The sequence below is a fragment of the Xenopus laevis genome, chromosome 5L (genome assembly GCF_017654675.1).
Source record: "Xenopus laevis strain J_2021 chromosome 5L, Xenopus_laevis_v10.1, whole genome shotgun sequence".
In the NCBI taxonomy this organism is placed as follows: domain Eukaryota; kingdom Metazoa; phylum Chordata; class Amphibia; order Anura; family Pipidae; genus Xenopus; species Xenopus laevis.
The window spans coordinates 77,825,888-77,970,066 of record NC_054379.1 but is presented as its reverse complement, the minus strand read 5'-3'; the positions used below and the strand labels follow the sequence as shown (position 1 = coordinate 77,970,066).

Sequence of the window (144,179 nt, the reverse complement as noted above, 5' to 3'; positions counted from 1 at the left end):
CGCAAAGGATGAAATGGCAGCACTCTGGTAAGATAAAAAGGTGGTTTATTCCAACAGGCCTGATTTCTTTTTGCAAAAAAAAACTTTGACTTAATTTCGGTTGGTCTTTTTGAATTCGAATTTTAATGTTTTTTCAATTCGAAATTTGACCCTTGATAAATATGCCCCTAAATGTGTATCCTTACAGAGCATTTGTTTTTTTAGATGAGGTCAGTGAACCCCATTTGAAAGCGGTAAAGTGTCAGAAGAAAAATAATTAAAAAACTATAAAAAATAAATAATGTAAACCAACTGAAAAGTTGCTTAGAATTAGCAACTGTATAACATACTTAAAGTTAAAGTGAAGGTGAACCACCCCTTTAACAAAATATTAAGGTTTAATTCATTTTGTGCTTTATGACCTGAATCATATTTTCTCTGCTTATTATAATGGCTGCTATTTATTGCATATACCACTAAGCTGTCTCTAGTTTGTTACACTTCTTTTATGCATACACTGATATTTTTATACAAATCATACTCTATATTGTAATTACTCTGAGTATTGTTTTATCATTGTGTTGAATATTCATCCCTTATCTTATTCATTCTACCACTACTGAGTCATACTTTCCCAGAATGACATGTAGCCCTTCACTAGCCAGAATTTTGTTGTAGATTGTACCAAGCTGGCTAGTGTTCTTATGAAAGCTTACCTTTGTAGTTGCAATCATTAGAAAGATGGAGCATTTGCCTGCTGTGACTTGGGATGGTCAACTGTTGATTTGAAAGCTTCAATGAAATCTTATTCAAACCCAAACCTCTTCTTACTGGCCCAGTGGCAAACATTGTTTCCCAGTCTTGTGTCTTGTGCTGCTTAATATTCCCAGCCCTAAGTAATAAAGCAGTGGAAGTCAGACAGTTTCTCTTGTGTATCCCATCCCATCCAATAACGTCAGGAGTCCTGAGCCCATCCTCTCATAAGAATTTTGTATAGTTATGCATTTTGTGTAAAAAAAAACAGGAGTGCAATTAAACTAAGGTTTAGAATATGATGGAAAGAAATATAAGGATACAGAAAACAAATACAAGGCACTTTCTTTTTATTTGCACGGGTCAGGATATTGCTTTATTGCATTTACAGCAAAATAGAAAAAGAACATACAGTGGATTCAGCAAAATATTAACTTAATATTCAGTTAGATGTCACTTAATATATTACTGAATTAGAAAACATAAGCTCTTAGCTACAGTATATATTCATTGAACAGAAGCTTCTCAGTGTCACTCTTACATATGTGTTCTGATTTAAAGAGGATTAAGAACAATTTTACAACTGAAAAAGTGAGGCCTTACCTTGGTAATGAGATAATTTACCAAACTTTAGTCCTTTATTTCCTATATAACCAGAAATATATACATGGTCAGCACTGATCAATAATTCTTCTTTCTTTTGTTGCTTTTTCTGGGGTTGTTACATCCTAGTTTTCATTTTTGTGCAACTTATCATGTTTGCAGGGTTTGCAGTGTGTGACACTGCATATAAAGATTCTATTTTCCAACTGAAAACTAAACTGAGATCTGAATTGAAAACAAATTTTTTGGTCATCTACACAAGTTGTAGTAAAATAGTTTTTATTGTTAATTATTGCAAGAATTTTGAAACAAAATATAAATTTACAGGCCTACAACTTCTACTACTACAGCTTGTTCCTATCCAAACAACTGCTACAGCTTACATAATGTTTCACTGAGCCATTTACTTATTTTTCTCAGTATCAATATAAGAATGTATATTGCACCTTAAATGGGAAGGGCATGGCTCTCATAAAGGTAAAGGCAAAGAACATTAAACAATTTATTTTATAGGTATGGATATTATTTTACAGGTAATAACCCTGGGGGTATATCTGTAATCACCGTACCTTAAGTCTGCTAAAAAACCTTCTGTTAAAAACTCAGTAGGATTGTTTTGCCATCAGTATGGGATTATGCAACTTAATTACCGTTAAATATGAATTGCTGTTTTATTATTGCTGAGAAAGAAGAAATCAGCCAAAACATCAGAGTTGTTTATATAACTCTGTGGACAATGGCATTCTTGTATTTATGATAATGGGTGTTGACTGTCAAAGCCATCCCTCCAACCTCATGTACCCTTAGCAGGTGTTACTTCCAGGGTTCCCTTTGCATGTTTCACTACACACACAACTTACTTGCACCTAGTGAACTGCACACTAATACAGTTATTAACACTGTGTGCATCAGTACCTGCTTTATAATTATGATTTTTATTACCCTTGGCGTTGTAGCGAATGTTTATCCAGAGCCAGTGACCCATAGCAATGGAATTTAGTGTCAAAGAAACTGGTGTAATATCGCCCTTTGTCGAATGAATTTCAGGTATCTTACACCCTTGCTCCCATCCAGAGCTAAATCAGGAAAAAAGAATTGTGTAGGGGTAATGATACCAAGAAGCACAGAAAAACTGCTGCTCAAGTGTCCTTTAATCACCACACGACATGTTTCGAGCTTAAAGGCTCTTTTTCAAGTGTAACAAGCAATCACAGTGATACAGAATTTAAATACAACACACTCCTCCCACCAACAACATGATTGGTTTGTGGCCATTGCTAAGAGGTTTTGTAGCCTGGTCACGCCCACCATTATCAAACAACTAGAAAAGGCTGTGTGTGAACACCAAGAAAGTTCAGGATCCACAGTGTTATAATTTACATTGAATGTTCATTTGTGTCAAGGAAAGTCCAATATAAAAGTCCAGAAAACGTCACTTGACCTCTGCACTGCCAAAGTAAGGCCTGCATAAGAGTATTTCAGCTCCAATGTTCATAATTTTCATAATGTAGATACATTAATTTTTAAACATTCCTTCTGCCCGTATTATAGGTTATCAGTAGCTAAGATAGCACATTTATAATATTTTATCTTACCAAGGGTAGAGATCTATTCAAATCTGTTCAAAAGGGCAGCACTATCTGTTAAAAAAAAAAGGAAAATAGTTAGTAAATGAATCTACAAAAAACTAGCCACACTCCATTGGTCATTTAGACCCAAAGGTTCCAAGGCACTTAACTTTTTTATCCACAGGGCTTCTCTCTGTAGAAGCAGTTTTTTTCTATCACCACCCCTTTGTGGAACTTCCATTACTTCGAGCACTAGCCATTTTAGCTGTGACATGTTATGTCTACAGGTATTGAAGTGGCGTGAAACTGGGGTATCTGTATAAGTATTCGCTTTGAAGTTTTTAATGTCACCCCTGTGTTCTTTGATACGGGTTTTCACCTGTCTACCCGTTTGTCCCACATATACTTTCCCACAGGGGCATTTGAGCATATACACAACGCATCCTGTATCACAGGTGGCATAGTGTTTCAATTGAATGCTATTGCCTTTTGTGGGGTGTTGTACGACTGCCCCTTTAATGATGGAGGAACAACAAACACAATTAAGGCATGGAAAGGTCCCAATGCTAGGTTTGCTTTTGAAAATTCTGTCTATTCTTTTAGAACGGTGCGGTTCTGCTGGACAAAGAATATCTCTTAGTGTGGAACCTCTTTTGTAGCTAAACATGGGGGGTTGTGGGCAGGTTTTACTTAATTGTTTATCCCCATTAAGGATGGGCCAAAATCTTTTAATGATTTTTTCAACAGAGCCACTATGGGTGGAGTATTTACTAACGAAGGGCATTCTTTTATCCACTGTATTGGTGCCCTTTTTATTAGTCAAAAGCATATCTCTTGGTACACTTCCCACCTGTTTAGCTGTGTGTCTGAGGGTTGTGCTATTATAGCCTTTGGTCTTGAACCTGTCAATCAGAGTTGTAGCGGCTTTCCAATAATCCTCATTACTTGAGGATATTCTTCTAGCCCTTAGAAATTGGCCTTTCGGAATGCCTTTGATACACCGAGGGTTATGAAAGCTTGTAGCTTTCAATAAATTATTTCTGTCAGTGGCTTTTCTGTATAGAGTTGTCGACAATTTACCTCCATTAAGTGTAAGCTGTACATCTAGGAAGTTAAGTGACTTATTAGAGGTTTCAGAAGTGAATTTAATAGTAGAATGTTTTGTATTCGCTTCTAAGACCATCTCATGGAACAGGGATACATCCCCTTTCCATACTAGCAGTATATCGTGCACATAGCGTAAATATGTCACAATGCATTCACTGTGTTTATGTTTTAAGAAAAATTGATTTTCAATCATGTGGACAAAAAGATTGGCGAAGGATGGTGCTACTGCAGCACCCATTGACGTACCCTGGCGCTGCCAGTAGTAATTCCCTTCAAATCTGAAATAATTCTTTTTAAGGACAATGTTTAAGCAATCCAAAAGAAAATAGATCAAATCATTTGGTAAAGTAGTCTCTAATAGTACCTCTTCTATGCACTTTAGGCCTTCATCTTGAGGTATTGAGGTATAGAGACTCTCAATATCAATACTGCATAGTGTACATTCCAAATCTAATGTGGGTAACCCATTTAGACGTTCTAATAGGTCATTGGTATCTTTTAAACATGTAGCTATATTCTTAACCAGTGGTTGTAAATATGAGTCCACAAATTTAGACAGTGGTTCCAGAACAGAGTCTACACCAGAGACTATCGGCCGACCAGGTGGATTTACTAATGACTTATGTATTTTTGGCAAAAGATATAATACGGGAGTACGTGGATGCTCCGTCAGCAAAAATTCTTTTGTATTTTTGTCAATGGTGCCATTGGTAAATGCATCGGTCACCATATTCAGTATTTCTCCCATTATATCATGTAGAGGGTCTTTGCCGATTAGAAGATAATGTCCTGGTGTAGATAGCTGTCTTAAAACTTCTTTCCTATAACCTTCACTGTCCATGACCACTATGGCTCCACCCTTATCTGCTTTTTTGATAATGATTTTGTCATTAGCTTTCAGAGAATTAAGTGCCTTTTTCTCGGCGTGTGATAAGTTAGATTTATATTTTACTGGGTTATCCCATATTTTTTTAACCTCGTTAGTCACAACCATTTCGAATGCAGTTAAGGCATCACTGTTAATGACAGGCATAAATGTACTTTTCTTTTTAAATATATGTACATTGGGGGTACTAACGCTGGTGCTATCTGGGAAACACATTTTTAATTTAAGGTTTCTCACAAAACGCTGGAAGTCAATTTCCCACTCCACAAAGTCAGTATGATACGTAGGTACAAAACCCAAACCGTTATTTAGTAAAGTCAATTCAGCAGATGATAATTCGTATGAGGAAATATTCACAATAATATTCTCTTTTACCTCATGTTCCTCTGCCTGCTTGGGTAGTTTTCTCTTGGGATAGGTGCTCGAGGATTTTTTCTCCTTGCTTGTTGTGGAGGAAAATCCTGGCTTAAAAAACCAGTGCTGCTATCTTAGCTACTGATAACCTATAATACGGGCAGAAGGAATGTTTAAAAATTAATGTATCTACATTATGAAAATTATGAACATTGGAGCTGAAATACTCTTATGCAGGCCTTACTTTGGCAGTGCAGAGGTCAAGTGACGTTTTCTGGACTTTTATATTGGACTTTCCTTGACACAAATGAACATTCAATGTAAATTATAACACTGTGGATCCTGAACTTTCTTGGTGTTCACACACAGCCTTTTCTAGTTGTTTGATAATGGTGGGCGTGACCAGGCTACAAAACCTCTTAGCAATGGCCACAAACCAATCATGTTGTTGGTGGGAGGAGTGTGTTGTATTTAAATTCTGTATCACTGTGATTGCTTGTTACACTTGAAAAAGAGCCTTTAAGCTCGAAACATGTCGTGTGGTGATTAAAGGACACTTGAGCAGCAGTTTTTCTGTGCTTCTTGGTATCATTACCCCTACACAATTCTTTTTTCCCAATGGAATTTAGTCTTACTAGGACCCTTGCTGTAAACTGTTTACTAAATTATACTGTAGCGCTATAGTAAACTGACTTGTGCTAGGGCAGTTTTAGCTACTTTCCTTTGTGGGCTGAGACCACAGATGAGCTCTCTTTCTCAGGGCTAAGCCCTCGCAACGCGGTGGAGGCAGGGTGTAATGTAACTGTAACCTGGTGTGATAGCACAATGATGGGCGCCAGTAGTTCTTTAACGGTTGAACAAAGAACTGTGTTTATTGAACAATAGCACATAGATCATTTAGCACATTGATCCACAATGGAGCATAGAATATACACAGCAGCATAAAGGAAGCATATACTCACAGCATATATAGGCTGAATCCCCACAGGCTAGGGAATATACAGCAGAGAGTAAGTTGACAGCATGTGATGGGTATTGCCCAGTTTTCAGGATATCTTCCAGTGGCAGACTAGGGGAACTCCTGATATCCCTATCTCAACACTTGGTTCCTTACTCTGGGTCAGTAATACCCTGGGATCTTAATCCCTCTAATCTCCTCGGCGGAGCCTTGAGCTGCTCAACTAAATAACCTCTCTATCACTCCTAGAGCGATCTATAAACGAGTATAGCTATCTAATTACTAGGGCCAAAGTGCCTAGGGTCAGCACTACCCATTCCCTTCCAGCCTGCTTGGTTGGGCTAAAGCAATGGACCCAGAACACATGGTTCCTAAACCTTTTATACTCTGGCACAGTGCCATCTGGTACACTGTGTGAACTACAGGGGTTACATAAGCACAAGGTCCATAAGGACCCACCGAGGTGTCCATATTACTAGGGATGTGCCTGTCTGTAATGTGTAAGGGTGTCTAAGATTTTCACATCCCTACAATACTATAGATTGCAGAACCTTAACTTAATTATGGCTCCTGTTTCCCACCTAAAACTTATGTCAGTAGAAAAACTGTAGGAACTTAAAATTGTGCCTGTGTTCCATCTGTATCTACCACAATTCAAGATACATTGCCAAGCAAAGGGTGGACTTCTGATTGCTTCCCCTACAGTAAAGTGTCAGGCTCCGCTGGGATTACAGCCAGAGACCTTTGGGTTTCTGGCTCGGTGCCTTAACCATTGGGCCAGGTGAGCAGCCTGCAGGGTTGCTCACTATCTATTACCTGGTGGTTTGGAGTCAGGGCTGACTCTGCCCTATTTAAGGCCAGCTCTCCTCCCCCTCCTTGCCTGAACATTGGTTACCTATACTAGCACTGTGGCATTCCCCCTAGCTAAAGGTTCCTTCTCTAGCCTCCTTTCCTTGTCCTGCCTTGTCCTGCCTTACATTGAACCTTGCCTTGTTAATGTGCCTTGTTTTGATCCTGTCTTGCTGTCACGTTCGGCACCCTATATCCAGAACCCAAGCTAAGCTCCCTGGTCTCGGCTCTCACTTCTGCCTTTAACCGCCGCCTTTCACCTCGGGAGGAGCCCTCGGCTAATTGGATGCCGCCAGGTCTTAACAGAGAGAGGAGCAAAGCCAACGGTTCTGGACTAGCAAAGGGGCACAATCTTCTCACCAGGATACTGAAGGAAGAATACCACCAGAAACAGGCAGGCTGGGCCAGCACAAGCAGTTAGAATAGTCAGACAGGCCAGAATCAGGATTAGAGATTGTAGAATAGTCGGAGGACAGGCAGAGGTTTCAGGATTGGAGAGATCAACGTAGTTTCAGGCAGGCAAGGTCAGGATTGGAGAGGTCAGAGTAGTAAGCAGGCAGGCAAGGGTCAAACACAGTAGATCAAACAGGAATCACAAGTAATAAACACCCAGGAACAAGCTAATTGAACCTTACAACGGGCAACTTGCTGAAAACGAAATTCCCCTTAAATACTGTTTGAATTTCGTGCCAATGCGCGTGACAGCATCACGCCGGCGCATAAACCAGGAAGCGCGCCAGCACGCACGCCATAGAAGAACCGGCAGAGCAGGAGACAGGAGCAGCGCAGCGGGCGTCCACGCCGAAGGAGCGGCGTTGGACCTCACTGCCCACTAGACCACCAGAGTAAGGTTCCCTTACACTTGCTTTAACCTTATTCTGCCTTGTCATTACCTGACTATGACCTGACCTTGTCTTGCCTGTTCCTGCTTCCAGTCCAGTTCTGCCTTTTACATTGAACCTTGTATTATATATTCCCTTGTCTTCCTTGCTATTCTGAACCTTGCTCTGCTCCTCGCTTCAATCCTGACCTTGCCTTGACCTTACCTGGCACCTTGCCCTATCTTTCCTTCTTCTGTTTGAATCTTGTCTGCCTAGCCTGATTCTGCTCTTTTGATTCTGTTGACCTACTGCTTCCCAGTGCTCCTGCTTTCCAGTCCTATCCATTCCACCCTGTCCCGATTTACACCTACTTCATCCTATCCCGATCTACACCCCCACCATCCTGTAGCATCTGCTCCTTGCCTTTGTCTTCCTATACAGTCTGACACATCGCCCTCTTCACCCGTTCCAGTCTGATTCGTCACCCTTTACACCCTGTTTCTGCCTTTCCCTTTACGTGTTCCATGGGCACAGCCAGTCCCTGCCTAAAAGACTCACCTTCCTCTTCTGCCTCCACAGCCCCCCTACCTAATCCTTGACATTAAGTTATGTATATGGTTTAAAACAAAAGAGGGTTAGCACTTAAATTAAGTTTGGTGTATGTATAAGAATCCCATACTCACTAGCTCTGATGTGGAACTAGAAAGGATAAAGTGAGTGTGGTGATACAACCAATGTCTTTAGGGGCCCAGGCACATTACTTGCCTCATCTTTCATCTTCAGACTGGGTGATCCTGTTAAAATGTGTAATATGCGCACTCTAATTTGGATAGTTAAATTGGTTAGGTTTTTTTGTGTTTCATTAACATCACACTCAGAGCTAAGGTCTTCACCTGGTGAATGGTAAAGATGACAAAGGAAAATTGAGTGCAGTCATTGAAGTCGTTCAAGTTACACTTTGTCCTAACTTTATTAAGACCACACTTTACAGTCTAGCTAGAATGGATAAGGCTGGGAATGCCACTTGAGGGATTTTTCAATTTGATGTTTTTCCTCTTTCTAACTGTTGCCAAGGAAAATGACATCCACTTCTGTCTTTTCGCTTCCATACTATAATAAGCCAACAATGGAATAACATAAGCTCAGAACAAGCCTACTGCAGATAATATGATGAAATATACTCAAAACATAAACAGAAATATTAAAGGGAAAGTAAAGTCTAAAATAGAATAATGCTAGAAATGCTGTATTTTGTATACTAAACATAAACATGAACTTACTGCACCACAAGCCTAATCAAACAAATGATTTATTCTTTCAAAGTTGGCCACAGAGGGTCACCATCTTGTAACTTTGTTAAAAATCTTTGCAAGATCAAGACTACACACATGCTCGGTGTGTTGTGGGCTACTTAGGGATCATCATAAATTATCAAAACAGGGAAACAAATAAAGCTGATTGAGTTCTGCATGGCTGGGAAGCAAGGTGGGGCTCCCCCTGCTGTTCATAAGAATGATTGTTTCCCTGCAGAGCAGGGACAATCCTATCCACAACAGTAAATGAAGGAAGAATTTCACTGCATACAGTCAGGTTTCTTATAAAAACGGTGCACATTTTTTAAAGTATATTGGAGATATTTTTCTTTTTCATTAAAGAAAGTAAAAATGTGATTTTATTTTTTTGCCTTTACATGCACTTTAAGAACAATTGCTAGATTTTTACTGCACTCACTAAGGTCACCATAAGGGATAAGGCATGCAGGAGTCCTTTCAAGATCTGGTCAAAGAAAGGGTCTCATTCTGATACAAAAGGGAGTGATGCTTTAGCTAAAGGTGCATAGTCTGGATGAATCCAGGAGTATTGGTGGATCCAGGGCATGGCTCTGGTAAGCTTCTGCTTTTCCTATTTCAATATAGAATATATATTGGTTGATATGGATTTGTAGCTTTCAGGTCTTATTTGTTGTACTACAACTCCCAGAACACACTCAAATTAGATATCTTTTTCTTAACAGACCTGTTTATAATTGAGCTGTTTTTACTACAACATGGATCTTTAAGCTTTTCATTTCCTGTTAAATTGAATGAGGACAGGCACTTGTTATGGTAAAGTCATTCTGTTTTGACTTTTGCATTAGCAATAGTGTTCTGAATGTGTTTTTGTTGCCATAACAAGATAGTGTTAATAGTGATACCATTATCAGCAAGCTTTATGCAGGCCCATGCCAAGATAGCAATTTGTTTTCATAACAAAGGGGGTACATAATCATTTAGAATGAGTATGTAAGTGTCAACGACATGCCTTTTCCTTTTTGGCCCTAAAGAATCTGTATGAAAAGCTTAACTTTAACTTGCACAGACAAGAGAGACAGCTGCATTAATCCATGTGCAACAAGTGGTTAGGATATACCAAACTGATTTACCTTGACAGGCCTGGCAACCTGAAGTAAGCAGTGGACATATGGCAAGCAAATAAGCAATGGGCATATGGCTTGACAAAAAGATTTATCATAATGGCTAAAACAAACATATTTCTGTATTATGGCAATGTATGCATATATTTATAACTTTATTTATAAAGCGCTACTAGGATACGCAAATTTTCCCTTTATTCAAGTAACAAAGGGTTTCCAGATCGGTTAGGCAGTTTCAGTTGAAACGTATGACCTTTGTACAAAAACACCACTGCTGGGCATCTACAGTTGGGAGGTGTCTCAACAAGTTTTACCGGTTTAAATTTACTAACATCCCAACATATCTATGAGTGCACAAGATGCAGTGTGGTTTTTTCTTCACTACATTACTCTACTAGCTGTTTGAGGAACATTTATCAATGGTCGAATTTCGAATTCATGTGAGGTTTTTTAAAACTCCCTTAAATTCGATTAAATTAAAAATTTGACTTGGGGAAAATTATTAATTACATTGAATTTTAAAAACTTGGACGGATTTAAACAACCCAAAAACTCGAATCGACTTTGATTCAAATTCGATTAAACTCTATTCGATTTTTTTCCCCCGAAAAAAACTCGAATGTCAGGAAGACTATAAACATCTCCAAATTGGTCACTGGATCTCTCCCATTGACATATACAGGGAATTTGGCTGGTTGTAGGTGGCGAATAGTCAAATTTGAATTCTAAAAGGGCTAGAGTATGATAAATCTCAAAAATCAAATACAATTTTTTTTTTAAAAACTCTAATCAAGTTTAGATAATTCCCTAGTCGAATTTTGAGAGTTTTGACCATAAAAAAATGAGACAATTTGAATCTGCCCCTTAGTGTATGTGACATTATCTCCCACTTAATTTTATATGTAGCCAACTTGCATAATTGTCAATGTTGCTGGTCTTTTTTTAATATTTATTAAAGATACCAATATATGGTCTCTGAAATAGATGTACAGGTTCACCAAAAAGCTTCCCTGAGTATATCATTTTCTAACTGTGTATATCATGTTTTAACTGCATTTTTAATAGGTTTTAAGGATGTTTCTTTAGACTAAAGCTGGCCATAGATGTAAAGATTTTTAAAAGATCAGATCCTGATCGTGAGACCACGATCTTCTCGGAACGATCGTACGATCGTACGATCGTACGAATTTACCATCAACTAAAAAGACCAATTTGGCAGGAAAACAAAGGGGAGCTGCCTGCTTGGCCCTGCAAACATAGATAGATTGCACTGGGACCGACAAAGATTTTTTGACCTGGCCGATCAATTTCCTGACAGATGTCGGCCGAAAAATCGTAAGATGTACGATCGTTCGAATACCACTAACCGCACGATAATTTCGAAGGATTGGTCGGACTTCCCTAAAATCGGTCGTTCGGCAAGAAGAATCGTCGTGTCTATGGGGACCTTAAGAGTTAAAAAAATTGGTAAAAGAAAAGGATCAGTTTAAGGTCACACTGCAATTCACGTGACCCTGTAACATCGCCATTTCCTATGCTGGCTGCAAATTCAATGTCTGATAATAGGTCTTTCGCAAATGGAATTTTGCCTGGAGCACAGTTCCGATATCATCTTTTATTCCTGACATCCTTGTCCTAATAGCCTGGTAGCTCTGATATTAAGCAGCTGTATTTTCTCTTTAAATAAAGTATGTTTGGGGTCAGCCTGTGTATGAAAAAGATCTGTATTTACTCGCAACTGATACAGATGTGGTGAAAAGGCAGGTGAAGTCAAAAGCTGTAGACAGTACAAAGCTTTGGAAATACTGTACATTGTCCAACACTCCCTATGCTGTGTTCATTGTTAAAGCGGAAATATTGTAAAAATTTAAATTTAATATAAGCTTCAGCATACTGAAATAAACATATAATATAATTCTAAATATAATCAATTAAAAGTTCTTTAACGTTTCTGAAATAATCAAGTTTATCTTCACTATCCCTCTCTTAGCATCTATTTCTCTTCATTCTCTCTTCATGCAGGAGTTGGGTGTCAGATTTTCCCTTTCCTAGCAGTAGTATTAGAGCTCACTCAACTGATTTCAGTACAAAATTGCTGCCTTTGGCATAAATTTTGCATGTAGAGAGACAGGATTTCCGGTGATTTTAATACAGTGAGCTCTAATACATCTTTTAGGCAAAAAGAGTCCCCCTATAAGATATATTGGATTTAACTGTCATTCAAAATCAGACTCCCAATTCCTGCATGAAGACAGAATGAAGAGAGGCAGATGCTAAGAAGGGGACAGTGAAGAGTAACTTGAATATTTCAGAAATGGTTCAGAATTTTTAACTGATTATATTTAGAAAACGTATTTTAGTAGAATGAAGTTTGTATTAAATTTCCATTTTTATAATAGTTCCCCTTTAAAGAGCATATAGCATGAAAATGAACAAATAATATTTACTGAGCTTTTGGTCATTAGGGCAATTCTGGAAAACTTTTACAGAGTTATGGGCTATTTTTCTAATGCCATAAGAAGTCTCTGGAACCCATAGCTAGACTGCAATAAGGGACCAATGATCAAGGAGGAAAGAAGTAGTGACTATTTCAGGGATGCATTAAAGGGCACAGAAAAAAATGAATAATAATTATGGACTGATTCTGCCTTTTAAAAATGGAATCTTCGATGTATTCTATTTAGGGATGCACCGAATCCAGGATTCAGCCTTTTTCAGCAGGATTCAGCCGAATCCTCCTGCCAGGCCGAACCGAATCGTAATTTGCATATGCAAATTGGGGACGGGGAGTTAAATTGTGTGACTTTTTGTCACAAAACAACAAAGTAAAAAATGTTTTCTCCTCCCCACCCCTAATTTGCATATGCAAATCAGGATTCAGATTTGGTTTGGTATTCGGCCAAATCTTTCGCGAGGGATTCGGGGGTTCGGCCGAATCAAAAATAGTGGATTCGGTGCAACCCTAATTCTATCATAGAAAATATACTTTCAAATACTAACAAATGGGTAGAGACATAGGTTTTAATTTGTATAGGTTATTTTGGAAGTAATATAGTGATATGATATATGTATGTTTTGTTTAATTTCTCATTGATTTCTATGGTTTACTGAATACAATACAAATACAATATAAACAACCCAGTCTATTTATCTACTGCGTGTAGAACAAATCACACCAGTTAAATGAAGTGTTTGTTTATTTAGTGCTAGACAAACTGCAGAATACTATGCTTATGACATGTCTTGCACAGCTCTTCAAAGTAAGGGAAATTTCTATGATCAAGCAATCAAACAAAATAAATATATACAAAAGAAATTTCAAAGCAAAGCATTATTTATTTACTAGTGCCAATTTTATTTAATATTTTTCTAAAAATCATGGTTGTAGTTAAACATGGGTTTAGCAGATCTATAAAATAACAGCTCACAAAGTCAACATCTTCACAGCTCTTCTAATGCTCCATATCTGAATTTCAATTTGTAATTTTAATCTCTCTCTCACATTTACCTTTATATTAACAGGGCTTACTTTTGGAAACAATAATTCCTTATTCCTTTATTTTCCTATGCAGTCACTGGGTATGGTTTTTTGTTCTTTCTTTGGGGCAAATTTACTAAAGGGTGAAGTGGCGAACGCTGGCAAAAATTTGCCAGCGTGACGTGACGTCATTTCGGCACTTCGCCGTTTTACTAACGGGCGCTGGCATAATTACGACAGCGAAGAAGATAGACTCTAGCGTAACTTTACACTTTAACGACAATTGTATTTTTGCTTTTGTTTTTACTGAACGTTACCTCTATCGCCAGACTTGTCTCTGCCACCTCAGTCCTGGCGAAGTGCAATAGAGTAGATAGGACTTGTGGAAATTTTCCCAAAAAAGTCCCAAAAAATGCTGGCATCTTCCCCAGTTGTATGTGCGGAGTTGCGCCTGGCGAAGTGTGGCGAAGGCGGCGAAAATGTTGCTGCCGAATTTTAGCCGTTAGTGAATTTCCCCCTTTGTCTATTGTCTATTAATTGATAGAAGCTTTGCCTCTGAATCCTTTACTTATACCTCCACTTGTATCTACTGATGTTTGAAGTCTTAGGGGAGAATTCACAAAAGTGGTGATATTAAGAGAAAAGAATGTGGAGATAGATTTATCGGATTCCCACCATTTTCGTAAACAACATTTTACTGACATTTCACAGATATTTCACAGCCTGTGCCTTGCACTAATGATTGTGCCCTTCAAAGAATAAATTCCCTACCTCTTTTAAAAGAGAAGGAAAGGCATTCTGCACTTGGGGGTGCCAAATGTTAAGCACCCCCAAGTGATTGTATTAATTTACCTGAAACCCTGGGCCAGTGCTCCTATCGGCAGAAAACTGCACAGGCCCAGGCTTATAACACTGAGCACCATGGATCGATCCTCTTCTTCTTGCTTCAAATTTCCCAGGGCAAATGCATGCACAGTTAAACGAAATAGCAAACTTTTAAGTTAAAGTTCGGCTTTTCATTCTACTGTGCATGTGCAGCTGTGCGAAGAAAGTGGAAGACGGAAGAGAAGCGATCCGTGGTGCTCACTGTTATAACCCTAGCCCGGTGCAGTTTTCTGCTGATAGGAGCATAGGTAAGTCAATACAATCACATGGGGGTGCCTAACATTTGGCAGTGGAGACAACAATATTGAGCAGTAGTCTGGAGCGTACAAAAACTAAAATTTACTTCCCCTTTGAATAAATTTTTTTAAGATATATTCTCTAAAAAAGCCCACATTGCTTTACCAACTAAGCAAAAAATAGCAAAATAATGTAAGGTAAAAACATGTTTTTGCCACCTACTTTATGTTGACTATTTTACAACTTTTATTCATAAAATATACTTTTATTCTTATTTATAAATCTATTGTTATTCAGTTCTGGTTATACAGAAAACAGGGCGTGTACACCATCAATAGAATGCTAATCCACATTAATATCCTAATTAGTCCTCCATACTGCACCTACATCTGGAGTGAATGGGGATTGGAGGAAGCCATACATAGCTGAGGGAAAAGTTACACTGAGCTTTACTCCATTTTAAAAATGTCGGGAGAGAATGTAATTAAAAATCTTGTTTTTCTTCTCTGTTTGTGTCGTTTTAAAAAATATTCACAAAAGTGTCTGTTAACTGTTTTTCTTTCACCAAAAAAATGAAAGGTGGTGGTCAGTATTTTGGTGGATTTCAGTTTGTGAATATGGAGATTAGATTTACACCAGTTTTAACACCACTTTTACTGCAAAAAAATGCTATCTCCACTTTTGTCAATTACCGCTTTAATGTCTATTGAAAATGTTTGACTGGTGGGATTAAAGATTTGCAAAAAGATTAAAATGTACGAAATGCATTGAAGTAAATGGGCAAGGTTTCTTTGCACAAAATGCACTGAAGTCAATGGTCATTTTGTGGCTGCAATTTTTTTTGCACAAATGGGTGGTTTATCCCATGCCAAAATGTATATGCATTTTTTCTTGCAATTTTTTTATGGCAAAAGTTTGCTAAGTCCATGCCTGCCTGAAAAATTTTGCTCATCATCATCATTGCCATTGGTTGGAGACACATGAAAGAGGAAACAACGCCGGCTGGAATCAGCTCCTCTATTTGGGACCTTTTTAACAGCACAGGTGGACTAAAGGGAGACTCAATATGCCCTTTGAAATATTACAATTATGAATGTAATTTTAAACAAATTTTTATCTGTATTAAAGGTTTTACACTATATTTGTGTTTTCCAAGGTTGGCATTGGAGGGCTGATGGTAGCAAGAGCCACGGCTTGCGTGGGGGTGGTGGCTGAAAGGGGTATTTTGCTTGTGTGCTTTAATTTTAAAAAACACAACAAAAGTAAAAACTGCAAAGTTGCTTGAAAAAAAAAATTAACGGCAATGACAGTGGGAGTGAATTTAGTGCAGACTTACTTACATTTTGATATTCTTTTATTTAATGCAGTCATCTTGCTTTCTTGACTGTTCCTAACACTTGTTTATGTTTAGGTTATACAATCACATTCCTGTTTATGGAAAGTAGCAGAGGGGACCATGGGAAAATGCTTTTCATTCTTAGAAGAATGTCTTATAAACACAACCAGCTGCCATTCTAAGACAAAGCTTGTGAAATAACGGCACCAAAGGGACTTGCACGGCAGATTACAGTTGAGAACAAAATCATTAAAGTTGCCATTGGGTCATAATATTATTGAAGCAATTAAACAGTTATTTTCTTTGAATAAAATATTTAACTTTTACTGACTTTTAAACAGCAACTCATCCTTTACCAATATGTTAGTCTTTATTAACCACTGAATGACACATTCCATAAATATACAGTATGCACATTATTTGCTATATTTTCCTCCACTGAACACTTCTGTACATGATCCTGGACTTTGATCTACTTATCCATGATAGTAAAATCACTAGAGATACCTTTCCAAGAGCTAATGGGTTCCTGGAGCATTAATTTCTGCCTAATTTAACATGATTTACTCTGTGGACCAGTCTCCTAGGCAAACCTTCTAAACAAGTCATAGAAATAGTCTCTGAACATAGTGTAAGGCTATAGTAAATGGAGCGGCAACTTTACTCATCAGCTTTTCCAATATGTTTGCTCCGGATAAGACCTATTATTCTCAGGTGTGGAGGCAGGGTATGATGCAACTGTAATTAGTGAGATATCCAAAGAATGTTCGTTAGTGGTTCTTATAACATTAACCAGAACTGATTTATTGAGAACAATCCATGAAGGAGATTATTGTAGCAACACAGGGCACGGTGATTGAATAGTCAGTACATTCTCTCAAGTAAGACAAAGAGCAGAGCATAGAATTCATATCATCCATTCCACCCAGAGTTTCTCTTCTTTCTCGGGGGATTGATCTTTAAAGGAGAAACAAACCCTTAATCTATATACGGTAGAGTTTTTTTTAAATTAAGGGTTTGTTTCTCCTTTAAGAGAAACCCAGGTGGGAAACTATCTAGTTTATAAAACCTGCTCACTGGTTCCCCTTCCTTCCTAGGCAACAATGCCAATGGGGATTCAGTCTGCCCAGAGTTTCTCTTTTTTCTCAGGGAGATAATAAGAGATAATTTGCTGAGCAACACATTTATTTTTGTCATGTATCATTTTTGTAGCAAATTACATTAAAGTATCTGGGCGTTTTTTTTTTGTGGCATCTTGTTTCTGCTATGGGGCTACCAATAAAAATTGGGAAGGCAAAATCACATGCATTTTTTGCACAGTAAACTGCTATACACATGCCCTACATTGTTAGAGAGTCTCCTATTTTGGTTCTGGTTGACTGGTTATGGTATCTACTACTACACTAGGGGGAAGATTTATCAAAGGTCGAGGTGAATTTTCGAATTAAAAAAAAAAAATCGAATTTCGCGCTATTTTTTGTGTACTTCGACTAGGGAATAGTCCAAATTCGATTTGAATTTAAAAAAAATTAAAAAATCTGAATATCGAAATTTATCATGTACTGTCTCTTTAAAAATTAGACTTCGACCATTCACCATCTAAACCCTGACGAATTACTGCTTTAAACTATGGGGAACCTCCTAGAACCTATTTGGAGTCAATTGGTGTACTTTGAAAAATCTAAGTTTTTTTGGCGGAAAACTTTGAATCAAATTTGGCCGAATACTGACCTAATCGACTAAAAAAACCCTTTGACTTAATTCCGGTTGGTCTTTTTGAATTTGAATTTCGAAGTTTTGTCAATTCGAAATCAGACCCTTCATAAATATGCCCCTAGCTGTTAAAGCAAAAAGAACCATCTATAGTTTATATATTACTACTAGCTTGCTAACACAGGAACAACTAATAATACATCTGACCACCAACAGATATTATCTTTGTGCTTGTATCCCACAGTAAAATTATAAACCATATATTTATGTATATGTGGGAACTGCTCAGTCCATTTGGTTGACGTGGGGAAGAATAAAATAAGCTGTGTGGTGGATTTTTTACTCAGTTTCGTGAAAATCTTTGCAAGGGACAAACGTTTTTCGCCGAATCTGTACATGGCAAAATTTTTTGCTCATCACTAATAACCTGCAGTGGTTGGTCGAATTTCAACTAAAAACCAACCAACAGTAAACCCACGGGTCCTCATGGGTTTTAGGTCAACCCACACATCACTAAGTTACACAGGTAGTTTACCTCAAAGCATGCATATGCTAGTTTGCACTTTCACTGCAGAACTTTTTAGTTTGATAAAATAATTAGCAAATGGAGCTAAAAAAAGTATATAAAATCTGATGTGCAACAGTTTGTTTCATAGGTGTCACAGAATTTTAATAAACGTGTTACAATACACAGTAGTAAAAGTGCCAGTCGTTATATTGCAAATAATGACAGAAAGTACATCTAATCCTAAGAAAGAGAAATACAGGCTCATGCAAATTCTAGCTCTACAGTCAATACTTGACTACTGGATCTTATCTCTTATCTGCCACACAGACTTCATATCTATATAAATATATATATACAGGTATAGAATCCCTTATCTGGAAACCCGATATCCAGAAAGCTCCAAATTACGGAATGGCTGTCTCCCTTAGACTCCATTTTATCCAAATAATCCAAATTTTTAAAAATGATTTCCTTTTTCTGTGTAATAATAAAACAGTAGCTTATACTTGATCCAAACTAAGATATAATTAATCCTTGTTGGATGCAAAACCAGCCTATTGCGTTTATTTAATGTTTAAATGAATTTCTAGTAGATTTAAGGCATGAAGACCAAAATTATCCGTTATCCTGAAAACCCCAGGTCCCGAGCATTCTGGATAACAGGTCCCATACCTGTACACACACACATATATATATATATATATATATATATATATACTTACATACAGTTGCATGATATAGTGATATACGTAGTGATGATAGCATTATACTGATAACCACGATAAGCGGGTTATTTACTAAAAATTTCAATTTTTGTAGGTTTATTATACCCTGAAGCTGCTAAAAGTCTGAATCTGAAAATCCGACCTCTCAAACCTGCTAAGGTCATGTATAAGTCAATGGCAGATGTCCCTTTTATAATTTGAAGATATTGTGATCTGCACTGGGTTTCATCCGATTATCATAAAAATTTGGGGTTTTCAGGAGATAACTCGTAAGAATCAAGTGATTTTGGCGTCAAATCCGAAAAACTTCAAGTTTTCACTTGATTTTATAGAGTCTTTTCCAGAATTTTCAAGTTAATTTATTGATAAATAAGTTAAAATCTTGGGTGGGAGTAAGGTTAAGTTTGTTTTGATAAATAGTATTGCACTTTATTATGCAATTAAAATAGTAAAGAACATTTTGGCTGGTTGGGGTGAAAACATAATCATCATTAGTTATTTGAGGATTTTTAAAAATCTCTATTAATTTTTCTTTATAGTCTTATTTTTTTACAACATTCGTTTCAGTTAATTTTGGAAAGACTCACCAACACATTCTGACATGTAAGCCATTATCCAGAAACTCCCAATCACAAGAAGGCCATATCCCATAGACTCAATTTTATCCAAATAATTAACATTTTAAAAAAGATTACCTTTTTATCTTCAATGATAAAACAGTAACTTGTACTTGATTCTAACTAAAATATAATTAATCCTTATTGGAGGCAAAACAAGCTTATTGGGTTTATTTGATGTTTAAATTATGTAGTAGATTGAAGGGGTTCATTTAAATTAACTTTTAGTATGATGCATTGTGGTTTTTGAGTTATTTAGCTCTTTTTCAGCATCTCTCCAGTTTGCAATATCAACAATGTGGTTTCTAGGGTCCAAATTACCCTAGCAACCATGCACTGATTTGAATAAGAGATTGGAATACGAATAGGAGAGAGCCGCAATAGAACGATGAGTAATAGAAAAGTAGCAATAACAATATATTTGTAGCTTTATAGAGCGATTGGTTTTTAGATGGGGTCAGTGACCCCCATTTGAAAGCTGGAAAGAGTCAGAAGAAGAAGACAAATAATTAAAAAACTATAACAAATAAATAATGAAGACCAAATTGAAAATTTGCTTAAAATTAGCAACTGTATAACATACTAAAAGTTAAAGTGAAGGTGAACCACCCCTTTAACAAAATATTTATTTTAATTAAGGTCTAATTCATATTGTGCTTTATGTCCTGATTCACATTTTCTCTGCATACAACACTAAGCTATCTAAAATAATTCAAAAGCTATAAAAAAGGAAAAATGAAAGCCATTTAAAATGTAGCTCACAATTCTATAACATACTAAAAGTTATTTTGATGACAAACAACAACTTTAAGGTATGAAGATCCAAATTGCAGAAAGATCTGTTATCTGAAAAACACCAGCTCCCGAGCATTCTGGATAACAGGTCCCATATTTCACTAGTGAAAGTGGCATGACTGTGTGTTGTATAAGTCAAAATAAACTCTTTTCCCTCTGTATCACTGACACCAAGTACTTTGTGGCTCTTATTTTATTACCTCTTTAGACATAGAAATATTTGCAAAGATAATTTAGTAGTTTAGTGTATAATCATAGAATAAGGCAATAATATGTCTTTGTTGTACAGGTATGAGATCCATTGTCCAGAAACCCATTATCCAGGAAGCTCTGAAATTACAGGAATGCCATGTCCATTAGACTCAACATTAAACAAATAATTCACATTTTTAAAAAAACATGTTTTGTCTGTAAACAGTACCTTGTACTTGATCCAAACTAAGACATAATTAACCCTTAATAGAGGTAAAATATTCCTGTTGGTTTATTTAATTAGTTTAAATGTTTATTTAGCAGACTTCAGGAATGGGGATCCAATATTCAGAAACCCAAGGTATGCACATTTTTTCAAGGCTTATTTTGATTATAGAAGAAATGATTATATTCAGTGCAGGGACGTAACTACAGAGAAAGTATACTCTATGGGTTCAGGGGGACCCAGGAGGTATAGGGGGCTCCATGATTTAATCAGCAATTTTAACATATATTGGTAAAACAGGACAACCTCTGTATATGTTGGCAACCCTAAAATTTGTTGGGCCCAGTAACATCTATTTACGCCACTGTATAAATGCTCATTGACACTGCATGCTTCCAAGAATGTCAGCTAGATACATTGCCATGTCTTAAGTTCTTCTTTTGCCTTTTAATGTAATAAAATAAGAGTCACAAAGTTTACTCAATGTCTAATATCTCATAGGCAGATATTTGCCTTGAAATATTAGATTAGGAAATGCTAAACAATAATTGCTTGCTCTCAATTACCAGAAGCAACTATTTACATTATATTTCTGTTACCAATAATATTGCACTATGTTATTAAATTCTGACTTTTAAATATCTGAAATCATTTTTTAAATGCTCGACAGTCGCTTCCTTGTAGGTAGTCGAGTATGGCTCGAAGGTATATCATTTGCTACAAGCCTCTCGTGGAAAGAGAAGGTATTACTTATGCAGCTCAGTGTAGAGCTAACATACACGTCAGAAGCAGAAGAACTGGACTCTAGTGCAACTGAACTGGATGAGGCCTGACTAACAGTCAGGTTGCTTGCACTTTTGGAGGAATATTTATATATCATTTTTAGGAAGGCCGTTTTTGTATTTGCATCTTGTTTATACAAGATAATATAGCATTTGGGGAAAAAAGTACATGTTAAAATACCGTAGCTTGATATTAAAATGACAATCATTTCAACAGCTGGTAGGTATATCCCAAAGGTTGTGGCATATATGGGGATAAATGTTATCCATGCAATGGAGTAAATCAGCATACCAAAAGTGATAAACTTGGCTTCATTGTAATTCTCTGGTAGTTTCCTACCCTTGAATGCAAAAATAAAGCATAGAAATGCCAGTACTGCAATGTATACTAACATGACGGTGAAGGCAACAGTAGAACCTTCATCACATTCCAGTATGATGGTTTGGGGCAGTGAGAAATTTTCCTTCATGTGTGGGGGCCAAAATACCAACCACGCAGCACAGATAAGCACCTGTATCCCTGTACATACAAAAACTAAAGTGAAGGGTTTGTGGAGCAACCTCAGAACACGTTGAACTCTGGGTTCAAAACTGAAGGCTAGCAAAATTTTTACAGACTTTAGAAGAATACAGGCAACCACCACTGTGAAACTAATGCCAAACAACGTTTGTCTCACTTTGCACTTGAAGTCTTCTGGCTTGCCAATGAAGAACACTGCACTGACAAAACTGAAAAAGATTGAGAGCAGAATTACGTAGCACAGTATTCCCCCTGAAGCCTTGACAACTGGGGTATTAAAATTCTTTGTGAAAAGCAGAGCTATGGCAAAGATTAGACCTTTTCCTAGGAAGGAAACAATTAGAAGTATAATGGCAAATCCATCATTCCAGTGCAGGTATTTAATCTCCTTATTGTAGCACACGGAACTGTTTACTGGAGACCACTGAGTCTTGTTGTTGCACTGAAGGCAATAACCCATATCTGAAAAGTATGGAAAAACAGAAGATTACTTTTATGCAAAACATCAGTTTTTACACAGAGCAAGTGAAAAAAAACAAATTTGTAACCTATAGTGCAAAGAATGTATCTTTTTTTTGTAATATGCTGAACAAGATGGCAGATTTACTAAACCTCAAACCTATTTTTCATGGATTTTGGTAAAATGGAACATCATAGTCTGCTGTCTCTCAAGTCTCCCACCCTCCTTTTCCAAAAAAAAAAAAAGCACAATTTGGTGATGGTGTATAGTCATGTTTAGGGGTGGAGTGGGGATGTGCGAAACCAAATGTATCATTTTTGAATCTGGAAGAATAATGCATCTTCCAGAAAACTGAATACCGACTTGAAGAATATGGGGTAAATTTACTTAAGGGCGAAGTGACTAGCGCTGGAGAAAATTCGTTAGCGTGACGTCATTTCGGGAAACTCTGCCGATTTACTAACGGGTGCATGCGAAGATTCGCATATAACTGAACTTTACCTGTTCCGCCAGACTTGCCTTGGCCAGCTCAGACCAGGCGAAGTGCAATAGAGTATATAGGACTTCCTCAATTTTTTGTTGAAAATTTTCCCAAAAAAGTCCCAAAAAACACTGGCATCTTTTCCCTTTTTTAGGGTGATAGGCTGCAAAAGTCAGTAAAAATTGTTTTGGGTAACCGGGCTCCCCTATACATTTCCTACCATATGGAACATAAACTATACACTGGGCTCATGTGTAGGGCATTATAACAACTCTATTTTATTTTATTAAGGTTCCCTGGGCTTGTGTAGTGTAATGCATTTGCTGCAACATATACGTGCTTTGTACTTCCCTCCGTATGAAAATTACCCAACACTAGCGCAACTTCGCTTTGCTTGCTAACACTATTGAAAATTCGCCAGCGTTCGCAGCCCTGGACGCAACTTCACATTTTAGTAAATATGCGTTATCCTAGTGAAATGTTGCGATGGCTGCGAAGCTGTCGCTGGCGAATTTTCGGTGCTTAGTAAATTTGCCCTTAAGTTGTGTATTCCATTTCATGAATATGTATGGCTTTCAGATGTCCATATGATGTTTGGGGATGGTTAAACATGGGGAGGTTGGTTTATAAAGGATCAAGTTTTTTCTGAGTAATACATCTTTAAAATTTGAGTGTCAGAAAAGCAAACTTCAATTCACGATTTTTGCTGCGAAAAATTTGAATTTGAATGTTGATAAATCTGCCACTAAGGATTCTGCAGAATCAGAATCTGAAATTTGTGCAGGTAAATCATGAGCTGAATCCTGGATTTAGGCCATTATGTCTTTACCTGTCAGAAGAGAAACTTTTTTATATAAAAATATATATATATATTTATATAAGTAACACATAGAACAAGCCTAGTGTATTGCTGTGTTACTGTACAGAGTAGTACTAAAGATAATGTGTGCTTACATGCAAGGGCTCAGTGTTGACGTTTCCATAAAAATTGGAGCAAATATCAAACTGGCATTATACTGCTCAGAAATATAATTTTTTATATATATTTTTCCTCTACTTACAGTATTTTTTAAACTATTTATTATGATATTGTCAGTAGATTCTGCAGAGATAACACAATGCTTAAATTGAAACGTGCCGTGGCTGCAAAGGCACCTGGCACCAATGAAAATCCACCTGTCAGCGTTCTTATCACTTCTTTCTATAAAAGCAACAATACCTTAAATCAGATTGCAATGTAGATTTGCAGACTAGATCATTTTGGCCCTGCTGTTGAAGCTACTAAGTAGAATGCCCAAGATTACCCATGTGTCATTACTCATGATATTGCAGTGTGAAATTATAGAGTATACAGTATGACTGAAGAAAGCAGGTTAAAGAGACCTAGGTACTGTACTTCAAGAAACCTAGTTAACCAAGTTAAGCCTGCACATAAAGAATCGAAAGAGGATCTTTGTATATTTAAAATAAGGGGTATAACGCGACAGTGCCCATTATTCATAAATGTTTACTGATAAAAGCCAATTAATCTCAAGACTATAGTAGTATTGTGTATTCAATCCATACGACCATAGCACACTGACAGTAAGCTTCTGTTGCGTTTCAAATGTTTAATTGGCTCATTTCAGTAGAAAAAAAACGTTTCGGGCCACACAGGGCCCTTTATCAAGCCTGTGACCATATACACAACCCAGTATTAAATAGTGATAAGTGGGGGCGGGGAAAGGGCAGGGGGAGTGTGCTGGGGGGAGTGTCAGGCGGGAACATCAATTAAAACAATTGTCATCATAGTAGTATTGTGAACTCAGGGGTGAAGAATATGGGAAACCAAGGACTCTTGCCTTGTGATTCCTATTTACCTGATTTATTTGTGTGATGGTTTTCAGGACAAGCCACACACTCATAGCAGCATGTGTGCAGACTCGCCGAAGTCTTCTTCATTTGTCCTGGCTTACACTGATCTGAACATGTAGACTCAATTTTCTGTAACATCAAACATATTTATGTGTGAAATCATCATTCCAGTGGCTTGCAAAAAAGACTAACAAGTGTAAGCAGCTGGGCAACCTACAATCCATACATTCCTGCAATAGTGGTGCAGACCCCACCCCCAGGCTGTAGGTATACATCATATACTACAACCCAAAATATTTAAGAGCCGCACACACTATATATAAAATCCAGATGGGAGCTTTATTGTGATTACCAAAAGTATAGTTGGCCACCATAAATTATGTTAATTCCCCACCTGTATGTTAGGTAGAGTGTGTGCAGTCCTTTTAATATTCTGTGTTACATTACAAAATAGGACTGTCTGTATAGTCACTACAAATCATATGTTAAAAAATGGATTACAGTGGCAAAGATGGAGGATAAAGAAAAAGCTATTTTAAGTTTTTGTGAGCTTACACACAAAGGCAATAACCTTTTAGGCTTTTTACAACCTTACACGTTTCAAATATGAACTTAGTTATTTAAATTGTGAATATTACATTAACCCCCTTCAAAGTTGTATAGACCTGGATGATAAAAGCATTGCAATGGGATTCAAAACCTAGTGATAACTAAAAATCCTAACTATACAGACCCGTTTAATATCAGTACCTTCAAACGTATGAACTCATTCTCTTTTTCTGTGTTTTTAAACACAAAGCTATCTTTCTGTGAGTCATACTCGGCAACAGTGGTAATGTCAATTCTTCCATCATCGTCCTCCATCCACATCAGCACATCATATCCAGTGTTAGCATCCCCTCTGGAATCAAAATGAATATTTCTTCCATCAAACGTGAAGTTCACTGTCTTAAGGCCCTGTAGCAGCTGTAAAAAAAGGGAGAGTCATATTGCTGAAAAGTTTTTTGTTTTGTGATTTACAGCAGAAAATAGTCAGATTTTTTTCATAACAACCAGTAGGTAAATAGCTGTGCTATAGTGTGTGTGTGTCAGAAGTCAAAATACAGTGTGCCCCATTGTACTTGGAAAACAAATATGATACAGGACAGGAAAACAGCAGCAGTATGGGTATCAAACAGGCCCGGACTGGCAATCTGTGGGTTCTGGCAAATGCCAGAGGGGCTGCTGTAAGGTCCCATAGAAAGTCAGTATTTAGTGGGCTGGTGGGGGCTGTTTGGGCCTCTATGTGGGCTGATTGGGCCTCCGTGTACCTGAAATGCCAGGGCCTATTTTAATTCTCAGTCCGGACCTGGTATCAAATCTTTATCTACCCTGGGGATCTTTCAGTCTAAGGTCCATATCACATTCATATACATTACTGACAATTTTATCAGTTAAAATTTTAACTGATGTTTTTTTTCTTAATGTTATAGGTTACATTACCTATGGCAAACCTTGCCTGTTATTACTCTATGTACCCTTGGAGGATTGCTTGTTCTATTCAGATATTAAATAATTGTAATTGACTACTCTTGATACCATGATACTTGATACTTTGTCATGCCTGACAAAGGGGTTCTACCCCAAAACATTGCGTCCCACAATAAATTAGCAAAGGTTCACCCTGCCAACATTAACTTTGTGTGCCAGTGAATTGTTTTTCTTCTCTGTAAACTTAAAACACATAAAACTTCCCATATGTAAAGCACTGCTTCATTTAAATAAACCTTTTCATAAAAATATACTTTTGTAGTAGTATGCATTTTGCAGGTATTGTGTCCTTTAAGACATAATCAATTTTCTGTTGGCACATATAAAAAGTTTTGTATTATCCACGGATTCCCACTTTATGGCACTATGCATCTCCCTCCTGTCCCATTTTTAGAGGGACAGTCCCTCTTTTGACAGCTCAACCCGCAGTCCCTCATTTGTACTGGAAAGTCCTGTTTTTCTCTGCACTGAACAGGCAGAAAAAGAAACAATGTTTCTAATTTAATTGGCTTTTGGCAGAGAGCACAGAACAAAAGATACTTCTGTAACAACTGAGTAATTGTAACTTTCATAAGCTGCCACATTTTGTAAAATTGACATTGTAATTAGGGGGTGTGGCTACAAAAATGGGCGCGGTCAAAAAAGTTGCCGTGCTACGTGCGCCAACTTTTATGTCCCTCTTTTTATTTCCAAAATGTTGGAGGCATGACTATGCTCCATAATTAGACTACTACTCAAACTATGATTTTTAGTGGCAAAAACAAGTAATTCCTGCTGTTCTTAACTTATAAAGGCTAGGCTAAGAATGCTTGTGTCAGTTAGTGATTTATCTGGGATAACAAACTGATTCCGACATGAGTTATGTGTGTAGGTCATTGCACTTCATTGTCATGATCTGAGTGATTGTTATAGTATATGTACAACAGACCTCTGCTATTATTAATAACATCCAGCCTACATTTCTAAAGCATTAAATCAATATTGTGGGTAAATATTATTTTGTATTGCATTTATTATGCAGGGTATTAGTTCATTCACTTATTCATATGTCCGCTTATTATACTACATTTTAATTCTTTAATTCTATTAATTCTTTAAATATTCCTTATTTAATATCATAGAAAATGTATGTTTTGTTAAGGAAAACTAAAGGTCTATTTATTTCTTCAGCAATTATTTTAGAGACCTGCAAGCATGTCAATTCAGCTCAAGTAATAAAACCTACCTGCCTTGCCAATGTGGTGCACTAGTGCAAGTTGTTAAGGTTCCTTTAATTTTTTATCCTTTTACATTTGGAGCATCCATAGTATTTGGTTATAGGGCAGTAAATATTTTTCTGTATACAATGTAGTTTACCATGGGAGAGATTTCTTTCTCTATGCAACAAACAATGGAGCACGTCAATTGGTTTAGGTATGACTAACAAGGCAACTTGAGGCAGATTGTGTAAGGGCAATATATACCCAGAATGCCTGCCAATCTATAACTTATATGTAAGGTGCAAAAGCTATTGATTTGCTATAAGGAGCAGATAGGAGATCTTGTAATGATTGGCTGTGTGAAGTGACTAATGATTAATTATAGGGCTCCATGATATAAACTGCCTACAAATTTAAGGCAGTACAGCAGTGCAGATGCTTTGCACAGTTACCTCCTTAAATAGTGTCTCATAAAGTTTTCTTAGTTATGTGCAAGTTAGAATTTCATATCTGCGAGTAAGTGATCACATGCTATAATGTTGGTAATGGACATAAATTATACATTCTGGCATGCTGTAGAGCACCATAAGAGATTTTGATCTCTTTCAGGTGGACTGATTGGAGTCAGACTAAACTTGTTGGATTGCAAATCAGGTAATAGGATTCACTGACATCTAAGGCAGCCATGTGTGAGTTCTGGCTATATGACCTAACTATTACTGTCAGACTAAAGATGTAGCATACTACACATTGAGTTAAACTGCACCTTCTGAATTTACATTTGATTGCAATTTATTTAACTGGAGGCCTGCTTTGTCATACTTTTGGTGCTATTGAATAGGATCAAAATCTTCAGTCTAGATGCAACATTATGTAAAGATAATGTAATGGGTAAAATGCAAAGAAATGCTATGATTTGTTGTCTAATATCCAGTATGCATGAGCCATGCTATGTTATGTATTTTTAGCAGGTATGACTGCATTTCTTGTATTGATAAAAGTCTATTAAAATAAAGTCGGTGTACATCTGGGTAGGTAAAAAACTACCGACTTAGGGGTTCAGAAACAGCAACTCCACCATTATAGCTTCATAGAGGATGTGCTTTGGGTTGCTCTCAGGTAAATGGGAGCTTTTATGAACCGGGATATAGACTCTAATGTAATAATCTAATGAAAAGAGAAAAATAATTTGCATCAATAAGAATAAAAATGCATGTTTTGCAATGTAAAGTATGCACTTTGCAAAATGCAAAGTATTCTTCCTTAAACTGTTATTGCTTTGCAAATTTTAATTGCGCATTGTGGAATTTAATTGCGCTCTTTTAAGAAGTGCGTGAAGGTGTCGTAATCTTTTGTAGCAAACATAACAACTTTTTAGTAAGAGGTTTTATTACATTCACTTTGCACTGGTGCAAACTATAGAGTTTGAAAACTTTCTTCCACTGTCGGAAGTGGTTGCTAAAACCTCTAAAAATTTTAGATTTTTGGACAATTAGTAGCAAAAAAAAAGTCTGAATGTAAGGTCCAATACAATCAGGGCAGCTCCCATTGTATTAGAGGTTTTTGTGGTGTTTACACTATATAAATCTCAAATTTTTAAGTTTTAGAGAAAAAAAACCCACAATTTTTTAAAGAAAAAAAATAGAAATCTGAATTGTAGTAAATCGGCCTCTAGGGGGCATATTTATCAATGGTTGAATTTCAAGTTACTAAACGATTCTAACGATTTTAGAGTACGATCGAAGGATTTTTAGTCGATGTGTAAAGTTTTGTAGAAGGTCCCCATAGGCTAACATAGCAATTCGGCAGGTTTAATTTGGCGAAGTATTGAAGTCGAAGTTTTTTTAAAGAGACAGTACTTCGATTATCGAATGGTCAAATATTCGAACGATTTTTACTTCGAACCGAAGTCGAAGTAAATTCGAAATCATAGTATCCTATTCGATGGTCGAAGTATTCAAAAAATTATTTTGAAAATTCGAACTTTTTGTACTTCGAAAATTCACTCGAACCTTAGTAAATCTGCCCCTAAGAGTACATAGCTTTGTTGGGGGTATTGAGGGAGCCTTGGAAAGTGCACTTCAAAGAGGATCTGCAGAAAAAAAAGAACTTGTTTGTAAATACAATGTATACAGTATGTGTGAGACTGGTTCAACTGTTTCCACAAAATTACATATAGCTGCAAGGGTACACAGGTATAATCCTAAATGAGAAAACAGTGTTGACTAATCAAGGATAGTGAAAACTAGGAAATAAAATAAAACAAATGTATACCTCCCAGGGTGCAAAAGCATCAGGGTCCTTACAGTTGCGATTACTGCAGATTTTTCGGATGGCGTGAGCAATGGCAGTGACTGCTAGCTGGGTACTATATACAAATCCTGGCTGCATTGATTCTGAAAGAAAATCTTCCCTCAGTGTTCTGCTCCTTTCTCTTTCTATGTTATACAAACTCTCTTTCGAGTAATTAGAAATGCAATGGGATAGTTCATTATATTTAACCTTTGGACAGTCATACAGAAGCCACGCATACTGATCTAACAGACGGTTCATCTCAAAGTGTTGCCTGTTGAGGTTTTTCAGATAGTTCAGGAAAGGTGATATGGCTCCGCTTTTAAATGTAAACCCAATTACTCGGCCAACTCTTTGGATATTGGGAATAGAACTTATTGTTGTAGCTGCAGACCAAATGTCACTGGCGATCCAGGTTTTTTGTATGTTCAGTTCTATAACTCTTTTAAAAAGTTTAATTACTAGTGATGGCTTCAGAAAGACAACGATAATATTCACCCTGGATTCCATCTGGATTGTCATAATGGTTTTGTTGATCTTGGACTGAACTGTGCTGTCCGATAAGTGAGCAGGTATAATGTGTTTAAATGCTATGCATACATTTATTTTCATAGACTGAGCTCCAAAACTTTCCAAGGCAGAACGTCCATAGTCATCATCCATTGCTATCAGTCCAATCCAGTTCCAGCCAGAAATGTGTATAAGTTTAGCCATTGCCCTTGTCTGATGAAAATCATTCGGTATTGTTCTCAGAAATGTCGGGAAGCGAAATTTGTCACTGAGAATTTCAGCGGATGAAGAGTGACTGACCTAGGAAAGCAAAACAAAAAAACCCTACAATCACTGTTTCTTGATTTTAGTATATTTTGTAAGTTGCCATTCAGAAAACCTAAAATACAGCATTTTCAAAATTGCACTTAGCATACAAGCCAATAAAACTTCATTATGGTGTTTTATAGATCATTAATCCCCCTCTAGTGCAGTTATCACTGAGTATTTGAAATCAAAACATATAACCACGGCCAACTATGTATTACTACATAGTCACTGCACAGTCAACATGGGGTCCCTTGTTAGTTGTTTATTTTTTGGAATATGCCCTCATGCATACATGAGCATCCATTTTCAGACCAGACAGCATCCATTTTAACAAGCTTTAATCATTTAAATGTAACATCTTCTTCCAAATGTATTTGGATTTATATTCTAGTTTCTTTAACAAGTGAAATACACATTCACATTGTAACATTTCTAGTTATAAGTAAAATTCTTGTATTATTCTGTTGATGTTTAGTGCTACCCTGACCCTGTATCTTTCCTAGGGGGACCGGTCAGAGTAAGAGGGACCATATTGATAAAAGCTCTTTTTTGTTATAAAACACATTAATATTCATTTTTCACACTGTGAGACAATAAGAATAATACTTAACTCCTACCGAACTTGCCCATTATTTTCCAGTTTGGGACTGATATATTGCAGTATATTAGTTCTCTATTTAAAGGAGAACTAAAGCTTAACAAAGAAGTAGGGCAGAAAATTTGTACTGTATGTTCTGGGTTTCTATACCAGCTTAAGATGCACTAACACCTCCCACCTTTTTTTTCTGCTGATTCACTACACATGTTCTATGCTGCTGTCATTTACCTTAGCTTAGAGACTGACTCACAATATACTGAATATATATTAATATAAGTGTCACAATATAAGGCTGCTTAGTAAATTATTTAGAGTATTAGTAAATGGCAGCTCAGAAACCAGTGCAGTAGCATCATAATGTAATAATTAGCTTCCTTGATAAATGAACCTCTTTTTCATTCTTGATAATTTATACCGAGGCCTAACCATAGTGATCATGTGCAGTGTCACTGACACTCTTAACAATATCCAAGATGGTGATCCACTATGCACAACTTTGAAGGCCTGGATAATTACTATAAAGATTTTACTGTATATGCTGGTGCATTTAGCTCAGTATATAAAATATAGCATTTCTAGCCATATATATTTTTTACAGTTTAGTTCTCCTTTAATATTTGGTTTCTGCTGCAGGGTTTATCCCTTTGGCTAAAAACCATGTGCCATAAATAGTGTACTAACTACAAGAAGTTCTTTTATACATTTAACTGATTCAAATGTAGATTATCAGATGATGTGGTACAGGTTTAAGAACCATTGTCCAGAAACCCATTATCCAGAAAGTTCCGAATTATGGAAAGGTCATCTCCATAGACTCCATTTTATTCAAATAATCTAGATTTGTACAAATGATTTCCTTTTTCTCTGTAATAATAGAACAGTACCTTGTACTTGATCCAAACTAAGATAAAATTAATCCCTATTGGAAGCAAAAACAGCCTATTGGGTTTATTTAATGTTTAAATAATTTTCTTGTAGACTTCAGGTATGAAGATCCAAATTACAGAAAGATACGTTATCCGGAAAACCCCAGGTCCTGAGCATTCTGGATAACAGGTCCCATACCTGTACTAAAAATATAATCTGAAATATGTAATGGAAAATTAGATATTATTACACAGTCAGAAGTTTCACCTACCAGTGGTATAAGTTGTGTATTTAACAGTCTTGCAACTGCTATGGACACTTCAGAATAACTGTCTCCTATGATGGCTTTCACTTTTGGAGTGTAGGTGGTATAGTTGCACTTGAATTTCAAGTTATCCTCCGATGAGTTGAAGGCAGACAGGAGCCTCATGGTTGCCGACAAGGCCATGGTAACCTCAGAACAAGTATCATATATTTCATAGCCCAGTTTAATGCCAGGTATAAGAGATGAGTTATTTATCATTTCGATAGCATGGCTCATAGCAAGCATTTGCAGAAATCCTTGCATTTCAAAGCTGCCGGATAGAAGCAGAATTACATATAGTTTGAAATATGAATACCGTTTATTAAGAATCATCATAAATAAATAGTAAAGTTTCAAATTCTATACAGTAAAGGGAACATTTTTATTACATATCGGGGAATGTTTGCATGTACAGCAGCTCTATATTTTTCTTTACTATCCTAAATATTGCATTATCGTTTGTAAATATTGTTATGTATGTACAAAAGAGAGAGATGGATTAATGAATGAATATGACAATATGGCATCTTAAAGGTTCTACACATTCATTGCTACCATTTATTATACACCTTGGGGCACATTTACCTAGGGTCGAATATCGAGGGTTAATTAACCCTCGATATTCGACTGCCGAATTGAAATCCTTCAACTTCAAATATCGAAGTCGAAGGATTTAGCGCAATTCGTTCGATCGAACGATCGAAGGAATAAACATTCGAAGGAATAATCATTGGAAGGATTTTAATCCATCGATCGAAGGATTATCCTTCGATCAGAAAAACCTTGTAAAGCCTATGGGGACCTTCCCCATAGGCTAACATTAGCCTCTGTAGGTTTTAGGTGGCGAACTAGGGGGTCAAAGTTTTTTTTAAAGAGACAGCACTTCGATTATCGAATGGTCAAACATTCAAATGATTTTTAGTTCGAATCGTTCGATTCGAAGTCAAAGGTCGAAGTAGACAATTCGATGGTCGAAGTAGCCAAAAAAAACATTCGAAATTCGAACTATTTTTCCTCTATTTTCCTCTATTCCTTCACTTGAGCTTAGTGAATGGGCCCCCTTATGTTCAGGTAAATGGTGACAACGTCTGATCTCAAATGGGCACCTTTTTAATATCGTCAAACCTATATATTATTCAAGCTCCGCTGTATTTCCCTCCTCATGGGCCATCAAAACATGGGATATGCTGTGGAGCTTTATAATTATTAGATAGATTTTACAGAAATAGCATAATACATTCAGCTAATATCATGCTTAACCTTTGTTCCCATCTGCTGTAGTTACTCACCAGACACTTTTCCAGAGAAATGAGTTGGGTTGGGGATTACAGAGACAAACAATGTCATCTATACATGAGCACTTATAAGCAGGGTGCTTAAAAGCATTTTGAATGAGTGCCAGATGGCATTCTTATCATCAAAAGTATTATGTATGGTACCAGTGTATGATGCATTTGTCCTCATCATGGAACATGCACATTCATCACGCACACATGCAGAATTTAGAATGTGTTTAGGATGCATCCACTTCCATTTCCCATTTAAAAATAGGACTCATATAGTCATATATTGGGTCATGTTCAAGGTAAATCTGGATGAACAGCACCTTGTCTACAGGAAACAGTGCACCTGCCCTTTGTACAACAGGTACTACAGCTTCTGTAAAACTACCATACAGCCATGTCAAAGTGGGGACCATGACCAAAGGGACACAGTATTTTCTGTGATCATTAAAATAAAGTAAACATTGAAACAAAGCATGAAAAGGGTGAATATATCACAAATAGATCAATAAAAAACCATTCAGTATAGAAAAATAATATAACTAGTAAAAATGTAAATTTATAATCATCTTTTTTTTTTATTTATCAAAAACTACACTGACAACAGGGCCCTTAAACTGACCTACGATGTTTTAGGCATCAATGGCACTTGTTGGAACTTTTATGCCCATGTATTTTTCCTGCGTCTGTTTATAAAGCTGATTTTATAATACTATATGGGGTTTACTATAATATAATACTATATATAATAATAATATATATATAATGATATAATTCTATACTATATGGGGTTTTATATTGATTGGAGGTATTGCCTAATACATGTATTAAAAAAATCAGTACAGATATAGGAACTGTTATCCAGAATGCTCTGGACCTGAGGTTTTCCTGATAACAGATCTTTCGGCAATTTGGATCTTCATGCCTTGTCTATTGGAAAATCATGTAAACATTAAATAAACCCAATAGGCTGTTTTTTCTTCCAATAATGATTAATTCTATCTTAGTTGGGATCACGTATAAGGTACTCTTTAATTATTACAGAGAAAAAAGGAATTAATTAAAAAAAATTGGATTGTTAAGATAAAATGTAGTCTATGGGAGATGGCCTTTCTGTAATTCAGAGCTTTCTGGATAATGGGTTTCCAGATAACAGATCCTATACCTGTTTTGTGGTAGTTGTAGTTCAGGATTCAGAAAATGTGCCACTTCTAGAGGTAATTCTATGCCACTTTTGATAACAAAAATGTATTATAATTGGAACCACAATTTGATTAGTATCTTCTCTTTTTTTCTGTAACACTGGAGCATACTGTAAAGCAAGTGTTTTGCATACTCACCCTGCGCAGTTCTGAAGAGCGGGCATGTTTGGGTATCCTGTAGGTGAGTTCATAATTTTGCCATGCACTGAGAACAACCCTCCAATAATGATGTCCCCACGAGACTTCGCTCCAATCAAATCATCAGGAGTCAAGCAGCAGCTTATGCCACTGAAGAGTGTGCCAAGGATGATTGCCAGTCCATACCCTGCCATGTCTATTTGTCATGCTCTTTCTTCTGCAGGAAAGCAAGGAATTAACAAACTTGAGCACTCTGGCAATGTCACCTGCACACAAGCTGAGAAAGCCGGAAGGACTTGCTGGAGTTAATTCTGTATTTTCTGTTGTGGGGACAATTGCCTCTGCTCTTCTGTCAAAGCTCTAAATGCCTGTATAATGATTTAAGATTAAGATAACAAATACAAATGTCTTTATTTATAAACAGAAATGGCTAAAGTGCAATAGAATATTTTGGCAGCTGTTCCATTACATGTCACTACAGACACAGCCATTGAAACTAGCCGGGTAATTGGCCTTGTTATCTCCTTTTCATTGATTTTTTGCAGGTAATTGTCACAGCTCAAGGTACTTTATAGCTCAAACGTAAATCTGCTGCTATAAAGCATCCTTCTAAATCCCACAATATACTGGCATACATAGCCAATCAATATTGTCAGAGAAAGGATAACAAGACGATGAGTTAGAAAACCCTACAATACAGTTATCTGGCAAAAGGCTCATGCTTCACAGCACACGGGCATGATAACAACTGATGAATAAAAACTATTAGGCAGTGATCATTAAGTACAATGAAATGAGGAAGAATCAAAAAGAGTGTGTCTCCTGCAGCTGCAATTTAAGGACATTAATATGTTTGAGGACAAATATCATTTGGGACATTTTCCAACATTTTATATTTATTGGATTTGATGATGGCGTAACACAATTTAGCTTTCACATGTACATTAAGTAAAGGCATGTGAGATGTCTGTAGGAAAATGTGTTCCAGTAACATTTTGAAAAGAAACACAAATTTGCACTAGAAAGACTTTAGTTACTAAACATAAATATGTTCTGACTGAATTGCACTTGGTACAGTGGAATACACTTTTTTAAGTATCTCTCTGTATGGACAAAATGCAAACATTGGGGGTTATTTCTGAGACTACCTTGCATAGTCTAGGGCAGGGCTGTCCAACTGGCGGCCCGTGACCCCCCCCCCCTTGTGTGGCCCCCACATAAAAGTCTGCCTGCTGTGTCTGTTTACTATGCGTAAGATTTAAAAGGTATTACTACAGAGATTAACTGGCCCCTGCATTGTTTAAACCTCAACCCACTGTAATCCCCTGTATTGTTCACACATGTAAACCCCCCTGCATTGTTCACACTTGTGACACCTCTATTGTTTATACCCCTAAAACCCTGTACTGTTCATACCTAAAACCCAGACTGAAACCGCCCACATTGTTCACACTCATACAAACTGCTGAAGGGGCACCAGCACTGTGTCACTGTATGTAGTATATCTTAGAGTGATCCTGATAGGTATCCTGCTCTGTTCTACCTGCCATATGCTCCTTGTGTGTATCATACTCTGCTTGCCCTATGCTCCCTGTGTGCCATACTCTGCCTGCCCTATTCTCCCTGTGTGTGCCATAATCTGCCTGCCCTATGATCCTTGGCTGTGCCATACCCTGTCTGCCCCATGCTATCTGTGTGCCATACTCTGCCTGCCCCGTGCTCCCTGGGTGTGCCATACTGTACCTGTCCTATTCTCTTGGCTGTGCCATACTCTGCCTGCCCAATGTTCCTTGGGTGTACCATACTCTGCCTGTGTGTGCCATACTCTGTCTTCCCTATTCTCCCTGGGTGGGCCATATTCTGCCTATGTGTGCCCAGCTCTGCCTGTGGAACATAAGCCTGGTATTTGTTCTGGGGGTTTGTTAGCATTTGAAAATTATTGTTTGGGCCCCCTAAGGTGTATTAATCATGGGGGATAGGGTGCTGTGTTATCCACAGAGGAGGAGGAGGTATATGGATTTAAGGGTATGTCTTAAAATGACAACTTTTTTTCCACGTATGAGTGATGACTTATATCCATGCAGTGAGCACCAACCATTTGGTTTCTCCATTATAGGCCTGCACCATGTAGTCCAGAAAAATTCCGGCCCTCGGTACAACAGAAGTTGGACAGCACTGGTTGCTGGTTTGATTAAAGGGGATGTAAAGGCAAAAAAATGAAATCCTAATTTTACTTCTTTTAATAAAAAATAAATCTATCTCCAATATACTTCAGTTAAAAAAATGTGTACTGTTTTTACAAGAAACCTGACTGTACACAGCAAAATTCCCCCTTCATTTTACTTGCTCTGACAGCTGAGGATAGGAAACTTCAGACAGTCCCTAACTGCTCTGCAGGGAAACTAATCTTACTTTCAAACGACAGGAGGTGCTCCCCCACCTTACTTCCCAGAACTCGAGCAGCTTTGTTTGTTTACCTGTAGAGCAACCAGTGACCGTGTAGAGATTTGTATCCAAAGACCCAGTGCAGTCTGTATATTCTGTTTTATCACTCACATATTATTTGACTTGTGCTGCTTTGATAATTTTTGATGATACCTAAGCTTAACCTCCCAACTGAAGCCCAGACCACACTGAGCATGTGCATAGTCTTGGTCTTGCAAAGATGTTTAACAAAGTTACAAGATGACAGACCCCTCTGGCCAATTTTGAAAGCATAAATCATTTGTTTAATTAGGCTTCTGGTGCAGTAAGTTCATGTTTACGATTAGTATACAAAATACAGCATTTCTAGCATTATTGTATTTTAGACTTTAGTTCCCCTTTAAAGGGGACATTCACCTTTAAGTTAACTTTTAGTATGTTGTTAGAATGAAGAATGACTAATTCTAAGAAACTTTTTAAACGGTTGTCATTATATATCTTTTATAGGTTTTTTTTATATTATTTGCCTTCTTCTGAATCTTTCCAGCTTTCAAATGGGGTCACTAATCCCATATAAAAAACAAATGCTCTGTAAGGCTACAAATTCATTGTTATTGCTACTTATTATTGCTCATATTTCTATTAAAGTGGACCCGTCACCTACACATAAAAAGCTGCATAATGAAAGTCCTTTGCAAACTAAATATGAAACCTCCAAAATTCTTTTCATTAAAACATCCATACCTGTTATAAAGGTGTTTAAATATCTAAACTGTCAATCAAATATTACCTGCCCCGCCTCTATGCCCGTGGCATAGAGGAGGGGCAGTCAATTACTTTCACTTTCCATTCAGCACTTCCTACATGTCACTGCTCTCCTCACATTCCCCCTTCCCTCCTCAGGCTCTATAATTGTGTAGGGCACTGCACATGGACATTAGGTCCCCCATTCTGGTTCATACACAAGATCTTGGGGTGATACACAATTTCTCTTAATAACCGTGTCCACAAAATGGCTGCTGCCTGCTTGCTGTGATTGTATAATTCCAAGACAGAAGGAAACAAAATTTAAATAATAAATACAGTGTAAGTAAAGTTTATTTTGCTCAACTAACATGATAGAAAATAATTTGAAATTATTTCTTAGGGTGACAGGTCCCCTTTAAGGCCATTTTCTATTTATTTTCCAATCTCTTTTTCAAATCAATGCATATTTGGTAGGAAAATATGGATCCTGGTAACCAGATTGCTGAAATGGCTAAAGAGCTGCTGAATAAAAATCCAAATAAATCAAAAACCAGAAATAAAATAAAATTAAAGCCAAATGCAAATTGTTTCAGAATACCACTCTACATTATACTAAAAGTTAACTCAAAGATGAACAACCCCTTTAAATTGTAGGAACATTTCAACATGCCCCTCTACAGTCCAAAATTAGGTCACAGTTATTTTTCGGTATGGTATAGCCAATGCCTTGCAGTTTTGAACCTTAATGCAGATTAAGGCTATAAAAGTAGTTATCGCCAGTATTTGTTGGTATATGGATTGGAATAAAAAAAACACAGGTGATAATCACAAATTCAATATTTAGATCGTTATATGCTAGTATTGTGAGTTCATTGCTGCACGCAAGGGATCTGGAGACAATAGCCTCTTAGTTAATTATTGAAAGTATCTGTTATGAGTCCATATTGATTACACAGCAGTTCTGTAAACAGATGCTTGGTAATATGAAATGGTCACTACTGCTAAAATACAACTCAATCTTATATATAATACTGTACTATAATAAGAATAATCAACTATTAAAAACATACATTTTCATGGAAGTCACTAAAGCTCATACACTTTGTTTTAAAGCACATCCTCTGTAGCTGGCTGGTAATGTAGCTGGCTGGTAAGATTCTTACCGTGACTTTCACAAATCGCCAATACCTTAGTGGCATATTAATAGTATTGGTTTAGGTATTAAATTAAGGAATTCTGGAAACTTATTTGCATTTTGATATTTTCAACACTTGACTCAATTTATTAAAAGAAGAGCACCCATGTGTCATTAGCGTAAGTAAGGCATTATTATTTATTATTTATACATCAGTTCTAGTGAAGCTTACAATCTGTTTTACCTCAAATTGAGTAAAAATCATCAGGGGATTTCTGTATGCTTTTAATTGTGTAAGGAAAGGGTAGGTTACCCACTCAAGTACAGGGAGAAAAAACAAACTCCATGCAAAAAGTGTCCTGGTCTGAGATAAAGCAAAAGGCGATACGCATTACTGCAATGCAGTAACGTTAACTATGGCATTTCTGTGACTTTGTGCTATGTTACAATAACACTAAGCAAACCCTCATGTCTTTTTGTTCACTAGTAGTGGTTGTTTGTATGTAATCTTCCTGACCTCCCCAAGAAACTCTATAAAAGCTAAAAGAAGAACTGGTAAAGGAATTTTACCAATCCAACCTTTGGTAACCTTGACTCAGCAGATTACAATATCATAAGTAAAAGTGATGTCTATAAAAACACTATATATATGCCTCGTTTCTGCTATTGAGGTTAATAGGTATTGTTTATTATAAAAATCTAGCAGCTACAAGAAAAATGGTGATTAATATAATTATGCTTCTGGGTAAGTCACATGTGGTATTGCTTGACATTTGCTGGAATATATCACCATGTATGGGATCTGTTCTCCGGAAACCCATTATCCAGAATGAATTATGCGATAGCAGTCTCCCATTGAATAATTTAATCCAAATAATCCAAATTTTTAAAAATGATTTCCTTTTTCTCTGCAATAATTTGTACTTGATCCAAAGTAAAATATGACTATGCCTTATTGGAAGCAAAACCCGCCTATTGGATTTATTTAAAGTTTAAATGATTTTCTAGTAAACTTAAGGTATGCAGATCCAAAAAGAAAGATCCATTATCTGGAAAACCCCAGGTCCCAAGCATTCTGGATAACAGGTCCCATACCTGTATGTAGTAATTTGATACTGGGGATAATTTAATATACTTTGTATAAAAGTCAATCAGTAATGTTCATTTTATTCATATTTACTAATCACAATGCTATGATATGTGAAACTATTTTCAGCATTCATATAAAATGGATGCGGTCATTCAATAATTACTCAATATTTCAATCTCTAATAATATTTAGTATTTATTGTACAGTATATGAACATATACATTAATATAGTTAAAGTGCTACAGTATGTCACACTAAGGGGCACATTTAATTAGGGTCGAATATCGAGGGTTAATTAACCCTCGATATTCGACCGTTGAAGTAAAATCCTTAGACTTCGAATGACGAAGTCGAAGGATTTACCGCATTTCCTTCGTTTGTATGATCGAAGGAAAAATCGTTCGACCGAACAATTAAATCCTTCGAAGGATTTTAATCCATCGATCGAACGATTTTCCTTCAATCAAAAAAAGCTAGGAAAGCCTATGGGGATCTTCTCCATAGGCTAACATTGATGCTCGGTAGGTTTTAGGTGGCGAAGTAGGTGGTCGAAGTTTTTTTTAAAGAGACAGCACTTCAACTATCGAATGGTCGAATAGTTGAACAATTTTTAGTTTGAATTGTTCGATTCGAAGTCGAAGGACGAAGTAGCCAATTCGGTGGTCAAAGTAGCCAAAAAAATACTTCGAAATTCTAAGTATTTTTTATTCTATTCCTTCACTCGAGCTAAGTAAATGTGCCCCTCAGTGTTTTGATTGCCTCTAGTTGTGGTGGTGGGCATAATGTTGTGACCCATTGCAGATCACTTTCTTTAGCAGCATGGGTAACCTGCTACCCACCATTATCATTCATGTTTGTAACTGTACTGAGCTATCTGTGACACTTCTATTCATGTGAATGATAAGTGATCTGCAGTGGGTAGTGTAGACAGTATGTGATGTATGCCATAACCCATTGGTTGTATTTTTGGAATGCTGGTTCTAATGATGAAGAGCATTTGTACATCAGGAACAGCATCCAAATCATTGTCAATTAGGGTTGCCAACCCATTTATTTACAGCTACAGATAATGACTTTTTATTATTTTGAGGGGTAGAAATCTCCCTTTGCCATCTTGCGGTACAAAACTATTGCTGAATGGTGATGACTAGCTGGGAATTTATGGTCCTTTTACACCTGTTTACTCAGTTTACCATAAACTTAGAATGAGTTCTTTAGTTGGAACTATTTTCTGTCTCTTTCTTTTTAATGTGACATGCTAATTTATCATGTTTTTATACCTTTAATTCACTCCTGATCGAATGAGCAGTTATAGTCTAAAGACATCTAATGCACTAGCTGTATTTAGTTTTCACAGAATAGTACAATGAACAGTGGAGTAATTACCAGGGGCTCTGAGCTGCACTAAATCTTATCATAGGCAGCAGAGCAGGGAGAGATTTTTTTTTTCTACTCATGGGGGGGGGTGACTAGCAAAAAAATGATTTTTTAAAATCAAAACAATGGGCAGAATTCACCTCAGCATAAATGTTATATAACACACACACACACATTTTATTATAATAACGATATACTATGCTGTATAAGTATCCTTGGCTAAATTGCAATTACTTGATGGCTGGGTAGTTGGTCATTAACATATTTTTAATGTGGTGCTATGTTTTAGACTAGACAAACAGGGAATTCACCAATCTTAGTATTACTGCCATATATTTTCCTCATCTCAACCTGTTCTACAGTAACTTACACAGGTTGAATATACCATCAACAGGACAATGTGCATAGTTCCAGTAATGTTCCACACAGCCTCAGGGAAGATGTCCTCTCAACATGTTAGGCACACCTTGTTTATTCTTATAAGCGCGCTCTTCTGTTCCCAGCAGCAGGACTATTAGACAGGTTCAATGGAAGTTAGGACATTCTGTTGAATAGTATGGCAGGAACTGTTGTAGAAGAATATTAGCTGCAAGATGTTTGGTATCGTGAGGCCTCTGAGCTTCCTGTGTTACTTCATTCTGGGCTCAGCAACACTGATCAACAACAGTCCAGATGATTCATATGCCAGACTTGAAGGGGACATAATGATAGGAGGACTCTTTCCCATACATAAAGAGATACCAGATTTAGGGATCTATACCAAACCATCTGAGTTCATCTGTACTGGGTAAGTTTGTTTCAAATTCATGAATATTGGAATGATCATGCAGAATATTGCTATATTCTTCTAGTATAAAAGAATAGAAATTCTAAAGAGTATAATTATTAGCAACTTTATAAAGTGTAATCCACAGTGTTAGGGAATATTGTGAAAATATAAATTACATAAAAAAAAAAACAGATGAATTATACAGTAGGTAAAAGAGGACTCTGTCCAGAAGAGCTTACTATCTACAAGATTCTACTCTGAAAAAAACAATGCAACTTTTAGTGTTGTTTCACTGATATTTTTATTCAACAGATTTGACACAAAAGGACAAATGCAGCCAGCTATCTTTACAAGCATATACACAAATTCAAGTTTGATCCCTTCAAGCGTGATTTTTTTTAATAGATTTTCTCTATCATTATGTGCCTACAATGGTGACTATTTTAGTTGCAGCACTGGGCATTTTGTCCCTGCCACCTGTCCTGTTTTTCAGCATTTAAGCATTGCATTGTAAAGAATGAAAGCAGCATACATGTGTCAGATGTAGCAAAGTGGCATAGCCAATGTTTCTATTCAAAATTACATCCTCTGTGGCATAAGGACAGAAAAAACACATAGAGCTGGAGGCATTGTGTTTTTATAGACTGCTGTACAACAAAGTTATGTTTTAAATAGGGGGAGCAGACTCAGGGTGAAAGGTCCATTATGGATCACAGGTAGCTTATGTGGCTGCCATGGGAAGTCAAGTTACACATCATTACGGACCCTTGATAAAAAGCCTTTATTACCCAGAGGAAATACATATTTCAGGTATTGGCCTTTTATATAGAGAAAGTGCCTGATAAGAAAACGTAATCTTTAATTCAAGTTGTATTTACCTTTATATTTTGTCTGTAAATTGCTTCTTTATCTAGGTATTTCTCTTTCTCTCTCACGCTCTATCTATCTCTCGCTCTCTCTCTCTATCGATCTATCTATCTATCTATCTATCTATCTATCTATCTATCTATCTGTCATCTCTCTATATGAATTTCTCATACCAATGAGCAATTAGCTTTTATGAGGCTGCTGCAGGGAGAAACCATAAAGCAGATTTCATTAGTTGTTATGGGAACTGTGCTAAAGCAAATTTGCTGAGTCACTCCATTATTTATCCAGCAACCAATAACATGTCTCATCATTTATTATAAATATTGCAGATTTCCCGTGGCTTACCTACAGAGAATCTAAAAAGAATAAACAGTACAATCATTGGTATGACCTCTGGAAGCCCACACCTAAAGTACAAATAAGTTCTGACAAAACATGGTGCCCCTGTTACCTCAAATGTCATTTGCAAATAAAAAACTAAGCTGGACAACGGGCTAACTAATGTCATGAATGTTTATTATTTCTTCAACCCAGAATGACTCTTTTGCTTTTTACTTGATAAGAAACCTTACACTGTACTGATGAGCTACAAAAAGGGCAAATCTAGTCTGTAATTGAGTTCCGGTCAACAACTGCCTTGGTTGCGCTTTAGCAGGAAGGCTTTACCATAACTTCCAATATGGAGGCACCTGTGGGGGCCTATTTATCAGATGTAGTGGTTTTTAAAACTACGACTAAACTTACAAAATCTAAAACTAAAAAAATGTCATGATATTTATTAAAAGCTCCGATTTAAAAAAGTATGCACAGAAAACTATGCAGAAAGCTAAAAAAACAATAAAAATACTGGAAACCTTTAAAAAAATGATTTTTCAGACAAGGAGGAAAAAATTATAAGAAACCTCAAAATGTCTGAATGGATTTAAAACAGTCCAATAGGATCAGTGCAGCTCCAGATGACTTCTACAGGACCTCGACAGCTTTTACTTACCAATGTTTCATATTAGAAGTGTGGTGTTTATTCAAATGGCCTGTAGGTGTCACTGCACACAAGAGTTATACTGTGTATACATAGAACTTTCTATACTGCTTAAAGTGTTCGAGTGCAGCTACTGCTGCATGAACCTGCTAATAAAGCACTGTTATACTCTACTCATCCTCGACTACCAAAACATAATACATTTTTGTGGTTTTTCCACTTAAAAAATTAAAATTTTTAGAGCTTTTTAAAAAAATTAGAAAACCACAAGCTTTTAGAGTTTCGTGGAAAGAAAATGGAAATTCAATTGTTAGTAAATGTGCTCCTTAGTTCCGGAATATACGCCATAATCATATCTGTCAAAAGTCAGTTGAAGAATATGAGAAAAAAGCACTGTAGTCTAGAAAATTAGCAGAAGAATCTTTAACTATGTAGCCAATTTTACTAGGTACAACGAATTTGGTTCAAGTGTGATTCAAAAGCGGACTAAGCTCCTTGCAGCCCCAGATAAAAGCTGTACCTCCTGCCAGGGCAAACTTTACATGTAACCCATGAAAACAGCAGCACTCCGGTATTATTGAGAAGGGTGAAAACTTTTTTCACCCTTTTCAATAACACCGGAGTGCTGCTGTTTTCATTGGATACAATTTTACTAGGTAGCTACCAAGGCTTTTATGCAAGTTTATACGTTTGTTGGCTTTCACACTGTAAATTATTAAGCATAAAGCCCGAAGTGTCTCTACTGCTACAAGTACATACATGCAATAACACATTATAACATTCTATACATATTTTGCTTCTTACTTTATGGCATATGTATATGTTTTCAGTAGAATAGGCAAAGAAGATTAGCCAAACAACACAGGCTGGTGTAGCGGGGATCTCCCCTGCACGTTTATTTCGTCAAGTGATGTAACGTTTCGGGGGCGTGCCCCTTCATCAGACATGCAGATTCACTTTCAAACAGTGTTTAAAAACCCTTGGTGATTTGCATAATTAACACAATGATTCAAAATATGAGTGAATAAGTTAAGCAAAATGCATTGTGAACAGTACGTACTAAGTGGACATTTTTATCAAAAAACTTTAGAGACATTATAAGCACTTAAAAAAGCTTTTTAAGAAGTTTTAAAAGACATTAAAACTTTTTTTGAAAAAATGATTTATGTGAAAAAATAATAATTAGTCCCAATTTTCAAGTGATAAAAAATCCTCTTCTATACAGGACGATCCTTGCTGCAAAAATTCAACAGTTGTGCAAAAATTGTGCAAAAAAAGCTTTTTTATATAATAATCAATAAATATAAAGAAGAAGGTCCAAAAACCTAATGAATAGGGAAAAACATAAATACAATTGTGTGTGTTGTTTTTCCCTATTCATTAGGTTTTTGGACCTTCTTCTTTATATTTATTGATTATTATATAAAAAAGCTTTTTTTGCACAATTTTTGGTTGCATGGTTGCTTTGGTAATTTTGACCATATCAACCAGCTTGCTGAAACTGCAAACTGGAGAGCTGTTGAATAAAAAGCTACGCGGAAAATGTAATATTATTTGCAAGGAGCAAAACTTTGCAAATAAAAATGTGCATGTCGCAATATAATATTCTTCATTAGGCTTTTATTGCATTACGAATCTTAATTGCACATTGCCAACTTTTAATAGCTGTTTTGGAGCTTTGCTAGATATTTTGTTACAAAAAAAGGGGTTGGGAATGCGAAATTTTATTACACATAAAATTCGCAATCGCTATCCTACTGTTGAATGAAGAGCAAAGTGTTCACAAAGGCAACATTTTTCACTTTGCAAACATTTATTTGCATTGCGAATGGATTGCGAATGATTTCTGCTGAAGTGACTGATATTACATTCCCCCTTAAATAACTCAAAAACCATGCAAATTAAAAGTTCAATATTATTTGTGGTTTTTGAGTTATAAAGCTTTTTATTCAGCAGCTCTACAGTTTGCAGTTTCAGCAATTCAAATGGGCAGCACTCCGATTAAAAGAAAGCCTTTATTTTTCACATGCAGGGCAACAGCAGAGCAACGTTTCGAGCCCACCTGGCTCTTTATCAAGCTAATTAACATATGTACATTTCCTCCTTTTATCTTACTGCAGCATAGCACCATCTAGTGTTGCTTTAACATTGGTACATAAAGAAACAATGTGTCACATAAACAATACAAAGCTCCACTTATCTTGTTACAATGTTCCATTTTCTATGTGGCCAATTGTATCGAAATAAATACTGTGAAAAAAAGAGAACATTAAAACAATGTAAAAACAATAAGGTACCTAAAAACAGGAACCAAGTCATATTCCATGTTCAATCCATTTGGTGACAGACTATCCAGTTTCCGAATCCACCAGGCTTCTCTATACAGTAATTTTTTTGAACGGTTACCACCCCTTCTCATCCTTTGAACTGCCTCTACTATCTGAAATTTTAGCTGGTGTACAGCATGTCCAATTTCTGCAAAATGCCGTGCCACTGGTTGTTCCATTCTTTTATTCTTAATGGCTGATTTATGTTCCCTAATCCTATCTCTGGCCATACGTGATGTCTGTCCGACATATACCAGGCCACATGGGCAATTAATTACATATACTGCAAATGTAGTCGTACGCGTAAATTGGCCAGAGATAGGAATAGGGAACCCATTTCTTGGGTGGTGGTAAATCACTTCACCTTTTTGGACATTATTGCAACAGTTGCACATGCAACACGGGAAGGTTCCCTTTTTCACTGGGCGTAGCACTGATTGTTTACATTTTATTTCTGAACCAACATCTGCTTTTACCAGCATAGACCCAATGGTCCGTGCTTTTTTAAAAGACATGACTGGTGGATTTTGGAAACTGGGTATTTCTCCTAGATTTGTTTGTAGAATACTCCAATGTTTTTTAAGTATTTTTCGAAACTGGTCACTTAATGTATTGTAGGTTGACACAAAAGGAATCCTGGAAGTCTCTTGTTTTACTGATTTAGTTAAAAAGCTCTTTCTATCCACTTGTTCCATCCTTCCTCTCTGACTTTCTATCTTCCTAGGATATTTTCTACTAATACATTTCTGTGTCATTTCCTGCATTCTCACTTGTGCAAGTCCCTCATCTGACACTATCCTTTTTATCTGAGCCAATTGAGATTTGGGCAGTGAGTTTTTTGTCTGTAGGGGATGAAAGGAGGAAAAGTGTAGAAGAGTATTTCTATCAGTCTCCTTCGTAAATAGATCAGTTTGCAGCTTACTATCAGCCACATATACAGTACTCTAGTATCCAGGAAAGCTATCTCCTTTGGATCAACATGGATTGTAAACTTTATGTGTGTGCATACTGAATTGATCTCCCAAAAGAATTGATCAAGAGATGAACGTGGCCCCCTCCATAGCATAAAGACATAATCAATGTACGCATAACCACTTTAGACAACGTTTTTTAAACCACCAGTTTGTAAAGATAAATTTTTCTTCATATTTTCTTATATATATATATTTGCATAGGAGGGCGCCACGTTCGACCCCATGGCTGTACCCCTAATCTGCAATCTGGTTGCCATGGTCAAAAGTAACCTAGCAACCATGCATTGATTTGTATAAAAGACTGGAATATGAAGATGAACAACATACTCGGTGATTGACAATGACACGGCTATTTATTTTATTTGTACATATCTATTTGATTCTTTGTGCTTTAGGTTTGATTTGAGAGGCTTTTTGCGATCCCTTGGGATGGTCCATGCTATTGAAAGAATAAACAGATTCAGTCTCTTGCCTGGTATCAAATTGGGTTATGCGATTTATGACACCTGTGGAGATGCATCCAGAGGTCTTCAAGAAACAATTAAATTAACTGGATATCAAGATTCATCATACGGAATATTACATGGGATATGCAATGTTACAGATCGTCCACCACTAGTGAAAGCGGTTGTCGGTGCAAGCTATTCTGAAGTCTCCATTGCAGTGGCAAGACTGCTTGGTTTTCAGCTTGTGCCTCAGGTAAGTATTTGAATATAAGCACAAGAATTAAATGCCAGCAATAGCCCCAAGTCACAGCTTGTCATGATTTTCCATGGAGAGAAAATTTAAGCATTATCCATTTTTTATTTTTGTTTTTGGCAGCTATAAAGATCAAAAGATTCCCCTTAAAATATGTCTGGTGTTTTTAAAAAAAACACCAGTAAGAGGCTCTAGTCCAAAACTTTGGGGCTGGCCCAAAAGAAGTTGTTTAGAGTAAGATTTGAGACAAATGTCTATTTTCTCTCCTGATGCTCCTGGAAGTTCCCCTGGAAAGTGAATTAAAGTGAAATCTGGGATGATCACTGTTTGGAGCTATGGCTAATGCCTTCCCATATCTGTAAACTTGTTATTAGCTAAAATAGTCCCTCATAAAATCGATACGTATACATAAATAGCCAGAAAACCATTGTTGAAAAGGTCATTGAATGTCCCACACATAAAACAACTTACAATCACTTCAGTCAGTCATAATTTTAAAGGGGTAGTTTAGTTTAAGCTAATGTCAGACAAGGTGCATCCCCTTCTGCTACACTGTGTTTTTGCACAAACAGGCACAGCATTGACACAAAGAGCAGATCAGTAAAAAAATACATAGGGGCAAATTTACTAAAGAGTTTTATTTTGAAATTTGCCAAAATGACAATTTGCAGGGACATTGCCAATTTACTAAAAGGTGAAGAACACAGACGCTAGGGTAGGCTCATGTCTAGGACAATAGAGTATAACTTTTATCTTTATTTTGCTTTCTTAGACATTTTTAATAATAAGTGGCCACTTCCAGCAACTTCACCAACATCACTAACAAATACTTGCATATGACCTTTATATAACCACTAAATTTAATGACCCAAGTGTAACTAAGTTAATGAAGTTTTGCTAGGAAGAAAGTAACGATAGAAAAAAAGTACGGCAACATTCCCTTGCCGAGACGAAATGTTGCATTTTGATAAATACCTGTATGCGTATTTGTCACAAAATAACATCTGACAAAGTTGTATGGCCTGAAGTGAAAATTTGCACGTAAGTAAATATTCCCTATAGTTTCCATGATATCTGTTCTTTTTGTCTGCACATAGGCCAACACTGTGTCGCTCAGTGCAGAGGCATGGGGGAGCTGAGCGCATCAGCTTCTCTTCACCTGCAGAGAAAAATGCAGATGGAGAAAAACCAAGATGCAGCCTCGTCTGACATTAACCTTAGATTTAAGTTTTTGTTTGACTTTGTATCTGTGATAAACTGCTTGGCTAGAAGTGGGTTAAATGATTCTGCTGTGTTAGTTCAGGTGAAGAAATCAGACAAGCACAGGAACTTTGGTCCATTTATTACAACATGGCAGGTAAGACAGACCTGCTCCAGACTTGCTCTCAGCTTAAACAGGAACAGGGAACAACAGGAACAGGAAATGAATTATAAGGCAATGGCAAAACAGCAGGAATGCCCTTAACCAAAATATCCACAAAAGCTGCTTACTACAGTATGCATCCATACATATAACATATGTATTACATTTTTCTGTACACAGATAAGTTATGGTTCGTCTGCTGCAATCTTAAGTGATAAACGAAGGTTTCCATCATTCCTGCGAACTGTTCCAAGTGACGTACATATGACTAAAGCCCTTTCTAAACTTATAAGTCAATTTAAATGGTCCTACGTGGGTCTCATTTCAAGCGACGATGATTATGGGCGCTCCATTTTGGAAAGTTTAGCAATGCAGTTTGACAACAAGTTTGTGTGTATTGCCTTTGAGGAGAAGCTTCCGGCAGACATAGGCAACCCTGGGGTAAATGTATCCATAAAGGCAGTAATTGGTACAATAAAGCAGTCTCCTGCCAAAGTTGTGATTCTTGCTTTAAAAGTGCCAATTGTTATGGAACTATTTAATGAAGTTCTCAAACAGAACATTTCCAGAGTATGGATTGCCACTGATAACTGGTCTACGTCACAAGAGGTGGCTGCAATGCCAGATATTGAACATGTTGGAAATATACTTGGTTTTTCCTTTGAAAACAGAGAAGTGCCTGGGTTCAGAATGTATTTGCGGAGTTTGAGTGCTGGACCTCATGCAACAAATGTATTCATAGAGGAGTACAAAAGGCTTCGTTTTGAATGTACAGATCAGTACAAGGAATATAAACGCTGCTTAGAAGCATCACCACACAACTGCACTAAATCACAGTCTCTCAACTTCAAGTCCCCTTTGGCTTGCAGCACAGGAAATATCTCCCTTGCAAGCGATGACTACTTGGACAGGAATATTGAGTTAGATGGAACGTACAGTGCCTACCTAGCAGTTACCGCAATAGCAAAAGCATTAAACAAAATGTTATGCTCTAATGGAATTTGCAATCCCACAACAACGTTTGCTCCATGGCAGGTAAATTCTAGCAAATGATTTAAGGATTTTTCATTTTACATGAAGTTGCCACTTCTCACCTTTCAGCCACTGGTGTTGTTTTTAAATGCACTACTTAACCTTTTAAATGACTATATTTTCCCTGTTGTGTAAGAATCTCATGTTATTTCATCATTAAAATGCAGTACAAGATCTAAAGAGCATATTAACTGCTTAAAAGGAATTAATTGACTCTCAATGTTTTAGACCATGCAGGGTCCTTTATAAAGCCTATCTATATCTTTGTCACCTCTGTCTAAGTATAGACAGATATAGTCATATAAAAGCTGCAAAACTTGCACCAGGTCTAATAATGCACAGCAACGAATCAGCAGTTATTTACTGGTCTCCTGATGCCATTGCACATGTATACACTTTTTTTTACATAAATAAAGTTGTAAATATAGGGACACTTTTGTCAGTTATATTATATATACACCAGTATTTCCAGAGTTACTAAGACAGGGCATTTGATCAGTGTAGACTGCAGAGTAAGGTTATGGTCCCAGGCTCTTCTAAAGAGAAAATTATGTCTAAAGACCATATTACATGTCATTTTGGAAAATCAGAGGGATGGTGGATAACAAAACTGAGGCAGACACTGGAGTAAATAGATGTTAAATGCGTAGATCACCCTTATGTTATCTTTAACTTTTAGTATGTTATAGAATGGCCAATTCTTAGCAACCTTTCAATTGTTTTTCATTATGCCTTCTCAGCTTTTAGGTGGGGGTCACTGACACCATCAGCCAAAATACTAATGCTCTGTGAGGCTACAATTTTATTTTTATTGATACTTTTTATCATGTATCTTTCTCTTCAGGCCCTCACCTATTCACATTCCAGTCTCTCATTCAAATCAATGCCTGTTTGTTAGAGTTAATTGCTAACAACCAGATAGCTGCTGAAATTCCAAAATTGAGAGCTCAAGAACAAAAAGCTAAATATTTCCAAGACCACAACCAATAATAAATGAAGAGTTATTGCAAATTGGGTCAAATTATTACTAATTCAAAGGTGAACACCCCCTTTAATGGGCCTGGACCAAAAGCTCTTTAACGCAAAATCCACTAAACCTGTAAGTACTTTATTTTGCACAAGTATATTAAAATGGTGCATCACTTATGTCTCACAATGGGCTTACAAAGGTTTATGTATCTGATTAGGGATGTAGCGAACGTCGGAAAAAAAGTTCGCGAACATATTCGCGAACTTGCGCAAAAATGCGAGCGGTTCGCGAACGGTTCGCGAACCCCATAGACTTCAATGGGAAGGCGAACTTTAACATCTAGAAAAGACATTTCTGGCCAGAAAAATGATTTTAAAGTTGTTTAAAGGGTGCAACGACCTGGACAGTGGCATGCCAGAGGGGGATCAAGGGCAAAAATGTATCTGAAAAATCTGCCTGTGTGTGCTTGGAAGAGATAGTGTAGGGGGAGAGCTGTTAGTGATTTCAGGGACAGATGATAGTAAGTTTGCTGGCTAGTAATCTGCTTGATACTGCTCTGTATTGGAGGGACAGAAGTCTGCAGGGATTTGAGGGACATTTTAGCTTAGGTAGCTTTGCTGGCTAGTAATCTACTGTTCTCTTTAAACAACTGCCATACGTTGACCTTGTAGGCATTGTTTGCCCAGTTTTTTTGGACGCAGCCACTGAAGCACAGTTGCCATAAAAAATATGCCATATAAATGCTGAAAATAGTAATTTTTCACCATACGTTGACCTTGTAGACATTGTTTGCCCAGTTTTTTTGGTTGCAGCCACTGAAGCACAGTTGCCAGAAAAAATATGCCATATAAATGCTGAAAATAGTCATTTTTTGCCATACGTTGACCTTGTAGGCATTGTTTGCCCAGTTTTTTTGGTCGCAGCCACTGAAGCACAGTTGCCAGAAAAAATATGCCATATAAATGCTGAAAATAGTAATTTTTTGCCATATACGTTGAGTCAACGTATGGCAAAAAATGACTATTTTCAGCATTTATATGGCATATTTTTCTGGCCTCTGTGCTTCAGTGGCTGCGGCCAAAAAAACTGGGCAAACAATGCCTACAAGGTCAACGTCGTTGACCTTGTAGGCATTGTTTGCCCAGTTTTTTTGGCCGCAGCCACTGAAGCACAGAGGCCAGAAAAAATATGCCATATAAATGCTGAAAATAGTCATTTTTTTGGTCGCAGCCACTGAAGCACAGTTGCCAGAAAAATTATGCCATATAAATGCTGAAAATATGCATTTTTTTGGTTGCAGCCACTGAAGCACAGAGGCCAGAAAAATTATGCCATATAAATGCTGAAAATATAAATTTTTTTGGTCGCAGCCACTGAAGCACAGTTGCCAGAAAAATTATGCCATATAAATGCTGAAAATATGCATTTTTTTGGTTGCAGCCACTGAAGCACAGAGGCCAGAAAAATTATGCCATATAAATGCTGAAAATATAAATTTTTTGGTTGCAGCCACTGAAGCACAGAGGCCAGAAAAATTATGCCATATAAATGCAGAAAATATGCATTTTTTTGGTCGCAGCCACTGAAGCACAGTTGCCAGAAAAATTATGCCATATAAATGCTGAAAATATAAATTTTTTTGGTTGCAGCCACTGAAGCACAGAAGCCAGAAAAATTATGCCATATAAATGCTGAAAATATGCATTTTTTGGACGCAGCCACTGAAGCACAGTTGCCAGAAAAAATATGCCATATAAATGCTGAAAATAGTCATTTTTTGCCATACGTTGACCTTGTAGACATTGTTTGCCCAGTTTTTTTGGTTGCAGCCACTGAAGCACAGAGGCCAGAAAAAATTAAACCAGTAGGGTTTGCACCCTAGTTTGTAACGGTGGCGGAGGGAGGAGGAGGACGCTAAAGGACAGCTGTGTGTGGAGTCATGAGGCTTGAAGAGAAGGACAGCTGCATAGAAGTCAGAACAAGTCTTCCGGCGTGCAGTAACCCTCCGAGATCCACCCCTCATTCATTTTAATAAAGGTCAGGTAATCGACACTTTTGTGACCTAGGCGAGTTCTCTTCTCAGTTACAATCCCTCCTGCTGCACTGAAGGTCCTTTCTGAGAGCACACTTGAGGCTGGGCAAGACAAGAGGTTCATGGCAAATTGTGACAGCTCTGGCCACAGATCAAGCCTGCGCACCCAGTAGTCCAGGGGTTCATCGCTCCTCAGAGTGTCGATATCTGCAGTTAATGCCAGGTAGTCCGCTACCTGCCGGTCGAGGCGTTCTTTGAGGGTGGATCCAGAAGGGTTGTGGCGCTGCCTTGGACAGAAAAACATTTGCATGTCTGACGTTACAGACTGGCCAAAGGGCTTTGTCCTTGCAGGTGTGCTCGTGGCAGGATTACTGGCACCTCTGCCCCTGGAATGTTGATGAGTTCCTGAAGTGACATCACCCTTAAAAGCATTGTACAACATGTTTTGCAGGCTGGTTTGTAAATGCCGCATCTTTTCGGACTTGTGGTATGTTGGTAACATTTCTGACACTTTATGCTTGTACCGAGGGTCTAGTAGCGTTGCGACCCAGTACAGGTCCTTCTCCTTAAGCCTCTTGATACGGGGGTCCTTCAACAGGCATGACAGCATGAAAGACCCCATTCTCACAAGGTTGGATGCAGAGCTATCCATCTCCGCTTCCTCATTATCAAGGACTGCATCATCCACGGTCTCCTCCCCCCAGCCACGTACAAGACCAGGGGTCCCCAAAAGGTCACCACTAGCCCCCTGGGAAGCCTGCTCCTGTTGGTCCTCCTCCTCCTCCTCCACAAAGCCACCTTCCTCCTCTGACTCCACTTCTGGCACCTCTCCCTGCGTTGCAGCAGGTGCCTGGGTTCGTTCTGGTGATTCCGACCAGAAATCGTGCGCTTCCAGCTCCTCGTCACGCTGGTCTACAGCCTCATCTGTCACTCGTCGCACGGCACGCTCCAGGAAGAAAGCGAAGGGTATTAGGTCGCTGATGGTGCCTTCGGTGCGACTGACCATATTTGTCACCTCTTCAAAAGGTCGCATGAGCCTGCAGGCATCGCGCATAAGCACCCAGTAACGGGGGAAAAAAATCCCCAGCTGTGCAGATCCAGTCCTACCACCCAGTTCAAAAAGGTACTCGTTGACGGCCCTTTGTTGTTGCAGCAGACGTTCCAACATAAGGAGCGTTGAATTCCAGCGAGTCTGGCTGTCAGAAATCAAACGCCTGACTGGCATGTTGTAGCGCTGCTGAATGTCAGCAAGGCATGCCATGGCTGTGTAGGAACGTCTGAAATGGGCCGACACCTTTCTGGACTGGGTGAGAACGTCCTGGAATCCTGGGTACTTGGAGACAAAACGTTGGACTATTAAATTTAACACATGTGCCATGCAGGGCACATGTGTTAAATTGCCTAGTCTCAACGCTGCCAACAGATTGCTTCCATTGTCACACACCACTTTTCCGATCTGCAGTTGGTGTGGGGTCAGCCACCGATCGGCCTGTGACTGCAGAGATGACAGGAGTACAGATCCGGTATGGTTTTTGCTTTCCAGGCACGTCATCCCCAAGACAGCGTGACAACGGCGTACCTGGCACGTCGAATAGCCTAGGGGGAGCTGGGGGTGCACAGGTGTGGAGGAGGAGAAGGAGGACCCAGCAGCAGAGTAAGAAGAAGAAGAAGACGAGGTAGAGAGCGATGGAGGAGTAGAGGTGGTGGCAGAACCGCGTGCAATCCGTGGCGGTGACACCAACTCCACTGTTGTTGTTGAGCTACCCATTCCCTGCTTCCCAGCCATTACCAAGTTCACCCAGTGGGCAGTGTAGGTGACATACCTGCCCTGACCATGCTTGGAGGACCATGCGTCAGTAGTCATATGGACCTTTGGCCCAACACTAAGTGACAGAGATGCGGTAACTTGGCTCTGCACATGTTGGTACAGGTGTGGTATTCCCTTTTTAGAAAAAAAATTGCGGCTGGGTACCTTCCACTGCGGTGTCCCAATTGCTACAAATTTGCGGAAGGCCTCAGAGTCCACCAGCTGGTATGGTAAAAGCTGGCGGGCTAAGAGTGCAGACAAGCCAGCTGTCAGACGCCGGGCAAGGGGGTGACAGTCAGACATTGGCTTCTTATGCTCAAACATGGCCTTCACAGAAACTTGGCTGGTGGCAGATGACTGGGAATGGGAACAGGTGGTCAAGGTGGAAGGCGGAGTGGAGGGTGGTTCAGACGGGTCAAGGAGAGCAGAGGTAGAGCAGTAAGATGCTGGACCAGAAGGAGTGTGGCTTTTAGTTTGCCTGTTGCCTTTGAGGTGTTGCTCCCAAAGTGCTTTGTGCTTGCCGCTCATGTGCCTTCGCATAGAAGTTGTACCTATGTGGCTGTTGGGCTTACCAAGGCTCAGTTTCTGACTGCACTCATTGCAAATTACAATGCTTTTGTCAGAGGCACACACATTAAAAAAATCCCACACTGCTGACTTTTTGGAAGTGTGCGATCTGGCGGTAACAGTAGAAGTTGGCGGCATTGGCGGCAATGGCGGGTGCGTTGGCCGGCTGAACACAGGTGCCGATACATGTTGTTGCCCTACTGATCCCTGCGGGCTGTCCTCCCTGCTTCTTCTAAGTCTTATTCTCCTACTGCCTCTCTGACTCTCCGTCTCTCCATCTGAACTACCCTCCTCTTGCTCTCTTCTACTAGGCACCCACAAAACATCAATCTCCTCATCATCATTCTCCTCAGATGCATCAATTTCTTCTGACACATCACAGAAGGAAGCAGCAGCGGGGACCTCCTCCTCATCACTCATTATGTCCATCTCTATCGTGTTCTCTGCCAGAATTAAATCTGGTGTAAGGTCCTCATCTCCTTCATCTTCTTCTGGCAATAATGGTTGCGCATTACTCAGTTCAAGAAACTCATGGGAAAATAACTCCTCTGACCCCAGTGAAGAAGGGGCACCGGTGGTGGAGGAAGTGTTACGTGGGGTGGCCATAGCAGTGGAGGATGAGGAGGATGTTGTGGTAAAGTTAGAAACGGTAGAGGATGGGGTGTGCTGTGTAAGCCAGTCAACTACCTCTTCAGCATTTTGGGAGTTCAGGGTCATTGGCTTTTTAAAACTGGGCAATTTGCTAGGGCCACAGGATTGCATAGCAGCACGGCCCCTAGCACGGCCTCTGCGTGGCGGCCTGCCTTTGCCTGGCATTATTTTTAAAAAAACAACAACAACAACAAAAACTCAGTTGGTTTTTCTGGAAACGATAATACACACAGCTAGATGGCGGGTTGAAGAAAACAGTGTGCAAATAATGCCTACAAGGTCAACGTATACACTACTACAGCGGTGGATACGGATTACGTAAAATATATGAATGCTGCTTGAAAAAAGTAACTCAAGTGGTTTTTCTAGAGACGATAATATTATCAATATTTAGACAAAATGTGAACAAGCTCACACAGCTAGATGGCGGGTTGAAGAAAACAGTGTGCAAATAATGCCTACAAGGTCAACGTATACACTACTACAGCGGTGGATACGGATTACGTAAAATATATGAATGCTGCTTGAAAAAAAGTAACTCAAGTGGTTTTTCTAGAGACGATAATATTATCAATATTTAGACAAAATGTGAACAAGCTCACACAGCTAGATGGCAGGTTGAAGAAAACAGTGTGCAAATAATGCCTACAAGGTCAACGTATACACTACTACAGCGGTGGATACGGATTACGTAAAATATATGAATGCTGCTTGAAAAAAAGTAACTCAAGTGGTTTTTCTAGAGACGATAATATTATCAATATTTAGACAAAATGTGAACAAGCTCACACAGCTAGATGGCGGGTTGAAGAAAACAGTGTGCAAATAATGCCTACAAGGTCAACGTATACACTACTACAGCGGTGGATACGGATTACGTAAAATATATGAATGCTGCTTGAAAAAAAGTAACTCAAGTGGTTTTTCTAGAGACGATAATATTATCAATATTTAGACAAAATGTGAACAAGCTCACACAGCTAGATGGCGGGTTGAAGAAAACAGTGTGCAAATAATGCCTACAAGGTCAACGTATACACTACTACAGCGGTGGATACGGATTACGTAAAATATATGAATGCTGCTTGAAAAAAAGTAACTCAAGTGGTTTTTCTAGAGACGATAATATTATCAATATTTAGACAAAATGTGAACAAGCTCACACAGCTAGATGGCGGGTTGAAGAAAACAGTGTGCAAATAATGCCTACAAGGTCAACGTATACACTACTACAGCGGTGGATACGGATTACGTAAAATATATTATGGCTGCTTGAAAAAAGTCACTCCGGTGTTTTTTCTGGAGACAGTAATATTATGGATATTTAGACAGAATGTGAACAAGGTCACACAGCTAGATGGCGGGTTGAAGAAAACAGTGTGCAAATAATGCCTACAAGGTCAACGTATACACTACTACAGCGGTGGATACGGATTACGTAAAATATATGAATGCTGCTTGAAAAAAGTCACTCCGGTGTTTTTTCTGGAGACGGTAATATTATGGATATTTAGACAGAATGTGAACAAGGTCACACAGCTAGATGGCGGGTTTGAAGAAAACAGTGTGCAAATAATGCCTACAAGGTCAACGTATACACTACTACAGCGGTGGATACGGATTACGTAAAATATATGAATGCTGCTTGAAAAAAGTCACTCCGGTGTTTTTTCTGGAGACGGTAATATTATGGATATTTAGACAGAATGTGAACAAGGTCACACAGCTAGATGGCGGGTTGAAGAAAACAGTGTGCAAATAATGCCTACAAGGTCAACGTATACACTACTACAGCGGTGGATACGGATTACGTAAAATATATGAATGCTGCTTGAAAAAAGTCACTCCGGTGTTTTTTCTGGAGACGGTAATATTATGGATATTTAGACAGAATGTGAACAAGGTCACACAGCTAGATGGCGGGTTGAAGAAAACAGTGTGCAAATAATGCCTACAAGGTCAACGTATACACTACTACAGCGGTGGATACGGATTACGTAAAATATATGAATGCTGCTTGAAAAAAGTCACTCCGGTGTTTTTTCTGGAGACGGTAATATTATGGATATTTAGACAGAATGTGAACAAGGTCACACAGCTAGATGGCGGGTTGAAGAAAACAGTGTGCAAATAATGCCTACAAGGTCAACGTATACACTACTACAGCGGTGGATACGGATTACGTAAAATATATGAATGCTGCTTGAAAAAAAGTAACTCAAGTGGTTTTTCTAGAGACGATAATATTATCAATATTTAGACAAAATGTGAACAAGCTCACACAGCTAGATGGCGGGTTGAAGAAAACAGTGTGCAAATAATGCCTACAAGGTCAACGTATACACTACTACAGCGGTGGATACGGATTACGTAAAATATATGAATGCTGCTTGAAAAAAAGTAACTCAAGTGGTTTTTCTAGAGACGATAATATTATCAATATTTAGACAAAATGTGAACAAGCTCACACAGCTAGATGGCGGGTTGAAGAAAACAGTGTGCAAATAATGCCTACAAGGTCAACGTATACACTACTACAGCGGTGGATACGGATTACGTAAAATATATTATGGCTGCTTGAAAAAAGTCACTCCGGTGTTTTTTCTGGAGACAGTAATATTATGGATATTTAGACAGAATGTGAACAAGGTCACACAGCTAGATGGCGGGTTGAAGAAAACAGTGTGCAAATAATGCCTACAAGGTCAACGTATACACTACTACAGCGGTGGATACGGATTACGTAAAATATATGAATGCTGCTTGAAAAAAGTCACTCCGGTGTTTTTTCTGGAGACGGTAATATTATGGATATTTAGACAGAATGTGAACAAGGTCACACAGCTAGATGGCGGGTTGAAGAAAACAGTGTGCAAATAATGCCTACAAGGTCAACGTATACACTACTACAGCGGTGGATACGGATTACGTAAAATATATGAATGCTGCTTGAAAAAAGTCACTCCGGTGTTTTTCTGGAGACGGTAATATTATGGATATTTAGACAGAATGTGAACAAGGTCACACAGCTAGATGGCGGGTTGAAGAAAACAGTGTGCAAATAATGCCTACAAGGTCAACGTATACACTACTACAGTGGTGGATACGGATTACGTAAAATATATGAATGCTGCTTGAAAAAAGTCACTCCGGTGTTTTTTCTGGAGACGGTAATATTATGGATATTTAGACAGAATGTGAACAAGGTCACACAGCTAGATGGCGGGTTGAAGAAAACAGTGTGCAAATAATGCCTACAAGGTCAACGTATACACTACTACAGCGGTGGATACGGATTACGTAAAATATATGAATGCTGCTTGAAAAAAGTCACTCCGGTGTTTTTTCTGGAGACAGTAATATTATGGATATTTAGACAGAATGTGAACAAGGTCACACAGCTAGATGGCGGGTTGAAGAAAACAGTGTGCAAATAATGCCTACAAGGTCAACGTATACACTACAACAGCGGTGGATACAGATTACGTAAAATATATTATGGCTGCTTGAAAAAAGTCACTCCGGTGTTTTTCTGGAGACGGTAATATTATGGATATTTAGACAGAATGTGAACAAGGTCACACAGCTAGATGGCGGGTTGAAGAAAACAGTGTGCAAATAATGCCTACAGGGCAAATAATGCCTAAAAGGTCAACTTATACACTACTACAGTGGTAGTAAAATAAAAAAAAGTAAAATAAAAAAAAATGAATATTAAAAAAAAAAATTAAAGTTGGTGCTGCTGAACTACTAGGAGCAGCAGATTAGCACACCAGTCCCACTCCCCAACACTGCTAGACTAATAGCACTGGGCTCTTATAGTAGTAGTAGTAGTAGTAGTAAAACAACAAAAAAATAAATAAAAGCAGTCCTTACAAGGACTACTGTTATTGCAGCAGTCAGCAGATGAGATCAGAAGCAGGACAGCTGCCCACTGCAGCTACATACAGAGCACTGCAGTAGAAGGTAGATTACTAGCCAGCAAAGCTACCTAAGCTTAAATGTCCCTCAAACCCCTGCAGACTTCTGTCCCTCCAATAACAGAGCAGTATCAAAACGATTACTAGCCAGCAAACTTTCAACTGTCCCTGAAATCATTAACAGGCAGCAGCTCTCTCCCTACACTATCTCTTCAGCACACACAGGCAGAGTGAAAAAACGCTGCAGGGCTTCGGTTTTTATAGGGAAGGGGAGTGGTCCAGGGGAGAGCTTCCTGATTGGCTGCCATGTACCTGCTGGTCTGGGGTGAGAGGGCAAAAAAAAGCGCCAACAATGGCAAACCCAAAATGGCGAACGTCGCGCGACGTTCGCGAACTTCCGGCGAGCGCGAACACCCGATGTTCGCGCGAACAAGTTCGCCGGCGAACAGTTCGCGACATCTCTATATCTGATGCCCTTATTGTTATGCCTCTGAGATGATGATGGATATTATATCACCAGGAAACAAGGGGGTTGGGCACAACAACCCCAAAACAGACTAATGTTACAAGTTATAGTTCAAGTTAATCAATACATAACATTTAGAAGTTTTGCACTCAGAATGCACACACATGAATAGTAATAACAATGGATTTTTTCCTTGAATTCACAAATTATATATATATTTTTGGTTATCATTAAACTGTAACTGTTTTATTACTATTTGTGATGTGCAGATCAGGAAAAACTCAATCTTCACCCAACCCTAACCCGCAAAAACTTAACCTGCGCCCAACCCTAACCTGCAAAATGTTGCCATGTAGGACACTTAACTAGTGATGGGCGAATTTATTCGCCAGGCGCGAATTAGCGGCGAATTTGCGCGATTCGCGCCGAGCGAATAAATTCGCGAAACGCCCGCGAAAATTCGGCGGCGTCAAAAAAAATTTTTTCCGAAAAACGGACGCCGGCGCCAAAAACGAATTTTTCGAGAATTTCGCGCATTTTTCGGCAAAGCGAAACTGCGCAAATTCGCCCATCACTACACTTAACCAGTACCCATGTCTTACCACTGTACTACTGTGAGCACCTCTGCTTCCATATAGGGAATCTTCAGCAGAAGAGGAAGAGTGCACTTATCCAGTCTAACCCTCACCCAACCCAAATCCACAATGATCATCTAAATTTCAACCCGCCTGGCTGGCACATCACTAATTACTATAATCATCTTGCTACCTTGAATGATCTTGAATGACTGATTTACACCTATACACATATCCCTTGCAGCTGCTAAAAGAATTAAAGAAGATACAGTTCTATGACAACAATGAGAATATATTCTTCACCGATGATGGCGATGTCAATATTAGCTACGACTTGCTGTTCTGGTATACAGTAAATGGATCCATGCAGTTTCATGTTGTTGGAAAATATGAGCTGATTAATAACTCAGTTCATTTTAATGAATCCCTTATCATCTGGAATACAGAGGATAAAAAGGTGACTATATATTAGATTTATTTATTATATTATAGTGGTGAAAACTAGCAGATAGATTGTTTTAATTAGAAATTGCAGGAAGGCCCAAGGAATTACAAATGAAAGAGCTGCTATTCTTTGATTATATCCCCTTCTTATTTTTTCTCCTTGCCCTACAATGTATTGTTCAGGTGTAAATACTGGAATTTTTTCCATGTTTCATGCAACTTTAAGTTATGCCTCACTTATAATAGATAATATAATAAATTGTACCATTGTACCATTTAATAGGAAACAGAATATATACCATGCTGATAATATTAACCAAGTACATGCCTGCATACACAACATACATGGCTAGGCCATAGGAAGGCTTAACAATATCAAGTGTGGTATATAGAGAAGGCCTATGGCACAGTTGTCAGTACGTGAGGGTATATGATATATATGATTTCAGGAGCCATGTTTTCAATGACTCATCTAACTTCCACTTCACTTACAGGGTCCCCAGGGCCCAGCTTCCACTTCCCCTACATACAGTATGTGGTACTATAAAATCCCTTTGTTCTAATTATCAACTGGCTGTTGGTATCAAGGCATAAACAAAACATAGCAACACAAGTGTAATGAACTTGCAAAAAGCAATTGCTTTTTCCCCAAAACAGATAGCAATTCTTATTTTACTAAACATTTCAAGTTCTAAAAGAACTTTCATGCAAGAATATGGAGTGTATTTTATAATTGTGTTCCAACAGGCATGTAAGAAGCTGCAGCTTATTATCTTGCTTAAACAAGTGTTATCTAGCAATATCTATTTTTGGTTGTGAACAGACACAAAAAACTTTGAAAAATTTATATTAATATAACAAAAATGTACTATGAATATGTTTTATATATATATATATATATATATATATATATATATATATATATATATATATATATATATATATATATATTCCATACACGAGTGATGTGTTAATAAATCTGTTTGATTAAACTACTGGAGTGCTGGTCCATTTTGAACTGTGGATATTATACTTTGACCGTGCACCCACCATTGACCAGCGTACGAGTGCAGGTACTTTTGGAATTTCTATAGATATATATATATATATATATTGGAAAATCCTTCATAAAACTTCACTACTTACTTGTCTAAAGATTATTACAGAATTTCCCAATGAAAATGCTGCTGACAAAACTGACAAATTACAAAAAACTGACAAATTACAGATGCAAAATAATTCACCAATAAGCATGCTGTTTACCAACTCTGTGTCAGCTATCTTGCTGTTATTTTTATACATATATTATTATGCCCTTTTATGTTTTACGACCTTCCCCTACAGTATGTATTCAGTAGATGTTTCCAAGATCCTTGCCTGACTTAATATGGCAGGTGTATTAAATAACTGAAATTAACAATAATTATTCTGTGGATAGAGTTGGTTTATGTGTGTAAGGTACCTGTAGCTGCAGCTGGTGCGCGGGCACGGGGGTGCTCAGGGTCCTGAGTATTTCCGGCGTCTGTCGCACGCGCGCGTGTCCGTTCATTTGCTGCGTCGTTACGTTTCGGCGCCAAACTTGTCCCTGTAAAAAGACGTCAGCAAGAGCAAACAGTGCTTGGTGATTTCCCTTGCTAGTACTTGTTACTGTGTTCTCTGATTATCTCTTGGATTTGCTTTTCTTGTTACCGACCTCGGCCTGACTTTGGACTTCGATTCTCTTCTGCCTGCCTACCGACCTTCTGCCTGATCATCGTTACGAATATCTTCTGCCTGCCCCTGACCTCGGCCTGTCCCTGACTACGTTTACTGCTGCCCGCCTACCGATCCTTTGCCTGTTCTACGACCACGCTTTCTGCAACTTGCATTCCTTCCATCGTGTCAAGTCCAGCAAGCTGTACACTAACAGCAGTTCTAACTGCTCTTCCTACTTAAGTCTCCAAAAGAGCCTGACAGAATCACCAAGCCAAGATGGAGCATTCGGAAGAGCTGCCTACCCTGGTCGACTTGTCCCAACAAATCGCTTCACTCACCCAGGTGGTGAGAGAACTCCAGGGAGATTATTTGCAGGTGCAGGAGCAGTTGCAAGATTTACAGATGTCTACGATTCCTCCAACCGCTTCCACCTCTGGGCAATCGGTAGCTCCCGCCGGAGGAGCAACTTCTTCCTCTCCTTTCCATGAACCCAAGGTAGCTATGCCTGATAAGTTTTCTGGAGACCGAAGGACTTTTAGAACCTTTATTAATAGTTGCCGTCTTCTGTTCACATTAAAACCTCAGTCTCATGCTACCGATCAGATTCGGGTTGGGGTGATGATTTCTCTGCTTCAAGGGCAGCCTCAGGCATGGGCTCATCGTCTATTGGAGCAGAACAGTCCTCTCTTGGCTACGACGGATTCCTTCATTCAGGCCCTGTCTAAGATCTATGAAGACCCTCATCAAGTAGATACAGCTGAGGCAGCCCTACGAAACCTTCGTCAGCTCCGTCGTCCAGTAGAGGAGTATGTGGCTGAGTTTCGTTGTTGGGCCCCAGATACCCTATGGAATGAAAGAGCCCTTCGACATCAGTTTCGTTTGGGACTGTCAGACACCTTAAGGGATGAATTGGCAAGGGTTGGTCTGCCTTCTTCACTGGAGGAAGTGATTTCCCTCGCTGTTCAAATTGACCAGAGACTCAGGGAGAGGCGCCAAGAAAGAGGTGTCAGCTCTCCTACTCCGGACTGGGTGCTCCCTACTGCTCCTCCTCCAGTCTTCCCAGTTTCTTCTTCTTCTGACCCAGAACCCATGCAACTTGGTGTGGTTCGTAAGGCACTTTCGGTGGAAGAGAGACTTCGACGTAGACGTCTAAATCTATGCTTGTACTGTGGCCTGGCTGGACACTTGCTTAAGAATTGTCCCACACGACCTGATGGTAAAATTCCTTCATCCCAAACTTACAAGTTGCCTTGCATTTCATCACTGCAATCTTATATTCTACTTCACCTCTCGTTTCAGTGGAACCAAAGAAGAATTGAAGTGGATGCCGTGGTGGACTCAGGAGCCTGTGGCTGTTTTATTAATCAGGCTTTCGCAAGTCTTCATTTAATTCCACTCATTCCCAAGATCCAGCCCGTTCCTGTTAAGATGGCGGATGGAAATTTTGTTGCTTCAGGACCAGTATCCTTGGAGACCCCGCATATTTTGACCTTTTCTGTTCAGGGGCATTGTGAGTTATTAAAATTTGATGTGATGGAAAATCTTCTCTTCCCTGTCATTCTTGGAATTCCTTGGTTAAGAAGTCACAATCCCTGTATTGATTGGCAGTCTGGAACACTTGTTTTTAATTCTAACTACTGCCGGGAAAATTGTCTTCCGTCCCCGCAAGTTTTAGGCCTTACCACTGTGGATGATGAGACTCTTCAGTTGGTCCCTCAAGTGTATCACGATTTTTCAGATGTCTTCAGTAAGAAAGCGGCAGACTCTCTTCCTCCTCACAGAAGTTATGATTGTCCTATCGATTTACTCCCCGGTGCAGCCATCCCTTTCAGAAGAATTTATCCTTTATCTGAACCTGAGCTGGCTACCTTAAAAGATTACATCAATGAAAACCTTGCTAAGGGTTTTATCCAACATTCTACTTCCCCAGCTGGAGCAGGCATCTTCTTTGTCGAGAAGAAAGATCATTCTTTAAGACCATGTATCGACTTCCGAGAACTCAATAAAGTAACTATCAAGAATCGTTACCCGTTACCCCTCATTCCTGATCTTTTTCAAAGACTTTGTCGTGCTAAGATCTTTTCAAAGTTTGATCTCAGAGGAGCCTATAATTTGGTTCGTATTCGTGAGGGAGATGAGTGGAAGACTGCTTTCCGTTCTCGTTATGGTCACTTCGAATATACCGTTATGCCCTTCGGTCTTTGCAACGCTCCTGCCACTTTTCAACATTTTGTCAACGACATCTTTCATGATCTGTTGGACCAGTTTGTCATTGTTTAACTTGATGACATTCTAATTTTCTCTAATTCTTTGGAGGAACACCGTCTTCATGTAAAGGAAGTGTTACTTCGCCTCAGACAACATCAACTATATGCCAAGGCCTCCAAATGTGAGTTTGAGAAATCCAGCATTCAATTTTTGGGCTTTTTAGTATCCGATCGAGGTTTCAAGATGGATTCCAAAAAAGTGGAGGCAGTTGTTAATTGGCCCCCTCCTGTGGATCGTAAGGGTGTTCAACGCTTTGTAGGATTTGCTAATTTTTACAGAAGATTTATTAAAGGTTTTTCTGCTATTATCAAACCTCTCACCGATCTTACAAGCAATAAGATTAATTTTTTTTGGTCTCCGGCTGCTCAACAAGCTTTTGAATGTTTAAAGAAGCTGTTTGTCTCTGCCCCTATTCTCGTACATGCTGATGTATCCAAACCTTTTATTCTTGAAGTTGATGCCTCGGAGGTGGCCATTGGTGCAATTCTTTCCCAACGCACAGGACTTAAGGATATTTTACACCCAGTAGCCTTCTAAGAAGTTGTCTCCTACTGAAAGAAATTATGACGTAGGAGACCGGGAACTGTTAGCCATTAAGGGAGCCTTAGAAGAATGGCGACATCTTTTAGAGGGAGCTGTGCATCCGATGATCATTTTTACTGACCATAAAAATTTGGAATATTTACGCACAGCAAAAAGATTAAATCCTCGCCAAGCAAGATGGGCACTCTTTTTCTCCCGTTTTCAGTTCCATATCACATACAAGCCAGGTTCTAAGAATATGAAGGCGGATGCTCTTTCCAGAATTTTTCCTGTAGAAAAGAATGATTTGGTACCTGACACGATTCTTCAGCCTGGACATTTTTTACTTTTGCAATCTTCTTTTATCGAAACTTTAAGAAATTTTCCTCAGTCACTAACAGATTATCCTGGGGTTAATGACTTGTCTCTTCAAGATAATCTTCTTTTACGAAACAACAAGTTTGGTCGTTCCTCCTAGTCTTCGTTTAGAGGCTCTTAAGCTTATTCATGACCATCCTTTGGCTGGACATTCTGGGATTTGAAGATCTTTAGATTTGGCTAGACGATTTATATGGTGGCCTTTTTTAGTAAAAGAGTGTGTCTCTTTTGTACGTTCATGTGAATCCTGTGCAAGGTCTAAACCATCTTGTAACAAACCAGTAGGGCTACTTCGCCCCTTACCTTTACCTGAGAGACCATGGAGTTCTATTTCGATGGATTTTATTGTGGAACTTCCTCCTTCTGACAAATATAACACTATCTTTGTGGTAGTAGATCGTCTTACTAAGATGGCTCACTTTATCCCGCTTCTTCGATTACCTTCTGCAGCAGTTACCGCAGAGGTGTTTATTAAAGAGATTGTGAGGCTACATGGCCTGCCCAATGAAGTTATCTCAGATCGAGGGTCACAATTTACCTCAAGGTTCTGGACTGCTTTATGTAAGGCTTTAGGTATTTCATTATCCTGGTCTTCTGCCTATCATCCACAGACTAATGGTCAAACCGAGAGAACCAATCAGACTCTTGAGCACTTTTTCTTCTTATCTTCAGGACAATTGGTTTTCACTTCTTCCCTGTGCTGAGTTCTGTTATAACAACTCTATACATTCTTCCACAGGTCAAACACCGTTTTTCTCTAACATGGGATTCCATCCTATTATGTTCCCAGATATCTTGCCTGAAATAACTCTTCCTTCGCTTCAGGATCGCTTGAAGTTTTTGAAGCAAAACTCTGAGACTCTGAAGACACACATCAGCAAGGCCCAACAAAACTTTAAGATCTTCGCAGATCGAAGACGAGGAGAGGATCCGGAATTCAAGGTGGGTGAAAAAGTTTGGCTATCTACCTTGAATCTACGCCTTTCTAACCCCTCCAAGAAGCTGGCTCCGAAGTTTCTGGGACCCTTTTCTGTTAAAAGAGTTGTTAATCCTGTTTCGTTTGAACTTGATTTACCAAAGTCTTTGAAGGTTTATCCTGTGTTCCATTCTGCTCTACTCAAGAGGGTTTTACCAAATACTTTTCCTGGTCGTATTCCTCCTCCTCCTCCAGCGGTTTCTTGTCAAGGCGAAACAGAATTTGAGGTGGAGAAGATTCTAGATTCAAGGCTTCAAGGCAGGATATTACAGTACCTTGTCAAGTGGAGAGGATTTCCTAACGAAGAGAATTCCTGGGAACCAGTGGAAAACGTTCATGCTCCGAGGTTGGTTTCAGCTTTCCATAGGAGTCACCCTGAGAAACCTGCTAAAGACGTCCTGAGGCCGCCCCTCAGGGGGGGGGCAATGTAAGGTACCTGTAGCTGCAGCTGGTGCGCGGGCACGGGGGTGCTCAGGGTCCTGAGTATTTCCGGCGTCTGTCGCACATGCGCGCGTCTTTGCGCGGGCGCGCGTCCGTTCATTCGGACGCGCGCACGCGCCTTGCGGGCGCATTGACGCTGCGTCGTTACGTTTTGGCGACAAACTTGTCCCTGTAAAAAGACGTCAGCAAGAGCAAACAGTGCTTGGGGATTTCCCTTGCTAGTACTTGTTACTGTGTTCTCTGATTATCTCTTGGATTTGCTTTTCTTGTTACCGACCTCGGCCTGACTTTGGACTTCGATTCTCTTCTGCCTGCCTACCGACCTTCTGCCTGATCATCGTTACGAATATCTTCTGCCTGCCCCTGACCTCGGCCTGTCCCTGACTACGTTTACTGCTGCCCGCCTACCGATCCTTTGCCTGTTCTATGACCACGCTTTCTGCAACTTGCATTCCTTCCATCGTGTCAAGTCCAGCAAGCTGTACACTAACAGCAGTTCTAACTGCTCTTCCTACTTAAGTCTCCAAAAGAGCCTGACAATGTGTTTACAAAATGCTTATTATAAACATATTTCTGATATAAAAAAGTTGAGCCTACCCTAATCAGTTATGGAAAATTCAAAATGCAAAAATGGTTGGTGGAGGATCAGCTATTCTTTTAACTACATGCTACATATTTATTCCATTCCCTTTTCATATTTGATGTCGGCCTCATTCTTTTAAGTATATACAGGTATGGGACTGTTATCCAGACTAATCGGGACTAGGGGTTTTTCAGATAACAGATCTTTCCATAATCTTCATTCCTTAAATCTACTAGAAATCATGTAAATATTAAACAAACCCAATAGGCTGGGTTTGCTTCCAATAAGGATTAATTATATCTTATCTTTGGATCAAGTACAAGGTACTGTTTTATTATAACGGAGACAAAGGAAAATTAAAATAGAGTTTATGGGAGATGGCCTTTCCATAATTCTGAACTTTTTGGATAACAGGTTTCCAGAAAACTAATACCATACCTTTGCTTGAACATATCTTCCCCCTTAGACTCCAGGTGGCAGTAATCTACCACCCACGTACTTCCTCATGCTTTTCTTTCTGACTTTAAACCAGCATTTCTATCCTCAAACTGCCTCTCTCTTCCACTGGGAGACTTCTATTGCCACAATGATGACCCTAATATATCCTGTTCCTCCTGACTGCTCTCTGTAACTACCTCCCATGGACTTTTTCAGTGATGTTTTTTTTCCCTCTTTTGTATGGCAAATAATGGCTGTATATCAGCTGGTCAATTCCAAATTATAGTTTAGTCCATGGTTCGATTGAGCACTCACGATTTCTGATCATAATTACATAGTTCATTTGGGTTGAAAAAAAACACCTAAAGTTAACAAGTTCAGCCACTCCAAATGAACCCCAAAGGATGCTGGGGGAGGGGGTTGATATCATCCAACTTGCAGTGCAGCAGTAAAGAGTGACCGAAGTTTATCAAAGCACAGGTCACATGACTGGGGGCACCTGGGAATCTGGCAATATTTCTAGCCTCATGTCAGATTTCAGAATTAAATATAACAAATTGCTCTTTTGAAAAGGGGGTTTCAGTGCAGAACTCTGCTGTAGCAGCACTATTAACTAATGCATTTTGAAAAAAAACCATGTTTCCCATGACATTATCCCTGCATTTGAGGAGTTTTGTGGATAACAAGGTGTATAACTCTAGGCAGTGTCATCCAGTGGCTGCTAAATCAAACAAGTACTGTCTTATATAGCAAAAGAGCACTCACAGAGGGTATACAAGGCAATTACACACAGGTGACAGTGCAGAGACTAAAATAGTAAAAGGAATTGAAGAATTAAAATATGAGGAAACACTGTTTGGGTTGGGGTGGTTTTCTCTGAAAAATAATGGTTGTGAGGAGACATGATTACTCTTTAAAAAAAACATTAGAGGACATATAGTGAGGGATAATTTCTCCCTTGGAATAGATCAAAGTACCAGAGGCCACCTGTTTAGACCAGAGGAACAGAACATTCATTTGAGGCAGTGTAGGTGGTTCTTCTCTGTGAAGGCCGTGAGGTTTGGGAATGCCCTGCTGGGTTATGTTGTGATTCTATTAATGCTTTTAACAGTGTTTTAGATGATTTCTTGAACAAGCATAATATCCAAGGCTATAGTGATCTTAGGATCTACAGTTTGTTTAGTTTAGATATTGTTATATACAGCTTTTATAGGTGAGTGCATAGATAACTCTGTTTTGTGTGTAATACATGTGCACTGGGGTTCATGTGGAGGGGTTGAACTTTTTCAATCCAAATTAACTAAGTAATTAGGTAACATTGTAAATAACGGATGAACAGTCTTATGTCTGCATGTAAAAATATTAGCTTGATTCCTTGGAATCTATATAATTCCCAATTCTTTGGATTTAATACAGCAATCATATGATTTTTTACCTGATATCCAGTGACATGCACTATATGAGTGGTGCTTAAAATATAGAATGAAATAATATGTAATGTTTCGCATTACAGTACATAGCTTGAAAAGCGAATGTCAAAGTGTACATCACACTTCTCTCTCATTTGTTACTGCTCAGGCACCTGGTTCCATGTGTTCAACACCATGCATTCCCGGGCAGTATAAAATCCACTCAAATGTACACTGCTGCTATAACTGCAGTGAATGTGCGGAGGGATACTATACAGAATCTTATGGTAAGTCTTTTAAAGTAGAACTGCTGTCTGGCCTTTTCACTGATTTTCTTTAGAGAAGCTGTTTTAAAATGACAGATTTTTCAAAACATAAACGTTAATGGAGCAATTCTTATTTTGGTACTGCAATTGCCTCATTTAGTTTTTGTAATTTTGGGCCTTATACTTGTCTCAGTGCTGTGTGACTACACTCAGCATTTCTGTCCCACGGTACTTTCCTTCAGAGTGTGGTGATGCTATCTTTCCTGCAGTCCCTGGCAGTTCAGTTTAAAAGTGGAAAAGGATTGCGAACTCTCAAAACAGACTTACAATAAATGACATTATGAACGTTGCCTATGGCAGTACAGCTTCCAGTCAGTACTGAACTGAGCATGGACTAAGCACAAGGCAACATATAGGATTCCAGGGAACACAGAAAATATATGCTGATACCAAACTCTAAGGGCCTGGGGCAGCGGACATGTGCCACAAAACATACAAATATACTTTTGTGTTGAAGTTTCTGAATTAGCGTCATTAAAACAGTTTACTGTGTGTTCTAACCATTACACAAAAGATAATTAGTGACGGATGATGAGCATAAGTCACATCATCATAGTGCATACATCACTATTCTGGTTGGTTACACTACACCTTACAAGCAGAACTATTATAATTCCATGTTTGTTTTCTTTTATAGATATGACTGAGTGCAAGAAGTGCCCTTATGATCAGTGGTCATATAACGGAAGTGCATCTTGTGAAAATAGGACGATTGAATATTTCCAGTGGACAAATCCATTTGCAGTTGTTCTCTGTTGTTTTGCTTTAATTGGTCTTTTATTAGTGATAATTGTGGGAATCGGGTTTTTACAATATGTGGCAACTCCGGCAGTTAAAGCAGCAGGTGGTATTTATATCTGTGTTATGAATTTATCACTACTAATCAGCTTTGCTAACTCTATATTATTCATTGGTGAGCCAAGAAATGTATCTTGTAAGATCAGACAACCACTTTTTGGTATCAGTTTTACTCTTTGTGTATCCTGCATCCTGATAAAGTCTTTTCGCATTGTGCTGGCCTTTGAGATGGGTAACAGATTTCAGCACAATATAAAGATAACCTATAAACCAGCTTTAGTGGTTATTACATTAACCGCTTTTCAAGTTTGTATTTGTACTTTGTGGCTTTTAATACGAGGACCCTTTATCAAGAATACTGTCCTCATTCCCCAGACACTTATACTTCAGTGTGATGAAGGATCCACCCTTGGATATGGAATCATGTTGGGGTATATCGGCTTCCTTGCTTTCCTTTGTTTTGCCTTAGCATATAAAGGACGGAAATTGCCTGACAAATACAATGAAAGTCGTTGTATTACATTCAGCATGCTCATTTACCTATTTGTATGGTTTGCATTCATACCAGTTTATGTGACCACCAATGGCAAGTATCTTCCTGCAGTGGAAATGGTGGCCATATTGGCATCCAACTATGGTGTATTGTGCTGCCATCTTATACCCACATGCTACATTATATTTTTCAAAAAAGACAAGAACAAAAGAGAAAAATACCTGAAAAGTATACAGTCCTTTTCCAAAGTTAAAAGTGCAGTTGATTTTGATGCTACTAAAATCACAAGATCTGAGACCCAAGAATCCCAGACATATGTTAATGGCAAGGCTGAACAGTTTTGTATTCTCCATGGATTACGAAAAAGATGTAAAAGTGTCTAAATAAAATCACTACCAATAAAAGTACAGTAATGTGGTATCATACAGCAATTCTGTGTCTTATTAAATCATAATAGATATTTCGAATTTTGAAAGCAAGCTCACGTGCCACGTCAAGGCCCCTTATGAACTGAGTCCTACACTATTTGTGAGCATTATAAGTTTGTAATGCATTTAAAATCAAGTCCCCTAGCAACCAATGTGACTGAGTAGTAAGACCATTGTGCACTTACCCTTAACTCAAGAGCTCTAGTGGGAAAGCAGGGAGCTTTTAAGCACCAGCCAACAAGTATACACCTGTGAATAATTACCTTCCTACACTATCTTAGCATTTAAGTTTGTGGTGCATTTAAAAGCAAGTCCCCTGTAGACAATGTGAGTAATAAGACCATGGTTCACTTCCCCTTAACTCAGGGGCTATAGTGAAAATCTATCTATATTTCTTTTTTTAACATGAGCCGACTAGCCTACCCAGTTTCTGTTACTGTATTGGATGGGTTAGGGGCCCCCCATTAATCATACTTGATGTATCAAATACAGACAGGTGGATCAATATCCGGGTCTTCATCTGTCCATAAGCCCCATACTTTATTAAATTTCTCTGGGCAACCCGTCTCATGTAGGTGAGCTTGTAGAGCGGAATATACTTCTCTACCAATTGTTCCCACATCTGCACTGTAGGTCCCTGCCTTGCTTTCCAGTTCATTGCAATCAGTTTTTTGGCATACATACATAGTACAGACAACAGGGTTTGGTGTGCCCTCCTTGGAGACACATCCTCTACCACATAAAAATGTGACAATGCTTTACGTAGCTCTTGTCTGTGCACCCCTTCCTCTAAGCTGTTTGGTATGATATCTAAGGACTCACATCTAAATTGAGACTGGATGGCAATGTCTAAGTTGCAGGTACCTAAATAACATTACGTTCGGGAGTGCATATTTTTGTTTCAGTTCCTGGAAACCCAATAGCTTACCATCTGTAATGACGTCCGCTATATATTTTATATTATACCGTGCCCATATATGAGGGTCGGGGATACTCATTAAATGTTTTAGGAGCGGATTACACCACAATGGGGTAAATCCAGAGCAGTGATTTTGTAGCTCAGGGTAATACCGTAATGTGGACTGCCAAATTGTAACTGTGGCTTCCATCAATGGGGAACAATTAGCCACCTGAGTGCGTCCTCTATATGGGAGATTCCTCAGACCTTCAAAGGATCCCACAAGCTTTGCCTCTAGAATAGTAGCTTCATTAATTTGATCTGAGGTAGCCCAGTTCCTTACGATCACCATTTGTGCTGCCAGATAGTATAAAAGGAGGTATGGGGCTGCTAGACCCCCTTTTTGAACAGGTAACTGTAAAGTGTCAAGGGCAAGTTTGGGGCAGGCCCCATTCCAGTACAGTGCAATCGGAAGAGTCTTAAGTCTGGAAAATATCTGGTTGCGGATTACTATCGGGGATTGCCTGAAAATGTAAGTTAGTTTTGGCAGTACCAACATCTTAACTAAATTTATCCTCCCTATCAGGGAACGTGGTAAATTGGCCCACGCTTCCTTTTTTGCCTCCGTAAATTTCAGTTGGGGAAGAATATTGAGTTCAGTATATTTGGTTAGATCCGCATGTATCCAGATACCTAGGTATTTAAAGGTGTCTACCGATTTAAGACCAAAAGTTTGATGAGGAGTGTTCGGTTGGATAGCATCTAAGGGGAAAAGTACCGATTTGGACCAATTAATTTTCAGGCCAGAATACCTTGTATGAGTATTGATAACCTCCAGCGCTTTTCCCAAGGCCTGATGTGGGTTAGGTAGAAAAAGGAGGGTATCGCCTGAATACATTGAGATAACCTCATTTAGATCACCTAACTTTAACCCTCCTATTGACCATGAGGCTCTGATACAGCAAGCCATGGGCTCCATGGCAATTGCAAATAACAAGGGGGACAGAGGGCAACCCTGCCTGGTGCCTCTGTGGATCGAGAAGGGGTGTGATAGTTTAGTGTTCGTCTTAATTTAGCTACCAGGGAATGATAAAGTGCCTGTACCCAGTTAATATATGATGGAGGTATACCCACTCTAACCAGCGTGGCCCACAGGTACTCCCAGTCCACAGAGTCGAAGGCCTTTTCGTTATCCAAAGAGGCTATCACCCTGCTTCCCTGGTTATCGTGTTTTATGGAAATATTAGTAAACAGCCTTCTGAGGTTAATATCTGTGGTGCGTCCAGGCATAAAGCCTGTTTGGTCCAGGGAGTAATGGTAGAAAGTAGCGGTGCCAAGCGTATTGCCAAAACTTTTACCAATATTTTGGCATCCACCTTAATAAGTGCAATGGGTCTGTATGAAGTGCATTCTAGTGGATCCTTTCTGGATTTTAAAATCAGAATTATTAGCATTTCCCTCATGGATGATGGCAAAGGTAACCCCTTCAGTACCCCGTTGTATAGTTTTGTCAGCATAGGTTCTATCAACTTAACATGTTGTGTCTGGGGTTTCCCCTGCTGGGAATGACGCTTTAGCCTTTTCTACTTCTGATTTGGTGATTTCCCAAGTCTACTCAGGTATTCCTGTAGTTCGCCAGGTGAGACAGTCAATTTAGAGCTGTATAAATTTTAGTAATCTGAGTAAAATTCTGTAAATCTCTGGTTTATCTCTGCAGGGGTAGAAACAATTACTTCATTTGCTAATCTAACTGTTGGAATGGCCATACTAGGTGCATTTTCCTTTGCTAATATTGCTAGCAGTTTGAAAACAGACCTTTGAAAAAGTATTTGCTTCTTTGTGAGTTCAATTTGAGCCAATTTTAGCGCCCATTGGCTGTCCTGCCAATGTTGGTGCGTTTGTTCCGTGGGGTGTACAATATAAGCTGCTTCTGTCTGCTGAGAATTGTGAGTTTTTACAGATAAATCTACTTGCGAGGCTTTTGTGAGGGCTTTAATATTACTAATGAACTCCCCCCTAATAAAAGCCTTAAAAGTGTCCCACTTGTTGTAGGGAGAGCTTTCCTCGCCATTCTCAGCCATGAAATTTTTAATACTATTATCAATAGTCTCATTAAGTTGAGTGTGTTTGGCCCAGTCAGGGGTGCTTCGCCAATGAGGCGAGTTGAGGCCTCAGGCGGCAGCGCCCCACTAGGTACCAGGGGCAGCAAAAATGCTGCTCCTGGTACTTTAAGAGCGAATTTCCAGGGGAGGGGGGGGCAGTAGCAACTGCTGCTGCCTCAGGCGGCAGAGGGGCCAGGATCGCCCCTGGGCCCAGTATGGATCTATCTGCTGGGGACAGCAAATATGTCATGGTAAGCAGCAAGGGGGAGTGATCAGAGATACCTCACCTCATTTCCACATCCCTTTGCCAAGTCAATTCTGGACATATTGTTGTGCCCGGGAGAGTAGCACGTGAACTGCTTTACCCCAGAGTTACGCACTCTCCAAAGATGTATTAGATTGAATGTAGCCACCCACTTATTAAAGATTGCTGTAGATGACCTAGGAGGTTGTTAATCAGCATTAACAACCACATTAAAGTCCCCCACCAGGAGAAGGGGTGCTACAGGTAGACTCAGTGCCTTACCTATTATTTCCATAGGAGGGGGAGGGGCATAGATATTACCAATAGTAAGTCTTTTGCCCATGAAGTTACCATACAGAAAAACATATCTACCATTATTGTCTGAGATTACCATTTCAACTGTAAATGGACATGATTTTGCTAATAGCATAGATACCCCTCTGGAGTAGCTGGAGTAAGGGGAGTGATACATTGAACTAGTCCAGGGTTTTTTAAGTGCTAATGTTTTTGCACCCACTAGGTGAGTTTCTAGGTCTGGGGTCTATACCTACGATAAAGTCAAAAACTAACCTGCGTTTTATCGCATCCCCCAGACCTCTCACATTCGATGACATTATGCTAGTTGAAGCCATCTTAACGCTGCTGGGGAAATTCACTCAGACCTGGAGGGATAGTGTTGTGGGAGAAGCCCTACTCTCTTAACAGACCCAATAACATTTGTATACAACATGACAAACAAATATTCAGGATGTAGAAGTTTAGCGGAGCTCACCAACAGTCATGCGATCTCCCCATGTGGATCGCTGCTCTCGCTGGACCCGGCCACTTCCGTCCGGTATACTAGTACCAAGAAGAAACCCGCTATCCGGCGCTGATCCAAATATCATGCAGAATCGCTTTTGAAAATCGTGGCTTTAATCAAACACACAGTGCGAGGTACATGGCAGTGGGTATGTGCAGAAACTAACGCGTTTCGTGCCCGTGTGGCACTTCCTCAGAGTTCAATGTTACACACATGTGACTTAGTTTAAATAGATTAGGTGATACGTGTCAATTAAAACATTTGCATAGCAATTAAAAATATATGTATATGTACATTCATTCAGTTCATCAATCCCTTGTGATAAATAAATAAATAAATAAATGAATAAATAATTAATACCAAGTGTCTCACAAAATATCATGTTACTTATTATTGGTGTTGAATCGGAAATTCATGTGACATATATATGTGCATATGCATAAATACTTAAAAAATGTTTTGCCAATATATTAAACCAATTGATTTTGTATATTCATGCTTCTCTAATAAAACTCTAAAAACACACAATATCAATTAATGTATATATATTCTTTGTTTCCAATATATACTTAATATATTTATATATAAAAAATTTATATATAAAAGAATAGACACTGCTCTGGCTGATGACTCAATGATTCGCGTAAACACAACAATCCTATATTAATAATGTTAATAGTGATGGTAACAACGATAATTGGGATATTGCATTATTTGGGAACTACATGCAGAGTAAATTAATCATATTCTACAGAAGTTTTTATTATTATTTTCTCATTATTCGTTTATTATTTCTATTTTCGTTTTTGATTTTTAATATTTGCACTCATGTACTATTGCTCATGTATTTACTTATTTTTATAAATTTCTAGAAAAATTGTTTCTTTTAGCCCTTTTTCCATTTTGATTCAGTCTATAACAGATTTGATGTGACATTCCTTATTTAGCCCTTTTGGTGTTATTGTTTCCAGCAAAAGTATCCATTTAATCTCTTTCTTGGACAACAGTCTATTAATGTCTCCTTTCCTTTTCCCCAATTTCACATTCTCAATTGCCTGAAAAGAAACAAATTTTTCATTAGCACTGTGTTTGTCAATTATGTGTGCTGATATGGCTGAGGATATATCTTTTCTATTTATGCAGGCTAAGTGTTCAAGGACTCTATCTTTTAACCTTCTAGTGGTTTTACCCACATATTGTATGCCGCATCTGCATGTGGCTAAATATATCACGTTAGTGGTACGGCAGTTGGTATATGTATTGCATTTATATATTTTTCCTGTGTTGGTACTTAGTATATCCTTAGATGCTTTAATAAATTGACAACATTTGCAAACATTTGCACCTCATTTATATGTCCCAACAAAGCGTAACCAATTTCTATTCTCTTTTTTCTCAGGCAACATACTAGGTGACATTCTATCCCTCAGATTAAAACCTCTTCTATAAACAAACTGAGGTCTCCCCAAGTTTAGACTGAACAATATTGGATCCGATCTTAATATTCTCCAATGTTTTTTTGATTATATATTCTACTTCTTTTGCCTCCGAGCTAAATCCAGTAATAAATCTTATTTTTTTGTTGTCTCTATTATTATATTTTCTTTTATTTCTATTTTTACTTCCAGATTGGATTAGCAATTCACTTCTATTACTTAAGACCGCTTTATCATATGCCTTTTTAATGTTGCTGGTTTCATAACCCCTCTTTATCAATCTGTCCCATAAATCCATTGCTCTGTGATTGAATGCCGTCCATGTGGAACAGATTCGGTCGGTATACCACATAGCAATGGTTCGGGGTGACTGCTGTGTCTCTGTAAAAGTGAGTTTCTACTAATCGGCTTCCTATATATATCAGTATAGATTTGATTGTCCATTGATATAAACTGAATATCCAGGAAGTCGATAGTATTGCAATCATATCTATATGTAAACTGAATATTTTTATCGTTTACATTACACTGACTGACAAACAGTTCCAATTGTGCCTCCGTGCCTTCCCATACTAGTATCAGATCACAATTTTTAACATTATTAAATAAGGGCGTTTCCTGAATATGAAATTTTTCAAACCACCCCATGAACAAATTTGCGTATGAGGGCGCAAATCGCGCCCCCATCGCTGTCCCACACTTCTGTAAATAATATTTCCCATTAAACATAAAATAATTGTGATTCAATAAATATTCAACAGCCTCTATAATAAATTGATTTTGTTCCTGACTGTATAATTTACTTTCTCTCAGCCAATATTGCAACGCATGTAGCCCATCAGTATGTTTAATGGAAGAATATAAGGCCGTGACATCCATTGTCACCCACAGACAGTTCGGTCTCCAGTCAATATTACTCAGTTTATTTATGGAATCGCCACTATCTCTAAGATAGGAAGGTAACTGTAACACTAATGGCTGTATGAGTTTGTCCACATAATCCCAGCCACTATTGGTCTACCCTTGGGTTGTGTAGGGTTCTTATGCACTTTGGGGAACGTGTGGAAAACAGGTGTTCTCGGGTATTCAACCTGGATATATCCCACTTCATTATCATTTAATATACCCATACTCTTGCCATATTGTAACAATCTATAAGATGTCATTCTCATAATATTCTCTATCTAACACAACAATCGAACCCCCTTTATCAGAATTTCTCACTACTATGTCCTGATTTGTCGTTATAGATTCTAGGGCCTGTTGTTCCAATTTGGATAGATTTTGTTTTTTGTCTTTAATCCGTTTCTTTTGCAGATCTCTGTCTAATGATTTTAAATCACTAATTACTAGGTCATAGAATCTCTCAACAAATGGACCCCTATGTCCTAATGAGTTAAAATTAGATTTTGTCTTTAAGTCAGTATGTACCACCTCTATGTTAATTGATTCTTGATTAGATATTACTGTGGTACTTTGATACAACATGACACCATAGTAACTCAAAACAAAACTCTCAACATTAACCCATTCCCACACCCTCCCCAGCCACACCATAACCATTTGGAGTGAGTTTACTCCCATACTAACACAAAAATCTGTGATCGGGGTTAGTGTCCACACTTAGTCCCACTCATTGTTCATATTCCTGCCGCTTCCGTAACAGGGGGGATTTATTAAAATATACTGTCCTGCTTTGTGATAGGGGCAAGCTTATTACCTGATCAACAGCCTCAGCTTGTAGATCTGTATTATGAAGATCTTTCACAGTTAACTTCATGCTCGTCCCCAGATGTATTAGTCCCAAGTGAAGAACTGTGCGGTTCCAGAACCTGCCAACAGGGCAAACTCGACTAGACTCTTTTTGGTGATTGTCTAGGTCTTTCCTCCAACCAGCCAATAGATTCCTCCAGTGTAGAGAAGAAGTAAGCCATCCCGTTTTCTGTTACTCAAAGCCTCGCCAGAAACATCATGGCTTAAGGGATTTGACATTGTCGCAGCTGTTGCTTGGCAGCCGTAAATTCTGCTCTTTGTTTGCGTACCTCTGTAGAAAAGTCAGGGTATATTGAAATCCTCTGATTTTCAAATTGCAGTCCCCCTGCTTTCTGCGCTGCCCCAAGCGCTGCATCTCTGTCTCTATAATTGAGAAGGCGTGCTATTAATGGACGCGGGGGAGCCCCGGTGGAGGGAGTCTGCCCGGAACTCTGTGAGTTCTTTCCACTGTGAAAGCTGTGGAGAAGGTTGTTTGGTTAAACGTGCTAGTTAACCATTGTTCCACAAATTTTTCTGCATCTGACCCTTCCGCCCTTTCAGGGAGACCCAGTATCCTGATGTTGTTTCGACGTGGGCAGTTTTCTACGTCATCTGCCTTGTTTTCAGCCAGAGTGGGTTCTGAGGGTGGCTGAGGGGGCATTTGTACAGAGGGTATAGCCTGATCTGAGTCAGCTGTCATATGAGATGAGGGTCCAGGTAATACAGAGGACATACCTCCTTTAGTGCGCTGGGGTAGAGGGCCTCTGGAGAAGCGTGCCAACTTCACAGCCGCAGCATTGCCAAGTCCGACAACTCCTCCTGGCTGGAACGCAGTACCTGGGGCTCTGCGCCATTTTGTTTTTTCATGGTGCGCGGGGAGGGAGGAGAGCTCAAAGAGTATCTTCGGCGGCTTCTCCGCACCATCAGTGCCTCAACCCACGATCACGGGGGTTTGCTGTTACCGTTGGTTCCAGAACTCATGCAGATATAAGCAGGTTATGTGCAGGATAATGATTCCCTATACGGAGCGCGGAACTAATGCGCCCTATCAGAACTCCATGCGGCCACGCTCCCCGAAAATCTATCTATATTTCTGCCTAATTTCTAAATTTAAAAATAAAATATGGTCTTAACTATTAAAGGGATTGCAAATTTTAACTGGAAAGGGCTGCTGACTTTGACCAATTATTATTGCAAAAAATCCATGTTTAAAAAGTTCTATAACTGACTTTTCATTTGATTCATACTGTCTCCTACTTTTTTGACAACTTTATGGGTCATTTACTTACCACAAGGGCCATGTTATTTTACCCACAATGCAGCATCATTGTGCCCACTTAATAATTTAACACTCATTTACTATGAGTAGGTTCAAGCGCTATAAATGCTGACGCCATGGCGCCAAATGACTTCCATCGAGGAACAACACATCTAAAGCCTTTTTACAGCACCTGCATTGGTTGTACCTTTGATAGTGTATCTGTAGCAATATGCAAAGTACAGAACCCTGAACGTAACACTTGCTTTATGCAGGCATTTAATATAGGTTTTCCAGATGTTCCAGATAGTGTAGCTAAGAAGTATCTAAGGAGATGCCAATATTGTATCTTAACAGATGAATGCCTGCCAGTGCTTATGAAACACAGGGTGGATCTCAGAGTATTGAATGTGACATTTAATTCTAGTTATGTTCATGGTACTCTCCCTTCAAATAATTTCCTCTTGATTTATGTAGAATATCACGCAAAGCCTGTAATTAGTCAGGAATGTGTCAGTCCTATGGTTAGGCATTCCCAGATGACCTAGATATGAAGCTTACACACAGCACTACTGCACAGCATATTTGAACATTTTCTGATGGTAAAAATAAGATTCAATACTTATAACAAATAATGCTTTGGAATCTGGTCTTTGCGTTTTTGTCCCTTTGGAGATTCTCCTTCTCTTGTGATACAATGAAAAATGCAGTAGCTCGACAACAAGGGGACATTATGATTGGAGGGATCTTTCCTATTCATGATGGCATTTCCAGGCAATCTGAGAATACTTTTTCAGAGGACTTCCAATGTGCCGGGTGAGTTGCTTAACATATAATATGTATAAATGAAAGGGGAAGTTAATTTTTACAATAACATTTAATATATACAGTATATATATATATATATATATATATATATATATATATATATATATATATAATCTCAGTCAAGGTATTTTTTTTTGCCTCCATTATTTATTTTCAACAGTCTGGATGTGCAGTATAAGTCTTATCCTGTCTCTTTCTGGACTGCTTATGAAAATACTATCTGGGCCACCCATAAAATGTAACAGATTGTAACAGATTGTAACAGACTCTTTACTTACCCTTCCATGCAGATTCTGTCCAATGGAGTTCACGGCAACATCTTCAGCCGCTTCGGTAATCTTCAGAATGAGACCGGTGCTTCGGCAATTCCTGTGAGTTCCGATGCATGCGCAGTTGTCATGAAAAAGAAAATTGCTCCAACTGTGCATGCGACACTACGCCAGTCTCATTCCAAAGATTACCGAAGAGAAGAAGATGGCTCCCGTAAACTCCACTGGACAGAATCTGCACGGAGGGGTAAGTAAAGAGTTAGGGGCATTTGCCCGGGGTAGCCGCTAGGCTGGGAGGGAGGGGGGTCTATGTAGGGTAGGGAGGTAGGGTTTTTTTTATTAAGGGTTTGTTTCTCTTTTAAGGTGACAAATACCTAAAAAAATGTTAAACAATATTTAATTATGTAGGAGCTGTTTTTTCATCTGGTTAGAGACCTAGGGTTGCCAACTTTTCAGCTATTACTGGGTGATAACGTCAATAGGTTGGGGTTCTCAGGTGGGGTGGCAGGGAGCAGAGACAAAGGGATTGGACTATAGGGGGAAAGACAATTACATAGCTGGTGTATTTTGTTATAAAGGGTCTGGCCAATGATAGGCTGGTAGAATAGAGGCCTAGTGGCAACTCTAAGTGGCCCTTAAACTGAGGTTATGCTTGAAAATAGCTAAAAGTTACAGCTACATTTCTGGGCTGGTTGTTATAAGTAGTCACCCATAACAACCAATCCAGATCTGTAGCTGTACTACTGTACGTAGTGAAAATATTGTCCTTTATACAAACAACCTGTTACTGTATATGTGTTCATTTAATAAAACTTTTTTTCGTTTCAATTGTAGGTTACGTCTGCGGCATATGATTGATGCCATGTCCATGATATATTCAATAGAAAAAATAAACAATTCCACATTATTATCAGGAATTACCCTGGGCTATGAAATTTATGATTCATGTTCCAGTGCGCTGAAAGCAGTGCAATCCATAATGCACCTTATACCAGAGACTGTTGCTGTGAACAATTCTACAAACTGCAGCCACGCAGAAATTATACCTACCATCAAAGCTGTAGTTGGAGAAGAGTACTCAGAAATGTCCATTGCAATTTCCAGGATTCTCAACATCCATTTAATACCACAGGTAAAACAGCAGCCCAACAAATGACATCTATTAAAAAAAAAAATTATAACAAAGCATTAAGCGGAAACAAAGCAAAGGGTATAAACCTTCCCTAAATATCTCCCAGCTATAACCCTAGTGCTCTATAATGAGGGTTCTCCAAGAAGAATCAACCATACTACATTCAATCCAGTCATCTCATTATTATCTGACATGAGGAGACGGGTTCTCACTGCTTAACCATACATTATCTAAATATTGCTGGACTACAAATCCCAGCAATGTCAAGGTTATGATCAGCCTCCAAAGGATCACTTCCAGGCATGTGTATATACTCCATATACTCCATATACACTATCTCAGTAATTCTTTTCCAGATGCATTCATTATTCAATACAGGTGTTATGATTGGTATCTTCTACTAGGAAACGAAACTCTTCCTTCATGTCTATTATTTGCTTCCACTTGAGAATATAATTTGACAACTATAAGAATAGTTTGCTTCCTCATGGATCAATATAGACCAGTTAGCAATATATATGTAACCCTTGACACATTGTACAAATGACTGATAACATCTAAACAGTCCACATCTGACAATAAAGACCATGCACAAAAATGTATCTGACCCTTAACACTAACATATATGTTTTATCCTCATAGATAAGTCCTTCATCGTCTGCTGTGGTTCTCAGTGATAAATTCAAGTTCCCTTCTTTTCTACGCACCATCCCTAATGATAATCACCAAACACTGGCTTTAGCCAAGCTAGTAGCTACATTTGGATGGAACTGGGTTGGCATCATTTCATCAGATGATGATTATGAGCGCTCTGCTGTTGAACATTTGAATATTTTCTTTAAACAAGAAGGAATATGCATTGCTTTCACCAAAATAATACCTACATCTGTTGATCACCCAGATTTGGCAGATTCGTTAAACAACATCATGAATGAGTTCATCAACTGCTCCACAGAAGTTGTTATTGTTATCATAAAAACTCAGATTGTTTCTAAGCTTTTCAAAGAATGCCTCAGAAGGAATATAACGAAGACGTGGATCGCAAGTGACATCTGGGCAACATCAACTGAAGTTTTAAGTGCTGAAGAAATTAAAAGAGTTGGAACTATACTTGGAGTTAATTTCAAAGGAGGCAACATCCCTGGCTTTGCAGACTATCTGAAAAATCTCAAAACATCAAAAAATGGAGAAATGAATACGTTTATTGCAGAGTATAAGAACTTACGATTTGGGTGCACAGAGAATTACATAAAGTATTTGGAATGTATTAATTCATCGTCAAAATATTGTGCTCTCACTGATTCCATAGAGAAGAAATCTCCATTGGCATGTAAAGTGGAGGACATTTTGTCAGCAAATGATGATTATTTACTACAAATTGCTGAATGGAGAGCAGAATACAGTACAACTCTTGCCATAAATGCCATAGCTCAAGCTCTCAGAAACATTTTGTGTAAAAAGGGCAAATGCGAAATTGACTTGAATCTGTCACCAAGTCAGGTAATGGAAAATAAATGTAACTTATTATTCAAGCACTTAAAGGACATAATTACAAGAATCCATTTTACCTTGAAATACAGTATTTGCTGTTAATGACAAGGGTTTATCAGTGCAGCATTAATGTTACAATATGGAGGGGGGATGTGCAACACCTCTCTGACAGTTAGATTCACAACCTAAAGCAATAAGTGATTTGTGTGGGATTGTATGAGGTGCAGACTAATTGGACTTGACTACAGAACAATGGCAAAATATGCATCTGGTTTAGATTAAACAGTATTTTAAACCTCTTAATTTTACTAAAATTAACATTCGCAGAGGACAAACTGCTAATTTTGGGAATATCAGCACAGACTTTTACAGTAAAATCTAGAAAAACATGATGTATAAATTGGTGTCCACAGAAAAATGGTGTAAAATGTGTAAAAAGTGTATGTAAAATTAAGGGGTTCACTGTCCATTTTTTAGCACTTTAGCCTTATTGTTTAGATCAAGATTGCTTGTCTGTTTTACTAAAGCAGATGGATTGCATTGACTCCATCCCATACATGTGCCAAGGGGTTTCCTTGTCTACACAATGCAAGTCACCTTCCATGGCCAGTGTTTTAGACATTTAAATAAGTAGAACAAAGGAAGAATTTGCTATAAACTTAACTACATGTGATAAATATAGAGCCATCATGGCAGCAATATCCCATACATACCAGGCAAATCTTCTAATACAGCATAATGGCTTACCTGCTGTATACAGAGCTAGCTGTCGGCTGTATATTTTATGTTTCCTGGTAAAAAAGTTTGAAAAGGGTTGCATGACATGGGATATGTTGTAGAGCTTTTGAAATAATAAAATAGGTATTTAGCCAAAGCTGATGAAAAGTGGAGATGCTCCATTAAACTATACAATTACTTGAAATTAGTCTGCAATAATTTGTTGACTAAACATCTATCAGATACAATATAATAGACCCCCTACTTTTAAAAGATCTTTACCATGTCTATTTTGAGGAAAGAATATAATTAAAATGACAATACCCCATATTGTTCATTGTGTTTGGATAATGTTCCACTGTGAGCTGCCTCAAGAAGGAACTTCAACTCCAGCGACTGCTGCTGCTTGTGACATAATCCTGCCATAGAGAGCCACATGGCTCTCCAGTGCTCCCCCAGTTTGTGCTGGCCCAACTCCAGTCTCTTTTGTATGCAACACTGCACAGAATATGAGATTTAACTAATGGTGCTGAATTTTAAAAGTCTTGCACTTTTGTTGCACTTGGTTGCTGTTTTTTTGTGTCCTTTGCCTATATATATCTCCTTTATGACTTTAAATTAGGGCAGTAATTTCTTTGAATGATTTGTTAAAACAAGTGTTCCAAAGCCTTGTTAACAATACTATTATTTTTTATTTTACAGTTACTCGATGAGCTAAAAATGGGGCAATTTTATTTTAATGAGGAGAAGTTCAACTTTGATAGCTCTGGTGATGTGCTAACAGACTACGATATCATTTACTGGAAACCTACTAACAACACCATTGAATTCCTTACCATTGGGGCATATAATACTACTGCAGGCAAAGTAAAGATAGAGAGAAATGATATTTTATGGCATACAAATGACAACAAGGTACAATGTAAAATCAGACTTTTAATGTTTGTTTCATTACTATGTTTCTTCTAGAATGCATGTTTTACATACCAATAGAAAAAATGATGAAAGCATGCAAATATAAACTCCTTTCCCCAAGAGACACAGCTCTTTCTGGATTATATGAATTTATTTGTTTTAGGTAAAACATTTTAATATGTGTCACTGGGTTCTCAGATCAAACTTATCATATTTATTAGACCTTGTATTGCTCAATTTCAAATAATGACAACAATGTAATTATAAAGCAGTTTAACAATCAGCGATCAATTAGTATGCAATACAAGTTCTAGTGGTAGACATCCATTGCAGCCGTCGTTGGTGTTGCACTACCCCAGTAATATTTTATAAAGGCAATATAAAGGCATTACTATAACTTTGGTGGCCTGGTGTTACTCTCAGTACTGCACATTATTATAGCCTGAATGAGGGAGATCACTATATTGCTTTATGTAGTTAACATCCATATTTCTTAGGTTCTGAGTATAAATCTGATATACTGTAGGTCTGCATCCCTGTATTATACTCCTTGTCTCTTAACATGTGGTTGGTTAGTTGGGCCTAGCTATATTTAAATCCTTGTCTTTGGATCATACCATGTTTTCTATATAAACAATATAGCTATCATCATTTCTTCATAGGAATGTAGTGTATCAACTCCAATAAAATTATTTATTTCTAGGCAAGGTTTTGCTTCTTTTACAGCTTTCAAACCTTACCAGGGACACCCAACCTTCTGTGTTTTATTCTCTCTTCTCTGTCACTCTCTCTTTCTCTCTCTCTCTCTCTCTCTCTCTCTCTCTCTCTCTCTCTCTCTCTCTCTCTCCCTCTGTCTCTCAAGGGGCAATGAAAATAAAGTGCAAAATATGTTATTGGTCTAATAACTGAATATCAGTAAAGATTAGGATTACCTAAATGGCTGTCCTATCCCATTCTTTATGGAAAATACTCCTACCAGTAGGTTAGACCCAGTGCTTAAAATCTACACTAGAGACTTTACATATGAAGTAATTCTAAAACAAGGTTTGTATAATCCAGCATTAAAAAAACTTTTTTTGTGGAAGATTTGACTACAGAGTGAACAGTATCATATAATGTATACTTTTGTTTGTACAGGTGCCATTTTCAAATTGCTCAAAAACATGCATGCCTGGCTTTTTCAAAAAACATTCGGACATTACCTGCTGTTATAAGTGCATAGAGTGTGCTGAAGGATACTACACTTCTAAATCTGGTAAGCTTTCAAAAGATTAGAACTTGTAATTAAATTCTACCATAATATGATCTCACACCCTATGTTATCAACACTTTCTTTTACTAACTGTACATCATCTTGAGAAAGTGTAATTAAGCCTCTAAAGTACCTTTTGGGATGGTATTCTCTAACATCATACTCCTGTTTTACCCTATGACACATATTTTAACTTTTTGGGTTCAGGCTCCTCTTCATCATTTGTTCAAGGACCACCATAAATGTTTGTGAAGATTCTCATTCATCCAGGTTATGGTTTATCTATAGAAATAAGTCAAATAAACAGTTTTTTTTCCTTGAAGGCGTTTTACCGGTCATACAACTGGTTTTCTCAATTCAGAATAATTTGTAAATCTTCCTTTGAGAATATACCTGTATATCCTTTGGAATATTGCTCCAATCAGCATAATCTGTTTATCATAATCCACAATGATGTCATTTAGTTAGGTGTTGATTCTATTAGCAAGATTGGATCTTTGATGTGTTATTAAACCTTCCAGGGAGAGGTGCCAAAACAGCATTGTATGTGGCAGACAAAAGATATTGCACCCCCGCCTCTATTCAGACTTGGTTTTCACATATATGGCTTCTTTAACACCTCTTTTAAACCAGTCATTCTCCCGGTCTATAATCTGAATTTGGCAGTCTTCAGACGTGTGTCCTTTTTCTTTTAGATGTAGGTACACAGAGGAGTTCTGACCAGAGGAGCTGGCTCTTCTGTGCTGCGTCATACGCTGATGTAACTGTTGTTTGGTTTCCCCCACATACAAATCAGAGCATTCCTCACTGCACTGCACTGCATACACAATGTTACTCTTCTTGTGCTTTGGGGTTGGGTCCTTTGGATGAACAAGTTGCTGCCTCAGTGTGTTGCTGGGTTTAAAGCAGATAGGGATGTGGTGCTTATTAAAAATCCTTCTACGTTTTTCCGACACCCCAGCTACATATGGGAGGACCAAGTTCTTTTTCCTGTCCTGTTTTCCACCTTCACCTGTAGTCTTGGTGTTATTGCTTCTTTTTCCACCGGTTTTCACAAATGCTCAATCTGGGTACCCTAATGTCTTCAGGGCCCCTCTGAGTTGTTTCTTCTCTTTCAACTTAGCCTCTGTGCTGGTGGGGATCTTGTCTGCTCTGTGATGTAGAGTTTTGATGACCCCCAGTTTGTGATCTAGTGGATGGTGGGAGTCAAACAGCAGGTACTGGTCTGTGTGGGTAGGTTTCCTGTAGACCTCTATTTCTAGCTTTACACAACATGTACAGTATAGCTACTTCTTTAGTTAAGCCTCATTTCTCCTTTAAGACACCAGGGTTTCATGGGTATCTATATCACTTTAAAGGCGATGTAAACACTCCAAGGAACTACCATCCTACGTGAAAGTAATATGTACAATACTTGCTTTTTTTCAGACATGACGGAATGTTCAAAGTGCCCTTTCTACCAGTGGTCAGAGTATGGAAGTTCTCACTGTACAAACAGGACAATACAATATTTAGAATGGAAAAACCCATATGCTGTAGCATTTACTGTTTTTGCAGCCATTGGTATTCTTACTGTGTTATTAATAGCAATTTTGTTTATAAAGAACAGAGATACTCCAGCAGTTAAAGCAGCTGGGGGCAACTATTCATATCTATTGCTTTCTTCCTTGTTATTGAGCTTGATGAGCATTATCTTTTTCATTGGTCAGCCAAGTAATATTTTCTGCCAAATCAGACAACCGTTTTACGGTATCAGTTTTACCCTGTGCGTTTCTGGCATCTTAATAAAATCTTTACGGATTCTTTTAGCCTTTGAATCGGGTAAAAGAGGTCGTAAAATTGTGCTTTTCCACCCAATAATAATTATTTGTGTATCGACTTTCCTTCAGATTTGCATTTGTTTAACGTGGCAGATTGTAAAAAGTCCTTATTTAAGTGAACTCTACTCAGTGCCTAAGCTCCTACTTCTGCAGTGCAATGAAGGTTCCTATGGGGCTTTTGGCATCATGCTGGGATACATTGGACTGCTTGCTTTTATATGCTTCATATTAGCCTACAAAGGAAGAAAGTTGCCTGAGAAATACAATGAGGCCCGATGTATCACCTTCAGCATGCTCACATACATGTTTGTATGGATTGCATTTATCCCTATCTATATGAATACCAGTGGTATGTATGTCTCTGCAGTACAAGTTTTTGCTATTCTGGCATCTGTTTATGGAGTAATCTTCTGCCACCTTTTGCCTGTATCATATATTGTACTGTTCAAAAGAAACACCAATAACACAGAAAGGTACCTGAACAGCATCCGTGCATTTTGGATTAAGAAACCAGAAGTCTCATTTCCCCAAAATAAAGTAATTCATTCTTCACCTTCCAATTCTATACTGAGGAAAAGGTGCAGGAGTTTTTAATGACTGGGGAACATTGCAATATTTTCTACAATACATTATACTTGGGAAATGTGGGCAATGAATGGTAAAGGTAACATGGAATTAAAATCCCCCCTTGGATTTTGACATTTTGGCTCAGTGCAGAAGACCCTTGAATACATTTACAAACTGCATCTCACTGAACTATTTAAAATATATGCCATCAGTATATTTATTTGCGTATGTTGGGTATTTTCATGCAGTAAATCTGTGTTGCTGCTAACACAACATTGTCTCCCATAATTCCATTGAGCACCTCCTTGATCAGCACATGTGCAGTACAGCAGGTCTTTCTGTTAAGGGCCGAGGGAAAAAGCTGAGGTCTGTTGCCGACGGTGGGCCCAATATATACTGCTGGTTCTTCAAGCCAACAGGCAATGTATGCCTTTGTATTTGCAGCAAAAAATATTTAAAAATAAATCTAAGATCAAAATTACCCTAATTACTGGTTGCTTATCATATTGCCGGTGTCTCCTAATTCCTAAAAGTATTTTTTATTATATTAATAAAAGTGTGATTACTTTGTTTTTAATAAAAACTGTGTTTATAAATCCTTTAAAAAGTTTTGTTTTGTGACTGAAAAGAGGTTCTGGTCCTAAAGAGCTGAGGGACTGTGGTGCCTGTTATTCCAGGTTATCACTTTAGTACTTCAAATGATGCAAAAACAAAAAAGGGAACTGTGACCTTCCATGCACTTTCAAGTCCTCTTTCTAATGACAGACATCTGCCTCTAGAAAGACTAGGGAGAGTGTTGCAGATTAAGATAGCATTGCACAACATACAGTCATAGGGAGAGAAAACTATAATTAAGATTTGAAGTGCAACCAAGAATAGAAAGAGGTTTGAGGAAATAAACCATATACATAATTAAAAGTATATTATTTTTCTTAATGGGGCAGTATTCCTGGAAATCAACTTTAAGTATGATAAAGGCAAAAGTATGACAGTGAAGGGAATTGAGAGGAATCAACCTTCCCAACCACCCCAAAAAAAAGAAAACATAATAAAAGAAACAAGGGGGGGGAAGTGCTGAGAGCACATTATTATTATTTGGGTTATGTTATCTAAAAGAATAAGCCATATATATATATATATATATATATATATATATATATATATATATATATATATATATATAGACAAAAAGTTCATGTTGACTGAATGATTAACAAATAAAAAGCTGCGGCCTTTTAAACCTCTAAAGTTAACAAGTTCAGCCACTCCAAATGAACCCCAAAGTACATAGATGAACTATTGTTGATAATAGAGTACCACCTGGAAGTGAGCAGTGTAAATACTGTCTCCAATTTTGCTGATGCTAGTTAATTGGTCAAAACTATTCTAAAACAAGTTCCATGCAAGATGTTGCCACTTTGTAGAGCTATGTAACTAAATTGGAGAATTGGGCAGCAAACTGGCAGATATGGTTCAATGTGGATAAATGCAAGGTAGTGAGCTTTTGATAGAAATAATATAAATGTGAGTAGTACACTCAATAGTAGTGTGCTGTGACATCCTTAAATGCATTCTGTCATGATTTTTATGATGTAGTTTTTATTTCTAAATTACACTGTTTACACTATTGGTGTATAGGCAGCATCTCAGGTCATTTTGCCTGGCCATGTGCTTTTAGAAAGAGCCAGTGCTGCACTGTGGAACTGCTTTCTGAAAGGCTATTGTCGCAGTGGGACATGGATTTTTACTATTGAGAGCTGTTCTTACATCTACTCGGGAGCTGTTATCCAGTTATCTTCCCATTGTTCTGTTGTTAGGATGCTGGGGGGGGGAGAGAGGGGGTGATATTCCAACTTGCAGAGTGACTGAAGTTTATCAAAGCACAAGTCACAGGACTGGAGGCACCTGGGAATTTGGCAATATTTCTAGCCACGTGTCAGTTTTCAAAATTAAGTGTAAAAAAATCTGTTTGCTCTTTTGAAAAAGGGATTTCAGTGCAGAACTCTGCTGGAGCGGCACTATTAACTAATGCATTTAAAAAAAAACCATGTTTTCCCATGACAGTATCCCTGGATATGAGGATTTTTGTGGATAACAAGCTGTGTAACTCTAGACAGTGTCACTCAGTGGCTACTGAATCAAATATGTACTGTCTTGTATAACAAAAGGGCACTCACAGAGGGTATACAAGGCAATTACACACTAGTGACAGTGCAGAGACTAAACTAGTAAAAGGAATGGAAGATTTAAAATATGAGGAAACACTGTTTGGGGTGGGGTGGTTTTCTCTGAAAAATAATGCTTGTGAGGGAACATGAACTCTTAGACATATAGTGGAGGAATTATTTCTGCATTAGGATAGATCAAAGTAACAGAACATTCATTTGAAGCAGTGTCGGTGGTTCTTCTCTGAGAGGGCAGTGAGGTTTGGGAATGCCCTACTGGGTTATGTTGTGATTCTATTAATGCTTTTAAGAGTGGTTTGGATGATTTAAGAAGAATAATATCCAGTATACTATAGTGATCTTAGGATCTACAGTTAGTTTAGTTAAGATTGGTATATACATCTTTTATAGGTGAGTGCATAGATAACTTTGTTTTGTGTGTAATACATGTGCACTGGGGTTCATTTGGAGAGGTTGAACTTGATGGACTTTTTCAATCCAAATTAACTAAGTAATTATGTAACGTAAAAATCGGATGAACAGTCTTATGTCTGCATGTAAAAATATTAGCTAAATTCCTCGAAATCCATAAAATTCCCAATTATTTGGATTTAATACAGCAATCATATGATTTTTACCTGATTGAGCTATCCAGTGACATGCACTATAGAGTGGTGCTTAGAATATAGAATTAAATAATATGTAATATTTAGCATTACAGTATATAGCTTGAAAAGCAAAGGTCAAAGTGTACATCACACTTCTCTCTCTTTTGTATTTTTGCTTTAATTGGTTTTTTATTAGTGATAATTGTGGGAATCAGGTTTTTACAATACTTTGCAACTCCGGCAGTTAAAGCAGCAGGTGGTATTTATATCTGTGTTATGAGTTTATCACTACTAATGCTTTGCTAACTCTGTATTATTCATTGGTGAGCCAAGAAATGTATCTTGTAAGATCAGACAACCACTTTTTGGTATCAGTTTTACTCTTTGTGTATCCTGCATCCTAATAAAATCTTTTTACATTGGCCTTTGAGATGGGTAAGAGATTTCAGCACAATGTAAAGATAACCTATCAACCAGCTTTAGTGGTTATTGCATTAACCGCTTTTCAAGTTTGTATTTGTACTTTGTGGCTTTTAATGTGAGGCCCCTTTATCAAGAATACTGTCCTTATTCCCCAGACACTTATACTTCAGTGTGATGAAGGATCCACCCTTGGATATAGAATTATGTTGGGGTATATCGGCTTCCTTGCTTTCCTTTGGTTTGCCTTAGCTTATAAAGGACAGAAATTACCTGACAAATACAATGAAAGTCATTATATTACATTCAGCATGCTCATTTACCTCTTTGTATGGTTTGCATTCATACCAGTTTATGTGAGCACCAATGGCAAGTATCTTCCTGAAGTGGAAATGGTAGCCAAATTGGCATCCAGCTATGGTGTATTGTGCTGCCATCTTATACCCACATGCTACATTATATTTTTCAAAAAAGACAATAACAAAAGAGAAAAATATCTGGAAAGTATACAGTCCTTTTCCAAAGTTAAAAGTGCAGTTGATTATGATGCTACTAAAATCACAAGATCTCAGACCTGAGAATCCCAGACGTATGTTAATGGCAAGGCTGGACAGCTTTGTATTCTCCACGGATTACAAAAAAGATGTTAAAGTGTCTAAGTAAAATCACTAGCGTTAAAGTACAGTAATGTAGTATCATACAGCATCTCTGTGACTTATTATATCATAATAGATATTTTGAATTTTGAAAGCAAACTTATCAAAAGCAGAGTATGTAATCAGTCAGCAGCACATACTCAGCAGTAGTACCTAATCTATATTTCTACACAAAGAGAAAGAGAAAATTTGCCAGCGAACAGTTTGCCTTTAAAAATAATTATTACAAAAAATGAGGTGTTAGTACCACAATTTGGCCAAAATATGTAAGCCCACGTGCCACGTCAAGGCCACTCATTGTACGTCCTACACTATTTGTGGGCATTATACGTTTTTTAGTGCATTTAAAATCAAGTCCCCTGGCAACCAATGTGACTGAGTAGTAAGACCATTGTGCACTTACCCTTAACTCAGGAGTTCTAGTGGGAAAGCAGGGAACTTTTAAGCCAAGTCAACAAACATACACATGTGAATAATCAGGGCCGGATTTATATAGTGGGCGCCCCTCTGCCCACTACCGTTCGTCACCCCTGTCCCCTCCAGGGGGACAGGAGTGATGGGGATTGGCACACGGGAAATTTAAAAAGAGTGTATCTCCAGCACATCCCCAGTGTTTTTGAACCAATGTGGGTGTAGTTGGCCAGCATGCTGCCTCCGTAAAATCATGCTGCCCTAGCCCTGGGCTTCGGTGGCCTTTCCACAAATACGGGCCTGTGAATAATTACCTTCCTACACTATCTTAGCATTAAGTTTGGGGTGCATTTAAAGACAATTCCACCGTAGACAATGTGAGTAATAAGACCATGGTGCACTTCCCCTTAACTCAGGGGCTATAGTGAAAATCTATCTATATTTCTGCCTTATTTCTAAATTTAAAAATAAAATATGGTCTGAACTATTAAAGGGATTGTAAATTTTAACTGGAAAGGGCTTCTGACTTCAGAAAATGACACAAGAATTATGTCCTATTTCTTTGACAGCTTTATGGGTCATTTACTTACCGCAAGTGCCAGATTTTTTACCCACAATGCAGCATCATTGTGCCCAATTTCATGCCAAACCTAAATATTTTAAGCCCTCATTTACTATGAGTAGGTTCAAGTGCTATGACTGCTGATAGGCACCAAATGACTTCCATTGAGGAGCAATACATCTAATGCCTTTTTACAGCACCTGCATTGGTTGCACCTTTGATAGTGCATCTGTAGCAATATGCAAAGTAGGGCACTCTGTGCCTAAGCGAACCCTGAAGAACCCTGAACTTAACACTTGTTTTATGCAGGCATTTAATATAGGTTTTCCAAATTTTCCAGATGGTGTAGTGAGGAAGTATCCAAGGAGATGCCAATATCGTTCCATTTGTAAGATGAGGTCAGTGCCATTCACAGTACAATTTCTTAAGATACACTTTAGATATAGAGAGGAAATTATTTAGATAAATTATTTAGCTCCTGCCAAGGGCTGGTGCTTCTCTCTACATAAAAAAAGCACCAGCCTGGGGCACCTTTTGCTGTTGCCATGTTCCCTTTTCTTCCCCTTTCAGGCCTAGGAAAGGCATATGCAGTACAGATTTTTTATTCTGTAGAACTTGCATACTGGACAACAGGGAGCATGAAAGAAGATGTCAGAGCCACACTTACCCGACAGTACCTTGGGGCTGATGTTTATTAAGAAGAGGAGAGCCTGTCCGGGGTAACAAGTAAAAGATCACCATCGCTAAGGGGTGCCTAACAACTTGGCACAACCAGTAATTGTACTTAGTATTTGGTTCTGAAAATGATAAGCATGCAAGGCTATGGTGAAAAAGGTTTGAAATGCCACACTCTCGATAACTCTGCCTGAGATCAGTGTAATATTGCACTAAATGCCCTTTGTATGATAAAAATATTTGTAAAAGTACATGACTACAAAATCCCAGACTTGTTGTCAATAGCTATTCTTTCAAAAACAGTTTGTCTAGTCAATGCCAATCCTCTAGGATCTTACCCAGGTTTATTAAGCAGATATGGAATCAGTTTTTCAGTGCTAACATAATGTGTATTTCAGTCGAAAAATTAGCAAATGTGCATTTTGGTCACAAAGCTTAGATCACTGTTTTATTTATGTTTATACCATTATACTGACATAAGTTAACTTAACATTTGATGTTAACATTTCTTTTTTTTATGTTACTGAAGTTGCAATCTAAATAAAAACAATTTGAATAAAATGTGTATTTTTAGGAACTACACTCCCCACTCTCATATGAATACTGACAGATGAATGCCTGCCAGTGCTTACGAAACACAGGGTGGATCTCAGAGTATTGGATGTGACATTTAATTCTAGTTATGTTCATGGTACTTTCCCTTCAAATAATTTCCTCTTGCACCTGTAGCCTTTAAAAAGTCCCATTAATGATTCATGCTGAATATCACACAAAGCCTATAATTAGTCAGGAATGTGTCAGTCCTATGGTTAGGCATTCCCAGATGACCTAGATATGAAGCTTACACACAGCGACTACTGCACAGCATATTTGAACATTTTCTGGTGGTAAAAATAAGATTCAATTCTTATAACAAATAATGTTTTGCAATCTGGTCTTTGCATTTTTGTCCCTCTGGAGATTCTCCTTCTCTTGTGATACAATGAAAAATGCAGTAGCTCGACAACAAGGGGACATTATGATTGGAGGGATCTTTCCTATTCATGATGGCATTTCCAGGCAATCTGAGAATACTTTTTCACAGGACTTCCAATGTGTCGGGTGAGTTGCTTAACTTATAATATGTATAAATTAAAGTGGAAGATCATTTTTACAATAACATTTAATAATATATATATATATATATAATGAAGGATAAAGCTAGCACTCAGGTCTTATTAAAAGTTTTCAAGTGTTTATTCAAGTGTTTATCCTTCGTTATTCTACTGTTTTGGCTTTTTGCACCCAGGCAAATTTTACCGTTTTACGAATTGTGCTGGCTTTTATATATATATATATATATATATATATATATATATATATATATATATATATATATATATATATATATATATATATATATATATATATATATATATATATATATATATATATATAAAATTCGAATAAAGGCTGTTGCACAACAGGGTCTTGCAAAAAAGTAATTATTTATTCTTTACATAGATCGACGTTTCGACCCTCACTGGGGCCTTTGTCAAAGGCCCCAGTGAGGGTCGAAACGTCGATCTATGTAAAGAATAAATAATTACTTTTTTGCAAGACCCTGTTGTGCAACAGCCTTTATTCGAATTTTATATACATATTCTGTTAGCACCAGGGCAATTAACCAAATTAAGTGAGTGCGGAAGGCAACCTACAATTTTTGTGTATATATATATATATATATATATATATATATATATATACACACACACACAGTTTATATATATATATATATATATATATATATATATATATATATATATATATATATATATATATATATATATATATATACACACACACAGTTTATATATATATATATATATATATATATATATATATATATATATATTTATATTTATTCTTAGTCAAAATATTTTTTTCTTTAGCTTCCATTATTTATTTTCTACAGTCTTGATGTGCAGTATAAGTCTTATCCTGTCTTTTTCCAGACTGCTTATGAAAATACTATCTAGTCTGAGCAACCCATAAAAATTAACAGATTGACTGTGCACTTTTATTGTTATTCATTTTGGTATATATCTTTCCTGTTCCCTGGTTGATAGGGTATTTAGGCAGTTTAAATGCCATGCCTGGCAGCTATAGAACAAAAATGGTAAGTATAAACCACAAAGAATTAAAAATTAAGATAATTGCCTTAGAATACTGTTATGTGCACCATGTTAAAAGTTACTTAAAGGAGAACAAACCCTTAATTAAAAAAACCTACCCCCTACCCTACATAGACCCCCCTCCTCCCCCCTAGCCTAGCTGCTGCTCCGGGTAAATATCCCTAACTCTTTACTTACCCCTCCGTACGGAGTTCACAGCGTCATCTTCAGCCGCTTCAGTAATCTTCGGAATTAAACCGGGCCTTTTTTCAAGAGTTTTGCCGCATGCACAGTTGTCGCGAAAAAGGAAATTGCTCCAACTGCGCATGAGCAAATGCGCCGGTCTCATTCTGAAGATTACTGAAGAGAAGAAGATGGCTGCTGTAAACTCTGCTGACAGAATCTGCACGGAGGGGTAAGTAAAGCGTTAGGGGCATTTGCCCAGGGGAGCAGCTAGTCTGGGAGGGAGGAGGGAGGGGGGTCTATGTAGGGTAGGGGGTAGGGTTTTTTTTTATTAAGGGTTTGTTTCACCTTTAAGGTGACAAATACCTTAAAAAAATGTTAACGCATTCGTGCATTTTCTCATTTGAGGAACAATATTTCATTATGTAGGAGCTGTTGTTTTTACATCTGGTTATAGTTCCTAGGGTTGCCACCTTTTCAGCTATTACTGGGTGATAACGTCAATCGGGGTTCTCAGGTGGGGTAGCAGGGAGCAGAGACAAAGGGACTGAACTATAGCGTGAAAGACAATTAGATAGCTGGTATATTTTGTTATAAAGGGTCTGGCCAATGATAGGCTGGTAGAATAGAGGCTTGGTGGCAACAGCAAGTGGCACTTAAACTGAGGTTATGCTTGAAAATAGCTAAAAGCATTTCTCGACTGGTTGTTATAAGTAGTCACCCATATACTGTATATGTGTTCATTTAATAAAACTTTTTCGTTTCAATTGTAGGTTACGTCTGCGGCATATGATTGATGCCATGTCCATGATATATTCAATAGAAAAAATAAACAATTCCACATTATTATCAGGAATTACCCTGGGCTATGAAATTTATGATTCATGTTCCAGTGCGCTGAAAGCAGTGCAATCCATAATGCACCTTATACCAGAGACTGTTGCTGTGAACAATTCTACAAACTGCAGCCACACAGAAATTATACCTACCATCAAAGCTGTAGTTGGAGAAGAGTACTCAGAAATGTCCATTGCAATTTCCAGGATTCTTAACATCCATTTAATACCACAGGTAAAACAACAGCCCAACAAATGCCATCTATTAGAAAAAAACTTAAGCGCCAACAAAGCAAAGGGTATAGACCTTCCCTAAATCTCTGCCAGCTATAACCCTAGTGCTCTATTATGAGGGTTCCCCAATAAGAATCCACCATACTACATCTAAACCAATCATCTCATTGTCTCTGACAGGAGAAGACGGATTCTCACTGCTTAACCATACATTACCTCAATGTTGTTGGACTACAAATCCCAGCAATGTCAAGGTTATGATCAACCTCCGCAGGATGACTTCTAGGCATGTGTATATATTCCATATACACTAATATTCAGTAAGACTTTTCCACATGCATTCATTATTTAATACAGGTGTTCTAATTGGTGTGATAACTCACCCTGGTGATCTAGTGGGGTTCGTCTCTCCGAATCTAGTGGGGGTTGTCTCTCCGAATGTGCCGTTCTTCCGGGTTGCACGCTCGGCTATTTCTGAATTTTATCTGGAAAGTGCAGAACGTGATGTCATAAACGGGCGAAATTGTGTAGTTTCAATGGCCAACGTAAAAGGACTTTTTTTAAAGTTCCTGGGTGTGCTTCTACTGTGTAATTCTATTGCTACTGATCCTGCCTGTCCATGGTTCTTGTCCTGTCTGATGCCTATCCTGATTATTGCCCAGATTATCTTTCAGATTCTGATTTTGTACTGCGATTCTGGTGTGTTTAACCTGGCATGTGACCCCAACCATCTCCTGCATCTGTACTGTATTGACTGTTTGTTACCAACTTGGCCTGACTTTTGACTACGTTCCTTGTTCCCCATTCTACACCACTATGCTTGGTTCCCTTGCTTGTTCAGAACTTTCTTCTAGGTTCTCCCACAATAAGACTTGGTGGCATCTGAGTAGTGGAAGGCTCCACCCAACGCCAAAGGCAGCTGCTACAGGCGGAAGAGTGGGCATAGACTGGAACCTTGGGGTTTGTTCTGGGTTTGGGATACCCTGTGTTAAAATTAGTATCCTTCATGTCTATTATTTGCTTCCACTTTAGAATATAATTTGACAACTATAAGAATAGTTTGCTTCCTCATGGATCAATACAGACCAGTTAGCAATATATATGTAACCCTTGACAAATTGTGCAAATGACTGATAACATCTAAACAGTCAACATCTGCCAAATAAAGACCATGTACAAATATTTATCTGATACCCTTAACACTAACATATATGTTTAATCCTCATAGATAAGTCCTTCATCGTCTTCTGTGGTTCTCAGTGACAAAGTCAAGTTCCCTTCTTTTCTACGCACCATCCCTAATGATAATCACCAAACACTGGCTTTAGCCAAGCTAGTAGCTACATTTGGATGGAACTGGGTTGGCATCATTTCATCAGATGATGATTATGGGCGCTCTGCTGTTGAACATTTGAACATTTTCTTTAAACAAGAAGGAATATGCATTGCTTTCACCAAAATAATACCTACATATATTGATCACCCAGATTTGGCAGATTCGTTAAACAATATCATGAATGAGTTCATGATTGAGTCCAATGATTTCTACCCCACAGACGTTGTTATCGTTATTGTTAAAACTCAGATTGTTTCCAAGCTTTTTGAAGAATGCATCAGAAGGAATATAACGAAGACGTGGATCGCAAGTGATATCTGGGCAACATCAAATGAAGTTTCAAGTGCTGAAGAAATTAAAAGAGTTGGAACTATACTTGGACTTAATTTCAAAGGAGGCAACATCCCTGGCTTTGCAGACTATCTGAAAAATCTCAAAGCTTCAAAATATGGAGAAATGAATAAGTTCATTGCAGAGTACAAGAACTTACGATTTGGATGCACAGAGGATTACATAAAGTATTTGGAATGTATTAATTCATCGTCAAAATATTGTGCTCTCACTGATTCCATAGAGAAGAAATCTCCCTTGGCATGTAAAGTGGAGGACATTTTGTCGGCAAATGATGATTATTTACTACAAATTGCTGAATGGAGAGCAGAATACAGTACAGCTCTTGCCATAAATGCCATAGCTCAAGCTCTCAGAAACATTTTGTGTAAAAAGGGCAAATGCGAAATTGACTTGAATCTGTCACCAAGTCAGGTAATGGAAAATAAATAAAGTAGAACCCCTATTTTATGACTTTCATGGGGACTAGGAAAAAATTGTGTAAAATTTGGAAAAATTTAAAATCAGGGAAACGTGTAACTTAATCTTCAAGTACTTAAAGGATATACTTACAGGAATCCATTTTACTTTGAAATACAGCATTTACTCTGTTAATGACAAGATTAATCAGTGCAGCATTAATGTTACACTATGTGTAACACCTCTGTGACAGTCAAATGCACAACCTAAAGCAATAAGTGATTTGTGTGGGATTGTATGAGGTGCAGACTAATTGGACTTGACTACAGTCGTATACAGAACAATGGCAAAATATGCATCTGGTATTGATTAAATATTATTTTAAACTTCTTAATTTTACTAATAATAACATTCACAGAGGACAAACTGCTAATTTTGGGAACATCAGCACAGACTTTTACAGTAAAATCTGGAAAAACATGATGTAAAATCGGTGAAAACATCCACTGAAATGCATTATAAATTGGAGTGTCCACAAAAAAATGGTGTAAAATGCAAAAAAGATTTAAAAAAGTGTATGTAAAATTGTTTAGCTCAAGATTGCTGGTCTGTTTTACTAGAACAGATTTATTGCATTGACTCCACCCCAAGCATGTGCCAATGGGGTTTCCTTGTCTACACAATGCAAGTCACCTTCCTAGTATTTTAGACATTTAAATAAGTAGAACAAAGCAAGAATTTGCTATAAACTACATGTGATAAATATAGAGCCATCATGGCAGCAATATCCCATATATACCAGGCAAATCTTCTAATACAGCATAATGGCTTACCTGCTGTATACAGTGCTAGCTGTCGTCTGTATATTTTATGGTAATAAAAGTTTAAAAAGGGTTGCATGACATGGGATATGTTGTAGAGATTTTGAAATAATAAAATAGGTATTTAGCCAAAGCTGATAAAAAGTGGAGATGCTCCATAAAACTATACAATTACTTGCAATTACTTTGCAATAATTTGTTGATGAAACATCTATCAGATAAAATATAATAGACCCCCCTACTTTTAAAAGATTTTTATTTTGAGGAAAGAATATAATTAAAATGACAATACCCCATATTGTTCATTGTGTTTGGCTAATGTTCCCCTGTGAGCTACTTCAAGAAGGAACTTCAACTCCAGCGACTGCTGGTGCTTGTGACATTGGCAGGTTAAAAAATTTGCAACACTCCCATGGCTAACAGGAGCCCCGTATATAATGCCTGTTTTAGAGAGCCACATGGCTCTCCAGTGCTCCCCCAGTTTGTGCTGACCAAACTCCAGCCTCTTTTGTATGCAACACTGCACAGAATTTGAGATTTAACTCTTGGTACTAGTGATGGGCGAATTTGGGGCGTTTTGCTTTGCCGAAAAATTAGCGAATTTCCCGCAAAATTCTCAAACCGGTGAAAAATTCGTGAAACGTCCAAAAAAACCGGACGTCGGCGTCCATATTTTTTTTGACGAATTTATTCGCCGCCCGTGAATCGCGGGAATTTTCCAATCAATAAATTCGCCCATCACTACTTGGTACTACATTTAAGAAGTATTTCTCCTTTATGACTTTAAATTAGGGCAGTAATTTCTCTGCAAGATTTGTTAAACCAAGTGTTCCAAAGCCTTGTTAACAATACTATTATTTTTTCTTTTACAGTTACTCGATGAGCTAAAAATGGGTCATTATTATTTTAATGAGGAGAAGTTCAACTTTGATAGCTCTGGTGATGTGCTAACAGACTACGATATCATTTACTGGAAACCTACTAACAACACCATTGAATTCCTTACTATTGGGGCATATAATACTACTGGAGGCAAAGTAAAGATAGAGAGAAATGATATTTTATGGCATACAAATGACAACAAGGTACAATGTAAAATCTGCCTTTTAATGTTTGTTTCTTTACTATGTTTCTTCTAGAATGCATGTTTTACATACCAATAGAAAAAATGATGAAAGCATGCAGATATAAACTCCTTTCCCCAAGAGACACAGCTCTTTCTGGATTATATGAATTTGTTTGTTTTAGGTAAAACATTTTAATATGTGTCCACTGGGTTCTCAGATCAAACTTATCATATTTACTAGACCTTGTATTTCTTAATTTCAAATAATAAACAACTATGTAATTATAAAGCAGTTTAAGGTTCAGCAAATTAGTATGCAATACAAGTTCTAGGGGTAGACATCCAATGCAGCCGTCCTTGGTGTTGCACTACCCCAGTAATATTTTATAAAGGCAATATAAAGGCATTACTATAACTTTGGTGGCCTGGTGTTACTCTCAGTACTGCACATTGTTATAGCCTGAATGAGGGAGATCACTATATTGCTCTATGTAGTTAACATCCATATTTCTTAGGTTCTGAGTATAAATCTAATATACTGTAGGTTTGCATCCCTGTATTATACTCCTTGTCTCTTAACACGTGGTTGGTTAGGTGGGCCTAGCTATATTTAAATCCTTGTATTTGGATCATACCATGTTTTCTATTTAAACACTATAGCTATCTTAATTTTTCATAGGAATGTAGTGCATCAACTCCAATAAAATAATTTATTGTTAGGCAAGGTTTTTCTTCTTTTACAGCTTTCAACCCTTACCAGGGACCTTCTGTGTTTTGCTCTCTTTTTTTCTGGAAGATTTAACTACAGAGTGAACAGTATCATATAATGTATACTTTTTTTTGTACAGGTGCCATTTTCAAATTGCTCAAAAACATGCATGCCTGGCTTTTTCAAAAAACATTCGGACATTACCTGCTGTTATAAGTGTTTAAAGTGTCCTGAAGGATACTACACTTCTGAATCTGGTAAGCTTTCAAAAGATAAGAATTTGTAATTAAATTCTACCATAATATGATCTCACACCCTATGTTATCAACACGTTCTTTTGCTAACTGTACAACATCTTGAGAAAGGGTAATTACGCCTCTAAAGTACCTTTTGTGACGGTATCCTCTAACATCATACTCCTGTTTTACCCTACGAAACTTTTTTCTAACTTTTTGGTTTCAGGCTCCACGTCATCATTTATCCAGGGACCACCATAACGTTCTTCACAGTAACATAAATATAATAATACAATTACATGGAGTTAAGATAACATTGAGTTGAGTTGAAATGAGTTTTAGTACAATGTTGAAAAGCTAAGCATAGGGGTCGTAGTCGATTATCAAGCAAAAAATTAGGTTGGCCTGTAATATAAGCTGATGCTACAGGGCTGATTATTAATTTCTGATGCTAGTTGCACTGGTTTCTGTGCTGCCGTGTAGTAATTATCTGTATTATTTAGAAATCAGCCTTATATTGTGAAATTTACATTCTATGTGTACTGTATATTTTGAGTCCCTATGCTCAGTAAGTGACAGTAGCATAGAGCATGCGCACTGAATCAGCAGAAAAGAAGATGTGGAGATACTGGGGCATATTTGGAGGCACAGATCTTTAGGGCTAGTCCACACGGGGAGATAGCGACGCGTTTGTGGTCGCTATCTCCCCTGTGGCGAGCCTGGCGAGGCATTTTCAGGCGACTGTTGAAAAGCGCATCGCCTCGTGTGGTTAGCACAGGCGTTTTTACATAGGCGCCCATACAAAACTGTCGCCTGCGCCGGTCGCGGCGACTGTCGCGGCGCTTTGTCGCCGCAAACGCGCCGCTATCTCCCCGTGTGGAATAGCCCTTACTGCTTAAGGGCTGTGGTTGCCTTGGGCTAGTACAGAAGCCCAGAACACAATATACAACATTTCTAGCTGCTTCTTTAGTTAAGATTTAGTTCTCCTTTAAGACACCAGGGTTTCATGTTATTTATATCACTTTAAAGGCAATGTAAACACTCCAAGAAACTACCATCCTACGTGAAAGTAATTTGTACAATACTTGCTTTTTTTCAGACATGACCGAATGTTCAAAGTGCCCTTTCTACCAGTGGTCAGAGTATGGAAGTTCTCACTGTACAAACAGGACAATACAATATTTAGAATGGAAAAACCCATATGCTGTAGCACTTATTGTTTTTGCAGCCATTGGTATTCTTACTGTGTTATTAATAGCAATTTTGTTTATAAAGCACAGAGATACTCCAGCAGTTAAAGCAGCTGGGGGTAATTATTCATATCTATTGCTTTCTTCCTTGTTATTTAGCTTGATGAGCATTATCTTTTTCATTGGTCAGCCAAGTAATATTTTCTGCCAAATCAGACAACCATTTTACGGTATCAGTTTTACCCTGTGTGTTTCTGGCATCCTAATAAAATCTTTACGGATTCTTTTAGCCTTTGAATCAGGTAAAAGAGGTCGTAAAATTGTGCTTTTCCAGCCAATAATAATTATTTGTGTATCGACTTTCCTTCAGATTTGCATTTGTTTAACATGGCAGATTGTAAAAAGTCCTTATTTAAGTGAACTCTACTCAGTGCCTAAGCTCCTACTTCTGCAGTGCAATGAAGGTTCCTATGGGGCTTTTGGCATCATGCTGGGATACATTGGACTGCTTGCTTTTATATGCTTCATATTAGCCTACAAAGGAAGAAAGTTGCCTGAGAAATACAATGAGGCCCGATGTATCACCTTCAGCATGCTCACATACATGTTTGTATGGATTGCATTTATCCCTATCTATATGAATACCAGTGGTATGTATGTCTCTGCAGTACAAGTTTTTGCTATTCTGGCTTCTGTTTATGGAGTAATCTTCTGCCACCTTTTGCCTGTATCATATATTGTACTGTTCAAAAGAAACACCAACAACACAGAAAGGTACCTGAACAGCATCCGTGCATTTTGGATTAAGAAACCAGAAGTCTCATTTCCCCAAAATAAAGTAATTCATTCTTCACCTTCCAATTCTATACTGAGGAAAAGGTGCAGGAGTTTTTAATGACTGGGGAACATTGCAATCTTTTCTATAATGCATTATACTTGGGAAATGTGGTTACATAGCATTAAAATCCCCCCTTTTTTTCAGTGCAGAAGACCCTTGAACACCTTCACAAACTGCATCTCACTAACTCTTCAAACTATATGCAATCAGTGTATTTATTTGCGTATGTTGGGTATTTTCATGCAGTAAATTTGTGTTGCTGCTAAAACAACATTGTTTCCCATAATTCCATAGAGCACCTCCTTGATCAGCACATGTGCAGTACAGCAGGTCTTTCTATTAAATGGGTTGTTAACCTTTGCGTTAACTTATAGTATGATGCAGGGACCGTTTTTCTGAGGCTATTTGCAATTGGTTTTTATTTTTTTTTATTTGTGGTTTTGAGTTATTTAGCTTTTTATTCAACAGCTCTCCAGTTTGTAATGTTAGCAATCTGGTTGCTAGGGTCCAAATTACCATAGCAACCAAGCATGGATTTGAATATGAATATGGAATATTAATAGGGTAGGGTTGGAACAGAAGGATGAGTAATAAAAAGTAGCAATAACAGTACATTGCTAGCTTTACAGAGCATTTGTTTTTAAACAGGGTCAGTGACCCCCTTTTGAAAGCTAGAAATAATCAGGAGAAAGGGGCAAATAACTCATAAACTATAAAAAATAAATAATGAAGACCAAGTGAAAAGTTTCTTAGAATTGGCCATTCTATAACATACTAAAAGTTAACCTGAAGGTGAACCATCCCTTTAAGGGCTGAGGGAACAAGCTGAGGTCTGTTGCCTAGGGTGGGCCCAATTTACACTGCTGTTCTTCAAGCCAACAGCCAATGTATGCCTTTGTATTTGCAGCAAAAAATGTTTATAGATAAATCTAAGATCAAATTATCCTAATTACTGGTTGCTTATCATATTGCCGCTGTCTCCTAATTCATAAAAGTATTTTTTATTATTATATTAATAAAATTGTGTTACTTTGTTTTTAATAAAAACTGTGTTTATAAATCCTTTAAAAAGTCTTGTTTTGTGACTGAAAAGAGGTTCTGGTCCTAAAGAGCTGAGGGACTGTAATGCCATTATTCCAGGTTGTCACATTAGTTCTTCAAATGATGCAAAAACAAAATAAGGGAACTGTGACGTTCCATGCGATTTCAAGTCCTCTATCTAATGACAGAAATTTGACTCTAGAAAGACTAGGGAGACCGTCGTAGATTAAGATAGCATTGCACAACATACTGTCATAGGGAAAGAAAACTATAATCAAGATTTGAAGTGCAACCAAGAGTAGAAGGATGTTTGAGGACATAAACCATATACATAATTAAAAGTTTATTATTTTTCTTAATGGGGCAGTATGCCTGGAAATCAACTTTAAGTATGATAAAGGCAAAAGTATGGCAGCGAAGGGAATTGGTCCGGAGCAATACATGGGATAAAAGATGGTAAGGGGTTAACAGGGAACAGGCAAGTTAGTGTAAGCAATAGGGGATAATGGCAAGTAAGGCTTTTGGTTGGATTTTGCTACAGTATGAGTCACAGGTAAAGGTGGGCTATAAATAGAAGTACACAGGTGAGGTACTTACCTGAAATCCAGCTTTGAGGTGTCCAGGAACAAAATGGAGAGAGCTGTAAAAGAAGTATCCGAGAGAGGAATCAATCCTCCACCCACCCCAAAAAAAAAAATATTTGTTGCAGCTTGGAGTAAATTGATTATTTTAGTAAAGGAAAACATAATAAAAGAAACAAAAATAGGCTCCTGGCAGTTAAGGCAGGAGCAAGTGCTGAAAACACATTACCAGTATCATTATTTGAGTTATGTTATCTAAAATAATAAGTCATATATATATAGATTTATATATATATATATAAATTTATGATTTGTAACCTTCCCTAAAACTCTGCAGTATAGGGGGCAGTATACCCCTTGTTCACCAGCAATAAAACGTGTAAAAAGTAAACTGTGCAATTTTGTCCAATGAAAAAATATAGATGCAATAAGTGTATTTTGGTAAATCTTGCAGAAGTTGTAAATTTAGTGTAATATGGATGCACATTCAGCGGTGTCCTTGACGGCATTAGTGAACAATTTGCTTGGCAAGTCAATAGCATCCATTGATGCAACACAATTGTGGAAACCTGGAACAACCATCACATCCAGGCTGGTGGTAATTCCAGAGTTCCCTTAAAGGAGAACTAAATTTAACTATAGATATAGGATAGAGATGTTGTACATTATGTTTTGGGGGTCTGTATCTGCCGAAGTCAACAACAGCCCTTTAGTAGTAAAAATCTGTGTTTCCAAAGATGCCCCAGTAGCTCCCCGTCTTCTTTTCTGCTGATTCACTGCACATGCTTGGTGCCACTGTCAGTTACTGAGCTTAGGGACCCACTCACAATATACTGAATATATATATATATATATATATATATATATATATATATATATATATATATATATATATATATATATATATATATAAATGTATAATATAAATGTACTTTATACATTTTATTACATTGGTACGTCAGCTCAGAAACCAGCACAATCAGCATCAGCTTAAATGACAATGGCAAATGTTATTTTCTGCTTGATGACTGCGGCTCAAAACACACTGAGCATGTGAGTGTCATAGACACTCACAAGATGTTAAACTCCTGGAGGCCTGGATCATTACTGCTATAGAGATGCTGAACCCTTAGGCTGGTTCAATAGCTTTAATATATACCGTCGGCTTTTCTAGCCATATTCATTTTTAGGGTTTAGTTCTCTAGATAATCAGTGCAGTATTCATGTTTCTCAGGTGCTGTGGTGCAGGCAACTGGTCAAGAACTCCTCCTGCTATTGATAAAAAAATCTTATTTAAGTTCCTGGTTCCTAAAATAAAAGGTTCCTTTATATTTATAGTGGCTTTTGAGTCCACTGTTTCATAATATTGCTCTGGGCACAAATCATACAAAATTGTAGTTTACCTTTAACCTGCAATGCAACCCTCTTACAAGTGACACATTGATTTATTTTACTCTTTTTCATTTAGCATTAATAACCCACCAAATGCAACAAATATCCTTGTCAACTCCTTGTAGCAGCATTTTCCCTTCCCTTTAGTGCCATTCAGATGTCTTTCAGTGGCTCCTCCCTACAGTGTGAGTAGCCCATCATCCCACTGTTGCTGTTCAGCAACAGGATAAACAGGATTGCCAACTCTGAAATATTTGTAATAAACAGTTCATAAATATGATAGGGATCATTAACTAAGGCGGCACAAAATGTCAAATTGCCATATTTGTTTACCCATATTTATCCAGTGTTTTCCTCACAGTTCAAGTGTAACTGCAGGCCTCCACAAAACAGTGTACAGCACCACTTGCATATCATTTATCAGGCACATGTACTTGTAGGTAAACCATGAGCAAGTAACAACGCTTGTATTTCTGAGCCAACGTGTGCATGAATGATGGAAGTGCAAGTCAGGTGTGTGTGTATCTGCAACATGCTAAGGCAGGAATTCTTATGCTATGGGTCGAGACTCAAAAATCGATGTGGATGAGTCACTGTAATCTACTTGAATACAGTGACATTTCCTCTTACAAAAGAAAATAGTAATTAAAATATGGTATATAAACCAATTTTGAGCCATGGACATATTTTCTGACAATTTGAAAAAGTTATGAAAAAATGCTTTATAAACATTCCCTTCACAAGGGGCTTTGGCACACAGGGTGGGACATTCACTAAGATTCGTAGTTGCGCCGGCGTCCGCTTCGCCGCACTTCGCTACACTTCGCCAGGCGTATTTTCGCCAGCGCTCCGCAAATTCACTAAAATCCGAAGTTGGGCTCAGGGGTAGCGTAGCAGGGGACTTAGAAAATTTTTTAACTTTTTGAAGCAATCCATATCTACTCTATTGCGCTTCGCCTGGTCTGAGGTGGCGAAGGAAGTCTCGCGTAAGAGGTAGTTTTCAGAACTATTCGCGTAGTTACGTCCGTTGTGCAAATTCGCCAGGCGTAAGGGTGCGAATTAACACTAGCGAATTTACGCCAGCGTCCGTTAGTGAATTGGCGAATTGGCGAATTAACGAAAATGCGCAACACTGGCGAATTCATGCTAGTGTTAGGCGCTTCGGCGTTTAGTGAATTTGCACCAGGGTGTTTTCACCACTGTAAATGAGGCAGAAAAAAGTGCAGGACGAAACCTTTCAAAAGACACTATCCACAGTACAAACAGTGGTGACAAACCTCTGGCCAGAAATATTTAGCTACATGATACTGTTATATGTCATCTATTGTGATATACATTATATGTTGCTTAGGTATTCATTCTGAAGGTATATTTTTAATATATATATGAAATTATATATGAAATTATGGTAAGATTCTCTAATATGTCATCTATTGTGATATACATTATATGTTGCTTAGGTATTCATTCTGAAGGTATATTTTTAAGGCAAAAGCACATTTGCTGATATACTTTTAGTATTTCTTGAAATATTGTAAAACTTTGATGGTTAGAGCTAAGGATGGGCAAATTTGACACGTTTCGTTTCGCCAAAAATTCGCCGCTGGCGAAATGTCGCAGACGCCCAATAAAGTCTATGGGCGTCAAAAAAATTTTGTTGCGCGGCAAAATTGCGTGTCTTTTTTTTTTGGACACACATACAGGTCTATGGGCGTCATTTTTCGCCCATGCCTAGAGCTAACTCCAATTCAGTGTGTGCTAGATTCTGTACTCTTATATATAGACGTAGGGGTAAAGTTTGCTTCAGTTGAGTAACCCAGAATCTTACCATAATTTCATATATAAAGGGGTGGCCCTTTATTTACATTTTCTATTTAAAATCCAATTATCCATGCATGGCACATGCTACTAGAAGTAATTTTTTATGAAAATGGTTTTTTTTAGATGGAGCTGAGTTTTACTTATGTGTAGTTTCTTTTTATAGGACAAAGAAAGTCCTTCAAACCAAAATTTGCCAAACAACAGTCCCCCATGTCCCAGCCAAACACTATATATTTTGACAAAACAGATTTCATATAGTGTTATGAGCTTTTAAAACGTCTTCCTTACTGCTTACAATGTAGCTGCCATCTTGGATCCTACAACATCATTCTCTATTTCCAAGCATTGTCATCTGCATATGTGCCTGTAGCCCCACTCACTGACCTGTATATATCACACAAAAATGAGGAGAGGCGCAGACACCTTTTCATTATACTATGGGCATCACTGTGGAAACAGTGACTATTTTGCTCCTTTGGCTGAGCAATGAGAGAGCAGGTAGTCCAATATCAGCTACAATGCAACTAAATTGCATGTGACCAATTTCAACATCACTAAAAAGGATATATGCACTGGCCAGAAATGATGAATGTACTCACAACCTTAGTCAAAGTTAAAGGGGATCTAAGCCAAAATAAATAATTGACTTCAATTCAGAGTCTTATCAGCATTCTTGAAATTTACATTTCTATTTTTAGTGGCTTATGATATACAGTATTAACTGTATATAATTAATTATTATTTTTATACTGCCAGGAAGACTTTCAGCTCAACAGCTCTCTTCCAAGGCCCAGAGTGTCAGCAACACTCTATCTGCATTGTCTACTCTATGCATTTCGTGTAATCTATTAACCCTCAGTTGCTGACTCTCAGTTAAGCCAAAAGCCTGAGCAGCCTACAAATGCAAATTTCACAGCTATATCAGCTGAAAAAAAAGAAAATGAGTGTAAACTGCAAACTTGCTCATGAAAGAACCACTGCTTGGTAAACTTGCATCAATTCATTTTGATGGTTTAAATCTCCTTTAAATTCAACATATGTGAGACTTCCTGGTCCAGCTGCAGACAGAGACAATGGGTAAAAAGGTATTTATTTGTTTAAAACCTACTTATAGAATGGAGACATTTAATATGGGAACTTCCATTGTCCTATAAGTGAATTGAATTTGCTGCAATATTAGGTGTCTGTTACATGAAATTCCTGCATTTGTTATGGTAATTTATTGTAGGGAGTTACGTGTATTATCATCCTACTTGACCTAAATAATGTCTCAGACCTATACTGATGCTGATTATGTCTTCACATCTTTTACTACTTTTACTACAGAAATGATAACTGAATGTTGAATACTCGTTTCCATATTGTATTTTGAGATTTAAGCATAAGCATGTTACCAAGAGTGCTATTCTATATTCTACTTTCATATTACCTCTGGGGATTTGCATTGCCATGTGACCCTCACAAGTATGCAGCAGCATGGCAGCCTGGGGATGTTATGATTGGAGGGATCTTTCCTATTCATTCAGGAGTTTCTAATTTATTGCAGCGAGCACATGCTGATGATTTTATTTGTACTGGGTAAGTTTTATGATATTTTTTCCATAACTATAACTTGTGACTGGTACTTTAGTATGTGTGTCAAACAGTAACATAAGACCTTGAATGCTCTCTCTCTTCCTTTAATCACCACCATCTGTACCCTAACCAAATACAGAATAGCCTGTATTTAAAAAAAGTTCTTGCCATCCTTTCACTGCATTGTGCATAAAGTGTATCATGTATCTATCTATCTATCTATCTATCTATCTATCTATCTATCTATCTATCTATCTATCTATCTATCTATCTATATATATAAATATATATATATATATATCTCACGTATTGAAGGAAATACGTACTCACAGGTCTGTTCTTCATCTCCCACTCTTCTTCCTCTCCCTGCTCTCACCCAGATGGCATCATAATGCTGGGGGGCACACACTGTGTCTATCATGACAAGCTGGGAGGCAACACATTGTGCCTATTTTACAATACTGGGGGGATTTTGCCTGTTGTGAAATGATGGGGGGGGGGGACACATGACGTCTATTATTAAATGCAGGGGGACTGCACATTGTGCCTGTCGTGAAATCACGGAGGGACTAAATACTTTTGTGAAATAATAGGGGTCACTCACTATGCTGGCCATGAAATGATGGGGGCAACTCATTGTGCTGGTCATAAAATTATTGGGGAGCCACTCACTGTGCCTGCCTTGAAATGCTGGGGGGGGGACAAACACTGTGCATGTTGTTAAATGTTGGAGAGACTCAACACTATGCCGGTCATGATATGCTGAGGGCCACACACACTGTACCTGTCATGAAATAATGAAGGCCACTCACTATGCCTGTCATGAAATAGTAGTGGCCACTAACTGTGCTGGTCATGAAATGATGAGGGGGGGGGGCACACACTGTGCCTGTAGTGAAATGCTGGGGAGGGGGGGAAATGCACACTTTGCCTACCATGAAATTATAGGGGCCACTCATTATGCTGGTCATGAAATGCTGGGGGGCACACACTGTGCCCATTCTGAAATACTGGGGGGGGGCACACACTTTGCCTGTCATGAAATAATAGGGGCCACTCTCTATGCTGGTCATGAAATGATGGGGGTAACTCATTGTGCTGATCATGACATATTGGGGAGCCACTGACTGTGCCTGTAGTGAAATGCTGGGGGGACAAACACTGTGCCGATCCTGAAATGCTGTGGGCCGCTCACTGTGATGGTCATGATATGCTGTGTGCCACTGTGCCTGTGATGAAATGATGGGGGACTCTCACTGTGCCGATCCTGAAATGATGGGTTGACATTCACTGTGTTGGTCGTGAAATGCTGGGTGTCACTCACTGTGCCAGTCATGAAATGGTGAGGGCCACAAAATGTCAAGGAATGCTGGGAGTCACATTCTGTCTTTCATGAAATGCTGGAGCACCTTATGTTTCTTTATGTTTATTTCCACAGTTCTTTATACAGATTTTACATCAGGCACTACCTTTGCTAGGATCAATATAAATTCAGTACAATAACATTGATAAGCGTATAATGAAGAGTAATACATAGTTTTTTTCTAAATGCAGGCAGTGGCTTTTAAACTTGTGGGCATGTACAGAAACACTAATACCTAAAAAGATTTCCCATGACTAAAACCCTGCTTGCGCTGTGATAATTTTCTTTCTTTTTTTGTTAAGTTGAATAAGAAATACAATAGCATAAATAATGGAAGAGGGAGTGTATGGATAGCCCTTCCAATGATCTTGGACAGGGGAGAACGGGGAGGGTTGAGAAAGACTAAAAGTTGTTTGGTTTGCCTGCCTATGTCACCAACCAAAACTGCTGAAACAAAGTGTGTGTGTGTGGGGGGGGGGGGATTTTTCAGCACCTGCTACAGCTATCATGCAATTGGTAAGAATAACAGAGACACAGGGGCAAATTCACTAACGCGCGAAGCGCCGAACGCTTGCGTTAATTCGCTAGCGTTTGGCATTTTCGCTACTGCGCAAATTCACTAACGAACGCTGGCGTAGTTTCGCTAGTGTTACTTCGCAACCTTACGCCAGGTGAATCTTCGCTAGCGACGAAACTATGCAAATTCACTAACTTGCGCAGTGTAGCGAACGCTACCTTTTACGCTAGACTTCCTTCGCCACCTCAGACCTGGCGAAGCGCAATACAGTAGATAGGGATTGTTTCAAAAAAAGTCAAAATTTTTTCTAAGTCCCAAAAAACGCTGGCGTGTTTTCTACATGATGGCTGATAGGCTGAAAAAGATCGAAAATTTTTTGGGGCTCCCCTTCCTCCCCCCTACATTTCCTGACTCATGGCAACTTACCTAGACAGTGGGCGCATGTGTAGGGCAAAATACAATTTTTATTGGCTGATTTGAAGGTTTTCTAGGCATTTGTAGTGCAGATACGTATTCCTCCATTGAAATTTGAATTTCGCGCCGTATGCAAATTAGCCTTCGCTAGCGCAACTTCGCTTTATATAGCGAAACAACGCTAGCGCAACTTCGCAACCTTACGCTACCCCTGTGCGCAACTTCGGATTTTAGTGAATTTGCGGAGCCCTGGTGAAAATTCGCCTGGCGAAGAGCGGCGAAGTTGCGCCTGGCGCAACTTCGCATCTTAGTGTATTTGCCCCACAGAGTTTAAAAGGGTTGTTCACCTTTCAAACATATTTATCACTTCAATGGTTCACTGGATAAAAAGGAGGCTGCAATTCTTTAAATGGAGGCACATGAGTCCTATTGTTCTTGGATGGGATGGGGTCTCTCTAGTTGGTTGTTTTCAACCCCCTCCCCGTGGTTCAAGGCAGGTATGAGAAGGGAGGAGATTAAATCTTATAAGGTGAGGCATGGAGGAGAGGGGCCAGATAATTATTTTGTTTTTTGTGGTTTTTTTCCACCCTCCCAACCCCTTAAGTTATACAGGTTCAGATCTTTAAGAGGACAGAGGTCACGAGCAGGAGTGGCTGAATGTACATCAGAACTCGAAGCAGCAGAATGTGGAAAGACAAAAAAGCATGAGAGAGTGGGGGCTATGCCCAAGATAGTAGGCTGTTATCATACAATCAGGCTTTTGCGGAAACCTGTGGTATAGACCAAGTTGAGAAAAGACCAACCAGTGAAAGTAGTGCAAAGGGCTCTGAGCTTCTCCTTGGTGGAGACTCAAGTGGCATGACAGAGAAAGCACCAGAGAATGGGTGCAATGTCCAGGCTAGCAGGCTGTGATCATACAGTAAGGCTTGCTCGGAAACCTGAGGTATGGTCCACCAAGGGGCATACCAAGAAACGAGCAATCAGGGAGAGTAGGGCAAAGGGCTCTGGGCTCATCCTTGCGGATTGCAGCATGACAGAGAAAGTGCCAGGCAAGCAGGCTGTGATCACATGGTTAGGCTTGTGAGGATGCCTGGGATATGGACCACCATGGGGCACACTGAGAAGAGAGAAACCAGAGAGAGCAGGGCAAAGGACTGTAGGCTTCTCATTGGTTGATGCACTTAAAAAATTTCATGTGATGTCAACTGGGCCGCATTTGGTGGAGGGGACTTAATATTCTAAATGTTTAATAATAGTGACAACAGATAGCGGCTCAAGACTTTTTTCTATTGCTTTTCCTGTTTTATTTTTTACAGTTTAATGTTCTGGTCACTGGTCTCAGTCTGGCAGATCAGTTTTTCAGGTGCAGACTCTGAACTGTTACAAAAAGTGTTCGAAGATGAACTATCCATTTTCATAGTTGAGTTAGGTGCTTGTCAAACTGTCTCCCTATGACAAGCCAAAAGAGAACGATCCATATTTGTTAAATGATTTAATTTAGGCATGCATTGCAAAATATGTTTGGTGAGACAACCTCCACATGTGTGAACGAAAAGCTGGACTTATCTTTCAGTGAGCCTGGAATACATGCTGATTGTCTATGCCAAAATCTCTATCATGCAGGAGCACAGGAACAAGCCTGGGAAAGACAGAACTAGGGAGGGTCTCAGGAATAAGAATCTCAGGAATCATAACGGCAAGATCTGGGCTATGAAGCAAATTGACCGAGCAAGGAGCAATGGTCAAGGACAGGTTTATAAATGTCCTGATTACGGGATGTAGAACACATGGGACTAGTAACCAAACCTCAATTGCCTTTGCCAATGAAATGTCAGCAATGGCTGGTTTCAGGGGTAGGCACGTGCCACGGACTGTGGTAGTGTTGGCAGTATGATTTTCAGTTGAAAATCCTCTAGTAACTTTAATTAAGTGTGATATAGAGCACATATATTCCTTATATTTCCTTCAGGAAAAATCCCCTAAATGACAACTTTAAGAGTTGGTGACACCTGCTGGCTAAACTGAACACTGTGTAACCATTTACAATTAAATATATACTATATATAAATATGAACCGCACCAACAGATCTTTGTAAAAGGTTAAAAATCGCTTACTTGAGCCGTCTTCAGGACTAAAAAATAAGAAGACGGCTCAAGTAAGCGAGCCGAAACGTTGAATAAATTTTGATATGCAAGCTTCTACAAAGACATGTTGGTGCGGTTCTTTTTGTGCTGTAATTATTAATGTTTTTGTAACCAGCACACAGGCATTGGATCTGTAGTTCACGAGTGCACCGGATCAAATTTGTTTATACTGTATATATATATATATATATATATATATATATATATATATATATATATATATATATATATATATATATATATATATATATATAGTTTGCAAAAACGAAGATGCACACCAGGATTTGGCAAAAAAGTTAAAAATTCATTTTTATTAATTTACATTTAAAAAAGAGCTGGTCAACGTTTCGGTCTAATTCTAAGACCTTTATCAAGAGGTCTTGATAAAGGTCTTAGAATTAGACCGAAACGTTGACCAGCTCTTTTTTAAATGTAAATTAATAAAAATGAATTTTTAACTTTTTTGCCAAATCCTGGTGTGCATCTTCGTTTTTGCAAACTACGTAATCTGCCATTGAAGGTAGCACCCAGGTATTTCACTTTAACGGTGTGCGCTAGGAGCTTTCTGGATTGTATATATATATACACAAATACAAGAGTCCTCTGCACTCAACCCATTATCAATATATTTAAGACAGAGACATTTTGTGCATACTGCTACTGAAAAATGCCTTACCCTTTAAACAACACAGGGATTGTTTGTCCATATATTGCAATATATTTAAGCTGGCCAACTACGTCAAAGTCATCCCATATCTGGCCAGTCCTATGCTCAATTTTCATCTGATTCATTAAGAATTCTATTGCTTCATTATACATTTTACAAAAGGGACTAAATTTTACCTGCAACTTACTTACTGCTTTCAAAGTAAAACTCCCAAACTTGGCTGCCCTTTTATTAGACACCAGTGGGATCACCTGACTGTAGCTGGGAAGCGTGGGAGCTACAACATGGAGCTGGTCACTGCTCCTGTATAACTATAACAAACAAGGGAGGACCTCTTGTATTTGTCTATATGTATTTTGTGGTCAAAGCCTCATTGCAACCCCGCCTAATAGTTTTAAAAATTAGTGGTGAGAACAACTTTCCCCTGTTTGTGCGTATATATATATATATATATATATATATATATATATATATATATATATATATATATATATATATATATATATATATATATATATATTATAGTTAAATAAAGATGACACTGACAGTGATTTTTTCATTTCACAGGTTGCAGCTAAGATTTGTGGTAAAAGCTCTATCAATGATGTACATGATAGAGAGCATTAACAATTCTACCCTGTTACCAGGAATAAAACTGGGCTATGAAATCTATGATTCCTGCTCTGATGTTTTCAAAGCTGTGCAATCAACAGTTAAACTCTTTCCTGAGCTAGAGACATGGAACAACCTTCTTTCCAGCAATAACACAGAAAAGACTCCTACAGTGAAAGCTGTTATAGGTGAAACATTTTCGGAATTGTCAATAGCTATATCCAGGATACTAAGTCTTCATTCAATCCCTCAGGTAAATATCTACTGCTATGTATTTATTTATTTATAATATTCTGGGATTCAATGAGAAGGGACTAAAGACAAAACTGAGTGTTTAAGAATCTTTGAGTATGGGGTTAGGGGTTACAACAGCACAATTAGAATCCTTCTCATTTTCACTCACTAGGTCTCTAGATTGGTGGGGTTCATTTAGCAACACTGGGGATTGGATAGTACAGTAACTAATCAAATGTTTGCTTTCATTGCTCTTACCACTGCTGGCTGAAAAACTAAAATCATTGATTGGTTGCTATGGGTTGCTCAGTGATGATAAATGAGCCCCACTAAGTTTTCCTAGATGCAGTAACATATGGCAGCCAATCAGTAGATACCAGCATATACCAGATGAGAACAAACATCTTATTGGTTGCTATGGGTCATTGCATCTGGGCAAACTCAGTTCATTTTCTTACATATGGATATAGCAGTTTTAGGGGGCTATATAATAAAAGTAAATGCATACAAATTTTCAAACAAGATTTGTTTGCACTTTTATGGCATGCTTCAAGGCAGCAAAATCTTTTTGAGCAAAAATACATATTTCAGCAAGAAGTTTTATTACATACACTGCTGCAAATTATAATATTCCCAATCTTGCTTCCACTAGCTGGTTTCTGGGTTCACAAAACCTATATTAAATTCACGCTAAGCAAAATTTATGCAAAGTCATATATTTTCATATTGTGGAATATTTTTTTTCGTTAACTTCTTTTGTTACATTTCCCCAATAAAGTGAATCCTAAGATGTAAGAAACTCTTGTCCCTAGAAGTGCTAGGGTAGTCATATTACTGTTATTAAACATACAGTGCAAAGTTGTCTTGCTGGAATTATAGCATAATAAGGCATCTGAATGGTGCACATATTGCTGTTTAGGTGTTCAGTGACTGAAAGAGTAATGCTTACAGTAATAAACAAAAAACAGAGAGCTGGTTGCACACAGACAAGGCAGGATTCTTCTCAGGATCCTCCGTGAATGATGCATTTTCATTGAGCTGTTGGGAGCTGCAGTCTATTGCATCAGAGTTTGATTTTAACTGATTTTTTAACTTGATTTTGAAATGTTTCTTTAAACTTTTAACACTTAAAGGGACACTGTTATTTCTGAACTACAAATTCCAGAATACTTTAACTTATTATCAAGTGTTAATGCTGGGAGTCCATCAACATCAGGGTTGTATTTTTAAAGCAATATTGCTCGGCAGGGCTAGCAACTGCAAATAAATGCATAATATTCTCAATAAGAATCACAGCTGATGTATAAATCTGGCTTTGTGTTCTTTGTTTGTGCAATTGTAAATGGAAGCATTAAGCATAGTTACCTAGCGCTGTAGAAGCATGCCCTTTATCCTAAAGTACCCCCTCTTGTAAAATATAAGGATATTATAAGTTACCGAAGAGTTCTATGACCGTATAAAAACACGAAACCGAAGGCTGAGGTCATGGAACTCCGAAGTGACTTCTACTACTTCAACAGGGGGTACTCTATTTATTATAATACATTCATGTAACATAAATGATATCACTAAGCTCTGATTATAACCAATGACATCACTAAGCACCATTAATAAGGATATAATTTACAAGATATTCATGGCTCTTGTATATTATAATTACAATATAACCTCTGCATGCAAGATAACAGTAAAATGGCTTTAACACCTCTGGGGACCCTCATTCAACTCACCATTTTTCTCTCTTTTCATACATTTTATTAGATTATATCTGTACAGGTATGGGACCTGTTATCCAGAATGCTTGGGACCTGTGGTTTTCCGTATAAAGGGATCTTTCTGTAATTTGGATACGTTTACTAAAAAAATCATGTAGACATTAATTAAACCCAATAGGATTGTTTGCCTCCAATAAGGATTAATAATATCTTAATTGGGATCAAGAACATGGTACTTTTTGATAACTACACAGAAAAGGAAAATCGTTTTTAAAAGTTATTTGATTATAATGGAGTCTATAGGAGACCACCCTTCCATTATTTCAAAGTTTTCTGCAGAACAGGTTTCCAGATAACTGATCCTATACCTGTATAATCATTTACAGTATCATATTTTAAAGCAATTCCGAACTTCTTTCCTTTCTGTATTATTCAGTCAATATTAGCCTTTTGTCATCTCTATTCAAAATATTTATAAATAAATGTTTTTCTTTCTTTTATGCCCACAAAGATAAGTTTGGAATCATCTGTCCCAAGTCTTAGTGACAAATTAAGGTTCCCTTCCTTTTTGAGGACAGTTCCAAGTGATAAACACCAAACACGGGCCATTGCCAAGCTCATTAGGACCTTTGGATGGAACTGGGTTGGAATAATTTCGAGTGATGATGATTATGGACAGTCTGCTGCTGACTTGCTGAATATATACCTAGAACAAGAAATGATTTGTACAGCATTTTCAAAGATCCTTCCTTCTAATGTAGGCCATCCTTCTATGAAGAAAAAAATTACAGATTTAATCAGTGAACTTAACAGTTCCTCTGCCAATGCAATTATCATTATTGCCAAAGGTCCCACTGTCATTAATGTTTTTCAAGAAGTTATAAGAATGAACATATCTAAAATCTGGATTGCAACTGATATCTGGTCAACCTCAAGAGAAGTGCTGAACATGAAAGATATTGCTAAAGTTGGTGTTATATTTGGATTGATGTTCCAGGCTAAACTTGTCCAAGGATTTACAGAATATTTGCAGAATCTCCAACTTCCGCCATACGGAGCCACAAACAGCTTTTTGGAAGAATATAAAAATATTCGTTTTGGCTGTACTAAAGAATATAGAGAGCACTTAGAATGCATGAATTCATTAGCAAAAAACTGTTCTGTATTTGATGCTGGAAAAGAGAAATCTCCTCTAGCATGTAAAATAGAGAATGTATCTCTTGCAAACGATGACTATTTGGTGCGGAATATTGATTGGAGCGCACCTTATAGAACATTTCTGGCAGTTACTGCTATTGCCCAATCGCTTCACAATATTTTGTGCAAAAATGGGAAATGTGATAAAAATATAGATTTTTCACCATCTGAGGTAAGCTTAAACAGTTTGCTTGATTTAAGCTGTGATTACCTATAACAAAGAAAGTTTGTGTGCAGTCTATCCAACAGCATTTTGACAAGGTCCCCTCCTAATGATACAAGCTCTACAATTAATTAATTAAACAGAAAAATACCTTCACCTTATCTAGTCCTACAGTTGGTACCTTTTAAGTAGATAATCAGCACTATGTATCTTTTAACCACTTCCTATAATTAAAGGAGAACTTAAAGGGATACTGTCATGGGAAAAAAAAATTTTTTCAAAATGAATCAGTTAATAGTGCTGCTCCAGCAGAATTCTGCACTGAAATCCATTTCTCAAAAGAGCAAACAGATTTTTTTTATATTTAATTTTGAAATCTGACATGGGGCTAGACATATTGTCAATTTCCCAGCTGCCCCAAGTCATGTGACTTGTGCTCTGATAAACTTCAATCACTCTTTACTGCAAGTTGGTAGATCTAAGAACAACACTCAATAGTAAAAACCCATGTCTCACTGAGACACATTCAGTTACATTGAGAAGGAAAAACAGCAGCCTGCCAGAAAGCATTTCTCTCCTGAAGTGCAGGCACAAGTCAAATGACATGGGGCAGCTGGGAAATTGACAAAATGTCTAGCCCCATGTCAGATTTCAAAAATTGAATATAAAAAAAATCTGTTTGCTCTTTTAAGAAATGGATTTCAGTGCAGAATTCTGCTGGAGCAGCACTATGAACTGATTCATTTTGAAAAAAATGTTTTTTCCATGACAGTATCCCTTTAAGTCTAACTAAAGAAGTAGGGTAGAAATGTTATACATTATGTTTTGGGCTTCTGTACCAGCCCAAGGCAACCACAGCCCTTAAGTAGGGAAGATCTGTGTCTCCAAAGATGCCCCAGTAGCTCCTCGTCTTCTTTTCTGCTGATTCACTGAACATGCTCTGTGCTGCTGTCACTTACTGAACTTAGGGATTGACTCACAATATCCAGTACACATAGAATATACATGTCACAGCATAAGGCTGATTATTAATCAGTACAGATAATTACTACATGGCAGCACAGAAACCAATGCAACTAGCATCAGAATTTAATAATCAGCCTTGTCGCATCAGCTTATATTAAAAACCAACTTCATTTTGTGCTTGTAAATTTGCGATAAATTAAGCTTAGCTTCTCAACAGCTGCTCAGAGCCCACTTAGCATGTGAGTGTCGCAGACACTTTCCAAGATGGTGACCCCCTGTGACAAGTTTGAAGTCCTGGATCATTGCTGCTATTGAAAAGCTGAAACTTTAGGCTGGTGCAATAAGTTCAGTATTGTAAAATATGGCATTTTTAACCATATGCATTGTTAGGGTTTAGTACTCCTTTAAAGGACCTGAAATTCTCAATCACGTGGACTGTCAGTTTGTTTGGCAGCACCTCAGGGACTATAATCTCTAACCCAGGGCCAGTACTTCTCTTCATTTAAAACTGCATGGGTTCAGGTTAGTTTTTTGCACTGCAATTTTTTTAGAACTTTCCCGGCACTCACTGCATGAAGATTTAGAGCATATATAACAGATCTCTTCTGAAAAGTTCTGCACTGTGTATTTGGCAAGACTGATAACACACTGGGTGTGCCTGGGATGCTGTCACCAGATGGGGGCAGCCAGTGCAGTTTTCAAAGAAGAGCGCTATCACTGACATCCCACAGTGATCAAGACTTTCCTTGTTCTTTAAAGGAGAACTAAATCCTAAAAACGGCTGCAAATGCCATATTTTATATACTGAACTTATTGATCCAGCCTGAAGATTCAGCATGACTATAGTAGTAATGATCCAGGCATTCAAAGTTGTCACAGGAGTTTCCCATCTTTGATTTTGTTAGTGGTGTCTCTGCGACACACACATGTGCTTTGAGCAGCTGATGAGAAGCTAAGCTTAGGGTTGGTGCAAATCATCAAGCAGAACATTTGCATTGCTTGTCTAAACATATTCTTCTTTTTAGGCTGAAGGTTCAGGGTATGGGCACCCAGACCACAAGGTATTACTTGTGAGCAATGAATATTTTATCTTCCAAAACGTGTTTAAAGGGGTTGTTCACCTTCCAAAAACTTTTTTCAATTCAGTTGCTTTTAGATTGTTCCCCAGAAATAAAGATTTTTTTCAATTACTTTCCATTATTTATTTTTTTACTGTTTTTGCGAAATCTAAAAATCTAAATCTTAAAGTTGAATGTTCGTGTCTTTGGTGTTTCAGTCGGGCAGCTCAGACTTTAAACTGTTACAATTTTGTAACATTTAGTTGATACATTTCTCAGCAGCATCTCTGGAGTATAAGCAACTATTGTGTCAATTCTAACAGCTGCCTGTAATGAAAACCAGAGATTCTGCTCAGCAGGGACAAAGATAAGAAATGTATCAACTAAATGTATCCATTTAGAACAGTTTAGAGGGTCGGCGACCCCCCTCCCAGGGCTGCTTCAGAAGGTGAAAAAAGACACTTTACACTTCAATATTAAAAAAAACGGTTCCACATAGAAAATAGAGAGTCATTGGAAAAAGTCATTATTTCTGGTGATCTATCTGAAACCAACTAGTTGTTGAAAGGCGAACCACCCCTTTAACAGAAGTTGAGTATTTAAATTATGACTGTATGCTTCTTTATACATGTGAATTATATAATTACAGTTTTTAGGTGCCTTAGTGTATTCTAACTTACTGTATCATTTTTTACAGCTTTTGAAAGAAATAAGAAAAGTTAAAATTCCCTTCAAATCTGAATATTACTCTTTCGATGTGAATGGAGATCTCTTAAGTGGATATGATATAATCAACTGGCACACATTTGGAATGTACCCAGCATTTAAAGCTGTTGGACAATATGATACAATAACATCTGAAATAATGTTAGATGAACACATTATCTTTTGGAATAATCAGGGCAATAAGGTGAGGACTGATACACTAGTATGAATATTGGGATTTAAAAAAAAAACCCCACCAGAACAAAGGTCACGTTTGCCATGCCTGGTAGCCTAAAAAAAAAAAAGCCTTGAAAACATTTCTGGGCAAATTCTTTACATCTCTTCACTGACATGCTAGCTCAGGCCTTTTTCTTGATTCTCCACTGGTCAGGCCATGGTTTAGATTTGTGGAGCCAAGGAATTTATGGTGTCCACAGTCACTAGATTCTTAAGTGGAGTCTCTGACCCCTGGAATTGCTAGCTCTGACCTGCCAGTAACTTTAGGGTTCCTATAATCATTTTTTTCCATAGCCACAACTGACTTGTGCCAAATGAATTAGCCACTAAAGCCAATGTTGACATCTTGAAGATGCTAATTTGCCTCCATATTGGTGGATGCTACATAGAGAGCAGAAAGATTCTACATTGTGGTAACAAAACAAAGATTTGCATTTTAAATTTTATACTTTGTACATTGCATTTCATTCATAATGAGCCCTTAAGTTTTTCTCACAGTATCCAGAAATCTCTGAATTACGGGAAATTCATCTCCCATAGACTCCATTTTAATAACATAACTTAGTTTTTAAAAATGTATATTCTTTTTCTCTGCAATAATAAAACAGTACCTTGTACTTGATGCCCAGTAATATACAAGTAATTCTTATTGGTGGAAAAACAATCTTATTTGGTTTAATTAATGTTTAAAAGATTTTTTAGTAGACTTAAGGTATGGAGATCCCAATTCTGGAACTACCCATTATCTGGAAAATCCCAGGTCCTGAGGATTCTAGATAACAGGTCCCATACTTGTACTTTGTTTATTTTCTTGGTCATAGAAACCTTATGCATTCCTACTGTAGTTCCTCTTCCTCCCACTGCTGACACTTTCTCCTTCCTGTGCATTAGTCAATAATTTGGGTAGAAATGTTAAAGCAGCTTATGCTGTTTTTGTCCTACAACTCCCAACATCCTCCAACACCTTAGGTTAGTGTTCCCCAACCAAAGTTTCTTAATTGGCTTTTGGCAGAGAGCCCAGAACAGCCACCGGGCGCAGCTCAGATACTTGGTAACAATTTTGAGATAAGCAAATAGGTAATTGTAACAATATAGATAAGGAGGTCCCTTGGGAAAAGTTAGACTCACAGCTCAAAGGGAAATTCACCTTCATTAGCAAAACAGTAATAACTGCCCCCAAAAAAACACAGAAGTATGTTCAATTTTTCATAACCTGCCAAATTTTGTAAAATGAACATGCTAATTGGGGGTGTGGCCACAAAATGGGCGTGGTCAAAAATTTTCAACGGGTATGGATGTTGCTCTCAGAGGCCTCAAAGCAGGTGCTTATTTTTAAATTTATAGCTTGGAGGCAAATTTTGGTTGCATAAAAACCCAGGAGCACTGCCAAACAGAGCCTCCTGTAGGCTGCCATTCCACATAGGGACTACTAAATAGTTAATGACAGCCCTTTTTGGTACCCCCCTGGAACTATTTTCATGCTTGTGTTGCTCCCCTGCTCTTTTTACATTTTAAATTGTGGCTTACTGGTAAAAAAGTTTGGGGACATGTACCCTTCTTAGTTGATTACCAGCCATTCACTTCCCCAACAAACAAAATAGCTGACTTTATATACAGATTCAGATAACCACACTACGGTGATAAACCGTGAGATGCTTTTCTGAATTAAATTGCATCTCAAATTGAATCTTGTCCATGACACGTCCAACTCGTCCAACGTGCCCAGCCGGTAGTCCCTCGGGTCACTGCCAGGGCTGTATTTATATATAGGCCCCCGAGGGCCTGTGCCTAGAGTGCGTGTTCTTTTTTAAACCCTCCCCACCCACCTCCATGGATTTCCATAGGAAATACGGTAAAGGAGCTGAGGGGGTGTGGGGTAGGGGGGCCGAGGAAGAATGCGGAAGTAACATCATGTGCACAGTGTGCTGATGTCAATTTTGCTGAATTTTGCTACGCGTGATGTCAGCGCGCACGACGTAGGGGCTTGTTTAGGTCTGCTGCCTAGGGTGGCATCAGCCCTAAATACAGCCCTGGTCACTGCGGGTTTCAGGTCAACCCGCACATCCCTTACGGAAATGACACCAATGGGATTTAGAAACTGCTGCGTCCAATTCATGTTTAAGTGCTAGCACAATTTTAATGCATTGTCTGTAAATGTGTCAGGCACAACTCCCCCTGGTGTACACAGTGACACTGGAATTCTGGGAAGAAATGCTGTATTGTGGTGAAAAACATGGCTATAGTGCTTAAAATTGCATTTGAACACCCAACTTGAGGTTGTAGATGATCCCTGTTATGTTATCTATTGTATAATGCCATGTTAAGAACATAGACACTGTAACTCAAATCCATATTAGTCACAAAGGTATTTTATATGTGTTTTGATTCCTCTACAGATTCCTTTTTCCAATTGTTCCAAGTCATGCCGTCAAGGGTTTTACAAAAAGCATTCCTTGGTTAGTTGTTGTTACAGTTGTATTCCTTGTCCAGAAGGCTACTTCTCTCCAGAAACTGGTAAATAACATTGTTCATTTAAAATGACACGCAGCTTGCATCTGTAATGACTGTAGGTGAAGTAAAATGAAAAAGGCAGTTACAGGTTAGCTACTAAAATATAATGATTTGTTAGTATTGATATTAACAGGGGTACAGTGGGATATTTTAGATTTTCCCAAACAGATCACTTGCTGTGAGATCTGAATGTTTTCTGTGGCTGAGATCCACATTGTACAGGAAGTGAAAAGAGGGGAATGAGGGACAACCACTTTCAATAAGATGTGCTTCAGTGTTTGAGTTGTACTATATCAGAACCAAAACAAAAAAAGTGTTATTCTGATAAAATATTTCATTCTAACATTCATTTCTTTTTTTCTCTACAGATATGAATGCATGTATTAAGTGTCCTGGCCATCAGTGGTCAAATAATGGAAGCTCTCACTGTGAAAACAGGACAGTTGAATATTTCCAAAGAAATAACCCATTTGCTATTACTTTAATGAGTTTTGCAGCATTTGCCTTTTTGCTGGTGCTAATGATAGGGATCCTATTTATTAATTACAGTGATACATCAGCAATGCAAGATGCAGGAGGTAATTATAGCTACCTTCTGATTGCATCCCTATTACTAAGCTTGGTGAGCACTGGATTTTTCATTGGTCAGCCAAGTGATATAATTTGCAAAGTCAGGCAACCCCTCTATGGGATTGGCTTTACTCTATGTCTGTCTTTTATTTTTACAAAATCTCTACATATTATTTTAACCTACCAGTCAACAAAAACAGAACAAAGGGTGGGCACTTTATTAAACCAGCCTGTAGCTATTATTATTTTATTAACTGGTTTTCAGCTCTGTATTTGTTTGTTATGGATTATTCTGAAACCTCCTTTTGTCAGAGAAATCTACACCATGCCCCAGCTGCTTATTCTTCAGTGTGATGAGGGATCCTATGTGGCATTTGGCATGATGTTGGGGTACACTGGCATTCTTGCATTTACTTGTTTTATTCTTGCATTTCATGGTAAGAATCTACAAAGCAGATACAATGAGGCTCGATGCATCACATTCAGTATGCTAATATACATTTTTGTGTGGATTATATTTATTCCTATCTACATAAATACCAGTGATGTATTCCAATCTGCAGTGGAAATTATTGCCATGTTAGCTTCAGTTTATGGAGTTATAGCTTGCCAACTTCTACCAGCATGTTATACTATTTTGTTCAAAAGAAAAAGAGTCAAGAATGTAATACTTACGAACAATCCTACAAAGGTAGCTACGGCTAAAATAAGAAGACGGCATAAAAGTTACTAGGTGAATCTAAATTTTCCGCCTAGGTTTACTTAGTGTTTAGAGGGCTACAAAAATAGAGAGGAAAAAAATGATTCCTTTTAGTCAGACAAAAAGAAGAGCTATCAAGACACCACCTATAGTAACTACCTTCTCATATATACCAAGCCAATCAGTTTACTAGCTCTCAGTTGCTATGGCTTCTATCATCTGGTATGTATGGTCTGATGGGAAAAAATATGCACAGGGATATGAAAGAGGTAGCATCCCCTACTGTGCAGGTAGTCTCAAAGAGCTAACCTATGCCCAGTGATCAGAAAGTATTCCCATTGGCCCAGGAGTATTATGGATATTTTCCTAGTCTATGAAAAGACCCATAGAGCTTGCTCCTTGGAATGCATATTAGAAAGAAGTAGAAGTGCTGGATGTTAAAGGAGGTTAGAAAGTCTAGAAAATGAAGGAAAGTCAACACCTTAGTGGAAGTCAGGGTTATGCATTTTGGCAAGTAACGCACTAGCTCCTGTTATAGCACACTCTAGTAAGGTCAGTCAGTTAGGAATAGCTAGCAACAGAATTGTTTTGTTCCCCCTCATGGAGAAATAGTTAGGGGATAGTTATCTCCAGTCAACACCCATTAGGTGTAGTGACTACAATGTTAGTGTTCTTATCCCAGAGATACATCCAGTACATAAATGTACCACACCTTGACAGGATTCTGTTTGTACTTCATCTTTATTTTTATGTGAATGCTTGAATCTACCTGCAACATTTTTTTCAAATTGATCAGTATGCTTCATCAGTGTACAAAGAAAGTATCATATTTTGCTTTATTTGGATTTTAAATAAATCTACCATGTATAGTTAAGAACCACTTGCATCCAATTTATTCTTTTAGCTCATATTATATATTATATTGCATGTCAAAGTTGCAGTTCATATATATATATATAACCTACATTCTGAATATTAAAGCTCACTGAATAGCTCATTTGAACATGATATAGTTCCCTGACTTATAATTTTGAAACAAACTTAAGGATAATGCACACATTCCCACTTTACTAACAACTCACCAACAGCAGGGCACTTGGTCACATTGGAATTTTATCTGACCAATAATCCAACTATTCCATTCTATTTTCCCCTCATTCTCATCTAACTTCTATAACCTTTTTTTTCATTTATCATGTCTAAGATCCTCATAGCTCTCTATTGCTCTCTATACTATATAAACACTATCATGTGGTTCAGCCCTCATTTATTATCCTTTACCTATATAATATTGTATATAATATTGATATATTACACAATAGTTTAAGCTGGCCATACATCAAAAGATCATTCACCAATGTGTCTACCTCGAGGTGGGCAATTTCAGGATATGGAGATACATATTCCATCCTGTGAACAGCCCCCAGAGCACACTTTGGCTACTGGCACACGCATTTCCATGCCAAAAACCACTCCATGTCTGCACCCAGATCATCGCAGGGAACTCTGGGTCCAGACACAACGAAAAGCAGAGTGTAGGAGCTCTTTCTCGGCATGCACTTATACACAGGCCAAGAAACTTCTATTTGTCAGAAAAGAAACTGAAAGGATAGCACTCTGATTTCTGATTAAATGATTGGATGTCTATTGTTAAAAGGGAAAAAATACAAGGTTACTGAAAAAACTCTTAGCCACCTTCCTCTAGATCAGTGATCCCCAACCAATAGCTCGCGAGCAACAAGTTGATCACCAACCCTTTGGATTGTCACAGTCGGCACCCAACACCAGAACAAATGCCAAGCACCCTGGTCTTGGCTCGTGCTTCACCTGTAGTGTGACCGCCTTTGGCCTCGGGAGGAGTCCTCAGCTACTTGGATGCCACCAGGACTTAAACGAGAGGTGCAAGGCCAGATGTTCTGGATAGGCAGAGTGGCACGACTGTTAGCGAGAGTCTTTGGGCTGAAGGTCGTAGTTCAAGGCGTTAGGCAATAGAGTAGTCAGATCAGGCTGGGTTGGGACAGGCAGAGAGTAAACATAGTCAGGCAGGCAAGGGTCAAACCAGGAAGTCAATCAGAAGGGTTAAGCAGAAGGAGTAGTCGGTATTCAGGCAAAGGTCAGGATCCAGAGGTCAGAATAGTCAAAAAGCCAGGCAGGGGTCACAACAGGAATCAAAACAGGTTCAAAACAGGATAGCTAACGCTCAGTAAGCTCCAGGAACAAATTCCTATCACGGGCAATGATCTACAAGCCAAAATCCCCTTTTGAGCGTTTGAATTTCGCGGCATTGCGCGCCTCTGCTCGCTGATGTCATCACGCCAGCACGTCTATAAAGAAGACGAGATGCGGGCGCACGTGCCCTAAGGAGCAACGACAGAGCAGAGAGAGGAGCGGCACGGCGGCCATCCCCGCCGATGGCGCGGCGGGCGTCCATGGCACACCCCTAGACCACCAGGGTGAGTTTCTTTTATTACATGGATGTTGCTCTCAGTGGCCTCAAAGCAGGAAATTATTTTTGAATTCCAGGCTTGTAGGCCTGGAATTGCATGCTTGTGTTGCTCCCCAAATCTTTTTATTTTTGAATGTGGCTCATGGGTAAAAAAGGTTGGGGACCCCTGCTCTAGATCAAGGAGCATTTAGGCAGGTTTCACTTTGCTCTTTTTTTACATTATTTAGGATGTGGTTAGGGCTGTTTTCACGAAACCTGACTAAATGCTCTTTATCTAGAGGAAGATGGCAAATCCCATCAGAAGGCTCTCCAGTTTGACTCCTTTCTGACTCCAACATGACAGTTGGAACAGTTCCTGGATCAGCGTTGTGCTAAGAGTTTGTCCATTTTGAAATTGCTCTTAACAACAGAGATTTTTTTTTTTCAAAATGGACAAATGAAAGAAAAGTGTGGGAGTACAAACTCATGAAAATTTTAAATAGTCTGGAAACTTAATATAGGCCATGGATTTATAGTAAATTACACAGATTTAGAATTACTTTACCAATTAAAAAACAAATATTTGTGGAGGCAACAAACTATATATAAAATACACAAAACCCATGAATATCTTGTAAATTATATCCTAATGAATGGTGAGTACTGATGTCATCAGTTATAAACGGTGAGTAGTGATGTCATTTCTGTCACATGACTCACTGAAACTTGTGTACTATAATAAATAAAGTACCACCTGTACTCCTCGGTAACTTATAATATCCTTATAATTTACAAGAGGGGGTACTTTATTCACTATATATATACTGTATATAAAATTGTAGAAAGGACCAGCACTCCATTTTCCAAAGAATTTAATAATTTATTTCAATCTCACAGTGTCTCCTATATATCATCATTTATTTATATAGCGCTGTCAAGATATGCAGTGCTTTATATATATATATATATATATATATATATATATATAGACAAATACAAGAGGTCCTCTGCACTCAACCATTATCAATATATTTAAGACAGAGACATTTTGTGCATACTGCTACTGAAAAATGCCTTACCCTTTAAACAAAACAGGGATTGTTTGTCCATATATTGCAATATATTTAAGCTGGCCAACTACGTCAAAGTAATCCCATATCTGGCCAGTCCTATGCTCAATTTTCATCTGATTCATTAAGAATTCAATTGCTTAATTATACGTTTTACAAAGGGACTAAGTTTTACCTGCAACTTACTAGCTGCTTTCAAAGTAAAACTCCCAAACTTGGCTGCCCTTTTATTAGACACCAGTGGGATCACCTGACTATAGTTGGAGAGGGTGGGAGCTACAACATGGAGCTGGTCACTGCTCTTGTAGAACTATAACAAACAAGGGAAAGTTGCGCTCACCACTATTTTTTAAAACCATTAGGCGGGGGTGCAATGAGGCTGTGACCACAAAATACATATAGACAAATACAAGAGTCCTCTGCACTCAACCCATTATCAATATATTTTGTATATATATATTATATGTATATTATCTGTTTGTAACTCAATTTATACATATGAATTTCAATCCTACATCAGTTCCATTGGTAGGGTATATCACCACATATACTGTATAAATTTTTTTTCAGTAAATCATTTACTAAGGAACACCCTTGTGCAAAGTTAGGGTAATTATTTTCCATAGATCCCAGCAACTCCTATTATGAATTATTGCAACAGCCTTATGCAAAGATTAGAAAAGGGTAGATGGTAAATGGTCTGACCCCACAACATTAAGGGGCAGATTTATCAAGGGTTAAAGTGAAATGTGAATTTCGAGCTATTATTTGTGTACTTTGACTAGGGAATAGTGCAAATTCTATTAGAATTTGAAAAAAATGTGGAAATACGAATATCGTGTACTGTCTCTTTAAAATTAGACTTCGACCATTCACCATCTGAAACCTGCTGTTTTAGCCTATGGGGGACCTCCTAGAACCTAATTGGAGTCAATTGGTGGACTTTGAAAAATCAAAGGTTTTTTTAGAAAAAACTTTGAATCAAATTCGATAGAATCCACTGTTACCTCGATTCGTATGAGTACATAAATACATTTCATTCTGTCTTTTTTTATTCGAATTTCGAAGTTTTTTTTATTCGAAATTCGACCCTTGATAAATCTACCCTTTAAAGTTAAAAAATCGACATAATTTCTTGTTTCAAATTATATTGCAACTCGCATTGGAGAAGGAAAATGTGACTTCTATGGATTATAAAATATGATTATATAAATGAAAAGCTGATTCACAAGTAAAACTGTGAAAAGAGATTAACGTATGAAGAGTTTCTCATAACACTGGCACTCAGTCACTCCTAGTATTAGTCAGATAATTTCATGGACACTCCTATGGTTCCTGGATATTATAATGTGTTACATAATAAAAATTTTTTTGCATTCTAATATGGGAAGTAATTCTTATGTAACAACACCAAGCCTGTTTCCCTTCTGTTAACTATTTGTTTTAATGACACATTAAACTAGTTCCTTGAAAGGTTAAAACCAATAGAACACTTGTTTATGGAAGGAAACACAAATGCAAAGCCCGAAATGGTACCTAAAATGTATTTCATATAGGTACTTACTGTACACCTATACACACTCTTTACACGTAGCATCAATGTGCCAATTAGCCTGCTTTAATATATTGTACACAAGGCTCAAATGTAAGGGTCCAAGGACACAATACCTACCTTGAGTAGATGTTAGTTCCAGGGTATCCATTGTGTGCTTCACCTATGCATGCAACTGATATACAACTAATTAAACACATACTAAGCACTGTAGCTACAACATACATCATTTGCACATGCATTTCATTAAAATTGCTGCTGTACCTTGTGAGTGATTCAGCAAAACAGTTGCCCACATTGGTAAAATGCATGCAAGCTGCATCAGGCTAATCTCCATTTTTCATCTGCTATTACACTGGAATGCAGCATTGCTTCTAAAAGGCAGTGCAGTAAAAGTGCAGTTATCTACAGTATAACAACCAGTTAGATCTTTGCTTTCTTCTTCTGTCTTGTAGGAAAAACGAATCCAACAAACGTAAAAGAAGCTTTAGAAGCTCTCTGTTTGTTTAGGATAGCAGCTGCAGTATTAGCTTGGTGTGACATCACTTCCTGCCTGAATTTCTCCCTGCTCACTTATAGCTCTGGGCTCAGATTACAGCAGAGAAGGGAGGGGGGGAAGATGAGCAAACTGAGCATGCTCACGCCGGGGCAATGAGGTTTAAACTGAAGACAGGAAGTCTGATACAGAAGCCCATGTGTACACAATAGAAGGAAAAAATTACAGTGTTTCTTTTGACAGAGGGCTCAGAGCAGCACTACTTTGAGGGTTTACTGGTATATTTAGGCGGACCTTTCTGATAAGGCTTAATTAGTTTTACCCTTTCCTTCTCCTTTAATGTCCATTTTTCAAATAAAGTCCACGTTGATATTTTTCTCACAACATTTTACTCTGAGCATATAAAGTTTTAGAAAAAACATTTTTGTTTGTTTTCTGGTTACCGATAATTGTCCATTCTGTGAAAAACCATAGTCAAACCACGTGTATCATATCCATTATATTACATATATACAAACAATATTATAATCTAGTTACTAGTAGTTACTCACTGATTAGGATACACATAGAAGGAGGGTGTCTCTATCTCACTTGTACATTGAAGAATTGTATCTTTCTCTTTCAATAGCTGCAAGAAAAATATGTGCATGTTAATTCTTTGGAAATCTAATTACAGAAAACAGTTGAAGGTCCAGTTACAGGAAGCAGTTTAAACCCCAACTTTCATTCAATCCTTTAGGGGCTAAAGTACCAAGCTTCCAGATACAGAAACACTCTCATTGCAAAAGTTTTTATCAATGTTAACATAATCTGATTTCACCTCTTCCAGCACTTGCCAGGGCAATTGTGCAACATTATGTTTACACTCTGTCCAATTTTGGTTGCCAGAGGTCATTTTAGAGTGTGCATTCTGGATAGAGCTGCGATGTTCATTTAATCGCACCTTTATCATTCTGTTGGTTTTACCTACATATCCCTTACCACACGGTAGTTTATTACATTCTTCTACATACAGGTATGGTACCCCGTAGTTTAATTTGGGTTCCCTGTGTTGGATGTAATACTGTGTCACCTTATGATACTATCACAGTTCTGGCATGACAAACAGGGAAAGGTGACCACAACTGGTTTCCCCAAAAATATTTGTTTTACTGTTTTTCGGGGATGCATGTCCAAGTGGACCAGATAGTCAATTACATGTTTGCCTCTCTTATAAGCAAACAGGGGGAAATCCTTACACCTAGAAGAAGTGGGATCATTCATTAATATAGGCCAGTACTTTCTGACCACTTTTCTTACCCTTTTAGAGTGAATATAAAAGGTGGCAACAAAATGTATCCTTTGGCACGTTTTATCCTTTTTCTTACTGACCAACAATGTTTCCTGTGATAGCCTATCTATTTCCTTCTCTGCTTTCTATTATATAAACCTAGGGTAGTCTTTCTTTCTAAACATGCCTAAGATCTTCTCTTTACTACCCAAATAGTTATCATTAGGGATGTAGCGAACAGTTCGCGCGAACTTCGACCGTTCGCGTCCGCCTAATGTTCGCGAACGTTTGGGAACGTTCGCAATTTGAGTTCGCGACCATTCGACCGCTAAAATCGAACGATTTCCATTCGTTCGAACGATTTCCATTCGTTCGAACGATTAAAATCCCTCGACCGTTCGATTCGAATGAAAATCCTTCGATCGAACGATGAAAATCCTTCAAACGTTCGAATCGAACGATTTTGCGGGTGTTCGAAGCTCGCGAACGGTTCGCGAACCGTTCGCATTTTTTGCCGGTGTTCGCTACATCCCTAGTTATCATTGTTTGAGGTTATGCACTTACATCGCATTAATTGGCTTTTAGGAAGGCCTGACATTGTGTTAGGAGGATGAAAGCTGTCAAAGCGTAACACGCTATTTTTATCAACAGTCTTTCTGTATAAATTAGTCAACATACTATCTTTCTCCCAGTCGTTAACCACATGGGGGTGCCAAATGTTAGGCACTCCCAAGTGATTGTATTTACTTGTAAATGTACATTACTGTATAATAAACGTTTCTAAATATGAATGGTGCCCTCCAAATAAATTGTTCAGTTTCATACCGGTAGTGCTTTTATTCTATAGGGTTCTGTTTGTCCCAAATACATTCTGTATACAAAACTATCCCTAATACACAGAATTAATGTCTCTCGTGTTATATGAGTATTTGTGACCATACACAGATAAAAAAAATATACAAAATACTTATTTCTATTAAAGAATGAGAACAAAATCTGATAAGTACACAAAAGGATGTCATTATATCACAAACTCCATTCTGTACATTTTAACAAGCAATCTGTCGCACAAATGTATAACCTCCATGTAACGGACACACTTATGTGCAAAGTTACTTACGGAATGAATAATGTAAAAAAAACTTGGACATAATATATAATAGTGTAACTAACTAGTGCATGCCAAGCTAGATTTGAATGACAAAATAGATATTTGTGACAGAAAGCAAGATTTTATAGTACAGGATTCATTCTTTCCACAAAATGAAAGCTCGGTTTCACAAAACAGATAAAATATCCATTCTGTGAAGCAACCCTGTCAGTCACAATCCTGAACCAATAAGAACAAAGCTTATTGCCATATAACAAACAAGATGAGAAGTTACCAGCTCTGCTCCACATGGCTGCATCATCCCTAAGGGCTAGTCCACACGAGGAGATTCAGGGAGATTTTGTCGCCTGGCGACTAATCGCCTCGTCTTTTGAGCAACTATCTTCCTGAACTGCCTCAGCGTTTTTCCCCATAGGCTACAATGAAAAGTCGCCTGCGCTAATGCACACGCGGCGATGCGTTTTCTATAGTCGCCTGAAATTGCCTCACTGAGGCAACTTTGGGCAACTATTGAAAACGCATCGCTGCGTGTGCATTAGCGCAGGCGACTTTTCATTGTAGCCTATGGGGAAAAACGCTGAGGCAGTTCAGGGAGATAGTCGCTCAAAAGGCGAGGCGATTAGTCGCCAGGCGACAAAATCTCCCCGAGTCTCCTCGTGTGGCCTTACCCTAAGGCATAGTATCTGGCCTGCTATAGAGGGCGCCCTCTAATGTCCCCTCTGCTGCATTGTAATAAACATGAACAAACATTTCCTAAAAGGGCTGCTGTTAAACACTACGGGTTCATAATTGGAAGTTCTTACAAATGGCTGAGAAATATAATGCTGCACTTATAATGATTGTAGAGAAAGAGATGTATGCAAAACATAAATATGATCAGGTGATTTTAGGTGATATGGCTATTCTTATTGTAGTAACCTGCTTGTGTTGCCATTTTGGTTAAGGGCATTCCTGCTGTTTTGCCATTGTTTTATGATTCATTCCTGTTCCTCTTCCTGTCTAAGCTGAGAGCAATAATGGGGCAGGCCACACCTACCTGCCATGTTGTAATAAATTTAGCAGAAGCAGGGGTGTAACTACAGACCCTGCAGGGGTGTATAGTATATAGTGTATGGAGGTATAGGGGCCCCATGAGGCCCTAATTCATATACAGTTTCAATAAATATTGGTAAAACAAGTCAACCTCTAAACATTTTGGGGGCCTGAAAAATAATTTGCTGTGAGGCCCAGTAATATCTAGTTACGCCACTGAGTCCAGAAGTTACTGTGCTTGTCTGGCTGTTTAGCCTGAACTAACACAGCACAATCATTTAATCCACTACCAGCCAGTTTGTCACACATCATCTTGCAGCCTAACCCATCATTATAATAGGTCTAATATTCCTTCAATAATGTCTGAAAAACTCTCAGTCAGTTATAAGTTATGTATATGATTGTTAGGCTCCAATGTCTCCTCCTAGCTGTAATCTTGCACCAGTTAGCTTTTAGCAGTCTCTTAACAATGTACTTAGCTATAGTTCAACTACTACATAATAGTTTTAGCCAGAGACGTGGGACTGATCTAGGGTTGCCACCTGTCCAGATTTCACCCGGACATCCCGGTTTTTGGAAGGGCTGCCCGGGTGAAAAGTCTGGATTTCCAAATTAGTAAATCCAAACAGGACACTGAAGTAAATGACAATCGCTGATTGCCATACATACCTCCCAACATTTTGGAAATGTTACGCGAGGCAAAAATTTTTGTGACCACGCCCATTTTTGTGGCCGCACCCCCTAATTACCATATTCATTTTACAAATTGTAAATAAGTCGTATCACTTTAAATGGGCAGGGAGAGCTGTATGGCAGTCCCTACTAAGGTGATGTATAAAGTTGTAGTGCAAAACACAAACACAGTTACACACACACAGTAACACATACACACTAACACACATACTAACACACACACACGAACACAGACAATATAGTAACACACACACTAACACACAACTACAGTAACACACACATAGTTACACAACACTGGCTAGAAATAGGATTTGCACCTACAGGGATACATGGATGAGCCTAGTTTTAGACAGCTGCAAGTAACAGATACCATGGTGGGTCAGAGGGGAGAGACAGACAGACAGCAGGTCCTACAGAACAGGGAGGAAATGCACAATAAAGGAAAACAAACGGTTTTAGTAAATCAAATAGAATTTCTGACTAAAAACTGCTTTTTTTTGCATAAATGAAAGGCAAAAGACTTCTAAGCAGCTTTCCAAAACACTTCAAGTTTGTAATAAGTATGAAGTTAAATATAATCACTACTTAAAGTTTTTGGGTGGAGTTTCCCTTTAAGACCATCAAGCCATGACCTTCTGGAGTGGCCTAGCCAATAGCAACCAGTGATGTAAAATATAACATTTATACATGCATCCTAGTCAATGCTGCTCTCTTATGCACCCCTATGAGCACTTGGTATATCCCGGCCCCCAGCAGACTGTTCACCCTCAGCTCCAGCTCAGTGCGATGCACCCAAAGCACTTGTTGACGTCCAACTCCTGGAATAGGATATGCAGGGATCTTTCCTGCACAAAAGTCCCCCACACGGATCCGTTGCCAGAGCAGCAGCCAGGGAAGGAGAGTCCGGGTACTCGTCGGAATGCGGCACGTCACCCACAGTGTCACATCATCCACACCATCCAATCAGGTCGACCGACGCTGTTCGGATGAAGATTGATGAAGATTCTGCATATGACACCGACCTAGTTGAACCACTGATTAGAGCAGTGAGAAAAGTTTTGGAACTGGAGGATGCAGAACAGGAAAAAAACAGGATAAGATGTTTAAAGCTTCAGAGAAAAGAGCATTATCTTTTCCAGTACATGAAGTTTTGAAATATATCATTAAGGATGAATGGGCAGTTCCGGATAAGAAATATTCAGTGCCGAGGCATTTTAAAAAAATGTACCCGTATGCTGAGGGGGATGTGAGCCATTGGACAAGCCCTCCTAAAGTGGATGCTGCTATCACACGGGTAGCGCGTAAGACCACACTGTCTGTGGATGAGGGAGTTTCACTCAAAGACCCAGTTGAAAGAAGGCAAGATACAGTGTTAAAGGAAACTTGTTCGGTTTCGGGGTTGCTCTGTAAACCAATTGTGGCAGTGACATGTGTGGCAAAGGCGTCCAAGATCTGGCTGCAAGAGTTGGAGACAGAACTGCAAAGTGGAATGGATAAGAGTAACGTAGTTCACTTGGTCGACGACATGAAAGTGGCCATTGATTTTATCACAGAGGCATCGTTGGATGTCCTGAAATTTGCAGCCAGAAATATGGGATATGCAGTGGCAGCCTGAAGAATACTGTGGCTGAAGCATTGGCAAGCAGATACCCCCTCCAAGTTTAATCTATGTACGCTCCCCTTTGAGGGTGAATTGTTGTTCGGGCCAAAGTTGAATAATATAATATCTAAAAGCTCTTTTCTGCCTCAGGAGAGGAGAGAAAGACAACAACCAGTGCATGCAGAACGGATGGCCTATAAAGAGGCTAAAGGGTACAGGCCTGGAAGGCAATTTAAGCAACCCTTTTGGAAGAATTGGAGACAATTTCAACCTAAGAAAGAGTCAAAGGATAAGTCCAAGTCTTTCTGATGGTGTCGACGCCCAGCTGCCGCCTGTAGGAGCAAGGCTAGTGCAAGGCTAGTCCAATTGCAGGCAGTTTGGGCAAATACAACCTCAGACGAATGGGTTCTTGAAGTATTGTCGCTAGGATACAATTTGGAATTTTTAAGGAAGCCAGTCAAGAATGTATTTATGGAATCAAGACTTGCAAAAACATGGACGGCCCAAGAAGCTATGACAGGCATTCTAGCAGAGCTCTTGGAGAAAAGAGTTATTATGCGGGTTCCTGGAAATCAGAAACGTCAAGGCATGTATTCTCCTATTTTCCTCAGGAAGAAGGTATCATTAGAGTTCCGAGCTATTTTAGACCTCAGGTGTCTAAATTCATTTTTTTTTTCAAGATGGAAGCAGTGACCATTATTTCACAAAGTCTAAATGTAAACGACTGGTTAGCAAAAATAGATTTGCGCGACGCATACCTTCATGTCCCAATCTTCAACGATCATCAGAAGTTTCTCAGATTTTCAGTAATGGGGAAGCACTATCAGTATTGGGGACTTCCTTTTGGGCTAGCGTCTTCACCGAGAACTTTTTCAAAAGTTTCGGCTCCAGTCATAGCATTCGGACGATTTGATGATAAAGGCATCGAGCGAGCAGGTGCTAAAGCAGCAAGTACAAGTTACTCTGACAGTACTGATGGAACACGGGTGGTTAATACATTTTCAGAAATCGCAGCTGACTCCTTCACAGCGAATGGTGTTCCTAGGGGTATTGATAGATATCCGCCAGTTACGGTTATACCTTCCTGCGGACAAGGTAGAAGATTTTGCTTGCAGGGTTCGAGCCCTGAAGAAATTTCCTTGTACCACGGCTCAGGTCTGTCAGCAAGTCCTGGGGAAACTGGTGGCTACAAAGGAAGCGGTCAAGTGGGCGATGATTCATCTCCGACAGTTTCAATTCGAATTCTTGCAACAGTGGGAAAGGAGCAAACAGAACCAGGTGATATACCTATCTCAACAGACATTGAAAAGCCTGATGTGGTGGTCCAATCCCATCAGTCTTTCCCAGGGCAAGTCAATTGAGTGCCCATCTTGGCGAATAGTGACTACAGATGCCAGCAGCACAGGTTGGGGGCTCACACCTTACACTTATCAGCCCAAGGTATCTGGCCGCCAGAAGCAGTGAGATGGTCCTCGAACTTCAGAGAACTGAAAGCTGTGTTTCAAGCACTGGTCACCTTCGGAATTCGGTAGTTCTCATTCAGTCCGACAACATAACAACAGTAAAATATATCAAGAAACAAGGAGGGACCCGCAGCAGGAAGCTGTTGAACTTGACTATGGAAATTTTTGCCTGGGCGGAGTGCAATCTCCTGGATTTGTCGGCAACCTATATTCCAGGCCATCAGAATGTTGTAGCGGAGTCGGGAGCCTTTTCACCCAGGGGAGTGGGAGTTAGCCCAAGAAGTTTTCCAGACATTAGTGAGTCTCTGGGGGCTTCCCCAGGTAGATCTCATGGCTACGTCCAAGAACAGGAAAGTGAGAACGTACTGTTCTTGGTACCCGGAGAAGCAAGCGTTGTGTCAAGATGCTTTCATTCTGAAATGGGAGTTCAGACTGGCCTACATTTTTTCGCCAATCCCTCTTATTTCGAGAGTATTAAACAAAATCCGGAAAAATCAAGCAACAGTCATAGCAGTTTTGCCGTGGTGGCCAAGGAGGCCTTGGTTTGCCCAATTGTTTGCGATGAAGGTGGACAATCCTTGCAGGCTACCTTGTCAGCAGAATTTGTTGGTTCAGGGCAAAATGTTCCACCCAAACCCACAAAGATGGGCTTTGACGGGGTGGCTCTTGAGCAGCAGGAGTTAACAGAGAAAGGTCTTGAAGATAATACTATTGATACGCTCTCGGCAGCAAGAAAGCCATCGACGAATATTACTTATCATAGAATCTGGGAAAGATTCAAGGAGTGGTGTTCTGAAACAGAGAATTTGTTTTCATCACAGAGTGAAGCGGCGATAATGAATTTTCCACAGTCGGGTTTGGAAAAAGATCTTAGCCTAGCCACTCTGAAGGTGCAGGTGTCGGCTTTGTCGGCACTGACAAAAGTCAAATGGGCAGAGTGCCCTTTGGTGGCCCGCTTCATTCAAGGGGTCAGACATCTGAAGCCACAAGTGAGACCTATCTTGCCATCGTGGGACTTAAATCTGGTCCTTCAGGCTCTCACGGAGGAACCATTCGAGCCTCTGGAATCCATTAGTTTGGATCTCTTGTCTATGAAGACAGCATTATTAATAGCGGTAACATCGGCTCGGAGAGTGGTTGAAATCCAAGCATTGCTTAGGAAAGAACCGTACTTAAATATGTTGCAAGATAAAGTTGTCTTGAGATTGCCAGAGAAATTTCTCCCAAAGGTAGTCTCAATGTATCATGCCAGTAAAGAGGTGGTATTGCCGGTTTTCTTTCCTAATCCTGTTACAGAAGAGGAAAAGAAGTGGCATAATCTGGATCTGGTAAGGTGTTTGTCTGTATATTTGCATAGGACTGACTCATTTAAGAAGTGTGAAAATCTCCTTCTACTATTCAAGGGCTCTTCCATGGGACAGCAAGCTTCAAAACGAGTGATTGCGAGCTGGTTAAAGGGATGTATCAAGAAAGCATATTCAATTAAATCTATGCAGGCTCCCCAAGTTAAGGCTCATTCCACTAGAGCTATAACAGCCTCTTGGGCTTTCAAAGCTCAAGCTACGCCAGAAGAAATCTGCAATGCGGCAGTCTGGTCCTCATTGTCTACATTTGTTCGTTGTTATAAATTGGATATTTTGTCGGCAAAAGAAGCCTCTTTTGGACATAAAGTCCTTTCTTCAGTTCAGCAAAATAAATAACTCATCCCACCCATGTCTGATTACTGCTAGGGTAATTCCCATTAGTGACTACTGCCATGTGGAAGGACAGGAAAAGGGAAAATTCTTTCATACATACTGTAATTTTCTTTTCCTGGACTGAAGCATGGCAGTAGGCACGACCCCCCCCCCCCCTCAGTACCTGAGCTCGGACAGGGTTAAGAGATGGGGTAAGGGGGTTGGGAAGGGGTTTTAATTGCATTTCCTGTCCTTCAGATGCACGAGGGATTAACCCATTAGTGACTACTGCCATGCTTCAGTCCAGTAAAAGAAAATTACGGTATGTAAGTATGAAAGGATTTTCCCTTTTTTTGATGCAGCAGATTTTTTGCAGGTGAATTAATTTGCTTGTGGCAAAATGTGGTAATTTGCAGCGAATTTGTGTCTGGGCAAATTTATTCACTATGCCTAATCACCAAGGTTACACATTGCACTATATAGACTTTAGGGGTCATGTATGACCACAGCTGCCATGTTTTTTTAACCGCAATGCAGAATGCAGGTGAGATGTCTGACACAATTGCATCCAATGCATTACAATTTGCACAATTATATTTGTGCTCTGACACTAATCAGACCCAATTTCTCTTTTCTAATTCTGGGTGTCGTCACTACTGATGTGACATGCGTGTGACATGTGCGCCATTGTGCTCTCTGCACTAGTGTTGTGCCCCCCCTCGACCCGCTCTGATGTGAAAGGGGTAAGCACTGGGCAGGTAAGGGGACAGCATCATTAGAGCCCTTTTGTTATAAATAAAGGTGGCCATAGGCGCAAGATCCACTTGTTTGGCAACATCGCCAAACGAGCGGATCTTTCTCCGATATGCCATTAACGAGCATGGCTATATCGGGGGTAATCTGATTGTTCGGCCGTACGTCCAAACGATCCGATTATGATGTGCAATGGGCTCCGGCGGGATCGAAAGCT

General features: G+C 38.4%; 6 protein-coding genes across 7 annotated transcripts in view; 4 read left to right on the top strand and 2 right to left on the bottom strand.

Annotated features, from left to right (window-relative positions):
* fam162b.L (family with sequence similarity 162 member B L homeolog) overlaps window positions 1–886 on the bottom strand; it is an 11,215-nt gene extending 10,329 nt beyond the window's left edge. Inside the window, exon 1 of the mRNA XM_018263274.2 lies at window positions 696–886. Within this exon, the coding sequence (XP_018118763.1) occupies window positions 696–828 (133 nt within the window). The 5' untranslated portion in view covers window positions 829–886. The remainder of the gene's footprint in view (window positions 1–695) is intronic.
* A 20,423-nt stretch (window positions 887–21,309) lies between these two features.
* LOC108716160 (G-protein coupled receptor family C group 6 member A) lies at window positions 21,310–35,596 on the bottom strand. Its single transcript, XM_018262293.2, has 6 exons — window positions 35,333–35,596; window positions 32,677–32,980; window positions 30,104–30,931; window positions 25,851–26,066; window positions 25,106–25,229; window positions 21,310–22,767 (listed from the first exon to the last, which is right to left on the bottom strand). The coding sequence occupies exons 1-6, from the start codon at window positions 35,524–35,526 to the stop codon at window positions 21,659–21,661; spliced, it is 2,775 nt and encodes a 924-aa protein (XP_018117782.1). The 5' UTR covers window positions 35,527–35,596; the 3' UTR covers window positions 21,310–21,658.
* A 7,019-nt stretch (window positions 35,597–42,615) lies between these two features.
* gprc6a.L (G protein-coupled receptor class C group 6 member A L homeolog) lies at window positions 42,616–73,304 on the top strand. Of its 2 annotated transcripts, XM_018263272.2 has the most exons (6): window positions 42,616–42,892; window positions 48,420–48,723; window positions 50,267–51,121; window positions 62,351–62,563; window positions 71,430–71,547; window positions 72,224–73,304. In XM_018263272.2, the coding sequence occupies exons 1-6, from the start codon at window positions 42,699–42,701 to the stop codon at window positions 73,258–73,260; spliced, it is 2,721 nt and encodes a 906-aa protein (XP_018118761.1). In that variant the 5' UTR covers window positions 42,616–42,698; the 3' UTR covers window positions 73,261–73,304. The 2 variants fall into 2 exon arrangements, with proteins under 2 accessions (XP_018118761.1, XP_018118762.1); XM_018263273.2 differs by lacking the exon at window positions 62,351–62,563.
* An 8,888-nt stretch (window positions 73,305–82,192) lies between these two features.
* On the top strand, window positions 82,193–91,354 carry LOC108716159 (G-protein coupled receptor family C group 6 member A). The gene is made up of 6 exons (XM_041562976.1): window positions 82,193–82,613; window positions 83,729–84,026; window positions 84,669–85,526; window positions 86,937–87,149; window positions 88,287–88,404; window positions 89,830–91,354. The coding sequence occupies exons 1-6, from the start codon at window positions 82,432–82,434 to the stop codon at window positions 90,813–90,815; spliced, it is 2,655 nt and encodes an 884-aa protein (XP_041418910.1). The 5' UTR covers window positions 82,193–82,431; the 3' UTR covers window positions 90,816–91,354.
* Window positions 91,355–96,701: 5,347 nt separating this feature from the next.
* On the top strand, window positions 96,702–107,100 carry LOC108716158 (G-protein coupled receptor family C group 6 member A). Its single transcript, XM_041562975.1, has 6 exons — window positions 96,702–97,386; window positions 99,395–99,692; window positions 100,920–101,792; window positions 103,471–103,683; window positions 104,513–104,630; window positions 105,709–107,100. The coding sequence occupies exons 1-6, from the start codon at window positions 97,205–97,207 to the stop codon at window positions 106,692–106,694; spliced, it is 2,670 nt and encodes an 889-aa protein (XP_041418909.1). The 5' UTR covers window positions 96,702–97,204; the 3' UTR covers window positions 106,695–107,100.
* Window positions 107,101–116,230: 9,130 nt separating this feature from the next.
* Window positions 116,231–129,437, top strand: LOC108716157 (G-protein coupled receptor family C group 6 member A). Its single transcript, XM_041563745.1, has 10 exons — window positions 116,231–116,412; window positions 116,658–116,770; window positions 116,915–117,119; window positions 118,721–119,018; window positions 121,226–122,114; window positions 123,431–123,528; window positions 124,066–124,101; window positions 124,796–125,008; window positions 127,437–127,554; window positions 127,920–129,437. Exons 1-10 carry the CDS (start codon window positions 116,231–116,233, stop codon window positions 128,852–128,854), a joined length of 3,087 nt encoding a protein of 1,028 aa, XP_041419679.1. The 3' UTR covers window positions 128,855–129,437.
* The last annotated feature ends 14,742 nt before the right edge of the window (window positions 129,438–144,179 follow it).

Bases quoted from the DNA above. Each gene is read 5' to 3' on its own strand.
- LOC108716160 (XM_018262293.2), bottom strand. From the start codon at position 35,526: ATGGCAGGGTATGGACTGGCAATCATCCTTGGCACACTCTTCAGTGGC. The intron at 26,067-30,103 runs GTATACATTTGT...CTTTTTTTACAG, and splicing joins ATGCTTTTGCACCCTGGGAG to CTGCTACAGGGCCTTAAGAC. The intron at 25,230-25,850 runs GTACTGATATTA...TTGATGTTACAG, and splicing joins ATGAGTTCATACGTTTGAAG to AAAATTGAGTCTACATGTTC.
- LOC108716157 (XM_041563745.1), top strand. From the start codon at position 116,231: ATGTCCAGGCTAGCAGGCTGTGATCATACAGTAAGGCTTGCTCGGAAA. The intron at 119,019-121,225 runs GTAAATATCTAC...ATGCCCACAAAG, and splicing joins GTCTTCATTCAATCCCTCAG to ATAAGTTTGGAATCATCTGT. The intron at 124,102-124,795 runs GTATTACTTGTG...CATTTTTTACAG, and splicing joins ATGGGCACCCAGACCACAAG to CTTTTGAAAGAAATAAGAAA.
- LOC108716158 (XM_041562975.1), top strand. From the start codon at position 97,205: ATGTTTTGCAATCTGGTCTTTGCATTTTTGTCCCTCTGGAGATTCTCC. The intron at 97,387-99,394 runs GTGAGTTGCTTA...TTTCAATTGTAG, and splicing joins CAGGACTTCCAATGTGTCGG to GTTACGTCTGCGGCATATGA. The intron at 101,793-103,470 runs GTAATGGAAAAT...TTTCTTTTACAG, and splicing joins TGAATCTGTCACCAAGTCAG to TTACTCGATGAGCTAAAAAT.
- gprc6a.L (XM_018263272.2), top strand. From the start codon at position 42,699: ATGTTTGGTATCGTGAGGCCTCTGAGCTTCCTGTGTTACTTCATTCTG. The intron at 42,893-48,419 runs GTAAGTTTGTTT...TTTGTGCTTTAG, and splicing joins TCTGAGTTCATCTGTACTGG to GTTTGATTTGAGAGGCTTTT. The intron at 48,724-50,266 runs GTAAGTATTTGA...TTCTGTACACAG, and splicing joins GTTTTCAGCTTGTGCCTCAG to ATAAGTTATGGTTCGTCTGC.
- LOC108716159 (XM_041562976.1), top strand. From the start codon at position 82,432: ATGCTTTGGAATCTGGTCTTTGCGTTTTTGTCCCTTTGGAGATTCTCC. The intron at 87,150-88,286 runs GTACAATGTAAA...TTGTTTGTACAG, and splicing joins GGCATACAAATGACAACAAG to GTGCCATTTTCAAATTGCTC. The intron at 88,405-89,829 runs GTAAGCTTTCAA...GCTTTTTTTCAG, and splicing joins ATACTACACTTCTAAATCTG to ACATGACGGAATGTTCAAAG.